This window comes from Mobula birostris, chromosome 2 (assembly GCF_030028105.1).
Source record: "Mobula birostris isolate sMobBir1 chromosome 2, sMobBir1.hap1, whole genome shotgun sequence".
NCBI lineage: Eukaryota > Metazoa > Chordata > Chondrichthyes > Myliobatiformes > Myliobatidae > Mobula > Mobula birostris.
Genome location: NC_092371.1, coordinates 220,089,510 through 220,233,688, shown reverse-complemented (window position 1 = coordinate 220,233,688; position 144,179 = coordinate 220,089,510). Strand labels below are relative to the sequence as shown.

Below are 144,179 nucleotides of genomic sequence, written 5' to 3'. Positions count from 1 at the left end.
TCAATTTCAACATTTCAGAGTAGTTTGAATAGGTACATAGATTGTAGGAGTAGGGTCCTGGTGCAGGTCAGTGAGTGTAGGCAGCTGAACTGGTTTCAGCATGGACTAGATGGGCCAAAGGGCCTGCTTCTATGCTCTGCTTCTCTCTATGACAATTTTGAAGTGATGAGCCAAAGCATACCCAGATGTAAGTGATATCAAGTGGTCAGCAAAGATATGACCTCTGCCAGTCCCAAACTACAAACTGCCATGAAATAAGCATGAATATGTAGCGTATTCCCTTTGTTTTTCCAACACCCCCACTAGTTACCACAATAACACACAATACAGAGTACATGGCTCCTACATTCCAGTCCTCTAATTAATATAATAAAATAATATACACTAATATACTATAATAATAGTAATAACATACTACGAAAACACAGGGGACATGAAATCTCAAAGTTTACACAAATATTCCCTTTTGGTGAGCCGTTTATCCCGGATTGTGATCCAAGTTGTCCCTCTTGACAATATTCAGGAAAATCCCTCTTGAATGGTCATCCAAGTGTAAAACTGAAGTCTCATTAGCTGTCAGCTCTGGCTGAGCGTGGTCTCTTCTACCATCATGGTCTCCTTTCAATGCTCTATTAACAGTCCATCTCAGCATTATTCTGATTATATACGGTCTATCATTAACACTGTGACTCACTTGCAAAGGCTCCAATGCCTTAGGCACATTTTATGCCTATCAACAGCTCAATTTCTGGCAAATAAATATGCTTCAGGTGAGACCATTCCAGAAGATCTCTCCGATGAGGAATGTTCCCTTTGAGAATGGACATACTTTCCTGTACATAGATGTTAGGCAGTTCAGAATAGTTTTCATGATCCAAGCCAACCGCTTTCAATCCTGAAACATCATACTGTAGCTACTCATGATCTTTTCTTGACCCATCATACATCAGAGAATACGTATTCCTTTTCCTGTCAGGTTGAGCTTGTTCATGAGAGGGATCTAGGAATACAGATACAAAATTCCTTAAAAGTGGCATCACAGGTAGATAGGGTCATAAAGAGAGCTTTTGGTACATTGGCCTTTATTAATCGAAGTATTGAGTATAAGAGCTGGAATGTTATGTTGAGGTTGTATAAAGCATTGGTGAGGCCGAATCTGGAGTATTGTGTTCAGTTTTGGTCACCAAATTACAGGAAGGATATTAATAAGGTTGAAAGAGTGCAGAGAAGGTTTACAAGGATATTGCCAGGACTTGAGAAACTCAGTTACAGAGAAAGGTTGAATAGGTTAGGACTTTATTCCCTGGAGCGTAGAAGAATGAGGGGAGATTTGATAGAGGTATATAAAATTATGATGGGTATAGATAGAGTGAATGCAAGCAGGCCTTTTCCACTGAGACAAGGGGAGAAAAAAGCCAGAGGACGTGGGCTAAGGGTGAAGGGGGAAAAGTTTAAAGGGAACATGGGGGGGGGGCTTCTTCACACAGAGAGTGATGGGAGTGTGGAATGAGCTGCCAGACGAGGTGGTAAATGCAGGTTCTTTTTTAACATTTAAGAATAAGTTGGACAGATACATGGATGGGAGGTGTATGGAGGGATATGGTCCGTGTGCAGGTCACTGGGACTAGGCAGAAAATGGTTCAGCACAGCCAAGAAGGGCCAAAAGGCCTGTTTCTGCGCTGTAGTTTTTCTATGGTTTCTATGGTTTTCTATGAGGTTACCTGTACAGAACACTGCAGTATTTCCTTGATCTAGGAAAGCATAAGTAACTACTGTCTTGTTACTCTTCTTAGACTTCACCTGAACTGGAATTATAGAAGGTTTACAATTATGATCACCAGCCCCTGTAAACCCATTAGATACCAGAGTAGTACATGCTGCTGTGTTTGCTTCATTCATAGCTTGTTTCGAATCCACCGTTTTCATCATTTTCAGGCTCAGTTTCAGCCTCATTTTCCTTAGTATGCACTATAAGGCATAAGAGCAGAATTAGGCCACTGGCCCATCAAGTCTGCCCCGTCATTTCATCATGGCTGATCCAATTTTCCTCTCAGCCCCGATCTCCTACCATCTCCCCGTATCCCTTCATGCCTGACCAATCAAGAATCTGTCAACCTCTGCCTTAAATATCTATGAAGACTTGGCCTCCACAGCTGCCTGTGGCAAAGGATTTCACAGATTCACCACTCTTTGGCTAAAGAAATTCCTCCTCATCTTCATTCTAAAGGGTTGCCCCTCTATTCTGAGGCTGTGTCCTCTGGTCTTAGACTCTCTCACCATAGGAAACATTGTTTCCTCATTCACTCTATCATGGCCTTTCACCATTTGATAGATTTCAATGAGATCACACCTCATTCTTCTGAATTCTAGTAAATACAAGCCCAGAGCCATCAAGTTCTCTTCATATGACAAGCCATTCAATTTTGGAATCATTTTCTTGAACCTCCTTTGAATCCCCTCCAGTTTCAGCACATCCTTTCTTAAATAAGGGATGCAAAACTGTCACAATACTCCATGTGAGGCCTCAGCAGTGCTTTATAAAGTCTCAACATTACATCTTGCTTTTATATTCTACTGCTCTTGAAATGAATTCTAACATTGCATTTGCCTTCCTCATCACAGACTCAACCTACAAATTAACCTTTAGGAAATCCTACACGAGAACTCCCAAATCCTTTTCTGACTCCGTGTTTTATATTTTCACTCCATTTATAAAATAGACAATGCTCCCATTTCTTCTACCGAAGTGCATGACCATACACTTCCTGACACCATTTCAGCTGCCATTTCTTTGCTCATTCTCCTAATCTGTCTAAGTCCTTCTGTAGCCTCTCTACTTCCTCAACTACCTACCCTTCCACCTATCTTCATATCATCTGCCAACTTTGCAACAAAGCCATCAATTCCATTATCCAAACCATTGACATATAACATGAAAAGAATTGGTCCCACCACAGACCCCCACAGAATACCACTAGTCACCAGCAGCCAGTCAGAAAAGACTCCCTTTATTCCCAATCTTTGCCTCCTGCCAGTCAGCCACTGCTTTATCCATGCTAGAATCTTTCTTGTAAGACCAAGGGAATATAACTTGTTAAGCAGCCTCATGTATGGCACCTTGTCAAAGCCTTATAAAAATCCAAGTACACAACACCAACCTATTCTCCTTTATCTATCCTGCTTATTATTTCTTCAAAGCATTCCAACCAATTTGTCAGGTAAGATTTCCTCTTTTTATCCTGTTTTATCTTGTGCCTCCAAGTACCCTGAGACCTCATCCTTAGTAGTTGACTTCAACGTCTTTCCAACCACTGAGTTCAGACTAACTGGCCTGTAGTTTCCTTTCCTTGGGTTCTTTCCCTCCTTGAAGAGTGGAGTGACCTTCACATTTTTCCCATCTTCCGGAACCATTCCAGAATCTAGTGATTCTTGAGAGATCATTAGAAATGCCCTTTAGAAACTATTCAGCTACCTCTTTCGGAAACCTAGGGTGTACACCATCTGGTCCAGATGACTTATCTATATTCAGACCTTTCAGTTTCCCAAGAACCTTCTCTCTGTTATGATAACTTCCCACACTTCCTGACCTCTAACATCTGGAACTTCCGCCATACTGATAATATCTTCCACAGTGAAGATGCACACAAAATACTTATTCAGTTCATCTGCATTTCATTGTCTTCCATTACTACCTCTCCAGCATCGCTTTCCAGCGGTCAAAATCCACTCTCGCCTTTTTTTTATACTTTATGTTTCTGAAGACATTTTTGGTATCCTCTTTAATATTATTGGCTAGCTTACTTTTGTATTCCATCTTTACCTTTTTATTGATCTTCATTAGTTGCTTTCTGTTGGTTTTTAAAAACTTCCCAATCCTCAAAATACCCACTAATTTTTGCTCTATTATGTTCTCTCTCTTTGGCTTTTATGTTGGTTTTGACTTCTTTTGTCAGCCATGGTTGTGTCATTCTTCCTTCAGAAGAATTCTTTCCCTTTGTGATGTATATAATCAGTGTTTCTGAATTGCTTCCAGAAATTCCAGCCATTACTGCTCTGCCATGAACTCTGCCAGTGTTCTTTTCCAATCAATTAAATGCCTGGCTGAAGAATTGGAGCAGGGGCAGGGATTCAGATTTCTGGATAATTGGGACCTCTTCTGGGGCAGGTGGGACATGGACAAAAGGGATGGGTTGCACTTGAATCCGAGGGGGACCAATATTCTTGCGTGCAGATTTACTAGAACAGTTGTGAATGTTTTAAACTAAAATGGCAGGGAGATGGGAACCAGGATAAGCCAGCAGGCTTACAAGTAGATGATGGGTATAACATGAATGTAAGGAAGGACAAGCCAAAAATTGGGAACAAAGAGTTAAATTATACTACAGAGACAAACTTCAAAAGGGTGAAGAATGCACTCAGAATAAAGAGGATGAACTCATTGCGCAATTAGAGATTCGTTGGTATGATGTTGTGGGTATGACTGAGTCATGGCTGAAAGAAGCGATAGTTGGGAGCTTAACATCAAAGGATATACTTTGTATCAAAAGGCCAGGCAGGAAGGCATAGGCGCTGGTGTGGCTCTGTTGGTAAGAGATGGAATTACATCTTCAGAAAGAGGTGACATGGGGTCAGAGGATGTCAAAACCTTGTGGGTGGAGTTAAAAAATCGCAACTGTGTCATATATAGGCTTTCAAACAGTAGCCAAGATTGAGATTTTGGGATTGGGATTGAGATTGCAGAGGAAGCCAGAAAAGGTATGCTATAATGGTAATGACACAACTGTAATGAAGGACTTCAATATATAAGGGGATTGGGGAAATCAGGTTGGCGTCGATCGCAAGAGAGGGAATTTGTTGAATGCCTGTGAGATGGCTTTTCAGAGCAGATTGTGCTTGAGCCTATTCGGGGAAAGGCTATCCTAGGTTGGATGTTGTGTAATAACTCAGATTTTATTAGGGAGCTTAATGTGAAGGAACCCTTAGGAGACTATGATCATAATATGATTGAATTCATACTGCAGTTTGAGAGGGAGATGCATAACTCACATGTATCTGTATCACAATGGAATAAAGGGAATTACAGAGGCATGAGCGAGGAGCTTGCCCAGGTGGATTGGAGGAGGGGATGCTGGTGAGGATGACGGCAGAGCAGCGATACCTGAAGTTTCTGGGAATAGTTCACAATGGGCAGGATAGATATGTCCCACAGAAGAAATTCTCAAATAGCAGGGAGAAGGCAATCGTAGCTGACAAAGGAAGTTGAGCAGTGGTCCCCAGCCACCGGGCCGCGAGGGAACGATATGATTTGACGATAGGAGTCAGCGGCACCTTTCCTCATTCCCTGTCACGCCCACTGTCGAGCGCGAACGCACGCGAGCTCACTACGCATGCGTCAGCCATGTCAGCGCGGGAAGAGGATCAACTCCTCGAGCTTGCAAATGACGACGGGCTGAAAAGTATGTTTGACATAACATCTCTGTCGGCATTCCGGATCAAAGTCAAGGCTAAATATCCTGAGATAGCCACGAAAGCACTGAAAACGTTGCTTCCATTTCCAACATATCTCTGCAATGAATACAACGAAAACTAAATTGCGGAATAGACTGGACGTAAGGAACCTCCTTCGCGTATCGCTGTCTCCCATCACCCCTCGACAGGACCGTCTTGTTGTAGGAAAACAAGTATTCAGCTCAGGGCTCCCACTGATTCAGCGATATTGGTGCGTTGCAATGATTTTATGTGTTCATACGGGGATAAATATGCGCTGTGTTTAATATCCAGACGTTACTTAAAATGTTATGATGCTATTAACTTATGTGACTTATATAACCATATAACAATTACAGCATGGATACAGGACATCTCTGCCCTTCTAGTCCGTGCCGAACGCTACTCACCTCGTCCCACCGACCTGCACTCAGCCCATAACCCTGCATTCCTTTCCTGTCCATATAGCTGTCCAGTTTAACTTTAAGTGATAATATCGAACCTGCCTCTACCACTTCTACTGGAAGTTTGTTCAATACTTACTTCAAGCTCCCCTGTCCTCCCCTGATAATTGACTTATCGCTATATTCATGCGAAGAAAATATGCGCTGTGTGTTTAATATTAAATTCGTTAGATAAACCCTTTCAGAAACAAAATTGAGTGTATGAGCCACTTATCACCTATATTCCGGTCGTGGTTAACAGCCCCCTCCCGAACAGAATCGCCAAAAACGATTTACTGATGCGCACTGGTTCCCACGCAAGGCTTCATGGTCATTGTAGTCCTCGGGGTAAACACACTGTATTTGATCAACACACATCAAAGTTGCTGGTGAACGCAGCAGGCCAGGCAGCATCTCTAGGAAGAGGTACAGTCGACGTTTCAGGCCGAGACCCTTCGTCAGGACTAACTGAAGGAAGAGTTAGTAAGTAGCAATCAATGAGTTTGATTGCTACTCTTGCCTGTTGGCAACCATTCCACCGCGCCGCCCCCCCCCCCCCCCGGCCGGTCCACAAGAATATTGTCAATATGAAACCGGTCTGCAGTGCAAAAAAGGTTGGGGACCCCTGAAGTTGAGGACTGCATAAAAACAAAGGAAAGGGCACATAAGGTAGCAAATGTGAGTGGGAAGTTGGATGATTGGGAAGCTTTTAAAATTCAACAAAAGCCAACTAAAAAGCTATAAGAAGGGAAAAGATGAAATATGAGGGTAAGGCAGGATATCAAAAGAATTTTCAGTTATTTAAAGAGTATAAAGAAATTATAGGTAACTTCAGATTGCCTCTGCCATTGATCTCGCCGGCTCCAACACCTCAGGGCATATTCAAAATCTGGATTCCAGCAACAACCATGGACACATTCAAAGCGATTGCGCAACCACCAACTGCGACTCCAGCCTTGAACTCCGGGCCGGGTCTTTATGTGCTGCTATTGTGACTCCTGTCTCCCCTTCCCCCACCACCACTCTGCAACTCCGTCTCCCTCAGATCCCACCGTCAGCTCCTGGGCCCTCAGAGGCTCCATCTTCCTCTCACCCCAACCATCCCCTCTCCACTGACACCCCCAACCTCCCCCCTCCCCCCTCTGATCCGAGCTGTCAAGATTCCAGCCTTGAACACCAGGCCGGGTCTTTATGTGCTGCTATTGTGACTCCCGTCTCCCCTTCCCCCACCAATACTCTGCAATCCCATCTCCTTCAGATCCCATCGTCAGCTCCTGGGTCCTCAGAGGCTCCATCTTCCTCTCACCCAGCCTCCCCCCTTCCCCCCCCCCCGATCCCAGCTCTCATCCGTGCCGGGTCTTTACCATCCCCTCCGACCTTCAACTGTCGGAGGCAGAGCGCTCTGTCCTCAGTAAGGGCCTCACCTTTGTCCCCCTTCGCCCACACCTCAGCGAGTTCCGTGTTCGCCATGATGCGGAACTTTTCTTCTGCCGTCTCCGTCTCCGAGCCTACTTCTTCGGCAAAGACTGTTCCACCCCCACCGATGACCCCTTCTCCCGTCTTCAACCCTCCTCTTCTTCATGGACACCCCGCTCTGGTCTTCTGCCTGCTCTGGATCTCTTTATTGCTAACTGCCGACGGGACATCAACCGTCTCGACTTCACCGCACCTTGTCCCCATTCCAACCTCACTCCTTCGGAACGCTCTGCTCTCCACTCCCTCCGCACTAATCCTAACCTTACTATTAAACCCACTGATAAGGGGGGTGCTGTTGTAGTTTGGCGTATTGACCTCTACCTTGCCGAGGCACAGCGACAACTCGCGGATACCTCCTCTTATTTACCCCTGGATCGTCACCCCACTAAGGAGCACCAGGCCATTGTCTCCCACACCATCACCGAATTCATCCGCTCAGGGGATCTCCCATCCACTGCTACCAACCTTATAGTTCCCACACCTCGCACTTCCCGTTTCTACCTCCTACCCAAGATCCACAAACCTGCCTGTCCTGGCCGACCTATTGTCTCAGCTTGCTCCTGCCCCACCGAACTCGTTTCTGCATACCTCGACATGGTTTTATCCCCCCTTGTTCAATCCCTTCCTACCTATGTTCGTGACACTTCTCACGCTCTTAAACTTTTCGATGATTTTAAGTTCCCTGGCCCCCACCACTTTATTTTCACCATGGATGTCCAGTCCCTATATACTTCCATCCCCCATCAGGAAGGTCTCAAAGCTCTACGCTTCTTTTTGGATTCCAGACCTAATCAGTTCCCCTCTACCACCACTCTGCTCCGTCTAGCGGAATTAGTCCTTACTCTTAATAATTTCTCCTTTGGCTCCTCCCACTTCCTCCAAACTAAAGGTGTAACTATGGGCACCCGTATGGGTCCTAGCTGTGCCTGCCTTTTTGTTGGCTTTGTGGAACAATCTATGTTCCGTGCCTATTCTGGTATCTGTCCCCCACTTTTCCTTCGCTACTTCGAAGACTGCATTGGCGCTGCTTCCTGCACGCATGCTGAGCTCGTTGACTTTATTAACTTTGCCTCCAACTTTCACCCTGCCCTCAAGTTTACCTGGTCCATTTCTGACACCTCCCTCCCCTTTCTAGATCTTTCTGTCACTGGAGACAGCTTATCCACTGATGCTACTATAAGCCTACTGACTCTCACAGCTATCTGGACTATTCCTCTTCTCACCCTGTCTCTTGCAAAAACGCCATCCCCTTCTCGCAATTCCTCCGTCTCCGCCGCATCTGCTCTCAGGATGAGGCTTTTCATTCTAGGACGAGGGAGATGTTTTCCTTTTTTAAAGAAAGGGGCTTCCCTTCCTCCACTATCAACTCTGCTCTTAAATGCATCTCCCCCATTTCACGTACATCTGCTCTCACTCCATCCTCCCGCCACCCCACTAGGAATAGGGTTCCCTTGGTCCTCACCTACCACCCCACCAGCCTCCGGGTCCAACATATTATTCTCCGTAACTTCTGCCACCTCCAACGGGATCCCACCACTAAGCACATCTTTCCCTCCCCCCCCTCTGCATTCCGCAGGGATCGCTCCCTACGCGACTCCCTTGTCCATTCATCCCCCCCCATCCCTCCCCACTGATCTCCCTCCTGGCACTTATCCGTGTAAGCGGAACAAGTGCTACACATGCCCTTACACTTCCTCCCTTACCACCATTCAGGGCCCCAAACAGTCCTTCCAGGTGAGGCAACACTTCACCTGTGAGTCGGCTGGGGTGATATACTGCATCCAGTGCTCCCGATGTGGCCTTTTATATATTGGCGAGACCCGACGCAGACTGGGAGACTGCTTTGCTGAACACCTAAGCTCTGTCCGCCAGAGAAAGCAGGATCTCCCAGTGGCCACACATTTTAATTCCACATCCCATTCCCATTCTGACATGTCTATCTACGGCCTCCTCTACTGTAAAGATGAAGCCACACTCAGGTTGGAGGAACAACACCTTATATTCTGTCTGGGTAGCCTCCAACCTGATGGCATGAAAATCGACTTCTCTAACTTCCGCTAATGCCCCACCTTCCCCTCGTACCCCATCTGTTACTTATTTTTGTACACACATTCTTTCTCTCACTCTCCTTTTTCTCCCTCTGAATATACCCCTTGCCCATCCTCTGGGTTCCCCCCCCCCCCCCCCGCCGTCTTTCTTCCCGGACCTCCTGTCCCATGATCCTCTCGTATCCCTTTTGCCAATCACCTGTCCAGCTGTTGGCTCCATCCCTCCCCCTCCTGTCTTCTCCTATCATTTTGGATCTCACCCTCCCCCTGCAACTTTCAAATCCCTTACTCACTCTTCCTTCAGTTAGTCCTGACGAAGGGTCTCGGCCTGAAATGTCGACTGCACCTCTTCCTAGAGATGCCTGCTGCGTTCACCAGCAACTTTTATGTGTGTTGCTTGAATTTCCAGCATCTGCAGAATTCCTGTTGTTTGCATTTTTAAATAATAGGTCTGTTAGCTTAATATCTGTAATTGGGAAAATGTTGGTGTCTACTATTAAGGATGAGGTTTTGAGATACTTTGAGACTAATGATAAAATAAGTCAACGTCAGCATGGTTTCTGTAAAAAGAAATCTTGCTTGAAAAATCAGATTGAGCTCTTCAAGGAAGTAAGAAGCAGTGTGGTCAAAAGAGAGGTAGAGGATGTAATTTACTTTGATTTTCCGAAGGCGTTTGATAAGATGCCACACGAGTCTGCTTAACAAGATAAAATCCTATGACGTTACTGGAAAGATACTGACATGGATAGTGGAAAGGCTGACTGGCAGGACGCAGCAAGTGGGAATAAAAGGGGCTTTTTCTGGTTGGCTGCCAGTGACTAGTGGTGTTCCTCAGGGGTTAGTATTGGGACTGCTACTTTTCTCATTGTTTGTCAGTGATTGAGATAATGGAATTGATGGCTTTGTGACAAAGTTTGTGGAAGATAGGTAGAGAGGTAGGTAGTGCTGAGGAAGCAATATGATTGCAACAGGACTTAGACAAATTGGAAGAATGGGCAAAAATGTGGCAGATGGAATACAGTGTTGTGAAATGCATGAAAACGCATTTTGGTAAAAGGATCAATAGTACAGACTATTATCTAAATGGGGAGAAGTTTCAAACATCAGAAGTGCAGAGGGACTTAGGAGTCCTCATGCAAGACTCCCAGAAGGTTAATTTACAGGTTGAGTCTGTGGTAAAGAAAGCAAATGCAATAAGAACATAGAACATAAGAAATAGGAGCAGGAGTAGGCCATCCAGCCCATCGAGCCTGCCCCACCATTCAATAAGATCATGGCTGATCTGTCCTTAACTCAGCTCCATCTACCTGCCTTTTTCCCATAACCCTTAGTTCCCTTACTATGTAAAAACCTATCTAACTATATTTAGTGAAGAAGCCTCAACTGCTTCCCTGAGCAGAGAATTCCACAGATTCACCACTCTCTGGGAAAAACAGTTTCTCCTCATCTCTGTCCTAAATCTTTTCCCCTGAATCTTGAGGCAATGTCCCCTAGTTCTAGTCTCACCTACCAATGGAAACAACTTTCCTACTTCTATCTTATCTGTCCCTTTCCAAATTTTGTATAGAAACCATAGAAACTACAGCACAGAAACAGGCCTTTTGGCCCTTCTTGGCTGTGCCAAACCATTTTCTGCCTACTCCCACTGACCTGCACACGGACCATATCCCTCCATACACCTCCCATCCATGAATCTGTCCAATTTATTCTTAAATGTTAAAAAAGAACCCGCATTTACCACCTCGTCTGGCAGCTCATTCCATACTCCCACCACTGTCTGTGTGAAGAAGCCCCCCCAATGTTCTCTTTAAACTTTTACCCCCTCACTCTTAACCCATGTCCTCTGTTTTTTTTTCTCCCCTTGCCTCAGTGGAAAAAGCCTGCTTGCATTCACTCTATCTATACCCATCATAATTTTATATACCTCTATCAAATCTCCCCTCATTCTTCTACGCTCCAGGGAATAAAGTCCTAACCTATCAACCTTTCTCTGTAACTGAGTTTCTCAAGTCCCGGCAACATCCTTGTAAACCTTCTCTGCACTCTTTCAACCTTATTTATATCCTTCCTGTAACTTGGTGACCAAAACTGAACACAATACTCTAGATTCGGCCTCACTAATGCCTTATACAACCTCATCATAACATTCCAGCTCTTATATTCAATACTTTGATTAATAAAGGCCAATGTACCAAAAGCTCTCTTTACGACCCTATCTACCTGTGATGCCCCTTTTAGGGAATTTTGTATCTGTATTCCCAGATCCCTCTGTTCCACTGCACTCCTCAGTGCCTTACCATTAACCCTGTATGTTCTACCTTGGTTTGACCTTCCAACGTGCAATACCTCACACTTGTCTGTATTAAACTCCATCTGCCATTTTTCAGCCCATTTTTCCAGCTGGTCCAAGTCCCTCTGCAGGCTCCGAAAACCTTCCTCACTGTCTACTACACCTCCAATCTTTGTATCATCAGCAAATTTGCTGATCCAATTTACCACATTATCATCCAGATCATTGATATAGATGACAAATAACAATGGACCCAGCACTGATCCCTGTGGCACACCACTAGTCACAGGCCTCCACTTGGAGAAGCAATTCTCCACTACCACTCTTTGGCTTCTTCCATTGAATCAATGTCTAATCCAATTTACCACCTCTCCATGTATACCTAGCGACTGAATTTTCCTAACTAACCTCCCATGCGGAACCTTGTCAAAGGCCTTACTGAAGTCCATGTAGACAATATCCACTGCCTTCCCTTCATCCACTTTCCTGGTAACCTCCTTGGAAAAACTCCAATAGATTGGTCAAACATGACCTACCACGCACCCATGTTGACTCTCCCTAATAAGTCCCTGTCTATCCAAATGCTTGTAGATTCTGTCTGTTAGTACTCCCTCCAATAACTTACCTGCTACCGACGTTAAACTTACTGGCCTATAATTTCCCGGATTACTTTACATCCTTTTTTAAACAATGGAACAACATGAGCCACTCTCCAATCCTCTGGCACCTCACCTATAGACAGCGACATTTTAAATATTTCTGCCAGGGCCCCTGGAATTTCAACACTAGTCTCCTTCAATATCCGAGGGAACACCCTGTCAGGTCCCAGGGAGTTATCCACTTTAATTTTCCTCAGGACAGCAAGGACCTCCTCCTTTTCAATCTGTACAGTTTCCATGATCTCACTACTTGTTTCCCTTAATTCCATAGACTTCATGCCAGTTTCCTTAGTAAATACAGACGCAAAAAACCTATTTAAGATCTCCCCCATTTCCTTTGGTTCCGCACATAGCCGACCACTCTGATCTTCAAGAGGACCAATTTTATCCCTTACAATCCTTTTGCTCTTAATATACCTGTAAAAGCTTTTTGGATTATCCTTCACTTTGACTGCCAAGGCAACCTCATCTCTTCTTTTAGCCCTCCTGATTTCTTTCTTATACTCTTCAAGCACCTTATTTACTCCCTGCTTCCTATACATGTCATACAACTCCCTCTTCTTCTTTATCAGAGTTGCAATATCCCTTGAGAACCAAGGTTCCTTATTTCTATTCACTTTGCCTTTAATCCTGACAGGAACATACAAATTCTGCACTCTCAGAATTTCTCCTTTGAAGGCTTCCCACCTACTGATCACACCCTTGCCAGAGAACAACCTGTCCCAATCCACACTTTTTAGATCCTTTCTCATTTCTTCAAATTTGGCCTTCTTCCAGTTAAGAACCTCGTTATGATCACTGGAATCAAAGTGCTTCCTTACACAGACTTCCGTCACTTGTCCTAACTCGTTTCCTAACAGGAGATCCAATATTGCCTCTCCTCTAGTTGGTCTCTCTATATATTGATTTAGAAAACTTTCCTGAACACATTTTACAAACTCTAAACCATCTAGACCCCTAACAGTATGGAAGTCCCAATCAATATATGGAAAATTAAAATCCCCTACCACCACAACTTTATGTTTCTATAACATCCTTTCTCATTCTTCTGAATTCCAGAGAGTATATTCCCAAGCGACTCAATCTCTTCTCATAGGTTAACTCCTTCAACACTGGAATCAACCTGGTGAACCTCCTCTGCACTCCCTCCAAAGCCAGTATATCCTTCCTTAAGTACGGAGACCAGAACTGCGCACAGTACTCCAGGTGCGGCCTCACCAGTACCCTGTATAGTTGCAGCATGACCTCCCTGCTCTTGAATTCAATCCCTCTAGCAATGAAGGCCAACATTTCATTTGCCTTCTTAATAACCTGTTGTACCTGCAAGCCAACATTTTCTCTTTCATGAACAAGCACTCCCAAGTCCCTCTGCACAACAGCATGCTGCAATCTTTCACCATTTAAATAATAATCTGCTCTTATATTATTCCTTCCAAAGTGGATGATCTCACATTTACCAACGTTTTATTCCATCTGCCAGACCTTGGCCCACTCATTTAACCTATCTATATCCCTCTGTAGACTCTCCACATCCCCTGTACAATTTGTTCTTCCACTCAGTTTATTGTCATCAGCAAATTTTGTTACGCTACACTCAGTCCCCTCTTCCAAATCATCAGTGTAAATGGTAAACAGCTGCGGGCCCAGCACCAACCCCAGCGGCATCCCACTCACCACTGACTGCCAACCACAGAAACACCCATTTATACCAACTCTCTGCCTTCTATTGGTTAACCAATCCACTATCCATGCCAATACACTTCCTCCGACTCCATGCATCCATATCTTATTTATAAGTCTCTTGTGTCGCACCTTATCGAACGCCTTCTGAAAATCCAAGTATATGACATCCACCTGCTCCCCTCCATCCGCTGCACTCATTATGTCCTCAAAGAACTCCAGTAAGTTTGTCAAACAGGACCTTCCCTTTCTGAAACCATGCTGCGTCTGTCTAATGGAACCACTCCTTTCTAAATGTTTCGCTATTTCTTCCTTAATGACAACTTCAAGCATTTTCCTGACTACAAATGTTAAGCTAATTGGCCTATAGTTGCCTATCTTTTGCCTACATCCTTTTTTAAAAAGTAGCTTGACATTTGCTGTCTTCCAATCCGCTGGGACCTGCCCAGAGTCTTGAAATAAATGTTGGCATTTATTTCAAGGGAATAGAATATAAAAGCAAGGAGATAATGCTGAGCCTTTATAAGACATTAGTCAGGCCACATTTAGAGTATTGTCAACAGTTTTGGGCCCCATATCTCAGAAAGGATGTGTTGTCATTGGAGAGAGTCCAGGGGAGGTTCACGACGATGATTCTGGGAATGAAGGGGTTAACATATGAGGAACATTTGTCAGCTTTGGGCCTGTTCTCACTGGAATTTAGAAGAATATGAGGGGATCTCATTGAAACCTACTGAATGTCAAAAGGACTAGATAAGGTGGATGTGGAGAGGATGTTTCCTCTGGTGGGGGTATCTAGAACTGGAGGGCACAGCCTCAAAATTAAGGGCAACCCTTTAGAGAGGGTTGATAAGGAGAAGTATTTTTAGACAGTGATTAGTAAATCTGTGGAATGCCCTGCCACAGGCTGCGATGGAGGCCAAGTCCATGTATATATTTAAGGCAGAAGTTGATAATTTCCTGATTGGTTAGGGCGCTAAGGAATATGACAAGGAGGCAGGTGTATGGGGTTGAGTGGGATCCGGGATCAGCCATGATGGAATGGTGGAGCAGACTCGATGGGCTGAATGGCCTAATTCTGCTCCTATTTCTTATAGTCTTATGGTCTCATGGAGTCTGTGTAGATAGGTCTCTATCAGCTTGGGACACAGGAATTTTTCCCCATTCTTCTTTACAAAACTGCTCAAGCTATGTCGGATTGCATGGGGATCGTGATTGAACAGTCCTTTTTAAGTCCAGCAACAAATTCTCAATTGGATTCGGGTCTGGACTCTGACTTGGCCACTGCAGGACATTGACTTTGTTGTTTTTAAATCATTCCTGTGTAGCTTTGCTTGGGGTGATTGTCTTGCTTGAAAACAAATCTTCTCTCAAGTCTCAGATCATAAGGATTTCATCCAGGATTTCCCTGTATTTTGCTGCATTTATTTTACCCTCTACCTTCACAAGCCTTCCAGGGCCTGCGGCAGTGAAGCATCCCCACAGCATGATGTAGCCACCACCATGCTTTATGGTAGTGATGATGTGTGAAGTTTGGTTTACACCAAACAGCATTTAGTCCAATGGCCAAAAATCTCCACTTTGGTTTCATCAGGTCATAGATCCTTCTCCCAGCTGACTTCAGAGTCTCCCACATGCCTTCTGGCAAACTCTAGCCAAGATTTCATGTGAGTTTTTTTCAACCGTAGCTTTCTCTTTGCCACTCGCCCATAAAGCTGTGACTGCTGAAGCACCCAGACAACAGTTGTTACATGCACAGTCTCTCCCATCTCAGCCACTGAAGCTTGTAACTCCTCCAGAGTTGTCTTAGATCTCTTAGTGGCCTCCCCACTGGTCCCCCTTTTGTACGTTTTGCAGTTAAACAGTTTTTGAGGACAGCCTGCTCTAGGCAGATTTACAGTTTGTGCCATATTCTTTCTCTTTCTTGATGATTGACTTTTGTCAAGTCAAGTTAAGTCACTTTGATTGTCATTTCAACCATAACTGTTGGTACAGTACACAGTAAAAACGAAACACTGATCCTCCAGGACCATGGTGTTATATGAAACAACACAAAACTACATTAGACTTCAGGCCTGCACAGGACTACACAAAGTGCACAAAACAGTGCAAGACAGTACAATAATTAATAAACAAGACAATAGGCACAGTAAAGGACAAATTACAATATAATAAATGATGTAAATTTAAATGTAAATGCAAATATAAACAATGTAAACAATGCTTTAGCAGGAATTGAGAAAGAAATGAGCAAAAATTGCAAAGGGAGTGGAGTGGTGTTCAGTTGAGTGTGTGTGTGTGTGTGTGTGTGTGTTTGTGTGTGTAGGTTGGTCTCAGACTAGACTCTGGGAATTGAAGAGTCTAATGGCTTGGGGGAAGAAACTGTTACACAGTCTGGTCATGAGACCCCGAATGCTTCGATACCTTTTGCCAGATGACAGGAGGGAGAAGAGTTTGCATGGGGTCCTTCACAATGCTGTTAGCTTTGCAGATGCAGTGTGTGGTGTAAATGTCTGTAATTCCGGGAAGAGAGACCCCGATGATCCCTTCAGCTGACCTCACTATCCACTGCAGGGTCTTGCGATCCGAGACGGTGCAATTTCCGAACCAGACAGTAATGCAGCCCCCTCAGGATACTCTCAATACGTCCTCTGTAAAGTGTGGTGAGGATGGGGAGGGGAAGATGGACTTTTTTCAGCCTTTGCAGAAAATAGAGACACTGCTGGGCTTTCTTGGCTATGGAGCTGGTGTTGAGGGACCAGGTGAGATTCTCTGCCAGGTGAACACCAAGAAATTTGGTGCTCTTAACGATGTCTGTGGAGGAGTCGTCAATGTTCAGTGGAGAGTGGGCGCTCCATGTCCTCCTGAAGTCAACAACCATCTCCTTTGTTTTGCTCACATTCAGATACAGGCTGTTGGCTCTGCACCAGTCCGTTAGCCACTGTGCCTCCTCTCTGTATGCTGACTCATCGTTCTTACAGATGAGACCCACCGCGGTCGTGTCATCTGCGAACTTGATGATGTAATTTGAGCTGTGTATTGCTGCACAGTCATGGGTCAGTAGAGTGAACAGCAGTCGACTGAGCACGCAGCCCTGGGGGGCCCCCGTGCACAGTGTGGTGGCGTTGGAGATGCTGCTTCCAATCCGGACTGACTGAGGTCTCCCAGTCAGGAAGTCTAGGATAGAGGGAGGTGTTCAGGCCCGGTAGGGTCAGCTTTCCAATCAGTTTCTGAGGAATGATTGCGTTGAATGCTGAACTGAAATCTATAAACAGCATTTGAACGTACATGTCCTTTTCGTCCAGGTGGGTGAGGGCCAGGTGGAGGGTGGTGGCAATGGCGTCATCTGTTGAGCGGTTGGGACGGTACGCAAACCGCAGGGGGTCCAGTGAGGGGGGCAGCAGGGTCTTGATGTGCCTCATGATGAGCCTCTCGAAACATTTCATGATGATGAATGTGAGTGCAACAGGACGGTAGTCTTTGAGGCATGACACTGAAGACTTCTACGGCACGGGGACGATTGTGGTGGCCTTGAAGCACGTTGGAACGATGGCACTGCTTAGGGAGATGTTGAAAATGTCGGTGGGAACATCTGCCAGCTGGTCTGCACATCCTCTGAGCACTCTCCCAGGAATATTATCTGGTCCAGCAGCCTTATGTGGATTTACTGTACTCCAAGGATATTCAGTGAATTGGAAATTTTCTTGTATCCATCTGCTGACTTGTGCTTTTCAATAACCTTTTTCTTAGAGTGGCTTGGAGTGGTCTTTTCTCTTCATGGTGTAGTTTTTGCCAGGATACTGACTCATCAGCAACTGGACCTTCCAGATAGAGGTGTATTTTTACAACAATCATTTGAGACACCTTAACTACACACGGGTTTATATATAGCTAGGACACCTTAACTAATTATGTGACTTCAAAAACCAGTTGGCTGCACCATTGATGATTTGGTGTGTCTTGTTAAAGGGGGTGAATACTTATACAATCAATTATTTTGTGTTTTATATTTGTAATTAATGTAGATCACTTTGTAGAGAACTTTTTTTCACTTTGACATAAAGAGTCTTTTTCAATGTTAAAAAAGCCAAATTAAATCCACAGTGATTCAATGTTGTAAGACAATAAAATATGAAAATTTCCAAGGGGTGTGAATATATACAGTATATATACAGTCATAAAATACTGCTATACTATTAATAACTTACAATTTGCTGTCAAGTTAATAATGAAGCAATGACAGAAAAGTGCCACAAGTGCAGATTATGACAGATAAGTGATTAAATATGAAAGCCAAAATGTTGCTGTCTGGGGTACACCCCTTTGCTGTATGTTCCATGAAAATGGTTTCTTGTGTTATGGATTCCAATTCAAATACAATAAGCAGCATTATGTTGCAGTACTCGCAAGATTGTTATGAGCTAAACTCCCAAATTAAATCACTCCATTATTGAGTTAATAAAGCCAGTGAACATCTGACACTGAAAAGCAATATAACCAGTGTGAAGTCAGATATTCCTTCAAAATAAAAGAGCTGTCCATTTACAACAGTTCAGATGAGCATATTTTTTCCTTTCAAAGCCGTGAGTCTTTGGAATTCTTCTTCAATTGGCACTGGAAGTAGTGTCTGGATTTTTTTAAGTTAGGGATACACGTAGTGGTCATTTTATTTGGCACACCTGCTCATTAATGCAAATATCTCATCTACCAATCATGTGGTAGCATCTCACTGCATAAAAGCATGCAGACATGGTCAAAAGGTTTAGCTGTCATTCAGACCAAACAACAGAATGGGGAAGAAATGTGATCTAAGTGACTTTGACTGTGGAATGATTGATAGCGCCAGGTGGGGTGAAACATAGAAACATAGAAAATAGGTGCAGGAGTAGGCCATTCGGCCCTTCGAGCCTGCACCGCCATTCAGTATGATCATGGCTGATCATCCAACTCAGAACCCTGTACCAGCCTTCCCTCCATACCCCCGACCCCTTTAGCCACAAGGGCCATATCTAACTCCCTCTTAAGTATAGCCAATGAACTGGCCTCAACTGTTTCCTGTGGCAGAGAATTCCACAGATTCAGCACTCTCTGTGTGAAGAAGTTTTTCCTAATCTCAGTCCTAAAAGGCTTCCCCTTTATCCTCAAACTGTGACCCCTCGTTCTGGACTTCCCCAACATCGGGAACAATCTTCCTGCATCTAGCCTGTCCAATCCCTTTAGGATTTTATAAGTTTCAATAAGATCCCCCCTCAATCTTCTAAATTCCAGAGAGTATAAGCCTAGTGGATCCAGTCTTTCATCATATGAAAGTCCTGCCATCCCAGGAATCAATCTGGTGAACCTTCTTTGTACTCCCTCTTTGGCAAGAATGTCTTTCCTCAGATTAGGGGACCAAAACTGCACGCAATGCTGCAGGTGTGGTCTCACCAAGGCCTTGTACAATCCGCAAACTTGGAGATGCTGCATTTAATTCCCTCATCTAAGTCATTAATATATATTGTAAACAACTGGGGTCCCAGCACTGAGCCTTGGGGTACCCCACTAGTCACTGCCTGCCATTCTGAAAAGGTCCTGTTTATTCCCACTCTTTGCTTCCTGTCTGCCAACCAATTCTCTAACCACATCAATACCTTACCCCCAATACTGTGTGCTTTAAGTTTGCACACTAATCTCCTGTGTGGGACCTTGTCAAAAGCATCTCTTGTGTGGGACCTTGTGAAAAGCAAGGTCCCACACAGGAGATGCTTTTGAGTGACCCAGGAGATCAGAAACTGATGATCTCCTGGGATTTTCATGCACAACATCTCTGGAATTTACAGAGAATGGTGCAAAAAAAAAAATCAGTGAGTGGCCATTCTCTGGGTGAATTAATGAGAGAGGTCAGAGAAGAATGACCAGATTGGTTCAAGATGACAGGTAAACTACCGTAACTCATATAACCATACATTACAATAGTGTGTGGAAAAGCATCTCTGAATTCACAACACTTGGAAGCTTGAAGTGGATGGGGTTCAGCAGCAGAAGACCACAAACATACACTCAGTTGCCACTTTATTAGGTAGAGCAGGTACCTCATAATGTGGCTACTTTGTTGAAATTGATTCATGCCAAGTTAAGGAATGAAAGATTACTAGGTTCGGTGGAATAGATCATAGAAACATAGAAAACCTACAGCACAATACAGGCTCTTCAGCCCACAATGCCATGCAGAACATGTACTTACTTTAGAAATTACCTAGGGTTACCCATAGCCCTCTACTTCTAAGCTCCATGTACCTATCTGGAAGTCTCTTAAAAGACCCTATCGTATCTGCCTTCACCAACATTGTCAGCAGCCCATTCCACGCACTCATCACTCTCTGTGTAAAAAAAAAACATACCCCTGATTATCTCCTCTGTACCTACTTCCAAGCACCTTAAAACTATGCCCTCTCGTGTTAGCCATAATGCAGAGATGAAGTTAGTATTAGATTAACTATGATTTTATTCACTGATGGAGCAGGTTTATATGTGTGGTTTCATATATTCTAAACTTCCACTACTTTCTGTCCCTGATTGGACATTGGAATTCAGCTGCTCTAATTATTGTCGCTTTTCAGTCTTTGTGATGTTACTGGACGGCTGTGGAGGCCAAGTCATTGGGTATATTTATTGCAGAGAATAATAGGTTCTTGATTAGTGATGGTGTCGAAGTTTACAAGGAGAAGGCAGGAAAATGGGTTCAGATGGATGGATAATAGATCAGCCATGATGGAATGGAAGAACAGACTCAATGGGTTGAATGGCCAAATCCTGCTCCTACGTCTTATGGTCTTAATTTTAGAATCCCTAACTAAGTAAATGAAGATACAGTTACTTCTCCTGTTCTGTTGGATAACCCGTAGAGGGTGCTGTTGCTTCCTTTTCACTCTTGCGACTTGCAATGCCGAATATCATAGGCATGGAACATACAAGAGCAAGCCTAAGCAGCTGACAACATTTAATAGTCATGCAATGAGGATCTATCTCCTTTTTTGCCTTAAGATCATTATGATTAATTTGTCACCATATATTGATGGTGGTCCTCTGGAATGGGAATTGGATTATTATTGTCTTATGTACTAAGGTATTATGAAAAGCTTGTCTTGCATAGTGTTCATGCAGATCAATTCATTGCACAATACACTGAAGAGGTACAAGGTAAGACAAAAGAAAATGCAGAATAAAATATATTAGCCACAGCAAAAGTGCAGTGTAGGTAGATAATAAGATGTTTGATTGTGAGGTCAAGAGTCCATCTTGTATTTGGGGTTCAACCTTAAGCAGAAAGGAAAAAAAAAGTACTCCTTTTTTTAATATAAATTTTATTTGTTACACACTGATCATCCCAAACTTCTGCACTCTAATTCCAAATGTACTACAAATGTAGAAATAGATCCTCTGACATTGTAAATTTATATTTTATTTATAAAATATGCTTTATACGTATAAAGAATAAGTGCTCTAATTTTCCATTGTGTCCTGAAAAAAAGTTGCATTCTAATGAGGTGTGCTTCAAAAAACAGGAATTAGTAGTATTTATTTTGAAGTCTATGAAGACATTTTAGTGTCCAAATATACTGACCATTGCATGTTTGAACCATAGTTTGGTACCTTGGCCATCGTCTTCATTGTGAAAAGAAAACGGGTTGGTATGTTAATATGTCAGTCATTTCAGATCAATTCAAAAATTTAAAATTACTTTTTAGATTGCACAACATTAGTGACATAAACATCTCTGTCTGCCATCCTGGACATATCTGTGTACAGGTACTGTGATAAATTCATCCAGTAGCCTGCTTCATCTGCAGAATTGGCCCTTAATAAAGTTAGCTTTTAATTAAGCATTTAATAATGAAATTAATAAAGAGTTTCCTTGCAGTACCTCTTAACAGATCCTAGCTGTGTGGATAAATGGAACTTACAATATGCTTCAGCCAAAGCCATGCCTGCAGGGAGACTGATATCTTGAAGGAATTCCTGGTGAATCTTTATTATCATTTTTCCTATCTGACTTTTTTCCTTTTTCCGTCCTACAGTCTTAGAATTCCAGCTAATGCACTCAGCAGAATGAGACTGGTTAGATTTTGATTTCAGTTTCTTTCCACTGGGCAAGATGTATAAGAAGCATCGACCCTGCCAACACACGGGGTGCGTTAGATTTCAGTTTGATGGCTTCCAATGTGGCTGAGAAGCCTACTTCAGCTCATCATAAAGTGGGTTTCCAAGCAAGCATTGGAACTTGATTAAGTCCCCACAATTAATTTTCTTATCTGCTTGTTACCAACTTCTCCTTGACAGTAGCAAAGGCTCAGCAGTGCCTATAGTATCTTTGAAGTTCAAAGAGAGCAAATGCACCTATACGTTGCTAGGAAACCTTTACTCATATGTAATGGAGAGCATATTGACCTACTGCATGGTACACCAGCTGCAACAAGATCGCCCGTAAAGCTCCTCGATGAGTGATTAGGACTGCACAGAACATCACTGGGACATAACTACCAGATATGGAAACTATCTACAACTCACAATATCTACAGTGGGCTCGCAAAATCGTGATGGACTCATTTCACCCGGTAATGATCTGTTCAACTTCCTACCATCGGGCAGGAGATACAGAAACATCTTTGCACAAACATTCAGAATGAAAAACTGCTTTTTCCCTGGGGCTGTCCTGCAACTGAACAATGGCCTCTCCCATCCACCCACACTCACAGTCCACAGGTACTATGGACAATCTCTAAACTCAATACACGGGCATAATTCTTGATGCTATTTTATATTAATCGTTGCATGGGCATGAGGACCACTTGAATGAGGCACCCGCTGTTCCTTCTTATTTTAGAGTTGTTTGCTTTTAATTCCATTGTAACTAGATATCACTCTTAAGTAACTCAAACGTTATTTTAAACTTAGTCATTGTGTTTTTAGGAATTGAATTGCCGATATGCTGTTTTGTGCTGAATGGAGTAATCTGGCAACCTTGTCCTCAGCAATGACAATTGAACTCTAGCTAACTCTTCCATTGGGCCCTTAAATCTTATTCCTCCATAATTATGAGCCTTCAAACACCCTCAAGCCCTCTTACCCAGCAATTTGCTCCCACTAATCGCCCAACCTGACATTCCCTAAAATCCTTCTCCTAACTTTTCCATCATTGATGACCAAGAAATGATTGTTAACTTAGCCTCACCAGTTCCCACCCCCAAAAGCATTTGATTGAATCCCATCACTAAGCCCCAACAGCCATTCGTTGTCTTGAAACCCCTTCTGATACCTGGCCCTGTCACTACTCTGGCCCACAGATCCTGGCATTCCACTGTCTCCAGTCCTAGCTCTCCCCCTAAATTTATGTGATTATCATTGTATGCTCTACGCTGGTGAGTTTCTTAGTTGCAAGGACCCACCACTATATAGTTACATATTTAATGCACCTTTTCAAAAGCTGATAAAATTTTAACATCAAGTTTCCTGCTCTATTCTTCAGGCTAACTGCCTGATCTGCTTCCTGCTAGGTGTTAATTTTTTGCTATTTGTCCTCCCAAACTCAAGTTCACTTATACTGCGGATACTTGACCTTCATTTCTGAGACTCCATCGTTAAAATATTTTGCAGGACAGAAGAACAAAACAAAAGGACTCCAGATAACAGAGAGTGGTTGATTGATACTTAATTTTATTGGCTGGAAGCACAAGAAGAGAGGAATAAGCACAGAGAGTAAGCTGAACAGCAGAGTGGTGCAAACAACAGAGAAATATTGAATTTTATTATCCTGTATGAACTTAAATAAAAACATCATCTTATTAAAACCAATACTTCCATTCTAAACTGTTTGGTGACAAAAGCATCTGATTACATTGATGTAGCCATTACTTCAGTACTTTGTACATTACAGTAGCTTTCCTCTCTCTGGGCTTCTGCGCTGTGTATCAGCAGCATTCATTACAGTGGCTTAATGCAATCCAAGCTGTCAACCAGTTATGTAATAAACTGAAATTGCAATATAACCATTATTCTGAGATTTGAAAATTCATAGCCTGTAATCTTTTAAACATTTTGGAATGTAAACCTTCCTGCCAGGCCTACTAGATATTGTGGCACGTTGGACATGATGTGTTCTTGCTCCCCGAAATGAACAGCCCACCGTTACATGATTGGTACCTCCACCTACCACTCAAATAGACAGCATCAGATGCAGGGGTATAGCTTGAAAGACAAACAATTTACAAGCATTATTATTATTTTTCTTTCTTCCAAATTGTGCAAGTTTTAGTCAGGAAAGTTCAGCTGTACAGATGCAGCACTGGAAAGTCCATCATTTTGGAAAAAACCACAGAGGGTGCAAATAAAATTACTTTCATGAAAATAGCAATTACAGGCCTCAATGATGAAAGCAAAGAATTAAAATACCATAGTGTGTGAATTAGTCACGAAATTGTGGTATCTGCCTGAACAGTAACTTTGCTATTCATTCAGTGTTTGAACCATTTTATTAAATGCATTATTTCGAAAGTTATCTCTGTCAAATATAAGTTGACTAAGCAGACCCAAAAGTCAATGTTTTCAAGTTATGAATGCAGAGCAAAGTGAATTAATGAACTGTAGCTACTGCCACTTATGCATTGAGAACAATATTCTGCAATGAATAATATTACAATATAAACACTTTATGTAGGTAGATGTTCATCTATTAAGCACAGATTTTAACAAATTGTTTGGGCCGATACGAGATTGAGTGGGATCTGTCACATGACTGTAATGGAGCTCCCCTGCCAGTCTGTCCATGTTTAATCATTGCTGTTCAATTAGAAATGCTCCCCTTTCACTGTGAGCTCTTGACCTTTGAAAACAGAGCTGAGGTCGACCCTAAGACCAGTGTGACAATTCCATCATTTACTTCAGGAGCAATTAGATGGATGAATGGGTTTCAACAGGGTTGTTAGGTCTGGTCTGGAAACTGGGATGTATTGCATCATTCCTCATGACATCATTGCTCACTACTCATAATAAACCAATTATGATCTTTGGCAGAATATTGGTGGATCAATTCAATCACTAAATATTTCAATACAAGGTCTGATTACTCACCAGGAAGTTATGGAATATTATAAGGAGTTAAAGAACTAAATATTCCTCAAAATTGTTTATCAATACCATTAATGTTGAAATTTGAGCTCAATTCAGGATGGAATGCCATACTTGCATTCAAAGTTATCTTTTCAACCTTTATACCCAGAGGAACAGATGGGCCAGATTGCACTTTCAAACTGTCAGTCACATTTATATGGCTATGGAATATTCACTGTTTTATGTTTAGAAAGTTTTCACTGAAGGTGGGATATTACTACAGTGTCATTGATTGCAATCACTTTAAGGAGCATAACATGGTCAGAGCATAATATGTATCCAGTATCATCAAATCACTAAATAATTACAGTGCTGGTGTTAGTATTCCGATTATTAAGAATAATAGATTTTCTTTTGTTAAATATCTTCCTGTCATGCTAAAGTTTCAATAATATTTATATTGCACATTGGTATTGCTATGTAATAATACTAACATTGACTGAACACTCCTTTACTTATGAAAAGATATAGAATTTCATAAAAGTTTAGAAAAGTACTATTAAGTAGACGAACAGAACATTACAAATATATTAACATGCATATGTGAAAGATAACACTGTTGTCAGTCTTATAGGGAACAATACTGAGATTCAGAGAGTGTGTAATTCAAGAAAGAACTGTAGCTCATGGAAGTAAGCGAAGATTTCCTGACATGTATCCTACAGTATCCAGAGGATACTTGTTTGACGGGAGGATTTTGTTTTGGTTAAACTGATACACTTAGTCATTCTTGTTGTGAATCATATTAGTAGAAAGAAAGAAATATTTTGCAAAAGAAGCATGGCGGATTTTATAATGTACCATTCACAGTTTACTTCCAACAACCTATCTTTCCAATATTGCTCAAAAGTTGGTACCAGTAATGCAACGTATTGCAATTTCACTGATGATATGGGCTATTAGCTTTTCTTAACTTGCTGGCAAGCAGTCTTTTCAGCTGCCAAAGCTCCTTCCTCTTCTCTCCTTCAAAATACTTCTATTTTTTTTTTCCTTCGTTCAAGGTCTTGGACAATTGCCCTGATATCTTTCTCTCTGGCTCAGAGTCAATTTGTGTTTGATCACATTCTTGTGAAGTGTTTTGATATGGTTTTCTGTGTGGAAGAGATCACACAGATTCAGGCTGCTGCTGTTGTTAAAAACATTTACAATTTATGAAGTTATTCTTGTCTTTTGCAGAAGCTTGTTTCTCAGTTATTTATAGAAAAAAAACTTTGAGGTGCTAATGAGAACAACATCGATACTGTTTTATCTAGTTGCAGTGAAAAAGTTATTCCTTTAAAAAAAACTTACAAATTAGGAACAATTTAAAGTGCAGATTTTAACTTGGCTGACCGAACAGTATTAGAGTGATGTGTAGATGAAGCTGAAATTACAGCTCCATTCGTGTATTTATGGGCCATGATACAAGGGTGAATTACACTGCTGTATACAATCAGATCCTCTAACATGCAAATGAGGAGAAACTGCTTGGGACAAGTGCCACACTGAATGTCCAATTGTATCTGACTATGGAAAGGCAAAGGTCACAAACTGCTATAAGAGACCTTGAGTCCTCACAAAAATAAATGATACCTTGCAAGTTTTATAGTATCTTCCTACTCAGAGTCTGGCGCAGGGCTTTGCTCCAGAATAACGTAGGCTGACGTTACTGTTCACCTGTTCTCCCTTCCCCCTCCATTCATGCCCATTCTCCCAATGCTGTTCACGCACCCCTTCTGTCTGCTTTCCAGACTTCAGTCTTCCCAGTTCTGGTGAATCTCATTTGGATCCCTCTGTGGCGTGAACAGCTCACCAGTCAATGTCGCTTAACCCATTGGGTTCATGTCAGCTCCATTATTCCCACTCTTTCTCATTATCCCTGCAACTTATTCTCCCTCACACATGCCCATGATCTCTCCTTCGATTTCTTTGCCATTTATTGACACTACATCATAACTTACAAAGCCAACTCATTTTCTGACACATCTTTGGGATTTAGAGGGAAGCAAAAGTATGCAGAGAAATCTGACATTGTCACAGAGGGTATTCACAAATTCTGTGGAGACAGCATCCGAGGACAGGATCAAACCCTGATCCCAGTGAGACCGCAGCACTAATTGCTGCACCACTGTGCCACTTTTGATAGTCCTGGCTTTTCAAATGAACGTTCTGCCAACTGGATTCCGTGAATGGAATTAACAGTTATCCTCAAATCATTTTATAGCTGCTTATCATTACACTAAGTATTAGCTTGTTTCTTAATGTATAACAGATTTTTGGTGTTTAATTGTAATGCTGCAGAATGTCAGAACCTCTAGTGAGGAATTGTACGTATCACTAATTATAGCAATGCTGCTGATATTCCTGATAGCGACACTAAAACTGTGTACAACATATAAAGGGACATGGCTACAGAGCATAAAATGCATGCAGTATTAACACCCATTATTAGTCACGTGGTGATTTAATATACGATGCATATTTAAGATTTCCTAAAGTTAGTTAGGTCTATTATATTTGTAGGAGTGAACTGATAATGGACCCAGTTATTCAGTGTATAATTAAATATCTCACTAGGTTAACCATAATTGAAGTGATCATTAGTTTTCAGTTAATCTATAAAATAGTTAACATTATTTTTAGAATAGCTTTCATTTAATATGCTGCATGGCCTAGAACTACTCATAACATATTGTTTTTAAATGGATTATCATGATATACAGTGAGGTTTATCAAAATTTGTCCTTACCATTTGCTTTTCCCCATCCATTATATCCACCATTGTTAATTTCCCAGAAGGAATTGTACTCACAAAATGACACAGCGCACAGTGTCAATTTAGTTGTTCTAGTTAGTGTCTCTCACCATCAAGAGGGATGATAGACACAGCTGCCAACAGTTCTATCAGTGTTTGTAACTATACTGCCTGTCTGTAGAAGGAAAGTTAAGAACTTATCTAACTGCAGCCAGAAAAGAAGAGATTGAAGCAATTAGCAGAAGTTTCCTCCAGACGTAACACTGTAGTACATTAGAGTCAATGAAACAAGCAAAAATCCTCTGTCATTCAATAGAATTAACTGTTCAGATCCTTCAATACAGTTAAAGAATAAAGAGGAATATCATGTCTTGACTGCAGTGTAAACAGAAAACTGGAAGTGGAGATGACAGAATGTGAGCAGTTGGATTTAAAAGCTCCAGAATTCCACAACAGGGATCCCAATCCACAACTAACCCACTACATAATTTTTGGACAGTTTTCTAACTTTATGATGCTGATGCATTTGTCATTAGAGGACCCAGTCAATGCTAATTGTATTGTTTGTTGATGAAAAAATTCGATGGGGTGAGAATTGTTTATCTACTTCATTAGGATCTTGCATTTTATTGCTTACCTGCACTGCACTTTCTCTATAACTGTTACACTTTGTTCTACTTTTTAATTGTTACCTTGCTCTACCTCAATGCACTGTGTAAAGATTTGATCCTTACATCCTTAGGGAGCTCCCAAAGTAATAACACAGATATTGAAGAGTTGCTTTTGCCACCTCGTTACTCAAGAATGGAAGGCAGGGCTATTGAGAAGCAGTTGAGGAGTATAGTATAGTGAACTGTACACATATCAAGCTTTTTATTGTATCTTGGCGTGTGTGACAATTATAAATAAATCCCAATAAACTAACAGTTACAATTAGCCTGCACTAACATAAAGTTAAACGGCAGTTCTTGAAAGTAAAAAGATCATGGCTTAGTCAGCTGCTAGTAATCATGCAGGAAGCAAGTGTAGTCTGGAAAACATTGAAAAATAGCACAATATAGGAGACATCAGCCTGTTCCTGTAACTTATATGGAAACATAGAGATCTACAGCACATTACAGGCCTTTCGGCCCACAATGTCGTACTGACCATGTAACCTACTCTAGAAACTGCCTAGAATTTCCCCACTGCATAGCCCTCTATTTTTCTAAGCTCCATGTATTTACCTAGGAGTCTCTTAAAAGACCCTATTGTGTTCTCCTCTACCGCTGTTGCTGGCAGTGCATTCTATGCACCCACCACTCTCTGTGTGAAAAACTTACCTTACAACCTAATAAATTAACTGCTTTTTGGAATAATTCCTCAAAATATGCACAGTATCTCTTTGTCTGCTCAACGCGTTACTGCATTTGTCACATTGATCACTAGGAGGGCCATTCTGTTGATGTGTCGGCTCCCACTTTGTCTCAGTGGTTCTCTCAAGTGATCCTGTGTCTTAATTTGGAGAAAATTAGAAGTCAAAACTTTGAACCTATGTTTGATTTTGAGAAAAGATGGGGTTCATTTGCTTGCTATTATCATTTGAGTTAATTGATAGATTTCCTTCAGGATCTAATTGTAAATTTTTGTATATTATTTTTGCTGGTGGTTTGATTTTTTTTTAAGAAGCTTTTTGTATATCGCATGGCTTTGGGGTTGAACATCCAATAGATTCTTTTTTCCTCTCACTTTTTTTTAGGGTTTTTTGTTTTTGTTTCTTTTTGTCACAAAAAAAAGTTTTCAATCTTTTAACATGAATGTCTTTTTTTCCCCTTCTCTTTGAGGCATTGTAAGTGATGTTTACTTCGATGTACTCTTGTTAATTTTGGATTGATAATAATAATAAAAAGATGTAAAAAGGAAGAAAAAAAAACTTCACTCTGACATCCCCCTTGTACCTACTTCCAAGCGCCCTAAAACTATGCCCCCTTGTTTTAGCTATTTCAACCATGGGAAAAAGCCTCTAGCTATTCATGTGATCGATGCCTCTCATCTTCTTATACACCTCTATCAGGTCACTTCCAAGGAAAGAAGGCCAAGTTCACACAACCTATTCTCATAAGGTACGCTCTCCAATCCAGGCAACATCCTTGTAAATCTCCTCTGTGCTCTCTCTATAGTATCCACATCCGTCCTGTAGTGATTTGAACAGAACTGAACACAGTACTCCAAGTGGGGTCTAACTAAGGTCTTGTATAGCTGTAACATTACCTCCCGGCTCTTGAACTCAATCCCACGGTTGATGAAGGCCAACACACCATACGTCTTCTTAACAACACTGTCAACCTGCACAGCAGCTTTGAGTATCCTATGGACACGGACCCCAAGAACTCGCTAATCCTGTACACTGCCAAGAGTCTTACCATTAATATTATATGCTGTCTTCAAACTTGACCTACCGAAATGAACAACTTCACACGTATCTGGGTTGAACACCATCTGCCACTTGTCAGCCCAGTTCTGCATCCTACTGATGTCACACTGTAACCTCTGACAACCCTCCAGACTATCCACAACATCTCCAACCTTTGGTTCATCAGCAAACTTACTAACCCACTCTTCTACTTCCTCATCCAGGTCATTTATAAAAATCGTGAAGAGGAGGGGTGCCAGAACAGATCCATGTGGAATATCACTGGTCACCGACCTCCATGCAGAATACAAACCACCTACAACTACGCTTTGCTTTCTGCGGGCAAGCCAATTCCGGTTCCACAAAGCAAGGTCTCCTTGGGTCCCATGCCTCACTACTTTCTGAATGAGCCTCGCATGGGGAACCTTATCAAATGCTTTACTGAAATCCATATACACTACATTCACTGTTCTACCTTTATCACATCCTCAAAGAATTCAATCAGGTTCATAAGGCATGACCTGCCCTTGACGAAGCCATGCTGACTATCCCTAATCAGGTTATGTCTCTCCAAATGCTCATAAATCCTGCCTCTCAGGATCTTCTCCAACAACTTGCCCACCACTGAAGTAAGACTCTCCAATCTATAATTTCCTGGGTTATCTCTACTCCGTTTCTTGAACAAGGGAACAATGTTTGCAACCTTCCAGTCCTCTAGTCCTTTTTGTGCCCCTATTGATGATGCAAAGAGGCTCAGCAATCTCCTCCCTCAATTCCCATAGTATTCTGGGGTATATTGTGCACTTACCTAACTTACTACCTGGTGCTCCAGCACATCCTTTTTCTTAATGTCTATACACTCTATTGTTTCAGTCCGCTGTAAGTCATCCCCACAATTGCCAAGGTCCTTTTCACTGGTGAATACTGAAGCGAAGTATCCATTAAGTACCTCCACTACCTGCTCCGGCTCCATGCACGTTTCAACTTTTGCTCCTGATTAGTCCTATTCTCACACGATTTATCCTCTTGCTCCGCACATACTTGTAGATTGCCTTGGGGTTTTCCTTAATCCTGCTCGCCAAGGGCTTCTCGTGGCCCCTTCTAGATCTACTAATTTCATTCTTGAGCTCCTTCCTGGCATCAACCCTTTGCAATTTTCTGAACTCTAAATCAGGAATCAGGAATTTTGCTTGTTGCATTGTGGTTCTGGCTGAGAATATGCAAGTATCTGCAGAAAACTGGAAAGCCTGCCAATACATATCGAAACAGTAGTGTGAGCAACTTGTTGTGGAGGTCAGTACCAGGGTTCAAGTCCAAACTCTTCAAGATATTCAGTGATCTCATTCATAGCCTCAAGGTCAGTTAATGAATCTACAAATGCCATATCAACAAGCTGGAAATTACTCTGCTCTACAGGCCTTTGACACTGCTGAATACCTCCCACCTCTTTTAACGAGAAAAAAAACCTTTCAAGAAAAAATATCTTTAGCAGTCTTACACACCTTGAGCTCTGCAGGCCTCACAACTACCACATACAGCTTTCACACATTACCCAAACAGACTACACAACACTCACTGACAAATTCCCCTTACCTATGCAGGATAAGATGAAAAATAGTCACTGTCTGCAGGACTGTGGAATTTGTGACAAAGTTGGCATTTAATAGCAGGAAACTGCCACTTATTCCATAACAATTGTTAGCCAACATCATAGAGACAGTGGACATGTTGAGAGAGATGACTTGCTAACATGTGGAAATTGATTCCACATTTGGATATGGAAATGCAATGGTGAGCTTGTGTACAATAAGGATTATTTATAAATCTTGCATTGTAATGATGCAGGCTTTGAAGAGTTGCCTTTGCTGTCTGGTTAGTCATGGATGGCGGGCAGACTATTGAGAAGCAGTGGACGAGAATGGTATGGTGAACTTTATCAAAGTCGAGAAGGAGATAAAAGAGAATGATCGTGGGAAAATGTTATTTGTGACTGGTCAGGAGTATTTCTGTACTACGACTTCAAACAGCAGAGTTTCAAAGTAAAAAGTTTCAAGAGAGTTTAGATGATCCTGGGAAGAAACAATTTATTCAACTTTTGAAGAGTAATTTAGCAGAACAACTGCCTAATTTGTGATAAAAATAAAGAACGGAATAATGAGTTTGAAATTACTTAATCTCCTTTTGAGAAAAACCTTTACTGAGATAATTTCACACAATGGAATAGGGAAAGGAAACCCTGGCAAATGCAACTAGAGAACAGAGAGTAGTTATGCAAATTGTGACCAGAGGCATTGAATTTCCATGAAGGACATAACTCAGCTTCACCTGAGTCAAGTAATGAAAAAAACAAAGGTCCACTATTCATATCATATGAATAATAATTTTAACGTTTTTAAATAAATGGTGTTGTAAATAGTTTGTGAGACTAAGAAAATTCTCATTATATTAGTGTCCTGAATGACCTAATTTTCAGTACTTTTGCTGTTGAAATAATAAAGTCTATGCAAGATAATGCTGTCATCATACCTGCATTTCCTATTGCAACTATTGTGACAAAAGGCAGAAAAAAACAGCAGGAGAGAGAACGCAAACGGGAAGAATTCTGCAGATGCTGGAAATTCAAGTAACACACATCAAAGTTGCTGGTGAATGCAGCAGGCCAGGCAGCATCTCTAGGAAGAGGTACAGTCGACGTTTCAGGCTGAGACCCTTCGTCTAGGAAGAGGTACAGTTGACGTTTCGGGCCAAGATCCTTCATTCTAGGAGGAGGTACAGTCGACGTTTTGGGCCGAACCCCTTCTTACTAGCTCTTTCAGTTAGTCCTGACAAAGGATCTCGGCCTGAAACGTCGACTGTACCTCTTCCCAGAGATGCTGCCTGGCCTGCTGCGTTCACCAGCAACTTTGATGTGTGTAGCAGGAGAGAGAATATACGTTAACAACAGAACTATTGATCCTGTGTCAAAAACAGAAAATTCACGAGTTAAATTTCTGGCGCAGAACATTGTCAATGGAGACAGAATAACTTAACAATGAAGTTGATGATGCTTCTGTATCTGAAATATTAACTTATCTGTGTTTTACACAGGCTTTACTTGACCTGCTGGTTGTTGAATGTTGACAACAGTTTTGGATTTAGTTTCAGAGTTCTACCACCTCTCTCAGCAATTCTTAATTATTTATTTTAGATTTTTTAAATAAATGGCATGTACATTAATGGCTGTTAAGATAATTATTTTCCATTGGAGCACATCATATTTTGCAAGGTTCATTAAGTAATAAGCTAACCATTTTGAAAATTAGTCAGTGGAGGTTATTTCTGCAACAAGATGTGTGAACTTAATGAGACTTATAGTACCTTTGCTGAAAGATAATGAAAGCACGATCAAAAATATATGGTGTGTCGTTTTTAAAAATCTGTAGTAAAATAATGGCTAATTTCCTCTCACACAGACCTCATGTTTATCAAGTAGACTCACAATCTTCACTGCCCTTTGGCTTAGTTACAAGAGGGAAGAAAGTGAGATGTGTTGTCTACTGTGATCAGCAGTAATTATCCAAAATTCACATTAAATTTTAATGCTGTGGAAGACAAAGCAAGTCTTCCTGACACCTTCGTGGAAAACATTGGTGCATAAGGCTTTGCATTGTGAATGTTCTCTTATAACTAGCTTTTTTCCCATTAATGAAATTCTTCATTGATAGTCCATTAGTGTGACATTCATGCAAAGAGAGTATCTTTCCTGTACAACACTTCTCAATCTGTCCAATGTTTTTCCATTCCAGTTCAAAGCATCAAATACTGAAGGTGATAAGATATAGCACATAGCTGTTTGTACTTAAACCTTCAAATTATAATTGATAATTTACCAATTATTTGTATTTTACTTTTAATGCACCTTTAGTGTTAGGTGGAAGAGATCTGTTCTTTTGAAGTCTTTTCCTGATGGTCTGTTTATTGATAAAACTTTGCAGATTTCCCATGCTTCCTTTGTCCTGACCTATTGGCCAGCACAAGCTCTTGGGATTGAAGTAAGCTCAGACCTTAGCAGGGAGTCAAATCACCTGCTGTGTGGCTCTGTCTGATACACATTTTTTCCAGTGTTATTTTGTTCAGGTGCTCAGACTGAGGTGACATGATCAACCATTCCTGAGTTATCTCGTACCTCCACAGATTCAATCTCCTCTTTCCTTTCTGCACGTTTCCTTTTCTTGTGTCTTTTCTTAGATGGAGGAAAAAATGTTAAAAAGACAGGTAATATTACAAAGCAATGTAGCAGTGTGCAGGTGACTGTGAGGAGTAAGCATTTGAACAGTGTGAAGGTCAAATTTGAAGGCACAAAAAACAGGGACAATAACCCTAAAAGAAAACAAATATTACTCTGCAAGATGGCTGCTCCATTCCATTCCAAAGAGTTTTTGATACATTCAGTCCTGGTGCGTTCTTTTTCTAAAACAAATGTAAAGAGCAGAGGTGCACAGTGATCTATGGCATAGTTCAAAGAGTAGATAAGGCACAAGATTGAAACGCTGTCCATATCTACCTTCCATAGTGTCATCAGTCCAACCACACCAAACTCCATTGAGGTAACACTAAGTATCACCCAAACATTACCTAGTGCATTGATAACCAGGAAAATAGTCAGCAGCAGGATGACCAGGACACTAACACTGGAGTTCAGGACCGGCGAAGTGATGGAAGAACTATATCGATCCATGAAAACAAATGTCGGGTTGAACACTATGTATTTTATTCGAGAAATGAGGGAGTGTTTCCTCAGTGTTTCCAGCAAATCAATCATTTCATCATGAATATTCTCTGCAGTTCTAGCCACCATGTACATCCGGGAAGCAATGATATCTACTTCCTCTGATGTCTTTGAGAAAATGATATCATCCATGTAGTTTTGAAATTCTGGTTGCTTCAGAAATGAATTGGCTAGAATATTGATGAAATCGCTTTTGGTTAGTACTGTGACATTGAGTTTTTTTAAGTATTGTAAGTAATGCTCAATCCATGATATTCTGATGAACCCCCTGCTGATAACTCGCAGATCCTCCTGTATTGTTATGTTCCAGTATTCTATTGGCTCATAGATATAAAATCCTATGACTGGACTGTAGTTGCTGAAGTATTTTTGCTGGATTATTGTAAAAGAAACACTTTGTGAGTCACTTGCAAGCACATTAAGAAGATTTGACCCATTACTGATTTGTAAACATCCCATAAAGGAAAACGACACATAAATCAGGTACAGTAACACAACAAAAGGCTTGACATAGGTATTAATGATCCATTCAGTATAATGCTCCCTCAAGAAACGCTGAATGAAATGTTTCTGGTATGGATCACATTCATGAGAGCTGGGCTGCTGGAATCCATCATTCATCATCGCCTTAAACCACACAGGCCTGGAGGCCAGGTACTCTGGTGAAGGAATTCGGCAGCAAAATATACTGTGGTAGCGGTTCTGTTCCAGTTGTCCAGCAAATACCAAGCAAGAGCCATAAAAGGAGAAGACATAGAAATAGTTCACGAGAACAGTGACGCACATGTTCTGACAGAAGATTTTAACAGATTCAATGTTTGTGAATGGGCTTGCGCCCATCCCAAACGTGATGATGTAGAGTGAGCTTGTCATCGTGTAGGACACCATCACATCTGAGTAGGCAGCAGCTATTCTTTCCTTGAATGGTAAATCTTCTTTTGTTCTCCGCCATCCAGCGAGAAGCTCGAATACTCCTTTAGTTCCGTGGCCTTTTAGAAAGTAGAAAAGTAGAATTGTTAGCATATGAGAACGTAATGTGAGCAAGTACTTATGGTGATTTCATAGATATTAATCCTGCTTGTTTAGTTTAATAAAAGTAATTACAGTTTATGCCCTATCCAGATGCACAAGTCTCAACCATTAGTAACGGTACCGTACAATATTGACTAATATCTTCATTGTTTTTAACTTATATGCAAAAATGTGAATTGCTTAGTTTTGAATATCATGCTGGAAAATGAGGAAGGAAGCTGAAATGACAATGTGACATTAACTTTGTTTTCCTGCAGTACAATGAGTGGTATGCTGCCTGACCTGCTGGGTTCCTCCAGCATTTTGTGCGTGACGCAATGGGATGCACAGATTCTTCCTTTGGGGCTGGGGGGAAGGAAACACACTGAAATGATATTGACCTTAAGTTTCTCTGACGGAAAATTGCTCAGTCACAAGACTGCATGCAATCTTTATCTCATGTGTGATCAGGGGTGGTTTATGAAGTTGTGCTTCTCGTAGTGAGCTGTAGTTATTGCTGGTGTTTTTAACCTGTTCAGATCCTGTCATGCTCATCTGCGGTCACAACAAGACCCCCAGTTACTATCAAGGAATACATATTCACCACGTTTATGCTTCCTTTACCTACTCACTCCATATACAGTCTATTAAGGCCATAAAAGATAGGAGCAGAATTACAAAAACGAGAAATTCTGCAGATGCTGGAAATCCAAAGCAACACACACAAAATGCTGGAGGAACTTATCGCCTCCCTCTGGTGCTCCTTCCCCCTTTTCTTTCTTTCATGGTCTAATATCCCTTTCAGCAATCAATGTCCCAGCTCTTTACTTCAACCCTCCCCCTTCTGGTTTCACCTATCAACTCGTGTTCTCTCTCCCCTCCCCCCACCTTTAAAATCTACTCCTCAGCTTTTTTTCTCCAGTCCTGCCAAAGGGTTTCGGCCCGAAGTGCCGACCGTACTCTTATCCGTAGATGCCTCCTGGCTTCTCTGGGTTCCTCCACATTTTGTGTGTGTTGCTCGGATTTCCAGCCTCTGCAGTTTCTCTCTTGTTTTTGCTGGAGGAACTCAGTAGGCCAGGCAGCATCTATGAAAATGAATAAACAGTTGAAATTTCAGGCTGAGACCCTAATTCAGCAGAATTAGGCTATTCAGACTATCAGGACAGCTTTGCCATTTCATCATGGCTGATCCATTTCCCTTTCAACCCCAATCTCCTGACTTCTCCCTTAAGCTTTCACGCCCTGACTAATCAAGCACCTATCAACCTCCACCTTAAATATACCCAGTGCCCTGGCCTCCACAGCCGCCTGTGGCAATGAATTCCACAGACTCACCACCCTCCTCATCTCTGATCCAAGTCTGTGACCTCCCGTCCTAGACTCCCCCATTGTAAGATTCATCCTCTCCTCTTCGTATGCACTCTATCATGGTTTTTCATCGTTTGATATGTTTCAGTGAATCCCCCCATTCTTTTAAATTCCAGTGAGTACAGGCACAGAGCCATCAAATGGTCCTTATACATTAACCCTTTCATTCCTGGAATCATTCTCGTGAACCTCCTCTGAACCCTCTTCAATGTCAGCACATCCTTTCTTAGATAAGGGGCCAAAACTACTCACAATGCTCCAAGTGAGGCCTCACCAGTGCCTCAGCATTACATCCTTACTTTAATATTCTAGTCCTCTCAAAACAAGTGCTAACATTGCATTTGTCTTCTTCACCACCAATTCAACCTGCAAGTTAACCTTTAGGGAACCCTGCACGAGGACTCCCAAGGCTCTTTGCACCTCATATTTTTGAATTTTCTGCATATTTATAAAACAGTCTACGCTTTTATTCCATCTACCAAAGTGGATGACCATATATTTCTCAACACTCTTCCATCCGTCACTTCTTTGCCCATTCTTCTAATCTGTATAGTCTTTCTGCAGCCTTCCTGCTTTCTCAACACTATTTGCCCCTATCTTTATATCAGCTGCAAAGTTGGCCACAAAGCCATCTACTCAATCTTCCAAATCATTGTAACGTCAAAAAAGTGGTCCCAATGTTGATCCCTATGGAACACCATTAGTAAGATGGGAGAAAGAGATGTCTCCATTTCACAAGAACTCATCTCATGTTCTCAATATTTATTGCTGATTTATTTATTATAATTATTTTTCTTTTTGTATTTGCCGTTTGTTGTCCTTTGCAAGCCTGTTGAACACCCAAGTTGGTGTGGTCTTTCATTGATTGTGTTATAGCTATTATGCTATAGATTTATTGAGTATGCCCATGAGAAAATTATTCTTACTGTTATATGTGGTGACATATATGTACTTTGATAATAAATTTACTTTGAACTTTGAAATCAGCTACGTTCAAATAGGGGAGCAGTCTCAATGGGCCAAATGGCTTAATTCTGTTCCTCTATCTTATGGTCTTATGGTATATTTTGTAAGTTAACCATTAATGGACATAGAGCTAAGCCATCATAGTATTGTTGTAAAGGTCCTGTGTCTGACCTTTAACACCTTGTTATTGGCTCTGCTCCAAACCAGCATCCATTTATTGCCGTCTTCCCATCAAGTGACAGTCAATAATTTATGGCTCTTTGTTCCCAATCAGCAACGAGCTTGAATCACTCCAGGCAGGCACCAATTCCAACATTCACAAACCTGCATATTATATTCAACTAAAGAACATCTCACAAATAACTTATTATTTGAAAATGATCTCCAGTCCAGTGGATTTCCTGACGTATCATTGTGTCTTCTTTAAAACATTGATCAAGCCCAGCATGTCAAGCACACAAAATGGAGAATAGAGTGTCCTCACAAAATGGCAGCCTCCATCCCCAAGCACACGGCAAGAACAAAGACAATTAGTGTGTCTGCTTGCACTGTCCTTGATTCATTTGAATTCACTGATCTGTAGACTGTCGTTCTTTCTGGCCAACAGTATATTTAAATAAGCTCACATAGAACTTGGTAATTACGTTATTAGAACTGTCCTCAATTAAATTACAATGAATAGACTTCAGAAGATAAACTACAAGTTAAAATAATATAGAATATTGGACAGAATGTATCATCGATAGTTCTTAAGACTTCATTTGTAAAGCAAGTGTGCTCAATGAGTTCTTACCCTCCAACAATGAATCCACAGACACAAGAGACACCAGCAGTTCAAAGTCTGTTGTTTATTAAAATGTCTTCACAGATTGCATCTGGAACTTCCAACAAAATTTTGATACAATCCAAAAACTGGCTTGTGACAGAAATTAAATTGGTGGATTAGTAAATTTGATTCTTATTGCCTTATATACTGAGGTACAGTGAAAATATTTGCTTGCTATCCATACAGATCATTTCATGGCATCAGTACATTGAGGTAGTGCAAGGGAAAAGCAATAACAAAGTGCAGACTAAAGTGCTAAAATGACAGAGAAAGTGTAGTGCAGGTAGATAATGCAGTTCAAGGCATAATGAGGTAGATTGTGAGGTCAAGTGTCCATCTTATCATACTGGACTACTATAGTCTTATAGAGCAGAATAGAAGCTATCCTTGCCACTGGTGGTACATGCTTTTGTACCTTTTGCCCAAGTTGGAGGGCAGGGATAAAGAACTGATTCTCTGATCTACAGACTCACTTTCAAGAAATCTTTACAACTTATGTTCTCAGTATTATTAGAAACATAGAATAAAAAAACCTACAGCACAATACAGGCCCTTCTGCCCACAAAGCAGTGCAGAACATGTCCTTACCTGAGAAATTACATAGGTTTGCCATAGCCCTCTACTTTGCTAAGCTCCTTGTACCTATCCAGGAGACTCTGAAAAGACCCTATCATATCCTCCTCTGCCACCGTCGCCGGCAGCTCATTCCACGCACTTACCACTCTCTAAGTAAAAAACTTGCCCCGACATCTGCTCTGTACCTACTTCCAAGCACTTTAAAATAGTGTCCTCTCATGCTAGCCATTACAGCCCTGGGGAAAAGCCTCTGACTATCCACATGATCAATGCCTCTCATCATCTTATACAGTACACCTCTATCAGGTCACCTCTCATCCTCCGTCACTCCAAGGAGAAAAGGCTGAGTTCACTCAACCTATTCTCATAAGGCATGCTCCCCAATCCAGGCAACACCCTTATAAATCTCCTTCGCACCCTTTCTATGTTTTCCACATACTTCCTATAGTGAGGCGACCAGAACTAAGCACAGTACTCCAAGTGGGGTCTGAGCAGGGTTCTATTTAGCTGCAGCATTACCTCTCGGCTCCAAAACTCAATCCCATGATTGATGAAGGCCAATATGCCATACACCTTCTTAACCACAGAGTCAACCTACACAGCAGCTTTGGGCGTCCTATGGACTCAGACCCCAAGATCCCTCTGATCCTCCACACTGCCAAGAGTCTTACCATTAATACTATATTCTGCCATCATATTTGACCTACCAAAATGAACCACTTTCACACTTATCTGGGTGAACTCCGTCTGCCAGTCCTCAGTCCAGTTTTGCATCCTATCAATGTCCCTCTGTAACCTCTGACAGCCCTCCACGCTACCCACAACACCTCCAACCTCTATGTCATCTGCAAATTTACTAACCCATCCCTCCACTTCCTCATCCAGGTCATTTATAAAAATCACAAAGAGTAGGGGTCCCAGAACAGATCCCTGAGGCACACTACTGGTCACCGACCTCCATGCAGAATATGACTCATCTACAACCACTCTTTGCCTTCTGTGGGCAAGCCAGTTCTGGATCCACAAAGCAATGTCCCCTTGGATCCCATGCCTCCTTACTTTCCCAATAAGCCTTGCATGGGGTATCTTGTCAAATGCCTTGCTGAAATCCATATACACTACATCTACTGCTCTACCATCATCAAAGTGTTTAGTCACATCCTCAAAAAATTCTATCAGGCTCGTAAGGCACGACCTGCCCTTGACAAAGCCATGCTGACTATTCCCAATCATATTATGCCTCTCCAAATGTTCATAAATCCTGCCCTTCAAGATCTTCTCCATCAACTTACCAACCACTGAAGTAAGACTCACTGGTATATAATTTCCTGGCTATCTCTACTCCCTTTCCTGAATAATAGAACAACATCCGCAACCCTCTCATCCTCCAGAACCTCTTCCATTGCCATTGATGATGCAAAGATCATCGCCAGAGGCTCAGCAATTTCCCCCCTTGCTTCACAGAGTAGCCTAGGGTACACCTCGTCCGGTCCCTGTGACTTATCCAACTTGATGTTTTCCAAAAGCTCCTGCACATCCTCTTTCTTAATATCTACATGTTCAAGCTTTTCAGTCCACTGTAAGTCATCCCTACAATTGCCAAGGTCCTTTTCCGTAGTGAATACTGAAACAAACTACTCATTAAGTACCTCTGCTATCTCCACTGGTTCCATATACACTATTCCACGGTCACATTTGATTGGTCCTATTCTCTCATATCTTATCTTCTTGCTCTTAACATACTAGTAGAATGCCTTGGGGTTTTCCTTAATCCTGTCCGCCAAGGCCTTCTCATGGCCCCTTCTGGCTCTCCTAATTTCTTTCTTGTGCTCGTTCCTGCTAGCGTTATAATCTTCTAGCTCTCTATCATTACCTAGCTTTTTGAACCTTTCGTAAGCTCTTCTTTTCTTCTTGACTAGATTTACAACAGCCTTTGTACACCACAGTTTCTGTACCCTACCATCCTTTCCCTGTCTCATTGGAACGTACCTATGCAGAACTCCACTCAAGTATCCCCTGAACATTTGCCACATTTCTTCCGTACATTTCCCTGAGAAAATCTGTTTCCAATTTGTGCTTCCAAGTTCCTGCCTCATATTTCCCCTTACTCCAATTAAACGCTTTCCTAACTTGTCAGTTCCTATCCCTCTCCAATGCTGTGGTAAAGGAGATACAGCTGTGATCACTATCTCCAAAATACTCTCCCACTGAGAGACCTGACACCTGACCAGGTTCATTTCCCAATACCAGATCAAGTACAGCCTCTCTTCTTGTAGGCTTATCTACATATTGTGTCAAGAAACCTTCTTGAACACACCTAACAAACTCCACCCCATCTAAACCCCTTGCTCTATGGACATGCCAATCGATATTTGGGAAATTAAAATCTCCCACCACGAGAACCCTGTTATTATTACACTTTTCCAGAATCTGCCTCCCTACCTGCTCCTCAATATCCCCGTACTATTGGGTGGTCTATCAGAAACACCCAGTAGAGTTATTTACACCTTCCTGTTCCTAACTTCCACCCACAGATGCTCCGTAGACAATCCCTCCATGTCTTCACCCTTTTCTATGGCCATGGCACTATCTCTGATGACAGTGCCATGCTCCCATCTCTTTTGCCTCCCTCCCTGTCCTTTCTGAAGCATCTAAAGCATGGCACTCAAAGTAACCATTCTTGCCCCTACGCCATCTAAGTCTCTGTATGGCCACAACATCATAGCTCCAAGTGCTGAACCATGCTCTAAGCTCATCTGCTTGGTTCATAGTACTCCTTGCATTAAAATAGATACATCTCAAACCTTTGGTCTGAGCACGACCCTTCTCAATCACCTGCCCATCCTCCCTCTCACACTGTCTACAAGCTTTCTCTATTTGTGAGCCAACTGCCTCTTCCTTCGTCTCTTCAGTTAGGTTCCCACCCCCCCACCCACCAGCAATTCTAGTTTAAACTCTCCCCAATAGCCTTAGCAAACCTCCCCTCCAGGATATTGGTCCCCCGGGATTTAAGTGCAACCCGTCCTCTTTGTACAGGTCACTCCTGCCCCAGAAGAGGTCCCAATGGCCACTGTTGCATTCCCCAGGTAGGCTGTCTCCCCCAACAGTACTCTAGCAGGAGTACTTATTGTTAAGGGATACACCCACAGGGTTACTTTCTAGCATCTGGCTCCTGCCCTTCACTCTGCTGACTGCTACCCACTTATCTGTCTCCCCAGGCCCTGGTGTGACTACCTGCCTATAGCTCCTCTCTATCACCTCCTCACTCTCCCTGACCAGATGAAGTTCATCGAGCTGCATCTCCAGTTCCCTAGCACATTCCCTAAGGAGCTGCAGCTCAATGCACCTGGCACAGATGTGGCCGTCCGGGAGGCTGGGAATCTGCCGGATCTCCCACATCTGACACCAAGCACAGAAAACCAGCCTCACACTCATACTTCCTGTCTGTATTCTACTCAGGCAACCTACCTCACCTCAACCCGTTAGCACCGAAGCCCCCTTGAGCCAGAGCCAAAGCCTAAGCCTTCCTACTCTGTCTCCCTCTACTTTCTCACCCACTCTATAAGGCTGTCTCCTTTTAAACTCTTCTTGCTGCTCTCACTAGCTGACGTCCACGCGCTTGCGCAATCGTGCCCCGATCAAACCACTGAAGAAATAACCCAAATAATTCTTAATTACACAGTTTGTCTTTTTCATATTGGTGTTTGTCAGTCCTTGTCTGCTTTTCATAAAATTCTCGTACATTTGCCCTGTAAATATTTGAAAAAAAATTGAATCTCAGAGTAGTATATAGTATATATACATACTTTGATAATAGGTTTACTTTGAACTTCGAGCAGAAGAATGTTCAGGGTTGATGGGGTCTTTGATTACATAGGCTGCTTTACTGAGGCAGACAGAAGTGTCAACAGACTCCATAGAGCTTGGCTGTGTCCGCAACTCTCGGTGGGTTTTTGCCGTCACAAGCAGAGCAATTGCCCCACCACACCATAATGCAGCTGGATAGGGTGCATTCTATACAGTCATGCCTGATACATTTCTATACGTGATATAATCCTCACGGTAGTGATGGACTAAAAGAAACAATTATTGTTCACAACTAATGCTGCATACACTGTATATCACTTTTGTCATTCTAGAAATGGTTTCACTAGAGAAGTGATTTATTATGTAATGCAATTCTTATTCATTAATAGTGTTTTAAATTCCATGCTTGATTAACTGTATATTACAATTATAATGGCAATATGTGACAATATTTGCAGTTGCCATTAAGGAAAGATAGATGAACAATATTTCCCATAGGACATTAATTAGATCCATATATAGCTAAAGCAGATTGGAATCCTGAGTAATATCAGGAATAATTTCAGGGATTCCTTTTGAGTTATCCTAGCTCTAAGTGCAGACAATCCAGTTAGTCTCTGTTTCCATTTCTTTCCTCCTACCCTGCATCTGCCCTGATATCAAAGTGGACATGGTAAACTGGATCATACTCAAGTCAGCCCTTGTACTCCTTGTGAGATGCTTGCAGTTACACTTATCTTTTGCTGCCTTCATCACCTTGTTGATGTATCTGTTCCACCGGAGAGAGCAAGCTGCAGGCAGAGATTGGGCCAAACTCCACTCCCCTTCCACCAGCTTGTGCCTCCTCCCCCATTCCTAACTATCTCCAATAAATCTAGATATTAATTGAACTGTCAAAACTTAAACAACTCAGCTTCGCTTCACATTTCCATGGAGATCTACAAACTTGGATACTTACAATGCAACAGCTAAGTGACCCGACTGACTGCATATCTGCCCCTGCACCTTACACTGAACCTGTAGTGTACGATGCAGACATGGAATTAAAGAGCCACTGATGCTGCTGCATCTGTACAGAACCGCCCATAGATCACTAGCAAGATTTAGATTAGATTATTAGATTAGATTTAATCCAACATTTCAGCAGGGGCCAAAACATTTCAAAGTGGAACAAGACAACATTTGGTTCCTTCTGTACATCTAATTGCAAATCCAAGAAAGTACATAAGCCTTTTTAATTCCCTTTTTAATCTGCCATCCACCTTCAGCCATTCACGCACTCAAGTACTCCCAGGTCTCTCTGTTCTTCAGAATTGAAATCTTCTTTGTTTAATTGTCTTTCTATTATCTTCCTACTAAAATATACTACTTCATATTTTATCAAGCATATGTTTGCCCATTCCACCTGTCTATTTATATCCTTTTGAAGTGTATCATGAGCTTACTTTTCTTCCCAGTCTTCAAAGTTTTGTGCCATCTGCAAATTTTGAAACAGTCTTTGCACTGAAGATCAAGCCATTAATATAGATCAAGGCAGCAGCCTCCTCCAGAGAATGTCTCTGTAAGCCTTATTGAAGCAGAGAAATTATTCCCATGCAAACTTCCCTGAAATTGTCCACATTTAGCTCTTTCATTTCCTTGGTCACACCAGTAAGTAATAAATAAAAAGAGCAGAAATATTCAGCTTATTTTTAGGATTTATCTGTCATCTTCCACTATCATGCCAGAATAGAATCTGCTGAAGGCAAAGCTTCATACTTACAGCTACATTTGCTGCTGTAGAATTGCACTCAGTGGCGACATTATGTACCCCCAGTACCTAACAAAGTGGCCACTGAGTGTATGCTCATGATTTTCTGCTGCTGTAGCACATCCACTTCAAAGATTGATGTGTTGTGCATTCAGAGGTGCTCTTTAGCACACCACTGTTGTAATGCATGGCTATTTGATTTATTGCCACCTTCTGTCAGCTGGGATCGGCCTGGCACTTCTCCTCTCATTAGCAGTGCATTCTTGCCCACAGAACTGCAGTTCACTACATGTTTTTAGTTCTTTTTTTCACACCCTTCCCTGTAAACTAGAGATTGTTGTGCGTGAAAATCCCAGGAGATCAGCAGTCTCGGCCCGAAATGTCGCCTATACCTTTTTTCCATAAATGCTGCCTGACCTGCTGAGTTCCTCTAGCATTTTGTGTGTGTTACTTGGATTTCCAGCATCTTATTAGGGAGAGAGAGAACCTGTGGTATGTCGAATACTGGGTGAACGCATAGTCTTTGGAGTACTGCAAGTCTGTGCCTTTGCTGCAAGCTTGAGTGCTTGGTGGCGGTGCTGATGCTTTTTTTGCTGGTGGGGGGAGGGGGGAGGGGGATCGTTGTTTGCTGCTGCTTACGTGTGGGGGGAGGGAAGTTGGGGAGGACTTTGAGATTCTAACATTTAACTGTCATTCATTCTTTAGGGCACTCCTCTGTTTTCGTGGATGATTGCTAAGGAAAAGCATTTCAGGATGTATACTGCCCATATTTCTCTGACATTAAACGTACCTTTGAAACCTTTGAAAACTTTGAATACCAGTCCATTGTTTGATGAGACAAGTGAAGTAGAGTGAAATTATCCCCTTTGATTCAAGAGCCCGGTGATTGAGGGGGCTAACTGTTCCTGAACGTGGTGATGTGAGTTCTGAGGCTCCTTTATCTTCTTGTTGATGTCAGCAGTGAGAAGAGAGCATGTCTGTTGTGGTGGGGTTCCCTGATGATGGACGCTGTTTTTATGTAGATGTGCTCAATGGTGGGGAGGCCTTTATCCACGATGGACTTTATCCTTCTCAACCCCATTCTCCTGCCTTCTCCCCATAACCTTTGGCCCCCACTACTAATTAAGAACCTAGCAACCTCCGCTTTAAATATACCCAATGACTTGCTCTCCACAGCATTCTGAATTACTAAGTAACTGAGATCTAAGACGTGACATTTCCCAGGACAGACTTGTCGAAGGAGCCTGTTGTACCTTGAGTTGTGGGGCTTGGAGAAGCGACGTGGAAGACTGTAACATCGGAACAGTGAGTTGCTGATCTCCGCTGTCATTGTTGCAGGGACGACCTCTCTCTCGCTCGCTGGAGAGAGAAAGAGAGCCTGTCTGAGATAACAAAATGCTGGTTTGGGAATGGTAGTTCGATGGACTCTGGGTCAATGGACTCTTTGGTGTTTCCGCTGCCGCTCGCGTGGTGGGAGAGGCGGTTGTTGCTTCTACTGGCGTGGATGGGAATGGAGAGGCAATCAATGCTCCTGCTGCTACTTGTGCAAAGGGAAAGGGAGGGGACTTCGTTGTTTCTATCGTTCGATAGGATTGCTATGTTTAGCGGACTTCTGTGAAGATGATGAATTTCAGGTTGTATACTGTATACATACTCTGATATTAAATGTACCTTGAAACCTTGAGCCTATGAGATAGAAAACAGGTCCCAACTTCCACCTACTATACAAGGACCTGCAACCATAATTATTATCATTACCAGTCTAGATGGGTTTGAAAATAACAATAGTACAGATGTGTTTTGGTCTAGACACTAATATGCTTTATGAAGTTGAAAATTGAGATATTGCCATCAAGGAAAGATAAAAGCAATAAATATTAGTAGGATGTGTGCTGTTGAAAGATCATTGATTTGAGCATCAACTTTCTGTTTGTCCCTCTCTCTATAGCTGCTGTCTGACCAGCATTGCCCTGTTTTAATTTTAGTTCCATAGGGTTGCTAGTATTACCAGGGCCCAGGTCAATGCGTTGTGTCCACATTGCCAGGAGACCATTTCAATTGGACTGTGCGCGTGCAGATGATCAAATATAGAAAGCCCCAGGTCAGGGAAAAATCTGCTGTAAGTATTCATCATCTGAAATTCAGAATACAGCTGCGCATGTTATATTCGGGAGTGATATTATGTTGATTGATGGCTGGTGGATGATACAGCCTGTTCCCTGCTGCCCATAAATTATGGACTGATCTAGAATGACCCTGAGAATCAAGGAGCAGCATCACAGTCAGCCAAGTGCCTCTAAACAGAGTTCTTCTATGTATTCACTCACAGGTGCAGACATCACCGCCAAGGCCAGTATTGGTTGGCCACTCTGAATGGGTACATTTCTTCTCGAACTAATCCTTCTTATTACATTCACCTTCCCCCTTAACCCTGATCTTACAAACCACAACTGGAGCAAATGTGTTTTGTTCATTTCCAATATCCAAGCGCTCTCCCCACACTCCCACTCTGACTCGTACAGCAGTTGTACCCTTGAGCTTTTCACCTCTCAGAAACCTGGAAGAGAGTGGAGAGGAGCTAGTGGTGACTAAGTCACATTGTCACGTGGTTTCATATTCTTCACCTGAAGCATGGGCATTGACACTGTAGATAACTCAGAGGACAACACTGAGATGTATGGGTAAGATGCAAGGGGTGACACAGTAACATAACGATTAGCATAACGCTTTACAGCAACAGTGACCCGGGTTCAAGTCCCACCACTGCCTGTAAGGAAATTCTATGTTCTCCCCGTGGCCGCATAGGTTTCCTCCAGGTAGTTCAAATTCTTCCCACAATTCGAAGATGTATAGGTTATTTGGGGCAGTTTGGGCTCATTGGGCTGGAAGTGCCTGTTGCCACACTGTATTTCAGGCGGGGTAAGGCTGACTGAGGAAGACATGTTGGACTTCAAAAGGACAGGCTGCTGAAGATGACTGTTGAATATGTGCAATGAAATATTTGGTGTATCAGGAACCCTGTATGCTAATGTCAAAGAACTGAAAGAAATCTGGAACTGGAGGGTAGTAGTCTCCATTATAGTATGAGACAAGGTAAAACCAGTTGCAAGTGTGGAACCTTCATAATGCTGAGGCTGAACAGTAATAATTTATTCCTCACACCCATTCAGCTGGGTATGCCAGCATATCTCCAGAATGGTCCAGGCAGTCAAAGTATTGCTTCAGAATGTTACTGATCAGCTCTATTAGATATTGTAGGGCAATGGACACTCTTTGGTTAGTCACAGAGTCACAATGGAGCTGCCACGGTGGACTGCCACCAGATATTGACTGGTATGATATACTCCCTCTGATTACACTCCAGCTGGCCAGTGATGGAGAGAAGTTCTGCTATAGGGCTGGTGGGAGTTCCACTGGAGTTTCTGCTATAGGGCTGGTGGAAGTTCTGGTGGAGGTTCTGGTATTGGGCTAGAAGTTCTAGTGGAGCTTCTGCTATAGGGCTGGTGGAAGATCTGGTGGAGGTTCTGGTGGAGTTTCTGCTATAGGGCTGGTGGAGGATCTGGTGGAGGTTCTGGCATAGGGCAGGTGGTTCTAGTGGAGGTTCTGGTATAGGGCTGTGTCGCTTTGTCAGTATCAATTGCTTTGTCACATGTACATTAAAACATACAGTGAAATGTGCTGTTTGTGTCAACAAGCAAACAGTCTGAGGATATGCTGGGAGGAGCCCACAAGTGTCGGGTGCCAACATGAGCAAGCGTACAACTTACTTATCATAACCCTAAACTGTACATCTGTGGAAAGTTGGAGGAAACTGGAGCACTCAGATGAAATCCACACAATCACAAGGAGAACACACAAACATCCTACGAATAGTGGCAGGAATTGAACCCCTGACCGATGTAAAGAGTTGTGCTAACCGCGATGCTACCGTGCTGCCCCCCTCTCCTGGTATAACATCCTAATGTCCAAGCATTCCCTCTGTCAGATACCTCTAACAAGGGAGAATGAGGAATATTCAGATCTCCAAATATTCATCGAGTCTCAGCTTCTTTCCGTAAAAATGGATGACAGATAGGTTCAAGTTGATAGCACTAACAAGACCAAACTCTGTGTTGAGGGTCTCAGTATGCTACTAGTGCCCTGGGAATCAGGGCTGCTGAACCCAATTTGTAGTCAGCAGCCTCCTCTGCGCCTTTTCTATCAAGTTGGATTAGTAAATCAAGCTACATGAAATTGATTATGTTCTCTAATTCTTGTCATGCTCCTGTCCCTTGTTTAGTTGCCTCCGTTATGTTAGCCCGTGTTAGACATTCTTGTAAGGCAGCACAAAGACAGTGATGAGGCATTCAATCAAACTAGCTGAGAGGCAGTTCATCTGCATCTGCTCCTGCCTCAGCCCGCTGCTGCATTTCACTGCCAAAATTAGCAACTGCATGGCAGGGACCAAGACTTGGTGCACATCATTCATCCATGATTTTTATGCCAACTGCTGTTCTAGTGAATTTGCAAATAAGTGAATTAAGCATTTTATATTTCAACCTAGCCAGTGGGTGTAAATCATTTCATTGATGTAAAAGTGGTATTTCTCATCCCTTGGAATGAATATGATTTGTTATTTGATTTATTTCTATACTGGAATGTGGCTGAATATGACTATATATATATAATTTATTGAGATACAGAGCAGAGTAGGACCTTCCAGGCCTTCAAGCCTTGATACCCAGCAACCTCTCAATTTAATCCTAGCCTAATCACCGTACAATTTGCAATGACCAATCCTACCAACTGGTACATCTTTGGTCTGTGGAAGGAAACTGGAGCACCTGGAGGAAACCCATGCAGTCACGGGGAGAACATGCAACCTCCTTACAGGCAGCAGCAGGAACTGAACCCAGATCGCCTGTGCTGTAAAGTGTTGACCTAATCACTACACTACCATGTCGTCCCAGTCCTGCAGTTTCTATTTGGTGTTGTGGTAATTAATCTAAATAGGCATTACAAGACAATGTGTTGTAGCTTTCCCCAGTGTAATTTTTCCTTAAACAGAATGATACACCTCATGAACATAGCTCATGTTTGTCGAGCAAAAGGAAACGATGGAAATAACTTTGAACTAATTCTGCACGAGTGTCATGTTTCTTTGCTGTATTACCAATAAACTGTTGCTGTGCTGACTGCAACTCATCAATTACAAGACCTGAACAGTGAGTAAACACAAAGTTAACTCTTGTGGCTATACAAAATTTGTGATAAAGCAATTAAGCAGATATGCCATTTTTTAAACAAATTTAATAAATGGATATATATTTTTGATATTTTACACTAATGCCTTCTAATCTGAAGGTCTTTGTCTACAAAGACATCCTGTACATCAGCCTTTTCATGAAGCCACTGAAAAATGCAAATTCTATCAGTATTTTAGTCATGCCCAGTTCTGGCACCAATTCAAGTACTGCAGTGCAGGAAGATATCAACACATTCCCAAATAATTGTGCCACACAGGAAAGCATATCATGTTTCTACCAGCACTAGTTTCCTGCCAAGATCCCTTCAAAGATATTTTAAATATTACTGATCAGCAAATGAGACTCAGTGAAGACAATCATGGATATTTTGAAATACTACTTTGAGGATTATCGCAGAGTGTATTATTGCTAACAGCTGCCATTTAATTTAATTTCATCACAATTCAAGAAAGGATGTCAGAGATGACAGTGGGGCCCATATTCTCTCCTGCAACAATCATGGTTTTGATAGCCCCAAGTAATTGCTCTATCTATGACTGAGGCGTTATGGTATACACCATTAAATTTTACTGCATCTTCACTTTTTCATGATACAGAGACTCCTTCCATAATATCAACAATTTCTCTGTCAAATATGAATACAATGCTTCAAGTCAGTAACCTTTTTAAAGCATTTTTGTAACATGGGGAATGAGGCCACGGCCAATAATTATTGGCATCCTATATTGCCTTTCAGAAGACGGTAGTGGGCTACCTCCTAAACTACAGCGGTTTATTTAGTGAAGTTATTTAGTTTAGGTGCTGCTTGTTGAGCTGTTCCAAGAATTCAATGCAATGTAAATTAAAGGTGCTAATGTATCTCCAATTCAGGACATTGCCATAAATTGAGGGGAGCTTAGTGGTGGCAGAGTTACCATGCACCTGCTATTTTTGACTACACAGTAGTCTATTTGGTCCAGCAGGTCCATTCTGGCTCACATGGTGAGATCGCATCAATTCCATTCTCTCTCAACGTACTTCCAAGGTCCAAAGGTTCATTTATTATCAAAGTACACAACTCTGAAATTCTTCAGTTCTCTGCGTAGCCAAGAAACCAAGAAAACAAAAACGATCATCAAACCCTAAATCCCACCTCCCCGCAAAAAAAAATGGACAAAAACGGATCAGGGACATCAGCCCCTGATACAGAGCAACCAATCAAAAGGCAAGCAGCCAGCACTCACTCACTGCACTCGCTTTGATGCTTCAATCTCCTTTGACACTTTAATCGGCAAACAATGGGAGCTATAATCAGCTAAATGGGGTCAGACATCGGCCCAAGCGCCATCCTGCAGTCTTCTCACCATGTGGTTCGCTCACACTGCCTCTGCCTCCTGGAGTCTGAACTGAGACTGCAGAGTGCTGATGCACCCAAACGATCTCCAGAGCAAAACATTGGCTCCAACAGTTCCAGACTCACGTTCAAGACAAGAAACAAATGTAAAAGACATAAACGAAGTGAAAAAGATGTTTTCATGATCTATCCAGAAGATGTCAACCAAAGGAGCATTGTACAGAGGTGCCATCTTGACCTTCATTTTACCCTTGCAACTTAGTCTCCTCACATGTCCATTAATCCCAAGGGATAATTTACACTAGTGGTCACCAACCTTTTTAAGCCCAAGATCCCCTACCGCAACCTCAGTGAAAGGCAGGTTCTGCCTACTAAATCATTTAGAGAAAAAACAGCTCAGATTGTACTTACAATTTGAAGCCTTTTATTTGGGCGAATTGTATTTGAATTACACAAAATACTTTTGTCAAACTTTCAAATTAATTCAAACACAAAAATACTGTAACTAGCATATGAAACAGGCCATAGCTGTCTTTCTTTAAGAATATTACAATACTTCACACCTTTAATTCTAAGTTTCATTATTTAATTATATTTCAACACGAAAAATAAATGAATAAAATTGACTGTTGCACTCAGTGTGATGACTGGGGCTGAATACTTTCTGCTAGTTCCCTGAAATTTGGCTCATAACTACAGACAGCCATTCTGAGACAGTCTGTGAGGTGTAGGGTTGCCAACTATCCTGTATTCCCCCCGCTAAGGTAGAGCGTTCCTATGAAACCTTTCGTGCCGAAGAAGCAATTACCATTAATTTATATGGAAAAGAATCTTGAGCTTTCCCAGACCCAAAAAAAACCTACCAAATCATACCAGATAACACATAAAACCTAAAATAACACTAACATATAGTAAAAGCAGGAATGATATGATAAATACACAGCCCATATAAAGTAGAAATAATGAAGATTAAGCCAAAACCGATTCGTCCGGTAAAGAAAAATCAACACACGTGCATCCGCACACAGGTGCCCACGCAAGGCTTCATGGTCATGGTAGTCTTTCTCGGGGTAAACTCAAATGTCCCGGGAATTGACTGCTACTTTTGTCCCTTATTTGGGAGTGAGAAAGTTGGCAACCCTAGTGAGGTGTCTGTCAGTAAGTCAGCTCCTGTACTTAGATTTAATAATTTTCATCTGTGAAAATGAAATTTCACATAGATAAGTTGACCTGAAGTAGGCACTGACTTTGGGTGCTATAAAACACATCGCGCATTGCTTGGCTCCATCAGTAGTAATTGCCACCAGTTTATGAATGGGGATGTCATTTTCACGGACATATTTTTTAAACTCATTGTAAATATCCTCACCTCTCGTTCTTTCCTTTAATTGCAAAAGAGTGAGGAGGTCCTCCTTTGTTGTAAAATCCTGGAAAGCCATTCTGACAAATACAACAAGCTGAGCTGTTTGCTTTACATCCAGGGATTCATTGAACTGTAGTGAAAAATATTCACGTCCTCTGACGGTGACTCTACCCTCCTTGTCACTGTTGCAGGGCCAAGCAGTATATTATGTATTGCGGTTGTGATGCTGCTTTTGTTTTTAAAGTCATTAAAAACAGTCTCTGCGGTAATGACCATTGCTTCCTTGAATAAATCGCCATCTGTAAAAGGCTTCTTGTGTTTAGTCAAAAGGTGACTTACACGAAATGAGTTTCAATAGCAGCCTTATTTTGAGCAGCATGTTTTGTGAAAAATGATTGCTGGGCCTTCAACCCCGATTTCAGCTCCTCAACTTTCCAGGCATGAATTGCGCTCTTTGGGAGGTAGGTGTCTTTAAATTCCTGGTGGTTGGTGTTGTGGTGCCGCTCCAGATTCCCTCTTTTAGTCAGTGCTTGTGTTTGGTGGCACAACATACATACACACTTGTCTTTCACCAAGGTAAATAGAAATTCCTCTTCCCATTCTGGATGGAATTTGTACATTTCTGCCTTCTTTCGTGGAGCCTCCGCCATGCTATCAGGATATCACGAGTGAGTGCCGATTGCATCGCCTCTGATCTGAGCAGACATTTACGTGCCGGGCAGCACCTAATTAATTAGCTTGTTTATTTCGGCTTTTTTTCTTAAAGATGTGCTGTGTGCATCCCAACTACCGCTGCACGCCTGCATGCTTCGCGGCCCGGAGGTTGGGGACACTGCCGTATATTGATGTTTGCGACTGTCTGTACTGTTACCTAATCTAATTGGTCACTTTGATGCAGCACAGGCTATGCTGAAAACGCGGTGCATGGCGGGGGAACTACACACATGCGCACTGGGCAGAAAGAATGGAACTAAACCCCCACAACCTGGAAACAATCTCTCTTTACAAACAGCTTTTTAGTGAAAATATTGCTATATTACCATTATCCTAATTAGTATTACTTACTTTTATAATGCTCACATTACAACCGTATTTGTGTATTTATTTTTGATTTTTCTTCGGGATCTACTGGGAAAGTCTCAAAGGTCGACCGGTCGATCGCGATCGACGGGTTGGCGACCCCTAATTTACACCAACCCTTTAACCGGATGAACCCAATGATTGGACGGTGGTTTAAGTGCCGGGCCACATTGGAAAGATCGTGTACAGTCTGAATTAAGCCGGCGGAGTCCTGGTCTCAAAGTGTATGGACATGTAGGTAATGAGAAAGCTTGGAATTGAATCTCTTGTTTTGGAGTAGCCTGACTCTGACCAGTTCTTGTTGTTACAATATGTATATGGTTCTACCATGTCAGTTGGGCCACCCTGTCCAATCAGTCTGCTACTGAGACTTCCCAGTGTCAAGCACAAAGGCATACCTGACTGTCAGCTCTTCAAACAGTCTTCTATAAATTTACTTGAAACCATTGTGAGAACCTTATAAAAGTTTTGGAATTTGTATTCATGTCAAACAAATGTAATTTTAGAGAGGTAATGATCAGCAATTATATTGGTTATCATTCAATTAATTGTTTTCCATTTGGTGTTTGGTTTGAATATTTTCAGTACTGGTTTCTAAATTTGAATTTTTTTTACTGTTAGAACAGAAGTTCAAATGGTTTAAATTTATTAAAACCAATGAGAAGATAGACATAGTGTGGAATAATGTAACAAAACTTAAAAAGAATTAAAAATAATAATTTTCAAAATGAGGGTGTGAAGAGTGATGGGGGGGGGAGCGGTTTATGCAATGGTTTGAGGAATTCATATGTTTACAGGCTAATCATTAGACCCTGAGCTGTAGCCTTAAAAACACAGACAACACGGTCTCTTGCCTGTAACCTTCCAGAATGAAGTGTGTGAAAGACCTTTTGAGTATCAGGTTTGCAGGGATGGTGAGGAGATCAAAGCAGGGGCAGAACTGATCATTAGAGACTGGAGAAGAGAAGTGAGGTGAGGGATGATACCTGAGAGGAGGAAGCACTTCTGAGGAGTGGTCGGTTCAGTCAAGGTGATGATTACTGAGGAGCTCAGGGTGTGACTGCACTAAGAAGTGTGTGGATTTGATCAGGGAAGCAATCAGTATGGAGAGATTCTGACTAACTCAGCAGTGAAGAGTGTTGGGAATGATTATTAATACTAACATCTAGAGAAGCAAATAGAAAAGCCTCATAATCTTCAAATGTGGGCTAGGTATGAATGGGCACTCGTATAACACTGAAATAATCCTCATCCCTTAGTATATGCTCTGCTTCAGAGGGAAGGCTTGCATTGTTTGCATGCTTCATATGCAGGCTACATGCTTGCACTAATTCTCACCTGATGTTGTTAAGCATGTCAAGTGACCTTCTTCAAATGCTCTGTCAATGCACAAAGGTTCAAACTGTGATAACGATTGACATTCCAGTCTATAACCTACAATCATAATTGCAGATGGAAATACAGTGTCAGGAGATATATAGTCATGCACTTTGGTAGAAGAAATGAAAGGGTTGACTTTTTTAAATGGAGAGAAAATACAAAAATCTGAGGCACAAGGGGATTTGGGAGTCGTTCTGCAGGATTCCCTAAAGGTTAATTTACAGGTTGAGTCTGTGGTGAGGAAGGAAAATGCGATGTTAGCATTCATTTCAAGAGGACAAGAGTATAAAAGCAAGGATGCAATGTTGAGACTTTATAAAGCACTGGTGAGGCCTCACCTGGAGTATTGTGAGCAGTTTTGGACCCGAGTCTTAGAAACGATGTGCTGAAACTGGAGAGGGTTCAAAGGAGGTTCATGAAAATGATTCCAGGATTAAACAGCTTGTCATATGAAGACCGTTTGATGGCTTTGGCCCTGTATTCACTGGAATTCAGAAGAATGAGGGGTGACCGAATTGAAACCTAGCAAATAGTGGAAGACCTTGATACAGTGTATGTGGAGAGGATGTTTCCTATGGCAGGAGAGTCTATGACTAGAGGTCACAGCATCAGAATAGAGAGGCCTCCTTTTAGAACGGAGATGAGGAGGAATTGCTTCAGCCAGAGTGTAGTGAATCTGTGGAATTCGTTGTCACAGGCAGCTGTAGCGGCCAAGTCTTTATGTTTATTTAACACAGAGGTTGATAGATTCTTGACTGGTCACAGCATGAATGGTTGGCAGGGGATTGGGGCTGAGGAAAAATGGATCAGCCATGATGAAATGGTAGAGCACACTAGATGGGCCAAATGGCCCAGTGCTGCTCCTATATCTTATGGTCTTATTGTCGTATAATCGTGTGCTATGTAGTAAGTCATAAACACAAGGGTTCTGCATTTGCTGGAAATGATGACTGTTTATTCCCCTCCATAGATGCTGCTTGACCTGCTGAGTTCCTCCAGCATTTTCTGTGCGTTCTATGCAGTAGACTTGTTAGACCCATTTCATTTAGATTTGTTGACCTCCATCTAAGTTACACACTGCTACTTCTTCCCTACTTGCTATGGACAGAAAGCCTGATTAAGCAACCTGGCAGTGCAGGCAAATTCACAAAGTAAGATGCTTACTGCTTCGTGTAACTGTATGGTACCAAAGAAAATACCTAGTGCAGGGAACGAAAGTGTAGGTGTTCCTCAATATCTTCCAGATATTTCTACTCTTCAGCAACATGGCCTAGACACTATTTCCTCACTGCGTGCAAATAAATGTAACCAGTTAACCAACAGACATACTACTTTAAAGGCTGAAGCTGCCTACAATTTAAAAATCCTAGTGCTACCGAGTATTTCTCATCTTGAGTGAAGTTTCACTATAAATATTGAACTAAGGAAAACTCTCAGCTCAGCCCTGCCCCAGATTGGTAGACTGGTTCTATGCATTGTAACAAACCAAATCTTATGCTTCCACTTCCCACTCCAGTTGAAAAATGCAAGAACATTTCTATCATCCCTAGCCTGGACACCTTCAGGCACATTAAACACCACAAATCCAGAACGGTTGGGACATGTGCAGTGCTGGATTAGTGATTTTGCCAAATCACAGGTGGTTAGATCAGGATTAGATGAATAAGCACCTCTGACCCACTTAATGATCAACTCTCCCTTTGATAATAAAGAAAAAAGAAATGACAAATGAAAAGCAAGTGAAATTTATTGAAGGCAAAATGTCTTACAAGGTATTTGTATTTACTTACATCAGAAGCTTGTTTATTTGCTGCTTCCAAAGTGAAGAGTAGGATTGTACAACTAAGCAGAGTTATATGTCTGAAAGTGAGAGTCATCAGGATAGTCCTGTGTTTTGTCTTGAAAGACAATTGAATCTTCATGACCTGATGTTGGTGATGAAGTTGGCACAACTGGGAATGGGGATGGCAGCAATCTGGATGAGCCGAAGTTGGTGGCACCGAATTTTCAAGTGTTGGGTCCTGCCTTGCCATTTTCTTAGCTATTTTTCTGAACATATCCTGCAAGCTAACCTGTTTCGTGTGTTTTGGTCTTTCCTTGATTAGTTTTTCTTGCAATGTTTACACATTCTTTATTTCTTATTCAGTAACAAAGCTGCGTTGCTTGAGGCCTTTTGTCCATTTGTCTGCATTGTAGGCCTGTTCAGGACTTAAGTTTCCATAGATACTCTTAGTGAACTCATTAACAAACTCAGCAGTTGCTTCCTTGTCTGCTGACCGCTTTTTACCACACACTGCATGAAATTTTATACCATGTCGCTGCTTGAAACGCTGAAGCCACCCTTCACTGTAATCACACTCATAACCTGGTCCCAAGCAGGTCTCCCTCACATGCTCTACCAGTCTGTGATCGCCAGCACAATCTTCTGTGTGGTGGTGTGCCGGGGCAGTGGCATCAACACGAGTGATGCCAACAGGCTCAATAAACTGATTAGAAAGTCTAGCTCTGTTATAGAAGTCAAAATAGACACACTGGAGGCAGTGGTAGAACAAAGGATTCTACCGAAAATTCTGGCAATTCCAGACAATATTTCTCACCCTCTGCATGCCACCTTGGCTGAACAGAGGAGCACTTTTAATCATAGACTAAGACTCTTTGCTGCTCCAAGGAGTGTTATATGAGGTCATTCTTACCCTCGGCTATTAGGCTCTAAAATGAGTCAACCTATAGCTGGGGAAGTGAAGACCTCCTGTTAGACTCAAAGACAGGAAGCTCGAAGAACCTAATATGAATATAGAAGAATAAAGGGTTTTCTGAATGAGGTGTTTAGGCGACTGAAAAGAATAGCTATTGTAGAAAGAAAAAAATATGCTTTTCCTGGAGGGATACTGGTAATCCACAAGAGGAACTCATTTCTTTATAATTATACCTTATACTTTATTGTCGCCGAACAATTGATACTAGAATGTACAATCATCACAGTGATATTTGATTCTGCGCTTCCTGCTCCCTGGATTACAAATCAATAGTAAATATTAAACATTTAAATTATAAATCATAAATAGAAAATAGGAAAATGGAAAGTAAGAGTGCAAAAAAAAACCCCGGATGCAGGTCTGGATATTTGGAGGGTACGGCCCAGATCCGGTTCAGGATCCGTTCAGCAGTCTTATCACAGTTGGAAAGAAGCTGTTCCCAAATCTGGCCGTACGAGTCTTCAAGCTCCTGAGCCTGAGGGACGAAAAGTGTGTTGGCTGGAACCATACCATGGCAATATTAAAAGCACTTCTTATAAAAGGATAATGGAAAACAGGAATTCTCATTTCCAGAAACCCATAAAGTCAGGAAAGATGCTCATATCAAAATTGAGTTTAATGAGTTTTTGCTATGCATGAGAATGAAGGGTCAATGTGGATAAATGGATTTAAAATATAAATCACTCATTATCCAATTCAATGGTGAAATGGACAACAGAGGCTGAATGTTCTGTTATTATTGAAATACATCTTCCTATTTTTTAAAATGGGTCTGGATGCCTCAATTCTGAATTTGAAATTACCATTGATAGTATCTCGGCAGCTTCTTTCTTCACTCTCTTGGGAAAATGGAAATAATTGGCAATGTAAACTATTCTATCAACAAAGGTACACGATTCCTGGAAGAGATTACAGAACTGACTGGTTTTCTTAACACAATTGTGGCACTTACCTGTAGCTAGTCACATGATACAACGTTGAAACCAAAAAAAAAAAGAATTGAAATAAAACTGGCAAATGCTGGAATTGTTAAGCAGTTATGAAGTGGTTCATACATGAAATATTATGGCTTAATACTATCAATCTTACCAGCTTTGAAATCAGAGTTTCTCTTTGAATAATGCTGGTGGAATTCATAACATTAAAGGAACCGCTACTGTCTTGAAACCGATATTATGTATGAGAAATGGCATATAGAGCTCTTTAACAGTTTTCTTAAACTTTTGAAGCACTGGTATAATGGGTATATTTAATACTTTGTATGCAGCAATAATAAAAATTATGTTAATTTCCACTGATGCAACATTTTTACCTAATGTGTTACAAGGATCTACTACCAAATTTAAAAAATGGGTGATATTAAAGTACAAAGTTCAAAGTACATTTATTATCAAAGTATGTATACTATAACAATCTTGATGTTTGTCTCCTTACGGGCAGCCATGAAACAAAGAACCACAATAGAACCCATTAAAAAGAAGACCATCAAACTCCCAGTGTTCAGAAAAGTAAAACAAATTGTGCAAATATTAAAAGTAAGCAAATTCGCTCAGAATTGAAGTTCATGAAAGTGAGTCCATAAATATTAGGGTAGATGACCAAAAGTTTGGTCAGAGAAGTGGGATTTAATAATCGTTTTAACAAAGGGGAGGTAGAAAGGGGCAGAGGTTTAATGAAGGAATTCTACAATTAAGCCCTTGGTAGCTAATGGAGAAGAGATTAAATTTGTAGATGATCAAGAGCTCAGAAAATTGTGAGAGAATGGACATTGAGTAGGACTATCATAGAACATAGAACATTATAGTATAGTAAGAGCCCTTTGGCCCATGGTTTTGTGCTGACCTTTTAACCTAATCCACAATCAATCGAATTCTCTCCTTCTACATACCCATAACTCTGCTTTTCTCTTTCATCCATGTGCTTTTCTTAGAGTCTCTTAAACATCCTAAATGTCTCTTCCTCTCCCACCACACCTGCCAGTGCATTCCAGATACTTTCCACTCTCTGTGTAAAAAATCACTTCTGACATTTCCCCTAAACCTTTCTGCACTAAGCTATTAGTCCTCTGCTATTAGTCATTGTTGCCCTGGTTAAAAAGCTCTGGCCATCCACTCTATTTATACCTCTTATACACCTCTAGAATAGAATAGAATAGAACTTTATTGTCATTGCTCAAGACAATGCGATTGCGGTGCTAGTCCAGTCCATGTAAAACAGGTATTTTACAATGCATTGCAGTATGGCTTAATTTAAAAAATAATTCACGCATTTACATGCAACAAGTGACTTCGATAGTCCATAACGCTCAAAGGTCATTGTCAAGCCAGGGTGTAGCATTATTCAGCTACATGACAGCCCTGGGAAGCTGTTCTTCATTCTTACTGTCTTGGCTAAGATGTTTCTGTATCTCCTCCAAGATGACAGTAGTTTGAACAGACAGTGCCCAGAATGGGATGGGTCTTTAATGATGTTATGAGCATGCCATAGTCATCAAGAGTTGAAGATTATCTCCAGGTTCAGTAGTTGAGTCCCAATGATGTGCTGAGCTCTCCTAATCACCCGGTGGAGTGCTTTGTGATCCGTCTTGCTGCAGCTAGAGTACCACCCTGCCATTCCATATGTCAGGATGCTCTCTTTTGCACTTTGTTAAAAGTTGGCCAGCAAGTTTTGGGCCAGATTAGCTCTCCTTAAGCATCTCAGGCAGTATAGTTGATATTGTGCCTTTCCTACTATCAAGATTGTGTTGAAGGATCAAGAGAGCTCCTCTGTGTTGTTCATCCCCAAAAGCTTGAAATTGGAGATCCTTTCCACTACCTCACCATTTGTGAATAGTTGGACTTGCTCAGGACCTCTTACCTTTACGGAGTCAATTATCATTTCTCCTGTCTTCTTGATGTTGAGTGATAGGTTGTGGTTCCTGCACCAATTGGACAGTTTCAGCACTTCCTTTCTATATGCAGATTCATTATTGTTTGTGATTAGGGCAATTACGGTTGTGTCATCTGGAAATTTTATTGGTTGAGTTTGTAGCATGAGCATTGTGCCAAGCTCAGCTTTCTAACATAGCGGCTGATAATTCTATAGACCAAAGAGTTGTTTTTAAGTAAGCTAAGCTTCCAACCAATCAAAAAGAGCAGGTGTCCCAGAATAAATTCTTGTGGAACACTAGTCATCTATGTCCAGGCAGAATATGCTCCATCTACTACCATCCTCTACCTTCCGTGGGCTAGCCAATTCTGAATCCCCTCTGTCAAGTTTCAATGGATCCCATGTGTCAATATCTTGGGACCAATATCCTGGCGGGAAAGTTTAATAGAGCTGTTAGGGAGGTTTAAACTAATTTGGCAGGGGGATGGGAACCGGAATGATAGAGCGGAGGAAGGGGAAAACAGAAATAAATCTAAGATAGTGAGCAGTAAAGATGTCAGGAAAGACAGGCAGGTGATGGGACAAATTTGTAGCCATTGGGATGAGTTGCAGTGCAATAAAGTTGCAGTGAAATCAAAGCAAAAAGTATCAAATACTGGTCTTAAGGTGTTGTACTTAAATGCACGCAGCATAAGGAATAAGGTGGATGATCTTGTTGTACAGCTACAGATTGGCAGGTATGATATTGTGGCCATCACTGAGACCTGGCTAAAGGATACATGTCTCTGGGAGCTGAACGTCCAAGGATACACGGTGTATTGGAAGGATAGGAAGGTAGGCAGAGGGGGAGGCGTGGCTTTATTGGTAAGAAATGATATTAAATCATTAGAAAGAGGTGATATAGGATCGGAAGGTGCAGAATCTTTATGGGTTGAGCTAAGAAATAGCAAGGGTAAAAGGACCCTGATGGCAGTTATTTATAGGCCTCCAAACAGCTGCAGGGATGTGGACTACAAATTACAACTGGAAATAGAAAAGGCTTGTCAGAAGGGCAGTGTTATGATAATTGTGGGGGATTTTAACATGCGAGTAGATTGGGAAAATCAGGTCAGCACTGGATCTCAAGAGAGAGAATTTGTAGAATGTCTGCGAGATGGCTTTTTAGAACAGCTTGTTGTTGAGCCCACTAGGGGATCGGCTGTACTGGATTGGCTATTGTGTAATGAACTGGAGGTGATTGGAGAGATTGAGGTGAAGGAACCCTTAGGAGACAGTGATCATAATATGATTGAGTTCACTGTGAAATTTGAAAAAGAGAAGCCGAAATCTGATATGTCGGTATTTCAGTGGAGTAAAGGAAATTACAGTGGCATGAGAGAGGAACTGGCCAAAGTTGACTGGAAAGAGACACTGGCGGGGAAGACAGCAGAGCAGCAGTGGCTGGAGTTTATGCGAGAAATGAGGAATGTGCAAGACAGGTATATTCCAAAAAAGAAGAAATTTTCGAGTGGAAAAAGGATGCAACCGTGGTTGACGAGAAGTCAAAGCCAAAGTTAAAGCAAAAGAGAGGGCATACAAGGAAGCAAAAATTAGTGGGAAGAGAGAGGATTGGGAAGTTTTTAAAACCTTACAAAAGGAAACCAAGAAGGTCATTAAGAGAGAAAAGATTAACTATGAAAGGAAGCTAGCAAATGATATCGAAGAGGATACTAAAAGCTTTTTCAAGTATATAAAGAGTAAAAGACAGGTGAGAGTAGATATAGGACCGATAGAAAATGATGCTGGAGAAATTGTAATGGGAGATGAGGAGATGGCAGAGGAACTGAACAAGTATTTTGCATCAGTCTTCACTGAGGAAGACAACAGTATACCGGACACTCAAGGGTGTCAGGGAAAAGAAGTGTGCGCAGTCACAATTACGACAGAGAAAGTACTCAGGAAGCTGAATAGGCTAAAGGTAGATAAATCTTCTGGACCAGATGGAATGCACCCCGTGTTCTGAAGGAAGTAGCTGTGGAGATTGCGGAGGCATTAATGATGATCTTTCAAAAGTCGATAGATTCTGGCATGGTTCCGGAGGACTGGAAGATTGCAAATGTCACTCCGCTATTTAAGAAGGGGGCAAGGAAACAAAAAGGAAATTATAGACCTGTTAGCTTGACATCCGTGGTTGGGAAGTTGTTGGAGTCGATTGTCAAGGATGAGGTTACAGAATACCTGGAGGCATATGACAAGATAGGCAGAACTCAGCATGGATTCCTTAAAGGAAAATCCTGCCTGACAAACCTATTACAATTTTTTGAGGAAATTACCAGTAGGCTAGACAAGGGAGATGTAGTGAATGTTGTATATTTGGATTTTCAGAAGGCCTTTGACAAGGTGCCACACATGAGGCTACTTAACAAGATAAGAGCCCATGGAATTATGGGAAAGTTACATACGTGGATAGAGCGTTGGCTGATTGGCAGGAAACAGAGAGTGGGAATAAAGGGATCCTATTCTGGTTGGCTGCCGGTTACCAGTGGTGTTCTGCAGGGATCAGTGTTGGGGCTGCTTCTTTTTACATTGTACATCAATGATTTAGATTATGGAATAGATGGCTTTGTGGCTAAGTTTGCTGACGATACGAAGATAGGTGGAGGGGCCGGTAGTGCTGAGGAAACGGAGAGTCTGCAGAGAGACTTGGATAGATTGGAAGAATGGGCAGAGAAGTGGCAAATGAAGTACAATGTTGGAAAGTGTATGGCTATGCACTTTGGCAGAAAAAATAAACGGGCAGACTATTATTTAAATGGGGAAAGAATTCAAAGTTCTGAGATGCAACGGGACTTGGGAGTCCTCGTACAGGATACCCTTAAAGTTAACCTCCAGGTTGAGTCAGTAGTGAAGAAGGCGAATGCAATGTTGGCATTCATTTCTAGAGGAATAGAATATAGGAGCAGGGATGTGATGTTGAGGCTCTATAAGGCGCTGGTGAGACCTCACTTGGAGTACTGTGGGCAGTTTTGGTCTCCTTATTTAAGAAAGGATGTGCTGACGTTGGAGATGGTACAGAGAAGATTCACTAGAATGATTCCGGGAATGAGAGGGTTAACATATGAGGAACGTTTGTCCACTCTTGGACTGTATTCCTTGGAGTTTAGAAGAATGAGGGGAGACCTCATAGAAACATTTCGAATGTTAAAAGGCATGGACAGAGTGGATGTGGCAAAGTTGTTTCCCATGATGGGGAAGTCTAGTACAAGAGGGCATGACTTAAGGATTGAAGAGCACCCTTTCAGAACAGAAATGCGAAGAAATTTTTTTAGTCAGAGGGTGGTGAATCTATGGAATTTGTTGCCACGGGCAGCAGTGGAGGCCAAGTCATTGGGTGTATTTAAGGCAGAGATTGATAAGTATCTGAGTAACCAGGGCATCAAAGGTTATGGTGAGAAGGCGGGGGAGTGGGGCTAAATAGGAGAAAATGGATCAGCTCATGATAAAAATGGCGGAGCAGACTCGATGGGCCGAATGGCCTACTTCTGCTCCTTTGTCTTATGGTCATGAGTTTCTGTATGATTATACAGGTTATTCAGACAATATATACAGATAGAGGATCATAACAAGTCCAGTCCCACTTCGCTTGAAAATATTGAAGAAGAGATCTTCTCAACTCTACCTGCTGACTCTACCAGTGATGCTTCCCACCGTGATGCTCTAAACAACTTTTATGTACTCTTCGAGGCATGTAACACAACAACAGCCACAAAAGCTACACCTCTCCTCACCTCTTCTAGGTGAACAGCCACTGTCTGTAACAACAGTAGACCTGAGAAGGGCTCTGCAGAGAGTCAACCCCCAAAAGGCTGCTGGACCAGACAACATCCCAGGCTGTGCACTCAGGAAGTGTGCACACCTGCTCACTGATGTCTTCAAGGACATCTTCAACACATCACTCATCCAGGCTGCTGTCCCAGATGCTTCAAATTGGTCACCATCAACCTTGTACCAAAGAACTCTCCAGCTTCAGAACTAAATGACTACCGCCTGGTAGCACTGACTCCAATTACCATGAAGTGCTTTGAATGGCTAGTAATGGCACACATCAAAGCCTCCACCTTGCCACACCGGACACTCACCAATATGTTTACCAACAGAACTGCTCTGCAACAGATGCCATAGTGTCTGTCATGCATCTGGCCCTGCCACACCATGAAAACAAGGGCACTTTTGTCAGACTACTGTTTCTGGATTTCATTTTGGCATTCTACACTATTGTCCCACAGATCTTGGTGAACAAACTCTTACTCCTTGGTGTAAATACCCCTCTATGCAACTGGGTGTTGGACTTCCTAACCAACAGTCCTCAGATTATCAGGATTGCCCTCCTCATCATCCTCAGGGCTGTATGCTTAGCCCACTGCTATGCCCTTTGCTCAAACACACTGTGCAGCCAAACAGCTAGCAATCACATTGACAAATTCGCTGATGGTACCGCAGTGGTGGGGCTCATCATCAACAATGATGAGCCAGCGTACAGAAAGGAGATGTAAGAGCACGAGGCCTGGTGCCAGGCAAACAACCTATTCCTCAATGCCAATAAGACAAAGAAGATTGTTACCGACTTCAGGAAAACTCACACCACTCACATCCCTCTTTACATTGACGGTACAGCGTTGAGATCTGTGAGCAGTTTCAAACTCCTGGGAGTGCACATCTCGCTCAGCCTCTCATCGTCCCAGAATACATCCTTCATAGTCAAGAAATCACACCAATCCCTCTACGTTCTGAGGAGGCTGGATTATCCCCATCAGTACTCGCAACCTTCCACTAACGCGCAGCTGAGAGCATGCTGCATCACGCATTGTATGGAAACTGCACGGCAGCAGATAGGAAGGCTGTATAACGGGGAGTCAGAACTGCCCAACGCAGCACCAGCACCAGCCTTCCTGCCATCATGGATATATATAGAAAGGTGCTGGAAAAATCTGAGCAACATCATGAAGGATTCCGCCCACCCTGTTCATGGAGTGTTTGCCCTGCTTCTATCAGGGAAGAGGCTTTGCAGCATCCACACCAGGACTGCCAGACTCAAAAAACAGTTACTTCCCCCACTTCATCAGGCTGAACAACATCCATTGTCCCACACCACCAGAACACGCCCCCACCACCAATTTATCATTTCCTTTCAGAGTCACCCGTGCCAAGCGTCACTATATCTATATACAAGTAATGTTAAGTATTTGTACATATTGTGTTTTTATTCTGTTTTGATGGTTATTGTGATTTTTTTTTTGCTGAATTGGATCCAAAGTAACAATCTTTTCACTCTCTTTTACACTTGTGTACTGACAATAAACAATAAACAAAACTAAATGACAATAAACAAACTTGAATCTTGACTCTTGACTTTGAATCTTATGTTTAAGATGTGACATGTGACAGTAATAAGGCAATTTACCAATTTAACAATGTGGGTATTTTTTTAAACCTAAGTATCATAGGCAAGTGTAACTAATGTAGTGTAACCTCAGTGTCTCCAGATCCACCAGCATTTGTGGGAACTTATCTCTCAATGTAATCTCCATTATCAGGTTATTAAACTGTATAACCTCCGTATCAGTTAAGTAGCTAGTTATTAGCATGAGAAATATTGAAGAATCATTACTGGAGGTACATTTGATTTTTTCCCCTCTCTGAATGTGAGTTTATATGTGAGTCTAATGTGAGTTCACACCGGTGCCAAACTGTATGGGTCCTAATGCCCTTCCCTTGGACAACATCAGTGGCGTGGAGAGGGGAGACTTGCAGCATGGGCAACTGCCGGTCTACCATACAACCTTGCCCAGGTCTGCGCCCTGGAAACCTTCCAAGGCACAAGCCCATGGTCTCATGAGACTAACGGATGCCTATTAATGTGAGTTTTAAAATGTATCCTCAGAAAATGCATATTTGAAAAGAGCAATTTGGAAAGAAAGAGCATTTCTTTAGCAATTAGAAGATTATTAGTCTTCTGGACTGTAAACGTTTCATATGTATTAACAAACATGCCTTTAATATCTCTATGTTGGGTGGATTATTTCATACATCAGCAGAGGAAGAAGTGGAGCAGTGAAGATGAAAGTAAATCAAGACCAAATTCCACAGGAGAAATTTGGCCATTCTCCTCTGACTTCTCTCATTAACAAGGCGATTTCGTCCGCAGAACAGATGCTCACTGAATTTCTTTTTCTGTTTTTCACACCATTCTCTGTAAACTCTAGAGACTGTTGTGAGTGAAAATCCCAGGAGATCAACAATTTCCGAAATACTCAAACTACCCCATCTGACACTAACAATCATTCCATGGTCAAAGTCATTTGGATCATATTTCTTCCCCATTCTGATATTTGGTCTGAAGAACAAATGAATTTCTTGACCAGGTCTGTATGTTTTAATGTATGGAGCTGCTGCCACATGATTGTCTGGTGAGATATTTGCATAAACAAGAAGCTGTACAGATGTAAACACGAGGAATTCTGCAGATGCTGGAAATTCAAGCAACATACATCAAAGTTGCTGGTGAACGCAGCAGGCCAGGCAGCATCTCTAGGAAGAGGTACAGTCGACGTTTCGGGCAGAGACCCTTCGTCAGTTCTAACCGAAGGAAGAGCTAGTAAGAGATTTGAAAGTGGGAGGGGGAGGGAGAGATCCAAAATGATAGGAGAAGACAAGAGGGGGAGGGATGGAGCCAAGAGCTGGACAGGTGATTGGCAAAAGGGATATGAGAGGATCATGGGACAGGAGGCCCAGGGAGAAGGAAAAGGGGTGGGGGGGGAACCCAGAGGATGGGCAAGGGGTATAGTCAGAGGGACAGAGGGAGAAAAAAGGAGAGTGAGAGAAAGAATGTGTGTATATAAATAAATAACGGATGGGGTACAAGGGGGAGGTGGGGCATTAGCGTAAGTTAGAGAAGTCAATGTTCATGCCATCAGGTTGGAGGCTACCCAGACGGAATATAAGGTGTTGTTCCTCCAACCTGAGTGTGGCTTCATCTTTACAGTAGAGTAGGCCGTGGATAGACATATCAGAATGGGAATGGGATGTGGAATTAAAATGTGTGGCCACTGGGAGATCCTACTTTCTCTGGCGGACAGAGCGTAGGTGTTCAGCAAAACGATCTCCCAGTCTGCGTCGGGTCTCGCCAATATATAGAAGGCCACATCGGGAGCACCGGACGCAGTATATCACCCCAGCCGACTCACAGGTGAAGTGTCGCCTCACCTGGAAGGACTGTCTGGGGCCCTGAATGGTGGTAAGGGAGGAAGTGTAAGGACATGTGTAGCACTTATTCCACTTACAAGGATAAGTGCCGGGAGGGAGATCGGTGGGAAGGGATTGGGGGGACGAATGGACAAGGCAGTCGCGTAGGGAGCGATCCCTGCGGAAAGCGGGGGGGGGGGAGGGAAAGATGTGCTTAGTGATGGGATCCCATGTACAGATGCTCCTAATAAAGTAGCCAGAATATATTTATTACTTTTTCCTGATGTTGCTTTTCCACAGTGCATCCAGGACTATTTACATATTACGGCACTGAGTTATCCTACATGTATGGAAATTGCTGTTCATTTTTTCCCAGAAGTCAATCAAAGTAAATTATATACATAAATGCCTGCATAGCCTCATACATCCTTGCATTATTTGTTTTCTCAGTGGATCCACAGTCTCCCTCTTTGCATATCAAACAATTCTTTGCAAAATACCTAGCAATATCTGGCTCACGATGGGGAATCTATTATCAAATTAATTTCTAAAAGGTTTGCTCCACCTTATGTTTTGCTTTATCATGCATCATTTCCTGATTGAGGCACTGGGCAGACAATCAGTTTCTGCTGAATGTTGCTCTGTTGTCTGAACAGAGCCTTGGGGTTGTGATAGGGGTGCATTCTGGGAAGGGAGGACTCAATGTGGGGATGAAGACACACTCTACGGTGAGTCCTTAGTCTGAGGTGCCGACTCTGCCTGGGGGGTCAGGACTCAGTCTGTGAGAAGGGGTTTAGATTTGACCTGGTACTTGAAGCACCTTCAATTACTCCAAAAGACTGAGGTTTGGTAAAATACTGAAAGGCTTTTATTCGCTGTACAATATGACCTCCACAGTGAGTGTCTGCCCCCGGACTGAGGAGGAGGGGCAAGGCGAACACCTTTATACAGGACTCTGTGGGAGGAGCCACAGGGACAGTCAACAGAGGGGTGTGTCCAGACAGGTAACCGAGTTACAACATATATACATGGTTTACCACATTCACCCCTCCTTATTTTTTAAAAAGAGTCCTGCGGGGTGAAGTGACTGACAATATTTACAAGAAGTATATTTACAGGTTAAGTCTATCAGGCGGTCGAGTCCATTGCTGTGATCTACGTAGCACCTGCGGTGATTGCACCAGCGATGGCGGTTGTGCTGGCTCCGGCCTGACTTCAGGTGCCAGCACGTTAGGTGTCGGTAATCCCTCGTGCGTGTGCGTCGCGCCCAGTATGGGAGTGTCGTGTGGTGTCTGTATAGGGTTTGGGGTGCACGGTGTCTCGTAGGTACATACATTGGTGGGTACGGGGTCAATAGTCACCACGGAGTGTTCAGGGTAGGGGCCCGGAGCTTCTGCGGGTGCCAGGTCGCGGATGGAGACCGTGTCCTCCCACCCATCAGGTAAAACCACGTAGGCATACTGGGGGTTCGCATGAAGTAAGTGAACCCTCTCGACTATCGGGGAGTATTTATTGCTCCTCGCATGTTTCTGGAGCAGCACTGGCCCTGGGGACGTCAGCCAAGATGGTAGGGTGGTTCCAGTGGTCGATTTTCTGGGAAAAGAAAAGAGCCGCTCATGAGGGGTGGCATTGGTGGCTGTGCATAACAGGGAGCGGATGGAGTGGAGTGCCTCGGGAAGGACCTCCTGCGAGCGGGAGACCGGCAGTCCCTTTGACCTGAGGGCTAAGAGTGTGGCTTTCCACACTGTGCCATTCTCCTTCTCTACCTGTCCATTCCCCTGGGGATTATAGCTCGTGGTCCTACTGGTTGCAATTCCCCTAGCCAGTAGATATTGGCGCAGCTCGTCACTCATAAACGAGGACCCTCTGTCACTGTGGATATAGCATAGGTACCCGAACAGAGTGAAGAGCTTGCGCAGGGCTTTTATAACTGACGTGGTAGTGGTGTCGGGGCAGGGGATGGCAAAGGGGAACCGCGAGTACTCGTCAATTACATTAAGAAAGTACACATTGCAGTCGGTGGAGGGAAGGGGGCCCTTAAAGTCAACACTCAGTCGCTCAAAGGGGCAGGTGGCCTTGATGAGTGGTGCCTTTTCGGGTCGGTAGAAGTGCGGTTTGCACTCTGCGCAGACTTGGCAGTCCCTGGTCATCATCCTGATCTCCTCAAGGGAGTAAGGCAGGTTCCGGGCTTTCACTAAGTGGAAAAGCCGGGTGACTCCCGGGTGGCAAAGGTCTACATGTAGGGCATATAGCCGGTCGATCTGCAGGCTGGCTTATGTACCCCGGGATAGGGCATCGGAGGGCTCGTTGAGCTTCCCAGGCCTGTACATGATGTCATAGTTGTAGGTGGAGAGTTCGATTCTCCACCTCAGAATTTTATCATTTTTGATTTTGCTCCGCTACTGATTATTAAACATGAATGCGACTGAGCGCTGGTCAGTTAGCAGGGTGAACCTTTTGCCGGCGAGATAGTGCCTCCAGTGCCTTATAGCTTCCACTATGGCCTGGGCCTCTTTCTCTACCGCAGAGTGCCGAATTTCAGGGCCTTGAAGGGTACGGGAGAAGAACGCCACTGGTCTTCCTGCCTGGTTGAGGGTAGCAGCCAGCGCAAAGTCAGAGGCGTCACTCCCTACTTGGAAGGGAATGGCCTCATCCACCGCATGCATTACTGCTTTGGCAATGTCCCCTTTTATGCGGTTGAAGGCCGCGTGGGCCTCGGCAGAGAGGGGGAATGTGGTGGACTTGACCAGGGGGCGGGCCTTGTCTGCATAGTTAGAGGCCCATTGGGTGTAATATGAAAAGAAGCCCAGGCACCTTTTGAGGGCTCTGAGGGTATTGGGAAGAGGGAGTTCCAACAACGGGCGCATACAGACGGGGTCAGGGCCAATGACTCCATTCTCCACGACACACCCAAGGATAGCAAGTCGGGTGGTCCCAAATACACACTTGTCCTTGTTATAGGTGAGGTTGAAAGGCCGCTTGGAGAAATTTTTGGAGGTTGTTGTCGTGATCCTGCTGGTCGTGACCGCAGATGGTGATGTTATCCAGATATGGGAACGTGGCCTTCAGTTGGCACTGGTCCACCATCCGGTCCATTGCCCTCTGGAAGACAGATACACCATTCCTGACACCAAAGGGGATGCGCAGGAATTGATAAAGCCTGCCATCCGCCTCGAAGGCAGTGTAAGGGCGGTCCTCCCGGCGGATGGGGAGCTGATGGTAAGCGGATTTTAGGTCTGTGGTCGAGTACACCTTGTACTGTGCAATCTGATTGACCATATCCGCGATGCGGGGTAGAGGGTACGCGTCGAGCTGCGTGAACCTATTGATGGTCTGGCTATAGTCCACGACCATCCTATTCTTCTCCCCGTTCCGAACAACCACCACCTGCGCCCTCCAAGGACTTGTGCTTGCCTCAATGACCCCCTCCCTGAGCAGCCGCTGCACCTCCGACTTAATGAAAGCTCTGTCCCCCGCGCTGTACCTCCTGCTTTTAGTTGCCACAGGTTTACAGTCGGGGGTCAGGTTGGCGAACAGCGGTGGGGGAGGGATCCTGAGGGTGGAGAGGTCGCAAGTGGTGTCGGTAGTGTGGCAGTTGGCATGATGTTGGGTGGGATGCGCGGGTCGGTGTGTGTGTGTGGTCGGTAGCGGGGTACGTGACATATCTCTACAAAACAGGGGATTTATGACAGTAATTGGCGGGAGGGGCCCATCATACTTCATTGTCACGCTTTTCAGGTGGCTCTGGAAGTCCAACCCCAACAGCACAGGGGCACACAGTTGAGGCAAGACCAGTAACGTAAAGTCCAGATATTCTGTGCCCTGAACCACTAGTGTTGCTACACAACCCCCCCGGATGTCTGTTGTATGCAACCTGGAGGCCATGGTGACCCTCCGACTTACCGGCCGTATCATGAGTCCACAATTCTGCACCGTGTCTGGGTGGATAAAACTCTCCGTGCTGCCTGTGCCAAACAGGCAGCTTGTCCTGTGCCCCTCCACCAGGATGTCCATCATTGACCTTGCGAGCTGGGGTGGGGAGTGCTTTGGTCGAGGTTCACGGAAGCCAGGGTGGGGTCGCTGTCTTGGTCCGGCGTGGTAGGGTGCCCCGTGAGCACCCGTTGGTCATAGGCGGTGGGAGGTGGCGCCGACCAAGATGGCCGCCCCCATGTCTCGCACGTGGTGGCATGCAGGGAAGATGGCGACCCCACACGTCTTGCTTGCGGTGCTGCTCGATCCCGCTCGTGGTTTTGACTTACAGACCTTGGCGAAGTGGCCCTTCTTTCCGCAGCTGGAGCAGATAGCTTGTCGGGCTGGGCAGCGTTTCCGGGGGTGCTTCTCCAGTCTGCAGAAGTAGCACTTCGCGGACTCACGACTGGCGGCAGCCGAGGTCGATTCGCCGGCAGGTTGCGGGGTCTGCGGCACCCACGAGTCCATCGGGGAATCGCATGCCTGGAGAGCCTCGGAGTTATGCAGAGTGGCCTCCAACGTATCAGCCAGCTCCATTGCCGAACTTAGGGTAAGATCGGCTTTTTCCAGCAGCCGCTGGCACACGTACACTGACCTGGTCCCCGTGACGAAGGCGTCTCTCACTAGGAGTTCTGCATGCTGTGCCGCCGTCAGCTCCTGGCAATTGCAGGCCCGCACGAGCGTCCGTAGGGCCTGGACGAACTCGGCACTCGATTCCCCGGGGCGTTGTTACTGTGTCGCTAAACGGTGCCGAGCATAGCCGCTGTTTATCGGCCGCAGGTATTGTCTTTTGAGTGCGTTCATTGCGCCGTCATAGTTCGGCTGGTCTCTGATCAGCGAATAGACCCGTGGACTGACCCTGGAGAGTACGGGGTCCGTCGCTTTAATCTCCTCTAGATACGCTTCAAAGCAGGCCAGCCAGAGTTCGAAAGCGTTTCCAGCTTCAGGTGTTTGCGGATTGAGGTCTAATTTTTCTGGTCTCAGGGACTGTTCCATGTTTTAAAACGTACAGTGAATAAAATTGAAGCACCTTCAATTACTCCAAAAGACTGAGGTTTGGTAAAATACTGAAAGGCTTTTATTCGCTGTACAATACGACCTCCACAGTGAGTGTCTGCCCCCGGACTGAGGGGGAGGGGCAAGGCAAACACCTTTACACAGGTCTCTGTGGGAGGAGCCACAGGGACAGTCAGCAGAGGGGTGTGTCCAGACAGGTAACCGAGTTACAACATATATACATTTGTTTACCACAGTACTACAAGTGCAGGATAGGACACAGCATGGAGTAGGGAGGGACAGTCACTTCACGGTCTATTCTGTCCACAGGTGAGAGGGCATCCTGGGGCAAGGGTTTAATCCCACAGTGGTGGTGGGTGAGGGTTAGTTGGAATTACAGTCTCATTCCTGGGGTGAGGGGTCACTCTGGAGTTGACGGTCGGTCTGCAGTCGAGAGGTTAGTGCAGGGCAAGATTTTAGATGAGATCAGGGGTCAGTCTGGGGCTAATAGCTCAGCTTGGAAATAATGCTTTAGTTCAACTCCACCCTGGGACATAGTTAATGTACTTAATATTGTAACATTTGATTTGTAACATTGAGTGAGATGCAAATCATAAGCACAAGATTCTGCAGATGCTGGAAATCCAGAACAATCCACAAAAATTGCTATAAAAGTAAAGGTTTTTATTCTGGCATCTTCCCCCTTCTACTTTAGTCCTGAAGAAGAGTCTTGGTCCGAAACATTGACTGTTTATTCATTTCCATAGACGCTGCCTGACCTGCTGAGTTCCTCCGGCATTTTGTGTGCGCTGAGTGTGATGGTTTGGTTAAGGGTGTGTTATCTGTTTGTGACTGGAGTACCATGACTATCAATAATTCTGATGCAAAGCCTCCCTAATATTGTTCCTCTCTCCATTCTGGGCTATCGCTCTGCTGTTTTAGCACGACTCAGTGCCCCAGTTATGTTGTGCCATATGATTGCAGCATTGCAGATGGGTGGAACAAAGGGCAGGAATTCAAAGGGGAATACAAGGAGAAGCATTTCGCCCAGAGAGTGGTGACAAGCTGGAATTCACTGAATACGTGCATCACTTAGAACTTTCAAAAGGTATTGGGCAGGCAGGAGAGAGCAAATTGCAAGACTGTGGAGAAAACAGCAAGGGATTTGGATTGTATAAATTGTTCCCAAGGGAACTAACGTGAACCTTAGAGACAAGTGGCCTGCACCTCTGCAGTAAGAGTTCCATAGTTCACAATTAGAAGAGAATAACCTATTTTTATAAAACTTTCCTCTATTTGTCATAACATGAGCTGCCTTGAGCTATTCTGATGTGCAGGAATCTTATGCTGCCAGTTTCAGGTGCAGTCATTGCCCTGCAGCTACTGAGCTCCTGAACAGGTTTCACTGATCTGACTCTGCAGTCTGTGGACTCACTTTTGGGAATTTTGCAGCTCTTCTTCTATGTATTATTTGTTTACTCTTTTTTATTCCTTGCACAATTTGTCCCCTTTTGCACATTGGATGTTTGTCGATTCCCGTGGATTCTGCTGTACTTCTTTGTTTTATGGGTGCCTGTGAAAAAATGAATCTCAAAGTTGTATAAGGTATACATACTTTGATAATAAATTTACTTTGAAGTTTGAACCAGTGGACCTTTTATTTCAATGTTGAGGCGTGGTGAAAAATTTGTTGCTTTGGGATAAAAGAAGTTTGGTTGTCGGAGTAGTGCTGGGAACAGAATTGGACCGGAGCTTGGTAGGGGTACGTATTAGTGTGGAGGCATGCTAGCCTGAAGATCTGTTAAAGGGCCAAAAAAAATCTGTTGAAGGGCTTATTTCCATTGCACAATGATTTACAATTTATTATAGAAAACCTTTGTAATGAAATCAGTCATCCGGAGAGCAATCACCGAACAATTTTACCTTTAACAGTAGAAATGAGTTAATATTTCATTTCTACTGTTTAAGACTGAAAACTAAAGAAACAGCCGTTTAACTCATGTATCTTTTCTGCAAGCCATAGTTTATGAGGAACAACCTGTCAGAAGGAAATACTTCTTAACAGCCACAGTGCTGGATTCCTCAGGTATAGTACAAGATGATTAATGAAGGTATTATTCATGTAATAAACTCACAGAAAGAAATTCACTTCGATCCTCCAACTGTGCTTTACCCTGTTAGAAGATTATTATCCAACAAGCCAGTGCCTTTCTATTCCTTGCAGACACGACTCTTACCTAACAGGCATGGAATTACTTCTTGCTAACAAAATGTTTCAACTTCATATGTCCCATGCATCCACAAAGCCAATTGCTAAATTGTCACACATGATCTGCAGCACCAACATGATGTTGAAGATTGGATTCTAGCCTGTTAAATTAAAGGTGTGTCTAATCAAATTGAGAGTCAAATAACTGACAAATATCAACATCAAAATTCATGAATATTCCTGGCCACAAAAACCCCAAGATTGACGGTAAGCCATTCTTACAGTGAGGAAATGAACCTTTGCTGCTTGATCCTGGGTATGATTTCTTTGCTGAGATGTAGTAGGTGAAAACACAGATATATACTGTATATTCCTTATAAATTTAAAATAAAGCAATATACAGTATTTTCTGCTCTTCGATGTCCAAACATACTATTTGAAAATATATGTATTGAGGCAGTTCATGTTTGGGTGCAATAGTGTCTATAATTCTGAAAGCATTATCCATAACACAACAGATAAAGGACTGACTGATGATGTGTGGGGTTGATAGTTAACTTCAAGAACTGTTAGATGATGCCTAAAGTTTGTATGCTGGCTTCACGCAATTTAAATTGTCACAAAAATTGCTTTCATTGCTCTTCAGGGAAATCTTCTTAGGGTCCTGGCTACTAATTATTCCTCAACTAATACCTGAAGCAGATAATCTGCTGATGATTAGATTTCTGTTTGGGGTACTTTGCTGCGTGTAGTTTGACTGCTCCCTACCTGGTTACAACTCAACTTCAAAGAGCCTAATTACAAAAGGCATTGTGAGTATTGAAAATCATTTTTGAATTAACGTTGTATTTTGATTAAAGTTGATCGTAGGCAAAGTAATTTCATAGCAGTGAAAAGTCAGAAGTTAGATTTCTAGGTCATACATGAGCAGTTTTAGACCATCCTGGTTTCACAGGTGGTAAAGAAGGTGTGCTGACCTTCAGACAGGGCATTAAGTATAGCAGTTGGGACATTATGTTTCAGTTGTAAATTACAGCGGTGAGGTCACACTTGGCGTATTTTATCCAGATTTAGTTACTCTGTTATTGGAAAGACATCATTAAGATAGAAACATAGAAACATAGAAAATAGGTGCAGGAGTAGACCATTCGGCCCTTCGAGCCTGCACCACCATTTATTATGATCATGGCTAATCATCCAACTCAGAACCCTGCACCAGCCTTCCCTCCATACCCCCTGATCCCCGTAGCCACAAGGGCCATATCTAACTCCCTCTTAAATATAGCCAATGAACTGGCCTCAACTGTTTCCTGTGGCAGAGAATTCCACAGATTCACCACTCTCTGTGTGAAGAAGTTTTTCCTAATCTCAGTCCTAAAAGGCTTCCCCTTTATCCTCAAACTGTGATCCCTTGTTCTGGACTTCCCCAACATCGGGAACAATCTTCCTGCATCTAGCCTGTCCAATCCCTTTAGGATTTTATACGTTTCAATCAGATCCCCCCTCAATCTTCTAAATTCCAACGAGTACAAGCCTAGTTCATCCAGTCTTTCATCATATGAAAGTCCTGCCATCCCAGGAATCAATCTGGTGAATCTTCTTTGTACTCCCTCTATGGCAAGGATGTCTTTCCTCAGATTAGGGGACCAAAACTGCACACAATACTCCAGGTGTGGTCTCACCAAGGCCTTGTACAACTGCAGTAGTACCTCCCTGCTCCTGTACTCGAATCCTCTCACTATAAATGCCAGCATACCATTCGCCTTTTTCACCGCCTGCTGTACCTGCATGCCCACTTTCAATGACTGGTGTATAATGACACCCAGGTCTCGTTGCACCTCCCCTTTTCCTAATCAGCCACCGTTCAGATAATAATCTGTTTTCCTATTTTTGCCACCAAAGTGGATAACTTCACATTTATCCACATTAAATTGCATCTGCCATGAATTTGCCCACTCACCCAACCTATCCAAGTCACCCTGCATCCTCTTAGCATCCTCCTCACAGCCAACACCACCAACCAGCTTCGTGTCATCCGCAAACTTGGAGATGCTGCATTTAATTCCCTCATCCAAGTCATTAATATATATTGTAAACAACTGAGGTCCCAGCACTGAGCCTTGTGGTACCCCACTAGTCACCGCCTGCCATTCTGAAAAGGTCCCGTTTATTCCCACTCTTTGCTTCCTGTCTGCTAACCAATTCTCCACCCACACCAATACCTTACCCCCAATACCGTGTGCTTTAAGTTTGCACACTAATCTCCTGTGTGGGACCTTGTCAAAAGCCTTTTGAAAATCCAAATATACCACATCCACTGGTTCTCCCCTATCCACTCTACTAGTTACATCCTCAAAAAATTCTATGAGATTCGTCAGACATGATTTTCCTTTCACAAATCCATGCTGACTTTGTCTGATGATTTCACCGCTTTCCAAATGTGCTGTAATCACATCTTTGATAACTGACTCCTGCAGTTTCCCCACCACCGACGTTAGGCTAACCGGTCTATAATTCCCCGGTTTCTCTCTCCCTCCTTTTTTAAAAAGTGGGGTTACATTAGCCACCCTCCAATCCTCAGGAACTAGTCCAGAATGTAAAGAGTTTTGAAAAATTATCACTAATGCATCCACTATTTCTTGGGCTACTTCCTTAAGCACTCTGGGATGCAGCCCATCTGGCCCTGGGGATTTATCTGCCTTTAATCCCTTCAATTTACCTAACACCACTTCCCTACTAACATGTATTTCACTCAATTCCTCCATCTCACTGGACCCTCTGTCCCCTACTATTTCTGGAAGATTATTTATGTCCTCCTTAGTGAAGACAGAACCAAAGTAATTATTCAGTTGGTCTGCTGTGTCCTTGCTCCCCATAATCAATTCACCTGTTTCTGTCTGTAAGGGACCTACATTTGTCTTTACCAGTCTTTTCCTTTTTACATATCTATAAAAGCTTTTACAGTCAGTTTTTATGTTCCCTGCCTGTTTTCTCTCATAATCTTTTTTCCCCTTCCTAATTAAGCCCTTTGTCCTCCTCTGCTGAACTCAGTTTCTCCCAGTCCTCAGGTGAGCCACTTTTTCTGGCTAATTTGTATGCTTCTTCTTTGGAATTGATACTATCCCTAATTTCCCTTGTCAGCCACAGGTGCACTACCTTCCTTGATTTATTCTTTTGCCAAACTGGGATGAACAATTGTTGTAGTTCATCCATGCGATCTTTAAATGCTTGCCATTGCATATCCACCGTCAATCCTTTAAGTGTCATTTGCCAGTCTATCTTAGCTAATTCACGTCTCATACCTTCAAAGTTATCCCTCTTTAAGTTCAGAACCTTTGTTTCTGAATTAACTATGTCACTCTCCATCTTAATGAAGAATTCCACTATATTATGGTCACTCTTACCCAAGGGGCCTCTCACGACAAGATTGCTAATTAACCCTTCCTCATTGCTCAAAACCCAGTCTAGAATAGCCTGCTCTCTAGTTGGTTCCTCGACATGTTGGTTCAAAAAACCATCCCGCATACATTCCAAGAAATCCTCTTCCTCAGCACCTTTACCAATTTGGTTCACCCAATCTACATGTAGATTGAAATCACCCATTATAACTGCTGTTCCTTTATTGCACACATTTCTAATTTCCTGTTTAATACCATCTCTGACCTCACTACTACTGTTAGGTGGCCTGTACACAACTCCCACCAGTGTTTTCTGCCTCTTAGTGTTATGCAGCTCTACCCATATCGATTCCACATCTTCCCGGCTTATGTCCTTCCTTTCTATTGCGTTAATCTCATCTTTAACCAGCAACGCCACCCCACCTCCTTTTCTTTCATGTCTATCCCTCCTGAGTTTTGAATATCCCTGAACGTTGAGCTCCCATCCTTGGTCACCCTGGAGCCATGTCTCTGTGATCCCAACTATATCATAATCATTCATAACAATCTGCACTTTCAATTCATCCACCTTGTTACGAATGCTCCTTGCATTGACACACAAAGCCTTCAGGCGCTCTTTTACAACTCTCTTAGCCCTTATACAATTACGTTGAAAAGTGGCCCTTTTTGATGCTTGCCCTGGATTTGTCGGCCTGTCACTTTTACTTTTCTCCTTACTACTTTTTGCTTCTACCCTCACTTTACACCCCCTCTGTCTCTCTGCACTGGTTCCCATCCCCCTGTTGTGAACTAACCTCCTCTCGCCTAGCCTCTTTAATTTGATTCCCACTCCCCAACCATTCTAGTTTAAAGTCACCTGAGTAGCCCTCGCTAATCTCCCTGCCAGGATATTGGTCCCCCTAGGATTCAAGTGTAACCCGTCCTTTTTGTACAGGTCACGTCTGCGCCAAAAGAGGTCCCAATGATCCAAAAACTTGAATCCCTGCCCCCTGCTCCAATCCCTCAGCCACGCATTTATCCTCCACCTCATCGCATTCCTACTCTCACTGTCGCGTGGCACAGGCAGTAATCCCGAGATAGAAGAGGAATAGCTGGCCCCATCTGTCCAACAATCCCTTTGATTCGCAACTCCCCACCCCCACCATCAGGCAGGAGAGGCAGGAGGGACCATAGCATTAGAACACAAATTGTTAGGATGGGAAATGGCTTCTTCCCCCAGGCTGTAAGACTACTGAACTCACTGCCACCACCCAGGTCTCATCGTGTATGAAATGCCAGTAGCATTATACTGTTTACTTTTTAACTTCTATCATCTATGCTCCTTATTATTTGTTAATTTATTTGTGCTAATACTTTATGGGTTATGTGTGTGAGTTACATATACTGTGTTGTGCACCTTGATCTGGAGGTACATTGTCTCATTTGACGGTATACATGTGTATGGTTGAATGACAATAAATTTGAACTTAATGAGGATTTATAAGAAGGTTAAGGGCTTAAGTGATAGGGAGACCTCGAGTAGGCTAGGACTTTAGTTCTTGGAGTATGGGAGATGGATTTGCTCTCCCCTGCTTGCCCAATACCTTTTGGAAGTTCTAAGTGATGCACATATTCAGTGAATTCCAGCTTGTCACCACTCTCTGGGTGAAATGCTTCTCCTTGTATTCCCCTTTGAATTCATGCCCTTTGTTCCACCCATCTGCAATGGCCTTATGCAAATATATAAAATCATGAGGGGCGTAGACAGGGTGAATGCATGCAGTAGTTTTCCAAAGGAAATATAATCAAAAACTAAATGGTTTAAAGTGAGAAGGGAAAGATTTAAACGGGACCTGAGGACAACTTTTTCATGTAGAGGATGGTGCATATTTGGAACGAGCTGCCAGAGGAAGTGGATAGCAGGTACAATTACAACATTTAAAAGACAATTGGACAGGTACATGGATAGAATAGGGTTCGAGAAATATGGGCTAAATGTCTGCAAATTGGATCTGGTGCTATTGACAACTGCGCACCCTTAATGAAGTCCTCACTCTTGCCAAAACAGGGAACAAGCACTTCATACTTCCTGGACGACAGTAAAGTTGAAGTCTCCCCTAGACAATAGCATAGAAGTTACTGCAACACTAATAGAGGTCAGGGGTCAGAGTTTGGAGTTCAATTCCAACAGCATCCGTAAGGAGCTTGTATGCTCTCCCCTTGGAATGTGTGGGTTTCCTTCAGGTCTTCTGGTTTCCTCCCACAGTCCAAAGACATATCGGTTAGTAGGTTAATTGATCTTTGTAAATTGTCCCATGATGAGGAGGTTGTGGCTGGAAGGGTGTATTCCACGCTGTATCTCTAAATAAGTAATGTATAAAATAAAATACCATCTAGATCCCTCTACTTGCCATGTTTGCATTCATGGCTCCCTGTTCCTGACCACTGATTAAAGGTGAGGTAATTAGTCAAGGGCTGTGTCTTCCCTGGATAAGTGCAACTTCACCAGTTACAAAGCAGCCCACTTAACTGAAACCCGTTCATCTCCAGGAGAACTCCCTCACCACCATTGTTGGAATACATTTACGCTTGCTATGATGACAGTATCTTTCAAACTCATCAAATCTATCACCAAGAAGGACTCTTGGAGACAACATGACCTACAGGTTCACCTCTGAGTTATTTACAAATATGACTTGGAATCTAATCTACTTTGTAACATGGATGACTTGGGCTGCTGGGCCTGCCTTCATGCTGTATGACTACGGCTCATAATAACTGAGTCTAAATCCTGGACCTGGCGACCTTGACACACAAGGAGTGCCTATATCGGAAGGATCATAATGACTGAATCAGAACTTAATTATGGATGAGTAATAAATGCTGGCATTTCTAACTTCATCAATACCCTGAGACATAATCAAAAATGGTGCGCAGGCAACATAATTTTGAAGTGGAAGCAGCATAACAGCTCATAATTATATAACAATAGAACATCAAATATGATTATCTTATGAATTCTACACAGGAGAAATTAGAAGGGTTTCCAAACGCTTGTCCATGAAGGAAGGATTCAAAGACCAGATGACTGGTGGAAAGAGAGAGAAAGAGTTTGAAACTTTAATTAACTAAGTCCAAGTAGTTACAAGATTAGGACGTGGTCACTTAAAACTGAAGTGCTTAGGAATGTCTTCTTGCAGTGGCGAATCTATGGAATTGTCTATTCTGTGGGTTGTGGAGACAAGATCATTGGGTTATATCATTAGAACCATATAAAACACTTGGAAGCATCAAGGCTTCTGCAGATTCTTACCATTTCAAGAATTATATATTTGAATTGATTCAAATTCATTCACAAAGTTATCAGAGTGTGCAATTTTTATTTAGGCAAGCCAAAGATTGTCTTCAATGATTTGCTATCAACACAAATTCCTTCAATTACATTTTAGAGAACTGATCCATTTGGTAGAAATGGCAACATTCTTTAAAATAAAGATTCTAAAAATGTTGTAAATTTGACGTAAAAACAGAAATACTACAAGTACTCAGCTGGGCTAGTTATACTTTCAGTGAGTGATGTTTCAGGTCAATAAATTTTCAGGGCGAATTGTTAGATTATTGACATGAATGTTAAATAATTTTCACTTTCCAGTGATGCTCTCTGACTCACTGTGTATTTCCACCATTTTAAGTTTTTATTACAAACTACCTCTGGTTGCTTTCTATTTACCAGTGGGAAAATGACAAATGCGTTTCTACCTGGCAAATTGAGCTGTGGTGATCTATTTGATGCATGAGTACTATAAGCTGGCTAATGCAGCAAATTCATCAATAGCAGCTTCAAATGAAGTAGTGCATAAATTTTCAGCACAGTTATAAGAAGATTGGTCACGGAATATTTGAACAGTATGGTGTTACAGGTGAGTAAAGGTAATGGTACTTACACTGGTGGTGGTAGTAATGATGATGGCAATTGTATATGGGAACCACACTGAGAGAATTGCAGCCTAGTAGCCTAGAAATTCTGACTATATTCTCTCAAAAGTGTTACATTTCCCTCCTGTTCTTGGGCTATTTCAGTGGAAAAGTATTTAAAACAACCCATCGACTCACTCAAGGACTCTTCATCTCATGTTGCTTATTTATTATTATTACGATTATTTTTGCTTTGTATTTGCACAGTTTGTCTGCCCTACTGGACGCTTTCATTGATTCTCAAAGGTTCAAAGGTCCAATTTAATGTCAGAGAAATGTGTACAATATACATCCTGAAATACTTTTTCTTCGCAAAACATCCATGAAAACAGAGAAGTTCCCCAAAGAATGAACGACAGTTAAACGTGAGAACCCCAAAGTCCCCCCTGCCCAGCACCCCACTTCTGGTGCTTAAGCGGCAGCAAGCAACGATCCCATCCTCCCCCAGCAAAAAAAAACTCACCCGCTACCAAACACAAGTGTGAGCTAGGACATAGCAAAGACAGACTTTACAGTTACCCCAAAGACTATCGCATTTCATCCGGCATTCGACAAACCACAGGTTCTCTCTCTCCTTAATAAGGTTAAAAAATTATGGGGAAAAGACTGGGGAGTGCGGCTGAGGAGGGGAAAAATAGGTCAGCCATGGTTGAATGGCAGAGCAGACTCGATGGGCCAAATGGCTAAATTCTGCTCCTATGTCTTATGGCCTTATGGTAATGTGTACACTGCGGTTCAGAGAAACATTGTCTCATGTGAGAGTATGTATGTATGTGTGTGTATATGTGTATGTGTGTGTATATAGTTAGGTGACAATTGGCTCGACTTGACTTGAAAGTGACTGAACATCATTCTAAGGGTCCTTTAAGGTGATTCAGGGCAATCAGTGCAATAGTAATTGAATTACTTAGAGATGAGATTTACCTTCTGATCCCAAGTGACATGTAGTTTATCCAGTTAGTGCCCTTAGTCTAGCTTTCCAGATAATTACCACTTTATCATAATATTGAGCTGCAATTATTTTAGCAACATCAAAGTATAAGTGCACATTTTTACTGGTCCTTTCCTTATTGATGTGTATTGAACTTGCACTTTTGAAACAACGGAGCATCTTTCAAAGTCTGTATTGCTGCCTAGATATTTAAAATTGACTTCCATAATGGTTTGAGTGCTCCTTGTGGAATGTTAATGAGCAATAAAAGTTTGTCTTTCTAAAAGACTGATTTTTCTTGCTGTGTAATTTCCTTCAGCTTCTCAATTTATGTTCCTGCCTTGGGATCTCTAGTACTTAAAATATCAATATGTGCAAGTTAAGGCAGAGGACAGATGAACTTTGACATCTGACAAAACAGATATTTTCTGAATGATAAATTCAATAAAATAATTGGATTTCAATGTTGACAGTGCAATACCAGAAGAGAATTTGAGTTAAAATGTGTGAAAAATTAAATGGAGTGACTGAGTCTTGAGGAGGAGACAATGGAGACTAGAGATGAGAGCCAAGTTATCATTTAGCTGAAAGAGGCACATTACCATCTTTGTGTTCTAATGTGGCTGGTGGTAAGAAACTATAACCAGGTGGGGCACTTCTGTAAGTTGCCATCCTTGGATGACGTTCCCTTCATTCTCGATACAAGATCATGTATGTTGATCATGAGTTAGTAGACATTATTAGATTAGATTATGAGGACACTCAGTCCTCGTTTATTGTCATTTAGAAATGCATGCATTAAGAAATGATACAATGTTCCTCCAGTATGATATCACAGAAACACAGGACAGACCAAGACCAAACTGACAAAAACCACATAGTTTTAACATATAGTTACAACAGTGCAAAGCAATACTGTAATTTGATAAAGAGCAAACCATGGACACGGTAAAAAAAAGTCTCTAAGCCCCGATAACCTCATCATCTCACACAGACGGTAGAAGGAAGAAACTCTCCCTGCCATGAGCCTCCAGCGTTGCAGACTTGCCGATGCAGCGTCCTGGAAGCACTCAACCACAGTCCAACTCTGAGTCCGTCCAAAAACTTCGAGCCTCCGACACCGAGCACTGAGCACCATTTCTGCCAAGCGCCTTGACCCCACCCCGGCCGCCGAGCAACAAGCAAAGCCGAGGACTCGGGGCCTTCCCCTCTGGAGATTCAGGATCACACAGTAGCAGTGGAAGCGAAACAGGCATTTCAGAAGTTTCACCAGATGTTCCTCCGTGCTCTCACGTCTGCCTCCATCAAATCAGAATTGTGCACGGCACCCTACTTGACAGATAACAGATATTCATCACCGGAGTGGCCGCTGCGCACTGCGGTGTGCCACCATCTTCATTATGAAGGGCCACAACGAAAATTTGAGAGAGATGATGATCAGAAAGCAATGTATTGGGGTCAGACAGGGTGTGAGAGACTCCATTATCAAAATAAACCACAAAGTAAACCAAATTAGCAAAGTTTATCCTGATATTAGTCCCTGGTATGACAAATGCAAAGAAGGTGAGGCTTCCCTTATTCATATGTATTAGGCTTGTCCTTCTTTGGAAAAATTTTGGAAAGATGTTTTTTCAATTTTATCTTCTATATTAAATTGTCATTTGCAACCTGATCCTTTGATCGTTCTTTTTGGTATTTCTCGAGACTCTGACAAGCATTTGATCCTGACTAAACGATTGTCTTTTGCCTCTCTTTTTGCAAGACGTGCAGTACTTCTTAAGTGGAGAGATGTAGTTCCCCCTACCCATGTTCAATGGCTTAAGGATATTATGTCTTGTTTAGATCTTGGAAAGATTTATTACTCACTTTTTAATTCAGACATAAAGTTCCACAAGGTGTGGGAACCTTTTTTTGAATATTTTCACAATTTTCACCCAGATTGACAGGTGTATATTTTTTTTCTTCTCTTGATTGTCAGATCCTGCATTTCTAGCTTCCTTTGATTTTTTCTTGATTAGGTAGCAGGCTGTTTTATTATTATTCTTTTTACTACAATGTATAGGTCTGGGGTGATAAAAGTTTATCTCAAATGTCCTTTCAAATATATATACTTATAATATAATGGCTGGCTTGGAGTTGGATAGTAGGTGGGTTGGGTGCTTTCCATTTTATTTTTTTATTTTTTTCATTTTATTTAATTTTTTTTTCATTTTTAATATAAGAGACTTGCTCATTTGTTACGATATGAACTATTGTTACTTTTGTCTGTATTGCAATGATCCTTCTATTTATACCATTGGTTTTTTTCTAAGCTGTAGTTTGTAGAAAGTCATAAATAAAATATTAAAAAAAAATAAACCACATGGTGAAAACGTGCTGAATTCATGCACAAAAGATACAATGTAATGTTAAACTGAAATCTGTTTGAGTTTTGTCTCAATTCATCACGCAAAATTGGATGCGGAGTGCAGAAAACACTGTGGTAGTAGGTGCTTTCACTCCACCTGCACAGAAATTATTGTTTAAAAATGCAGTGAGGAGGCATGCTGGTTTAAAAATATGCTAAGGAGACCATTTTTTTGCAGAGTGGTTTATTTAATCAGTCGGCTTGGCTGCATGGAAGTTTCAGTGTCCTTTCTACTAGTCCTACTTCTGGGCTTTTCTTCCTTCCTGTGATCAAACCTCTGCATAGAAAAGCAATGACACAAATAGAAACAATGGATGATCCTAATGAGTCCTGGAGACGACACTGTAAAACATCTATCATCTGAACTCCAGATTTCTGAGAGCCATAAATAATGCAGTACGGAAGCAAGCCTTGTTTTGGTCCAAGGCGGCACCAGGCACCCATGTAGCTAATCCTATGCTAATCTCATATTCAGAATCAGAATCAGGTTTATTATCACCGGCATATGTGGTGACATTTGTTAACTTAACAGCAGCAGTTCAATGCAATACATAATCTAGCAGAGGGAGAGAAAAAATAATAATAATAAATAAAATAAAATAAAATAAAACAATAAATAAACAAGTAAATCAATTATGTATATTGAATAGATTATTAAAAAGTGTTCAAAAAAACAGAAATGCTGTATATTGAAAAAGTGAGGTAGTATCCAAAGCTTCAAAGTCCATTTAGGAATCGGATGGCAGAGGGGAAGAAGCTGTTCCTGAATCGCTGAGTATGTGCCTTCAGGCTTCTGTATCTCCTGCCTGATGGTAACAGTGAGAAAAGTGCATGCCCTGGGTTCTGGAGGTCTTTAATAATGGACGCAGCCTTTCTGAGACACTGCTCACTGAAGATGTCCCGGGTACTTTCCCACATTCTCATCAGCACTTTCCAGATCCTATCAATCACCTACATACTAGAGTAATTTACTACATAGACAACTGACATACCAACCTACTTGATCAGCCGGAGGTGGTGGTGCATGTCGGCGCAAATGATGTCGGGAAGAAGAGGAGAGACATTTTGCAGCGTGACTTCAGAGAACTCGAAAGAAGACTGAAAAGCAGGACCTCCAGGGTGGTTATCTTTGGTTTGCTTCCAGTTCCTTGCGCTGGTGAGGGCAGGAACAGGGAAATAGGGGATCTGAATGTGTAGCTGAGAAGCTGCTGCGGGAAACAGGGATTTAGATTCTTGGACCACTGGGATCTGTTTTGGGGTAAGGATGAATTGTACAGAAGGGATGGGTTGCACCTTAACAGATGGGGGACCAGCATTCTGGCAGGCAGGTTTGCCACTGCTACACGGGTGTGTTTAAACTAAGTAGAGGGGGGGAGGGGATGAACTGGAAATATAAGAATGGAGTTAAAGGGAATGAGAGAATAAGAAAAGTTAAGAAAGACAACCGAATTAAAGGGGCAGAAAGCTCAGGAAGGGATCGGAGAGTATGGCCAAGTGCAATAGGAATCGATGTGAAAGGTGAGGGGAGTAAAAGTATTACTTTAAAAGGATTAAAAGTATTATATATGAATGCATGGAGTATAAGAAATAAAGTGGATGAGCTTGAGGCTGAGTTGGAAATTGGCAAGTATGATGTTGTGGGAATAACAGAGACATGGCTGCAAGAGGACCAGGGCTGGGAAATGAATATTTAGGGTATACATCCTATCGAAAGGACAGACAGGTTGGCAGAGGGGGCGGGGGCTCTGTTGGTGAGGAATGAAATTCAGTCACGTGCGAGGGGGACATAGAATCAGGAGATGTAGAGTCAGTATGGATAGAACTGAGAAACTGTAAGGGCAAAAAGATCCTGATGGGAGTTATCTACAGGCCCCCAAACAGTAGCCCAGATATAGGGTGCAAGTTAAATCAAAAGTTAAAATTGACATGTCGCAAAGGTAATTCTACGGTTGTTACGGGGGATTTCAACATGCAGGTAGACTGAGAAAATCAGGTTGGTACTGGACCCCAAGAAAGGGAGTTTGTGGAATGCCTCAGAGTTGGATTCTTAGAGCAACTTGTATTAGAGCCTACCAGGGAGAAGGCAATACTGAATTTAGTGTTGTGTAATGAGCCAGATTTGATAAGGGAACTCGAGGTAAAGGAGCCATTAGGAGGTAGTGACCATAATATGATAAGTTTTAATCTACAGTTTGAGAGGGAGAAGGGAAGATCGGAAGTGTCAGTATTACAGTTGAACAAAGGGGACTATGGACCCATGAGGGACGAGCTGGACAAAGTTGACTGGAAAGATACCCTAGCAGGGATGACAGTGGAACAACAATGGCAGGTATTTCTGGGAATAATACAGAAGGTGCAGGATCAGTTCATTCCAAAGAGGAAGAAAGATTCTAAGGGGAGTAAGGGGCGACCGTGGATGACAAGGGAAGTCAAGGACAGTATAAAAATAAAAGTGAAGAAGTATAACATAGCAAGGATGAGTGGGAAGCCAGAGGATTGGGAGACTTTTAAGGAGCAACAGAAGATAACTAAAAAGGCAATATGGGGGAAAAAGATGAGGTACGAAGGTTAGCTAGCCAGGAATATGAAGGAGGATAGTAAAAGCTTCTTTAGGTATGTGAAGAGGAAAAGATTAGTTAAGACCAAAGTTGGGCCCTTGAAGACAAAAACGGGTGAAATTATTATGGGGAACAAGGAAATAGCAGATGAGCTGAACAGGTACTTTGGATCTGTCTTCACTAGGGAAGACACAAACAATCTCCCAGATGTAATAGTGGCCAGAGGACCAAGGGTAACAGAGGAACTGAAAGAAATTCACATCAGGCAGAAAATTGTGTTGGGTAAACTGATGGGACTGAAGGCTGATAAATCCCCAGGGCCTGATGGCCTGCATCCCAGGGTACTTAAGGAGGTGGCTCTAGAAATCGTGGATGCATTGGTAATCATTTTCCAATGTTCTATAGATTCAGGATCAGTTCCTGCGGATTGGAGGGTAGCTAATGTTATCCCACTTTTTAAGAAAGGAGGGAGAGAGAAGACAGGGATTTATAGACCAGTTAGTCTGACATCAGTGGTGGGGAAGATGCTGGAATCAATTATAAAAGATGAAATAGCGGCATATTTGGATAGCAGTAGCAGGATTGGTCCGAGTCAGCATGGATTTATGAAGGGGAAATCATGCTTGACTAATCTTCTGGAATTTTTTGAGAATGTAACTATGAAAATGTACATGGGAAAGCCAGTGGATGTAGTGTACCTGGACTTTCAGAAAGCCTTTGATAAGGTCCCACATAGGAGGTTAGTGTGCAAAATTAGAGCAAATGGTGTTGGGGGTAGGGTACTGACATGGATAGCAAATTGGTTGGCAGACAAGAAACAAAGAGTAGGGATTAATGGGTCCTTTTCAGAATGGCAGGCAGTGACTAGTGGGATACCGCAAGGCTCGGTGCTGGGATCGCAGCTATTTACAATATACATTAATGATTTAGATGAAGGGATTAAAAGTAACATCAGCAAATTTTCAGATGACACAAAGCTGGGTGGCAGTGTGAAATGTGAGGAGGATGTTATAAGAATGCAGGGTGACTTGGACAGGTTGGGTGAGTGGGCAGATGGATGGCAGCTGCAGTTTAATGTGGATAAATGTGAGGTTATCCACTTTGGTGGCAAGAACAGGAAGGCAGATTACTATCTGAATGGAGTCAAGTTAGGAAAAGGGGAAGTACAATGAGATCTAGCTGTCCTTGTTCATCAGTCATTGAAGGTAAGCAAACAGGTACAGCAGGCAGTGAAGAAAGCTAATGGCATGTAGGCCTTCATAACAAGGGGAGTTGAGTATAGGAGCAAAGAGGTCCTTCTGCAGTTGTACAGGGCCCTGGTGAGACCACACCTGGAGTATTGTGTAGAGTTTTGGAGTTTTGGTCTCCAGATTTGAGGAAGGACATTCTAGCTATTGAGGGAGTGCAGCATAGGTTCACGAGGTTAATTCCTGGGATGGTAGGACTGTCATATGTTGAAAGATTGGAGCAACTGGGCTTGTATACTCTGGAATTTAGAAGGATGAGAGGGGATCTGATTGAAACGTATAAGATTATTAAGGGATTGCACACGCTAGGGGCAGGAAACATGTTCTCGATGTTGGGGGAGTCCAGAACCAGAGGCCACAGTTTAAGAATAAGGAGTAGACTGTTTAGAACGGAGTTGAGGAAAAACTTTTTCACACAGAGGGTTGTGGTTCTGTGGAATGCTCTGCCTCAGAAGGCAGTGGAGGCCAATTCTCTGGATTCTTTCAAGAAAGAGTTAGATAGAGCTCTTAAAGATAGCGGAGTCAAGGGATATGGGGAGAAGGCAGGAAAAGGGTACTGATTGTGGATGATCAGTCATGATCACAGTGAATGGTGGTGCTGGCTCGAAGGGCTGAATGGCCTACTCCTGCACCTATTGTCTATTGTCTATTACTTGCCTTTGGAATGTGGGGAGAAAGCAGAAAACCCTGAGAAAGCTGATAGTCACTCAAAGAGATTGTACAAACTCCACACAGACAAACCAGAGATCTGAAATGAACCTGTTATCAACTGGAGTTGAGAGGTGGCAGCTGTACAAACTGTGTCACCATAATATTAGAAACCTAATGGAATAGATTTTTTGCTTTCTGTGGAAGCCTCAAAGCATCTATTTTTGCCCCCCCCCCACCACATTAGTTATTGAAAAGGTGCCATTAGTCAGCATTGAGCAGCAATTGTCAGCAAGAAACAATCTGGAGAAAAAGTAGCACTCACAATGCGCTGGAGGAACTCAGCAGGTCAGTCAGCATCAGTTGAAAAGATTAGTTGACATTTCGGGCTGAAACCCTTCGTCAGGACTGAAGGAAGAACTTTGGGGCGGGTTTGAAGATTGCTGGTAGTTGAAAAAAACAGTAATTTGAAAGACAAAGGGGTGGAGGAGGGGAAGCAGGGAGGTGATTGGCAGGAGAACAATGCGCAGTAGTGGAAGGAGGCGGAACTATGAGGGAGGTGATGTGAAATAGGGATAGAGGAAGGGAGGGGGAGGGAATTACCGGAAGTTGGAGAATTCTATGTTCACACCAAGGGGCTGGAGACTACCTAGACGGTATATGAGATGTTGCTCCTCCAACCTAAGTTTACCCTCATCATGGCAGTAGAGGAGGCCATGTATCGACATTTCTGAATGGGAATGGGAAGCAGAGTTGAAGTGTGTGGCTACCGGAAGATCCTGTCTGTTGTGGCAGATGGAGTGGAGGTGCTCGACGAAGCGGTCCCCCAATCTGCATTGGGTTTCACCGATGTAGAGGAGGCTGCACCGGGAGCACTGGATGCAAAAGATGACCCCAACAGATACGCAAGTGAAGTGTTGCCTCACCTGGAAGGACTGTTTGGGCCCCTGAATGGTGGCAAGAGAGGAGTTGTAGGGACAGGTGTAGCACTTACGCTTACAGGGATAAGTGCCGGATGGGAGATCCGGTTGGGGTCATCTATTGCTGAGGTCCTCCAGCGCATTGTGAGTGTTCCTTTGACAACAGCATCTGCAGATTATTTTGTGTTTTGGAGAAAAAGTAGTATAGGTGACACTTGTGAAGTGGTCTATAATCTGCCTGATTAAATGTAAAATAATTTTGTTCATGTTTAGAATGTTTGACTATACATGTGATCTGAATTCAAACTATTCGCCTCTTGTGTGAGGTGTATACTTGCTTACTGCCTGTTACGCCGCTGAAATTTAAGGCAGCAATGAAGGTCCTCCATCTCTGGTGGTGTTCAGGGCTTCCTTCATCGTGTCAGTAGCTTCCTCTTGGTTTTCACTACTGTCAGACATGCAAGTCCCGGCTGGAGACCCAGGAATACCGTCGCACTCAGATGTAGGTGGATTTTTCATTGCTGTTTCAGTAACAATTTTGTTTTGCCAGTCAGGGTTGTTAACCCTGAACCCCCAAACCTGGAGGACTGGTGGACCACTCTTAGTCTGTCCTCTACCCTTTGGCACGGTGACCTTACTAAGAGCCAAAACATAAACCCTGACTCCAGCCAACATAGCTCTCTGAGTCATTGAGGCACACAAGCCTCTAAACCTTACAACAAGGTCCTCTTGGAGGCATGAGGTGTGTATTTGAACTCTATTCCTCAAAGTCCACTACCATTTCAATCCAGATTTTTACAAGTTTTGGGGAAAGGCCTGTGATTTCTGACTGGATACTCAAAACAATCAAGTTAGGTTGAACATTTGGATAAATGACTAACAAGTGCTGTTCTATAAAGGTAGCATTAGTGTGGTAGAAGTGAGTTCGAGGGGAAGACTGTTCAGGTATCTGTCAGTGTCTGATGAGCAGATGGACAGGAACTCAACTGCTCCTCCAAAAGTGAGAAATTTCACACACTGATACGGAAAGGAAAATGGAGCGGTCGAATTTAGAAAATTTCATGTTTAGGAATTGAACACCGGGCTTCATCAGGAAAAATCCAGCAACTCGTCAGGTGCATTGATGCTGCCCATTAATCAATGCCAATCTAATTTCGGTTATACAGAGGTCCACAGTTAAATTTGGCTCTGGGAGACAATCAAGGCATTCTTGATGTATACAAACCCTGGTTTTCCTTGACCTTATTATTACACTGGCCTTTGCCTAGAGCAGATACAATATTCACCTGATTCATCATTCAGTATGCTTTAACATGCATCAATTCCTCAAGTGTCTTGGCCTCAAACTTCCATTAAGTGAATCACAGAGTAAAGTATGATTTTGGACTGCTAGAATTACAAATTATTTGACCCAGCGTGAATTGGGGGACTGCTTTGTCGAGCACCTCAGCTCCATCTGCAAAAAAGTGGTATTTCCCGGCAGCCAACCATTTTAACTCCTATCCCCATTCCCATTCCAAAACATTGGCCTATAGCCTCCTCTTCTGCCATGATGAAGAGGAGGAAGAAGGGTGGAAGAAGAGCAGCTCATATTCCATCTGGGTAGTCTTCAACCTGATGGTGTGAACATCCAGTAATTTTGTTCCCTCCCTTTTCCCTCTTCTTTTATTCCACACTTTGGCCTCTTAGCTGTCTATCACCTCCCTCTGGTGTGCATCCTTCTTCCCTTTCTCCCATGGTCCATTCTACTTTTCTATCAAATTCCTTCATCTCCAGCCCCTTGCATTTTCCACCTAGCATCTCCCAGTTTCTTACTTCATCACCCCTCTCCCATCCACCTGGCTCCACATATCACCTTCTAGCTTGTCCTCCTCCTGTCGTCTTCTCCCTTCCTTTTCAGTCCCGAAGAAGGGACTCGGCCCGAAGTGTCAACTGTTTATTTATTTCCACAGATGCTGCCTGGTCTGCTGAGTTCCTCCACCATTTTGTGTGTGTTGTTCTGGATTTCCAGAATCTGCAGAACCTCTTGCGTTTACAAAATATTTATCTTAATGTTCAGGTGAAGTTGTAAATTCTAAGATCAAATAATATCTTAATGCCTGTTAGGGATGCTGGAGCTATGAAAGTTTGGATTAAATGAAAGGAGAAGCTGTCTTTAGGAAATGAAACCTGTACACAACTGATCTTCCAACTGACCAGCTGTGGACATGCTCTGATGGTGCTGTAATGTGTGCCGACACTTGTGGACTATTCCTGTCGTTAAGACAAATGACGTATTTTCCTGTATATTTCAATGTGCAAGAGATAAATAAATGAATCTGAATCAGAACCTATTTTGTGGCTAGTTGTGTGTGGGACATCCCATTGAAAGTAAATAGGGAAAGACAATAGATTAATTTTCTAGCCATTGTTAAAGACATACATACCTCTGGCACTTAAGCTACGTCCACACTGGACCAGGTAATTTTGAAAACGCTGGTTTCGCGTAAAAACGATAGGCATCCACACAAGGCGTTTTTGAAAATACCTCCGTCCACATTAAAACAGGCATTTGGACGAATGCATGCGCAGGACACACAGAAAACAAGCGAAGAGGAAATGGTATACTTGGTGCGCGTTTGTCCAGTTACAGACTAGACAAACTTAAAGAGGAAATTGCCAAACGAAAGACTTGGTGCGCATTTGTCCAGAAGCATTTCCTACAGCCATAGTCTTTTCACCGATGAAAGGGACGGCAGCTACAACTAAATGCAATAAGGCTTGTTACTGGGCAAAAGTGACAATTGCATCTATTGAATGTTTGCACAAGCAATGCATTAATAAAGCACCTTGTTAAATGTATAAAACATGTCTGCATCAGTGTTATCTTGTATTTCCATCAATGTTACATTAGACTGTTACACATCTATTATCAGATATTGTTGTTGTCGTGTTGGAGGTTGCGTTCAAGAAAACAATGAAATGCGGCGCTGCCGCCACCATTTGTTCCGACACGTCATGACAGTGTTTTTAAAATTAGCCGGTTACCCCGTACACACTACAACGCCCAATCGGTGTTTTTAGATTTAAACACTCTGGACAGTGTTTTAGAAAAGCTCCGTTTTCAGGGCAGGAAAACGCCGTTTCAGTGTGGACGGAGGGTCAAAATGAAGAGAAAAAGCTTCGGTTACGGATTTAACCGGTCTAGTGTGGACGTAGCCTTACGACACAGTTCAGGACAGGTACATTTTGTCACTTAACCTTCTGGTTAATTGTATATTGATAGAGCTATCCCTCAACACTGTAACAAAAGAGATATATTCTGAGAGTCTGCAGTTTGTACACATAGGCTTTTGAAACTGACACGAATATGGAATATTCAAAGGGGTTGGGATGTACTGCCATTATAAATATGCAATTCTGTAAATTCCAAATATTAAAGTGATGTAGGTGATTATAGCAATTGGAACAACAGTTAATCATTTATGTTACTTTATGTTGAAAAAGTATAAAACATGTCAGGAGAGTGAAATTCTTTCATATTCTCCTAGACTTGCTCTCTCTCTCTCGGAGGTTTGCTGTGTGAATAAAGATTTTTATATTTCCCAGTTACAGCTTGTGTGGCTCAGTGTTAATAAGATGTGTAACTTTATTGAATAATTTACAGCTGGGAAGTGCGACCCTTATTTTAGACCCATTGAATTTAATTAATTTTGCTCCATTCTATGTCACCTAACTTAAATGGTTTGTTTCAGTCTTTTATGAATTTCAATGTCATGTCAAAAGCTGACACTGCTGAAATTTATGACCAGTAGTTAATTAAAATGCCGGAGGGTTTAATTTTTATATTTTGTAACCATCATAGCATTTTAACTATGCTTGATACTTTTTGATAATGTACAAAATTTCAACAAAATTATTTGTCCTTCTGAAAATCCTGTCTGAAAATGTTTGGACAGTTGACTTGAAGAACTGTGAAATTCTTCAAGGGAGATGTAATAATGTAGCACAAACAAGCGAAAATCATCAGATGCTGGAAATCCAAAACAATGCAAACAAAATACTGGAGGAACTCAGCAGGCCAGGCAGCATCTGTGAAAATGGGTAAACAGTCGATGTTTCAGGCCGCGACCCTTCATCAGGACTCATTAGGTGTAACAATGTAGGTTAATCATTCAGTGTGAACACTTAAACAAATGTTAGTAGATGTATGGTCAATGATTATCTCAACAGCAGATAGTTAATCATTTTCAGGAAGGAAATTTATGACTGGCAAAACCAATTTCATGACTTTATAAAGTTTCAGCTACCAAAGTTACTGCACAAATTTGGATGGTTGACCAATATTTACTTACTAGACTAGGTGCCTGAAACCAACACGGAAGCTCATGTGACTGCTTTGACATACACTGTATGCAGCTTTTATATCTATAAAGCAGAGTTCTTGAAGAGCAGAAGTAACGATGGGAAGATATTGCAAGTATTTCAATGAGTAGAACCAAGCCTTGAATGTTTGCACTGTTATTTCAAGCTGATTTCTAACTGGCAATTGCTCTTAAATTGTAACAAGCAAATTGAATTGCAGCTGGTACTTTTACAGTACAATCCTGAAACATTTAAAAGATTTTAATATAGGTAAAACTATTGATTTGTGTTGACATTACACTGTGAAATTGATAGCAATACTTAAGTTGAACATCTCAGTTTTAAATCATCGTTGGTAGTCAGAGATATTGTAATGGTTGAAATCCACTTAATAAAAAAAATCAATATTCCTCAGTTAAAACAAAAAAAAAACTAATTGTTTAAACAACAGTAAATTCATTGAAGGTATAATGCCAACTTAAAAAAAAACACCTAGACTTCACTTTTTAAATCAATGGGTCAACAGAAAATACTCCAGACATTAAAGCTGAGTGGTCAATGCTCAGGATAATCCAGAATTGCTCCTAAAATGAGAGGCTAGATATACCAGTGTGTAACCTCCAACACACCCAGTTCTCCTCCACTGCATTGTGCAGGCAAGGCAAGAGTCTGCAGTACTCCACTGATGGAAAGGCAAGAGTCTGCAGTACTCTTATTAACTGCCATCCAAAATTAAGGTCAAAAGCTACCAACCAACACATCCTTGCCCACTGCGGAAAGGTATGGATTTCCACATTGTCCTCAAAAGCCATGTCAGAACCCATTGAACCAGAAGATCATGAGACCATTTGGCCCATCGAGTCTTTTCTGCCATTCAATCATGGCGGATCCTTTTTCCCCTCCTCAGCCCGACTTCTTGGCCTTCTCCCCGTAACCACTGATGCTGTGTCCAATCAAGAACCTATCAATCTCTGCCTTAATGACCTGGCCTTCACAGCTGCCTGTGATAACAAATCCCACAATTACACAAAACTGCAGTGCAAAAAGTTCATCAATTTCGAGGGACTGCCTAAAAATATTTCCATGGCAAGATGTTGTCTACAAAATTACATGAAATATAACACAATTGTTAAGAATTATTGAATTCTTCAAATATACTTCCAATCAGTGAAATTTTGTTGCAGAAATGTTAATTTACATACATTGACTTTTAATGGTTAGAGAATTATTATGACTTGTTAGCGTGCGAAAATCCATTATATGTTTTAATTCCTAAACTATCTGTATAAAATTGTTAAAATGAAATAAAGCAAGAGCATAAAATACACACTTCCTCATTTTAAGAAAAGTTCTAATTACTGATTGGTGCAAAGTGATTGAAAAATATTAAATAATGCTTGATTTCTGATCCCAATCGGACAATGAACCTTTACTGTGCAGCCAAAAAGCTGAGGATATGAATATAATCAGCGTTGTTCTCTGATGTCCTGATGAATTCTTATCACTCACTCTTGTTGTCATCACATAAATACATCACATAAAACTAGCTGCAGTATTTACGACATTACTAATTTGACTGCTCTTTAAAGTGTGTTAGTTAAGTGCTTTGGCACATCTTGAAAGGACAATAAAAAACATTCTGTTTCTTTCTTTCTTTACAGGTTGGCTATAATCGACCAGATATTCAACTATAATTTTCCAAGACTTTTCTTGTCAGGTACTTTTCTTTTATTTACTGAAATTATATTAGGAAATCTTTATATTTTTTGCACGAAAATGACAGAGTAGTTTCACACCTCATACAATATTAATAATAATTCCATTCTATGTAAGAGAATAATTATTAAGCTTGATAACTATTTCTGTATTTGCACAATTTGTCTTCTTTTGCACATTGGTTGTTTATTCATCTTTGTGTGTAGTTTTTCAGCGATTCTATTGTATTTCTTTGTTCTACTGTGAATGCCTGAAAGAAAATGTATCTCAGGGTAGCATATGATGACATATACATATTTTGATAATCAATTTACTTTGAACTTCAAAAACTGTACTCAGAAGCCACAAAATAAATAATTTATGATATTTGATAATGTGAAATTTCTGGGTTGCAGGAGAAGGTCATTCCTTCGAGCTTTGGGATGATTCAGGGTCGACAATAAGGACACTTCTCAGAATGATGACTGGGTTTTACTTTGTCAATAGGAGAAATGAATAATGGTGGCGAGAAGGCATACAGGACCAAGACAGACCAGCTGAATGAGTGGTTTCATAACAGCCACGTTGCGCTCAACATCAGTAAGCCCCAAGGGATTGATTGGGGACTTCAGGAAGGGGAAGATGAAGGAACCCATACCTGTGCCCATCAAAGAGTTAGAGAGGGTGGGCAGTTTCAAATTCCTGGGTGTCAACATCACTGAAGATCTATCCTGCATCCAACATTTTGATGCAATAACAAAGGAGACACACAGTGACTATATTTCATTAGGAGTTTGAGGAACTTAACATGTCACCAAAGACTCTCACAAATTTCTACAGCTGTACCGTTGAGAGTGTTCTAGCTGATTGCATCACCATCTGGTATGGAAAGGATGGGTAAAAGCTGCAGTAAGTTGTAAACTTTTTAGTGTTGGCGCGTGGCCAAGTGGTTAAGGCGTTGGTCTAGTGATCTGAAGGTCGCTAGTTCGAGCCCCAGCCGGGGCAAAGTGTTGCGTCCTTGAGGAAGGCACTTAACCACACAGTGGTCTGTGACGACACTGGTGCCAAGCTGTATCGGCCCTTGCCCTTCCCTTGGACAACATCGGTGGCATGGAGAGGGGAGGCTTGCAGCATGGGCAACTGCCAGTCTTCCATACAACCTTGCCCAGGCTGCTGCCCTGGAAACCTTCCAAGTTGCAAATCTATGGTCTCACGAGACTAACGGATGCCTAAAAAAATTGTAAATTCAGCCAGCTCCATCATGGGCACTAGCCTCCCCAGCATCCCGGACCCCTTTAAGAGATGATGCCTCAAGAAAATGGCATCCATCATTAAAGACACCCATCACACAAGATGTGCCCTCTTGTTATTGCTACCATCAAGAAGGAGGTACAAGAGCCTGAAGACTACACTCAACCTTTCAGGAACCATCACCATTAGATTTCTGAATACTACCTCACTAATATTTTTTGCTCTTTGGGCACTACTTACTTAATTTGTTTTTTTAATATATATTTCTTATTGTAGTATATAGTTTTAAAAATAATTGTGTTGCAATGTACTGCTGCCACAAAACAACAAATTTCATGACATAAGCCTCAGATATTAACCTGATTCTGACTCTGTTAAATAAATAAGCACACTTGTAGTTCCATGTAATTGATTTAAGGGAGCTGTCAGTGATGAAGAAATGGTGAACCATATAGTGTTGAACAGCGGAGAAATGGATCCTTCAGTCCATGCCGACCTTTTTGCCCCATCTACACTAGTCCCACTTTCCATATTACATCTAAATTCTACGATGCATTGCCTATTTAAGTACCTGTTCTAATGTCTGTTTAACATAGTATTGTATCTGACTCTACTTCGTTTTCCTGAAGAAGTTCCCCTGAAATCTTTAGAACTCCATCCTCTCACCTTACACCCATGCCTTCAGGTTCCTGATACATGGTCTCCAAACCTTGTGATCTGAGCACATTCGGCAGAACTCTTAGCCAAAATTTACTGAGACAAGGAACTCAATGCAATATTCAAACTTAAATGCATTTGCAGTGAAAATGGTTGCATGGGGTGCAAAGTGGCCCATCAACTATTCATGGGTTAATAGTAATAGCTTCGAGACTTTCTTAAACTGTATTCCTCTGCTGAGTTAAGTCAGAATGATCACCATCAAATTACATTTTCTCAGTGTAGCATGCACAGCCAATTTCAGTATGTGAGGCTTTATGGATGTCCATAGGGAATCTGTAATTCTTTAAGGCAAGGGTAAAATGTGTTTGACATAATTTGACTGGACAATCACATCAATGATGCAAAAATCTGTGTGGGTGGGTTGTAACTTTCTTTGTATAGTTCTGTGAAATGTGAAATACACTGCACAACAGGGAAATTTAACTGGGGAGAGCTAACAGATGAACATAATTTTAGCAAAAGAGGAACCTCTGCTCTTCTGGAACAATTTTATTGTAGAAAGAATAGGAATTACAATGGTAGGTAAGGGATTATACTGTCTAAAGGTGAGTCTGGAGTCTTTGAGTGTAGTTTGGCCAAACATGTGAACGTACTGGATTGAAACACTTCCAATGCTTTCTGCTGGTCTTGAATAGATAGTTGAAGAATAACTTTATTTATATTGAACCTTGCTGCACTGGGAGAACTTGCTAGCTATGCACGTTGGTGAAAGGTCAGAAGACAATATTGCCTACAGGGAGCATTATCATCTAAGTGTACAAAATACCCTGCCACAAATTAAATTTAATGAATATTCTGAACAGAAAAGGGTACAGTGCACACAGTTATAATCCTGAGTTCTGATAAATAAAAATAAGGTTTGTCCGATTGTTAATTACATAAGTAAAATTAATAAGTGATGGTGATTTTGACGACCTTCCTATTTTAGTTAATGGCTCCGTCATGGACACTAGCTTCCCCAGCACCAAGGATATCTTCAAAAGGTGATGCCCCAAAACCATGGCATCAATCACTAAGGACCCGCATCACTCAGGACATGCCCTCTTCTCTTTGTTACCATCAAGGAGGAGATACAGGGGCCTGAAGACAGGCACTCAATACTTTAGGAACAGCTTCTTCCTACACACACATGCACACACACACGTGCACTATATATATATTTTTTTTAAAAAATGCACTGGACTGTTGCTGTAAAAAAACAAATTCCACGGTATATGCCAGTGATATTAAAACTGATTCTAATTTGGATTCTGGCTGGAAAACCAAATCAAAAGAAAACATGCTGAGTACTTTTTCTAACCCTAGGGAAACTGTATGTCTGTTTACCCTAAAGGAAATAACATATTCTCAGTGCAACCAGCAGTAGATCTCCAGGAAAGCAATTACAATAGAAGTGGAAACCTACAAGCGGAAGGGATGAAGGTCATTTTCGGAGGAATCACAAAACAGGCAGCAACAATATGCCAGCAATCCACAGGAACAAAATTGATGCAGAGGTCGCTAATTCACGATCACCCATTAACCCTAAGTAACCTGTAAGCTGTAACCCTTAAAATGAACTTTCTGTTGATTTCTATCCCTAAGTATTCTCCAACACAAGAGATTCTGCAGGTGCTGGAAATCTGGAGCAACAAACACAAAATACTGGAGGGACTCAACAGGCCAGGCAGCATCTATGAAGGGAAATGAACAATCGATGTTTTGGACCGAAATCTTCACCTGTCCTGGTGAAGGGTCTCAGCCTGAGACATTGATAGTTTGTTTCGCTTCATAGGTGTTGCCTGACTGCTGAGTTCGTCCAGCATTTTGTGTCCATTGCTCCTACATATTCTCTACTGTCTACTAAATCTTGTTCTTCTGATGCAAATTGTAAAAAAACAGCACTTGTGAGTTTTTTAATAGTATGGCCTTGTTCCTCTATCAAAGATTATCCTTTATATTCACAGGAAGAAGAAAAATTCTAAATCAAAGCAATGAGACATTTGGTCTTTGTGCTTGAACTGGTATTATAAATGTTCTTTGAATTCTGTATGGTGAACTTCTTAGATAAATTTTTTAAATTTACATCTTCTTTAGACTGAAAAAAATAGGGAAAATATGTAGTCATGACATATAAATATTTAAAATTAAACCCTAGTGGATCATAAACACCAGAGATTCTGCAGATGCTGGAAATCCAGAGTGATACACACAAAATGCAGGAGGAACTCCGCAGGTCATGTAGCAGCTATAGAAAGCAATAAGGAGTTGATGTTTCAGGCCAAGACCCTTCAACAGTCCTGATGAAGAGTATTGGCCTGAAACGTCAACTCTTTTTTCCTTTTCCATAGATGTTGGCTGACCGTGTGAGTTCATCCAGCATTTTGTTTGTGGTGCCGAAAGGATTTTCTATTCCTGCGTATTATTTATCTAATGCTGGCCAAGTAACTGAGCAATTAAAATTTTCAGTCAATGCATATGTTCAAATATCCAAAGAGTTGGCCAGCATTTTAAGCATTAGAGTACATTTAATATGAGTCATAAAGTTTCCTTCTTATCACTAAGGGAGGAGCAATTGTATCAATAATTACCCATGGCAAAGAAAGGGATTCCCAGCAGAGTGGAGTTGTATTTGCCATCTGTGCTGATGAATATCCCTGCTGCAGTCACAGTGGAAAGGCAGATTGTGATAATTCCTAGTAGTCCTAGGAAAGGTTTGCTGCGAAGGCAGTCCTTCATTGAGCTGGTGAGAGTGGCTGCAATTAGAACCAACACCAGGCTCACCACCACCTCCGTTCTGGCCACAGTATTGGTCTTATAGAAGTCCTTCCATAGACCAGAAGACGTCAGAGGATACAGCTTCAGATCATTGTGCTCCTGTTGAAATTTTAGCACGAGCTGACAGAATTCAGTTTCCCATTTCTCTGCAATGTCTTGTAAAGCAGACCCATAGCTTTGAAGGTAGTAGGTAATCTGCACCGCACTGGCTGATTTAACCTGGTGTTCTCTGCTGTTAGGGATGAAGATCACACCTCCAAGCTGATGCCCAATAAACGTCACCCTGCCGTCCTTTAATGATAAAAGGATTAAATTAATGTTAACTTTCAGTTCATGAAATCTGTACAAATTTTCATTCACTATATTTCAGCTAAATTATTAACAGTATACACTATTACTTAAACACTGGGAGTTTACAGTTATCAAGTTGAAAGTAAAATAGATAATTCAAGAAATACAGAGCCTTGAAAGAACAATTAATTCTGGTTATATGCTGCAGTTGTAAAAGAGTGACTCTAGAAACTATGCAGTAGTTTTATCATAAATTCAGCATATTCTGGGCTAGTGAGGATTTTAGGGGATAATCCACTTCCTTGGACATTCTTTCTGACTTCACCGATAAACTCTGATGAGAGGACGAGAGAAGCCACTTCTTCCTGAACTACCATCATAATGCCACTGATGGGATGCCAAGCTATCCCTGAAATCTCACCAGTTCTGTCTAGTATTTTTTTAAAATTTTATTTAGACATGCAGTATGGTAACAGACCCTTCTGGTCCAACAAGTCGGTGCTGCCCAACTACACCCATGTGACCAGTTAATCCACTAAACTTCATGTCTTCGGAACGCAGGAGGAAACCAGCTCACCCAGAGGGACCCCACGCAGTCACGGGGAGAATACACAAACTCCTAATAGTCATCAGTGGAAACTGAACACGATTGCTGGCACTGTAATAATGTTACACTAGTGTGTGTTACACTAGCGTGCCACGCTACCATGCCCAAATGTATGCTTAATACAAAATATTCCTACATAAAGTCAGCATACTAGCATTATTACTGAGATCATATCCCAACTGCCATTAAAAGGGAATATCAAGCAAAGTAATACAGACTAACAAACACAAACTGCTGTCCCTGAAGAATGACAATATTGGCATTTCCTCTGAACCTACTGGATCGGTTGTCTGCTGGTGGGTAATTCACAAGCAACCACCTCCACCATAGGTTTGTCTGAAAAATTTTGGGAGCAGACTGGGAAATGTTATTGCTGCCCCAAAGACATTTTCAATCGCAGAACTGGATCTCTTAAATCTTACTTTTCTTATAAAAATACCTTCATTTGTTTGATCCTGCAATCAAAAAATTTCTAGTGTACATTTTTCTTTTCACTACTTCATGATACTGCATGTGTATAAAAACCAATTTATTTCAACTGTTGTAATAACGTTATTAAAATAAAAAAGAGGTACATAAATATCATTCATTCAACTCAATCACTTGCTGCAGATATTTTACTGTCTGTGTGAAGTATCTTTTACAGAAACCAATATGCTCATTATGATAGAAAAATGCTGGTAATGGTGGAAATATGCAAAATTATTTGATATAACTTCGAACCACTTGTATAACAAGTATTACAAATAAAATTGTAGATGTCTGGGGAGTAGAAATAATGTACAGATTGGCAGATAATAAACTGGTAAATTGCTTTATTATTGCTACATTTACTGAGGTTCAGTAAAAAGCATGTCTTGCGCACCGTTCGTGCAGATGAAATCATTACCGTGGTTCATTGAGGTAGATCAAGGTAAAACAATAACCGAGTGTTACAGTGCAGAGAAAATGAAATTCAGGTAAACAGTAAGGTGCAAGTTCACAACGAGGTAAATTGTGAAGTCATAAGTTCATATCATCGTACTATGGAACATTTCAATAGCAGGGTGGAAAGCTGTCCTTGAGCCTGATAGTACATGCAGCTTAGAAAAATAGAGGGCTATGGGTAGCCCTCATGTACATGTTCGGCACAGCATTGTGGACGAAGGGCCTGTGTTGTGCTGTAGGTTTTCTATGTTTCTATATGCTCTTAGGCTTTTGTATCTCCTGCCTGATGGGAGGGAGGAGAAGAGTACCTGGGAGGGTGGGATCTTTGACTATGTTTGCTGCTTTGCTGAGGCTGCAAGAAGTGTAGACTCCATGGAGGGAGGACTGGTTTCCGTGATGTTCAGAACTCCCTGCAATTCCTTGGGGTCATGGGCAGAGCAGATTCCGTTCCAAGCCACAATGCATTGGATAAGATGGCTTCTATAGTGCATTGATAAAAATTGGCACTGGTCAAAGGGCACATGCCAAATTTCCTTCGTCACCTGAAGAAGTAGAGGCATTGGTGAGTTTCCTTGGCAGTGGTATCTACATGGTTGGACAAACCATTCTGAGGTTCACGCCTAAGAACCTTGACCTCAGCACTGTTGACGTAAACAGGAGCAGGTGCACCAGTCCCTTGCTGAAGTTGATGACTAGCTCTTTTGTTTTGCTGACATTGAAGGAAATATTGTCATGACAATATATACGCTTTATGCAATGTATAATTGGGTTAATGTGCCTTGGACACACTAGTACAACATTAAATTTAAAAAAGTGTTGTGACATTTTCAATGAAACGGTTTCCTCGCCTAATTTCAAACTATTTTGATGAGGCTGTTGCCAGGTTTACTAACTAGCAAGCTTAAAATTATCAGATATTTATGAGAATTGGAAAACTTAAATGCTTCTCTGTACATTAAGGTATGGTCCCAAATTGTCATTCTGATGGAGCAATCAGAAAGGCTATACATTAACAATAGTCAAATAAAGTATACCAGGGTGCTCCTCAAAGAATAGTACTGAAGCATAATTATAAATGTCAACAACTAGCATTATGATCATCGATGTTTGACTCATTATGGTATTTTGTTCATGTTTTAGAAGAATTCTAAGCTTTCTTACCAATATTAGATGTTGTTATAGCCAATAAAACAGAAGAATTTTAATTGGAAAAAGAAGCCACGAGAGAAATTATTTGAACTCAATCAAACAGATGTTGCAGAGAAAAAATATTTTTCTCCAGGGTGTAGATTAGCAATTTTTTTTTCATGTTACAAAGGAGATTAAGGATAATTTTTGTGCACAGAAATAACATCTGAATTTGAATTGATACAGCTGTCAAGAATTTTTATCAATATATTTGTCTTTAATGTCTGAGATTCAAGCTGTTCGCTTTAAACGCAGATCTTTAGTAAAATGTTTAAGCATTTAGGTATTTGATGGGCCGTAAACATAAAATACAGAAATTTGCAAAGACATCCAAAGATAGGTAAAACAGAGTGAAAAAGAAAAAAAAGAACCATTATATAGTATTTGTTACAGCAACTCTGAAAAACTAAAACAAAAGCTGGCATGCTGTAACTACTCAATAGGCTGGGCAGAGATAACAGGGTATTTCCAGCACTTGTAACTTACAGCTATTTTGTTTTGTTACTCCAAAAAATAAAAATTAATTGAAAGAAAAACAAGGGAGCCAGGAGATAACTCATGTATGTTCATTTTTATTTTAAGTGAGGTCTGCACGTATGACGCGGTGACATGATGATGCATGCCATTCACGTGCTTTTACATGTAACCTGTAATGAAGTATATTTACAATACTCCTCAAATATTACTGAAATATTAAATACACAACATCAGTCACTGTAGATATATTGCTTGTGAAGTGTTGAAAACGTTCCTGCGCTCAGTGGCCACTATAATAAGCACCTCCTGTACTTAATAAAGTACATTCAGAGATGCTCTTTTGTACACCAGTGTTGTAACAGGCAGATATTTGAGTTTCTGTCACCTTCTTCTCAGATTGAACCAGTTTGGCTATTCTCCTTTGACCTCTTCTAGGGTAATGTAATTGGTGGAAATGTACATGATTCACAACCACTGACATTGAGTTGGGATACACTTTAACAGGCTGGTCTGATGTAATAATGTAATCATGTAAGGTATTGTTACCATGTGTTACCATGCTCTGTGTTCAGTATTTTGATTACAATAAATGAGTTGTTATCGTTTCTCTTAAACGTAAAATGCCTCACACCATTTTATTCACAAAAATCTATACTCTCTCATCAACAAGGCATTTTCACCCACAGAACTATTGCCCACTGGATGTTTTTTCCTTATCCACACCATTCTCTGTAACTCTAGAGACTACCGAGTGTGAAAAACCCAAGAGGTCGGCAGTTTCTGTGATTCTCAAATCACCCCGTCTAGCGCCAACAATCATTCTATGGTCAAAGTTTCTTAAATCACAATTCTTCCCATTCTGATGTTTGGTCTGAACAAGAACTGAACCTCTTAAACAGGTCTACGTGATTTAATGCATTGGGTTACTGCCACAAGATTGGCTGATTAAATATTTGCATTAACAAGCAAGTGTACAGGTGTAATAAAGTGGCCACTATAAAAGCGTTCTCTTCCCAAAAAAATCAATTACTTATATCAGAACTACTGTTGATCATTTTTACATTTATCATTTTATATGCTTTCTGGAAGTTAACATCAAAGGAAAGGAGTCGTGTAATGTTATTTCTGTATCGTTCCTTAGTCAATCAAAATCACATGACAAAACCATGCCTAATAGATTATCCTCTTCAGCTCTCATCTTCCTGAAACAGTATAATTTGGATGATTTGAAGCAGTCAATGAAACAGAGAAGTGCAGGTCAGCATCTATGGAAATGAGTAAACAGTCGACGTTTTGGGCCGAGACCCTTCATCAGGATTACCAATCTATGGATTCATTTCCATAGACATTGCCTGACCTGCTGAGTTCCTTCAGCATTTTGTATGTGCTTGTTCTGGACTTCCAGCATCTGCAGAATCTCTTATGTTTATGTATTGGAAGGGAACGGCTATTTTCTCCCGTAGATAGCTGTATACAAATTCAGATTAAAATTCTGCAAATTTAATACAGCAGATAAACTGGTCTATTTGTTCAATGTGGAGTTCTGACTAATTTTGAGACAAAATGGGTTTTCCCAGTGTGAAAACACTAATTGGATTTATTTGAGAACTCATAACACTGCAATCCAGGTTTGGAATTAATTCAATGCATAAAACTCTCATTATAAACACTACACAGCACCTTTATTTCCTGTGGAGCATCAAGAAAGCTCACCTCTGTCCCAGGATACTGATGGACTTTTATCACTGTACCAATTGCATCTCAGTGTGGTATGGCAATTGTCCTGTATCGGACCGAAAAGCATTCCAGCATGTGGTGAAAACTGCCCAGCGGATTATCGACAACCAATTGCCCACCATTGAGAACATCTACTATAAATGCTGCCTGGGCAGGGTAAAAGCACTATCAAGGATGCAGCTCACCCTAACCATGGACTTTTTACTCTCCTCCCATCTGGTAGGCGCTACAGCAGCCTCCATTCCCGCACCAGCAGGCACAGGAAGAGCTTCTTCCCTGAGGCTGTGAGCCTGCTGAACCTCACATCACAGCGCTAAGCAGTATTGCACCCATATTGTACTGTCTCAGTACTTTTATATTTGTGTGCTGCAGCACTTACTTTTTACTCGCAGATATTTTGTAAATAACACTATTCCTTGCATTTCTGGTCAGATGCTAACTGCATTTCATTGGCTTTGTATCTGTACTCGGCACAATGACAATAAAGTTGAATCTAATCTAATCTAATCTAATCTATAGATTCTGCAGATGCTGGAAATCCAGAGCAACACACACAAAATGCTTGAGGAACTCAGCAGGTCAAGCAGTGTCTATGGAAGTGAATAAACTGCTGATGTTTTGGGCTAAGACCCTTCTTCGGGACTAAAGATGAAAGGAGAAGCTGTCAGAATAAAAAGGTGAGGGAGGGGAAGGAGGACAAGCTGGAAGGTGATAGGTGAAGCCAGGTGGGTGGGAAACGTAAATGTTTGGAGAAGAAGGAATCTGAAAGCAGTGGAGAATGGACCATGGGAGAAAGAGGAGAAGGAGGTGCACCAGGGGGAGGTGATAGCCAGATGAGGAGAAAAGGTAAGAGGCCAGAGTGGGGAATAGAAAAAGAGGGAAGGGTGAGGGAAAATAAAAAATTACTGGAAGGAGAAATCGATATTCATACAATCAGGTTGGAGGCTACCTAGACGGAATATAAAGTGTTTTCCTTCCACCCTGAGGGTAGCCTCAGATTGGCAAAAGAGGAGGCCACATATTGACATGTCGGAATGGCATGGGAATTGAATGTCTGGCCACTGGGAAATTCCACCTTTGGCAGATGGAGCGGAGGTGCTTGACAAAGTGGTTCCCCATTTTACGTCAGGTCTCCACAATGTAGAGGAAGTTACATCGGGGGCACCAGATACGATAGACAACCCCAAAAAATTTGCAGGTGAAGTGTTGCCTCACCTGGAAGAACTGTTTGAGGCCCTGAATGGAGGTGAGGGAAGAGGTGAATGGACAGGTGCAGCCTACTCCCATCGGCTTCTTTCCCTTTGCCATCAGATTTCTGAATGGACTATGAACCCACCAATACTACTGCACCTTTTACTCTCTTCTTAAACTGCTTCTTTATTTTTCATATTTCTTGTTTTAATTTATAGTACTGTTTAATGTATTGCACTATTCTGCTGCTGTAAAACAACAAATTTCACGACATACGTCAATGGTTATAAACCTGATTGAAATTCCGCTTCTGAGATGGTTCAAATCCCTGACTAGTGCTCACTTTAAGTGTGTGCTAATGGGAAAGATTTCCTTTGTTATAGTGTCATATTGTAAAAATTCCATTACAGTAGTCAAGACCCATAAGGAAAGACAATTAATAATTTGAGATAACAGAGGCAAATTCACATTGGAGGCTGTCAGACAAATGCATTCAAACAAAATAAAATGAACTCCTTCTACTGGTTCTGTGCATTCTCTAACTTTGGATGGCACTGTGGTGTTGCAATGCAGCCGACTTACAGCTTCAGCAATCCAGTTCTGCTTCTGACCTCTGGTGCTGTTCCTGTGGAGTTTGCATGTTCCCCCTGTGGCAGGATGGGTGTCCCTCCGGTGCCCCGTCACCCACACCCAAAGACATGCTAATGGTCTGCTGTAAAATACCCCTGGTGTTGGAGGGCAGTGGGAGAACGCTGAACACAAACTACTGTGCAGACCCTGGGGTCAAAGCAACACGCACAACACGCTGGAGGAACTTAGCAGGTCAGGCAGCATCCGTGGATTGTTAATAGGCACGTATGAGTGAGTACGTTATGGAGAAATAAGTAGGAATGGGATTGACGGGATTGCTCTGAGAGTTAATTCAATTAAGAGTTAATTAATTAAATAAATTCAATGGGCTGAATGGTCTCATTCACAAGAAAATGTGAAATGATCATATGAAAATAACTTGTTTTTAAATAACTATTTTAAGTTATTTCCAGTCAGAATTATAAAAACGTTATGTTATAATAACACATTTAGCCCGCTGGGCCCACAACAGCTTCCAAGGAACAATCCCCTGAGTACCATTCCTTTTCCTTTTATTTCCTTTATTAAATACACAATTCATTCTCTCTCTCACATGCTAATCAAATCCCTTTTCTTTTTATTTTGGCATTAAGCCACACTAGACGTGATTTATAGTTGTTAATTAACTTATCAACACGTTTCTGGTATGCGGAAGGAGACAGGAACACCAAGAGAAAACTTTCTGATCACATGCATTCTCCTCACTGACAGCAGCCAAGGTCAGAATTCAATGAAGCAGCAGCACTAAACACTGCCCTGTCACTATAGCAAAGGAATTCAACACATTTTTTTGACATTCCTCTATTATTTTTAAAAAAGGACTGGTGTATTCAGCATTTTGATTTGGCCAGACATAATTTTTGCTGTAACCGACAATATGGTTTTGCTGTTACATTAAAGGTAACAGAGAGGGTGGGATAGCTCAACTGGAAAAAACTGAAATCAAATCCGTAAAAAGAGGTGATATAGGATTGGAAGATGTAGCACCTTGCATGTAGAGTTAAGAAACTGCAAGGGCAAAAAGACCCTGATGGCAGTTATATACAGGCAGATTGTGAGATCAGTCCTGAAGAAGAGTTTCAGCCTGAAACGTCAACTGTACTTTTTTCCATCGATGCTGCCCGGCCTGCTGAGCTCCTCCAGCATTTTGTGTGTGTTGCTTTGGATTTCCAGCATCTGCAGACTTTCTGGTGTTTGTAATAAAAGTGTCGACTATTTTCTAAACGGGGAGAAAATTCTAAAATCAGAAGTGCAGAGGGACTTGGGAGTCCTCATGCAGGATTCCCTAAAGGTTAACTCACAGCTTGAGCCAGTGGTAGGGAAGGGAAATGCAATGTTAACATTCATTTAAAGAGAGCTGGAATACAAAAGCAGGGATATACTGCTTTTTAGGGCATTGGTTAGACAGCACTTAGAATATTGTGAGCAGTTTTGGGCCCCTTATCTAAGAAAGGATGTGCTGGGATTGGGAAGGGTCTAGAGGAAGTTCATGAGAATGATCCCAGGAATGAAAGGTTTAACATATGAAGGGTGTTTGATGGTTCTGGGCCTGTATTCACTGGAGTATAGAAGAATAAGAAGAGATGATAAAGTAGCAGAGCAGACTCGATGGGCTGAATGACATAATTCTACTCCTATGTTTTATGGTCTTATAGTCTTTTATTGGCCATTGGTTAGAGTAGCGCTCCAAAGATTTAAATGTTACCCCAGTAATTTCATCGCATAATATATGCTAACACTGTGATGCAGCACAGAACAGATAAGATGCTAATCAAGGGCCTGTCTGACCTCTACTTCAGAATAAAAGGTCTCATGACAATATCTGAGGGAGATTGACGGAATTGCCTTGGCATCCTAGACAACATTAACCTCAAGAATCACTGATTCAAAGAATGACATAGCACAGAAGAAGGCTATTTATCCCAGAGTACCGTTATAGGTCAGTGGTCGAGCTAACCAGCTAATGTCACTATTTGGTCTTCTCTAAGGCTCTGTATATTATTTATTTTTTGCTTCCAGCACTTTATGTAACTTACCTTTGAATGTAACTATTGAATTTATTTCCAATACACTTTCAGGCAATGCATTCTAGGTCACAAAATGTTTTGTACAAAATTGTTTTCTTATATCATCTGTGCGCTTTGATCTTTTATCTTAAATGCATGCTTTTTTTCTGTTTACTGATATCCCTTTCCACTATTGATGTTCCTTTTTTATTTACTCATATCATATTGTTTCATTATTTTATACAATATTATTCAACCCCCTAACCTGTGCACTTTAAGAAGAACAACCCAATTTCTGCATTCTCCCAATGTGGAAGAAGTGGTTCACTCGTGAAACTCATCCAGTAAGCATTCGTAGACCGTTTTGTTATGGCCTTGAAATCTCTTCAGGACTGTGAGAGCTGGAAATAAATGCAGCATTCCAGCAGGGACCTAACCATTCTCTAAAAAGGTTCAGCATTATTTTGTTGATTTTGTACCCATATACCTTTGATGTCTATACTTCTCGCTGCCTCAGTAAAGCAGCCAGCACAATTAAAAACCCGACCCACTGTGGGTATTCCCTCAAGGACAGTTTCTACCCTACAGTATGAGATTACTAAATAGTTTCCTACTATAAAGTTAGAAGTTCTCAAGTTAGACTCACAATCTACCTGGTTATGATCTTGTACCTTATTGCTTAACTACACTGCACTTTCTCTGTAGTTGTTTTATTTTTTATTGCACTGTTATTCTTTTATTTTGTCCTACTTAAATGCACTGTGAGATAATCTAATCTGCATGAGCAATATGCAAAGCAAAATTTTCACTGTATCTCCATACATGTGACAACAATAAACCAATTTAAATTCCAATTCTGTAGAGTCAAGAGTTACTATGATATGGGACAATATCCACCTATCACCATGGTCTCCTATCTCACCACTCTCTTTCTCCTCTTTATACCAGCCATCTCCCTTCTCTGAGATTTTCCCCCACAGATGTTGCTTGACTTTCTGAGTTCCTTTAGCAAGTTGTTTGTTGCTCCAGATTCCATCACTCTACCCTCAATCCTTCCTTACCCCCAGCATTTCCCCACCCAGCCTAGCAGTAGAAGTAACACTTGGCATTACATTGTCCTATTCACTGCCATCCAAAGACCTAAACAGTCCTTCATGGTGAGGGAAAGGTTCACATGCATCTCCTCCAACCTGCCTACAGCATTTGGAGCTCCTAATATGGCCTCCACCACATCGAAGTGACCAAGTACAGACTTGGTGACCATTCTGCAGAGCACCTACATTTAGTCTACAATGGGCATCCTGAGCTGCATTTGCAGACCATTTCAACTCCCCTTCCCATTCCCACACTGACCTGTCCATCCTTTGCATGCTATACTGCCAGGATGAAGCCCAGTGAAAACTGGTAAAGCAACTTTTTATATTCCTCTTGTGTAGTCTACAACTCAATGGCATGAATATTGAGTCTTCCAATTTTAGTTATGCCTTCCTTTTTCCTTTGCTTCCCCTCTTCCCACCTTACCTCCCTCCACATCCTTGAGTCCTCTAGTTTTTGTTCCCTTTCCCAACTTGCCCCAACATTCCTTCACCTTCCTGGGTCCATCCACCAACTTTACACACAGATGTCCACGACCCACCCTCCTTCTGGTCCCAACTGTTATTCACCTCACCCCTAAAGGGTCTCGTTTTCAATGCCTTTACATCTGAATCCAGCTCTGGTAGTCCATTGTATTCCTGCTTGCTGCCTGCTATCTCCACGCTCCCCTCCACCCACCTTGCTCCATTTGTTTTATTGCCTCTCTCATTTTCCCCCCTCTTTATTCTGCCTCATCATTCACCTTCCACCGTCTCTCAATTTCAACCCTGCTCACCTCTCCTACCTTGTGCCACCTTCCCGTCATCTCACCACCTCCTTAGTCCACCAGTCACCTCAGAAGCCTTTCTCACCACTCACCTTGTCTTCCTTATATGAAACTCGCTCTCAGTTCTGATGCAGGGTTTCAACCTGCAATGCTTGCAATTCCTTTCCTCCCACAGCTGCTCCTCAACCTGCTGAGTTCCTCCAGCATATTGTTCATTGTTCCTTACCTCTATTCCCAATCTGATAAAAATGCTAACTCACTTTCCCTTGCCACACATGCAGCCTAGCCAGACAAATTATTCTGAGGTTCTTTATTTATATTTCATGAGGATTATACCCGTTTTTTTTTAAACAGACTTCAAAAAATCATGTACAGTATAGTCTGTAGGGTCTCCCTGTTCCATTGTGCTACTCGGGTTGTTCGGCATCTTGTTATTCTTCTTTTCAAAGAATATCACCTTGCAGTAAGATAATTTTGCTACGCATCAGTCCATTTTGGCCTATTACTGCCTAAAAATTATTCTGCACACTTCAGTATTTTGTAGCAGCACATACAAAATGCTGGAGAAACTCAGCAGGCCAGGCACCTTCAATGGAAAAGAGTAAACAGTCGATATTTCGGGCTGAGACCCTTCATCAGGACTTCATCATTATTTTGTACATTCTTGGGTTTTCTTGCCATCAGCAAACCTTCAAATTGTTGATGCAGAGGGCCTTTACCGGTCATTGTCTGGATTGGTGTGTAGATGGAGGAAATTCACCTCCCACCTCCCAGAGTGTAAACCTGTCTCCCCTCTCTTTCTAACATACATAGAACATAGAATAGTACAGCACAGTACAGGCCCCACGGCCCACAATGTTGTGCCAACCCTCAAACCCTGCCTCCCATATAACCCCCCACCTTAAATTCCTCCATATAGCTGTCTAGTAGTCTCTTATCTGTCTCCACCACTGACTCAGGCAGTGCATTCCACGCACCAACCACTCTCTGAGTAAAAAACCTTCCTCTAATATCCCCTTTGAACTTCTCACCCCTTACCTTAAAGCCATGTCCTCTTGTATTGAGCAGTGGTGCCCTGTGGAAGAGGCGCTGGCTATCCACTCTATCTATTCCTCTTATTATCTTGTACACTTCTATCACATCTCCTCTCATCCTGCTTCTCTCCAGAGAGTAAAGCCCTAGCTCCCTTAATCTCTGATCATAATGCATACTCTCTAAACCAGGCAGCATCCTGGTAAATCTCCTCTGTACCCTTTCCAATGCTTCCACATCCTTCCTATAGTGAGGCGACCAGAACTGGACACAGTACTCCAAATGTGGCCTAAACAGAGTTTTATAGAGCTGCATCATTACATCGTAATTCTTAAACTCTATCCCTCGATTTATGAAAGCTAACACCCCATAAGCTTTCTTAACTACCCTATCCACCTGTGAGGCAACTTTCAGGAATCTGTGGACATGTACCCCAAGATCCCTCTGCTCCTCCACACTACCAAGTATCCTGCCATTTACTTTGTACTCTGCCTTGGAGTTTGTCCTTCCAAAGTGTACCACCTCACACTTCTCCGGGTTGAACTCCATCTGCCACTTCTCAGCCCACTTCTGCATCCTATCAATGTCTCTCTGCAATCTTTGACAATCCTCTACACTATCCACAACACCACCAACCTTTGTGTCATCTGCAAACTTGCCAACCCACCCTTCTACCCCACTTCCAGGTCGTTAATAAAAATCACGAAAAGTAGAGGTCCCAGAACAGATCCTTGTGGGACACCACTAGTCACAATCCTCCAATCTGAATGTACTCCCTCCACCATGACCCTCTGCCTTCTGCAGGCAAGCCAATTCTGAATCCACCTGGCCAAACTTCCCTGGATCCCATGCCTTCTGACTTTCTGAATAAGCCTACCGTGTGGAACCTTGTCAAGTGCCTTACTAAAATTGATATAGATCACATCCACTGCACTACCCTCATCTATATGCCTGGTCACCTCCTCAAAGAACTCTATCAGGCTTGTTAGACACAATATGCCCTTCACAAAACCACGCTGACTGTACCTGATCAGACCATGATTCTCTAAATGCCCAGAGATCCTATCCCTAAGAATCTTTTCCAACAGCTTTCCCACCACAGACGTAAGTCTCACTGGTCTATAATTACCTGGACTATCCCTACTACCTTTTTTGAACAAGGGGACAACATTCGCCTCCCTCCAATCCTCCGGTACCATTCCCGTGGACAACGAGGACATGAAGATCCTACCCAGAGGCTCAGCAATCTCTTTCCTCGCCTCCTGGAGCAGCCTGGGGAATATTCCGTCAGGCCCCGGGGACTTATCCATCCTAATGTATTTTAACAACTCCAACACCTCCTCTCCCTTAATATCAACATGCTCCAGAACATCAACCTCACTCATACTGTCCTCACCATCAACTTCCCTCTCATTGGTGAATACCGAAGAGAAGTATTCATTGAGGAACTCGCTCACTTCCACAGCCTCCAGGCACATCTTCCCACCTTTATCTCTAATTGGTCCCACCTTCACTCCTGTCATCCTTTTTTTCTTCACATAATTGAAGAATGCCTTGGGGTTTTCCTTTACCTTACTCACCAAGGCCTTCTCATGCCCCCTTCTTACTCTTCTCAGCCCCTTCTTAAGCTCCTTTCTTGCTTCCTTATATTCCTGAATAGACCCATCTGATCCTTGCTTCCTAAACCTCATGTATGCTGCCTTCTTCCACCTCACTTGTCACCCATGGTTCCTTCACCCTACCATTCTTTATCTTCTTCACCGGGACAAATTTATCCCTAACATCCTGCAAGAGATCTCTGAACATCAACCACATGTCCATAGTACATTTCCCTGCAAAAACATCATCCCAATTCACACCCGCAAGTTTTAGCTTTATAGGCTCATAATTTGCCCTTCCTCAATTAAAAATTTTCCTGTCCTCTCTGATTCTGTCCTTTTCCATGATAATGCTAAAGGCCAGGGAGCAGTGGTCACTGTCCCTCAGATGCTCACACACTGACCTGTGACCTGGTTCATTACCTAGTACTAGATCTAGTACGGCATTCCCCCTAGTCGGCCTGTCCACATACTGTGACAGGAATCCGTCCTGGACACACTTAACAAACTCTGCCCCATCTAAACCCTTGGAAGTAATCACTTCTCTTAGCAAATATTGTATCAATAATCCAAGTGATCCCATGACCTCTAATCTTGCCAATAAATCTTAATGGTCGTTTTAATGAAAGCCAATAAAGATGATACTAGCTGCATTAGCCTCAGTAGCCCTCCATATTATTTATTTATTTATTTATTTGGAGATACAGTACAGTAACAGGCTTTTCCAGCCCAGTGGGCCCACACCGTCCAGTTATGGCCATGTGACCAACTACCCGACTAACCCACACGTCTTTGGAGTGCAGGAGGGCACCGGAGAGCCTGCAGGAAACCCACATGGTCACAGAGAGAACCTGCAAACTCCTTATAATAGTGGCAACAATTGAACCTGGGTCACTGGCACTGTATAGCGTCACACGAACTGTTCCGCTACCTCCTCAACATTTCTAAAACTAGAAGTGGTAATCAGCAAAAGGCGTTAAGTTAAATGAAATTGATGTTTGAACCTTTCCAAAATCATCCAGGCAATCATCCATTGCATGTTGCTTCACTTCAGGCAGTTCACCTAACTGAAATGTACAGTCTGATAATCATCAGTGCGCTTTGAGTACTTCTTGGTCAGAGGGGTTACCGGACAGAATGATAAGGGTCAACGGAATGGGATTTGATTGTGGCTATTATAAGTACAGTGAGGCTGGGAGGATTCTTGTTTATAAAGGGAGCGCTTCAAGTAAAAAAAAACTCGTGTTTTGATGGCAGCCTCTGTCAGTCAACTTTCTAGTAATGGAAGCTAATGCATATCTCAGTAGTCCCAAAGATTATCCAATCCAGTCCCTGGTCTATCATCTTACATATCCTTGGGCACAACTCTAATATTGGTTCTTTTGGGACCAGTTTTACACCGATAGCACTGCCTTCATTGTCTCTATGTCACAGTTCTTCTAGTGTTGTTAACGAGACCACACTGTGTGCAAGTTGGGTGTTGTCACCCCCATCACAAGGGTGACACTACACTTCAAAAACAGCTAAGAAGTTTCTTAGGATATCATAAACCCATGGAAGGTGTTATTATCAATGAGATTACACATCAACAAAACACAGCAGGGGAAAATTATTTGAAGATAATAAAAAAACTTTCATAATAGCATGTTTTTTTCCCAGTTTATTTTAAATTTAAAACTATCACAACAATTTAGTGGTTTGGCTATTATAATACTTTACAAATATATTTATTACTTTGAGATTCAAGGATGTCATTAACGTTTTTCACCCAGTGTAGTAAAAATTCACAGATGGCATGTTTGGATGTTGGCATGTATGATTGCATTGAAATGAGTTTAGCAGACATTGACTAATTGAATACATTCAGTGGAGGGAATCTGTAGCTTTGAAAAAGAACCATTGCTCACAAATATAGTTGGCAGGAATAGCAATGCTACACTTAGAATAACAATATTCTTGCCTACTGCTAAATAAGTAAAGTAAGTATACCAGTCTGTGAGTTTCTTTAATTCACTCATAAGCATGGTTTGGCACAGTTGGTTATTTTTGCACTGCAAAGTATTATAAAGCAAGTTGAAATTCAAAGCATCTATTTCTCTGTTTGTTGTACTGTATGTGAAGACACACAAGAAGGCAATACCTGTTCATACAATAAGAATTTTCCGTTGTGGGATTATGCTCTTTTGTGACTAGACATTATGCAACAGTTCAGAAACATATTAACTATGCTGCACAACAGCAATTTCTAGCAACACATGCAAAATGCTGATGGAACTCAGGTCAGAGAGCATCTATAGAAATAAATAAACTGTTTGTCATTTCAACCCAAAACAATTTCTCAGAACTGAAATAGAACGAGGAAGATGCCAGAATAAAAAGGTGGGGGACAGGAAGGACGCTAGCTAGAAGGTGTTAGGTGAAACCAAGTGGTTTGGAAAGATAAAGGTCTGGAGAAGAAGGAATCTGATAGGAGAGGAGGCTGGACCATAGGAGAAAGGTGACCGAGGGAAAGTGATAGGCAGGTGAGAAGAGGTAAAAGGCACAGTGGGGAATAGAAGAGGGGAGGGGGGATTTATTTTTACTGGAAGGAGAAATTGATATTCATGTCATCAGGTTGGAGGCTACCCAGATGGAATATAAGGCCAATTTCTAGCCTTATATTTCAAAATTAAATATGAAATGTAAGTCAAACTAAATGAAGTTGATTAATATTTAAAGTTGCTAAATCAGCATTTTCCAAATCCAAGTTATGCATCTTCCACCTTCAGATTTGGCAGACAACTATTGATCATTTGAAATGTGGTTTCACTTCACATTTATGAATAGAGTGGTGAACCAGCTGAAGGGAAGAGAGGCCTGATTTCCTGAAGAAAGCATCTAGAAGTGGGTAAAAATTAATTGACTGAATGCACTGAAACAATTGAGTGAAAGGGTTTAAAGGTTGGTTGAGTCATTGAAAGAGGAAGATGTGTATTGCAATCTGACACTGTCGGGGAAGGGAAGGGAAGAGCTCAGGTAGTAGAGTTCAGTAATTTGTTATCTGATTTTGGATGCTATTGAAGGGGGTGATCCGACAGAGGATGACCATGGTGATCGGGTCTCTGGCACTGAGCCTGGTTCCATGGAGCAGAAGAGAGAGAAGAAGGTGAGGAATGCGGTAGTCATAGGGGATTCCATAGTGAGGAGAACAAGCAGGAGGTTCTGATAGAGGTACCTGCATGGTGTGTTGCCTCCCAGGTGCCAGGGTGCGGGATGTGTTGGATCAGATGCAGAGTATTCTGAAGGGAGAGGGTGTACAGCAAGAGATCTTGGTACGCGTTGGCACCAATGACATAGGTAGAAAAGGGAAAAGGCCCTGGGAGAGAGAATTCAGGGAGTTAGGTAGGAAGCTGAAAAGCAGGACCTCCAGGGGAGTAATCTCAGGATTGCTACCTGTGCCATGTGCTAACGAGTACAAGAATAGCATTATTAGGCATATTAATGCGTAGCTGAGAGACTGGTGTAGGGGGCAGGGCTTCGGATTCCTGGATAATCGGGGTCTCTTCTGGGAGAGGTACGACCTGTACAAAAAGGATAGGTTACACCTGAACCCAAAGGGGTCCAAAATCCTAGCAGGCTGGTTTAATAGAGCTGTTAGGGAGGGTTTAAACTAATTTGGTAGGGGGGTGGGAACTGGAGTGATAGGGTTGAGGAAGGGGAAAACAGAAATAAATCAAAGATAGAGTGCAACAGAGATGATAGAAAGGACAGGCAGGAGATGAGGCTTAATCACAGCCAGTGGCATGAGTTACAGGGCAATAGAGGCATTGTGCAGTTAAAACAGAAAGCAACAAATACTGGCTTGAAAGTGTTTTATTTGAATGCACACAGCATAAGGAATAAAATGGATGATCTTGAAATTCAGCTACAGATTGGCAAGTATAATGTTGTGGCTATCTCTGAAACTTGGCTAAAGGATGGCTGCCATTGGGAGCTGAACGTCCAAGGATATACAGTGTATCGGAAAGATAGGTTAGTAGGCAGAGGGGGTGATGTGGCCCTTTGTATAGGAAATAATATTATATCATTAGAAAGCGATGAAATAGGATCGGAAGGTGTAGAGTCTCTATGAGTTGAGTAAAGAAATGGCAAGGGTAAAAGGACCCTAGTGACAGTTGTATACAGGCCTCCAAACAGCAGCTAGGATGTGGACTACAAATTACCGCAGGAAATAGAAAAAGCATGTCAGAAGGGCAATGTCATGATAATCGTTGGGGATTTTAACATGAAAGTGGATTGGGAAAACCAGGCCAGTACTGGACCTCAAGAGAGAGAATTTGTAGAATGTCGAAGGGGTGGCTTTTTAGAACAGCTTGTCGTTGAGCCCACTAGGGGATCGGCTGTGCTGGATTGGATGTTGTGCAATGATCCGAGGCGATAAACAAGCTTAAGGTTAAGGAACCCTGAGGGAACAGTGATCACAATATGATCAAGTTCACTTTGAAATTTGAGAAGGAGAAACTAAATTCCAATGTATCAGTATTTCAGTGGAATAAAGGAAATTACAATGGCATGAGAGGGGAACTGGCCAAAGTTGAATGGAAAGGGATATTTGCAGGAATGACAGCAGAGCAGCAATGGCTGGAGCTTCTGCGAAAAATGAGGGAAGTGCAAGACAGATATATTCCAAATAAGAAGAAATTGTCGAATGGAAGAAGGGCACTACTGTGGCTGACAAGTGAAGTCAGAGCCAAAGTAAGAGCAAAAGAGAGGGCATACAAGGAAGCCAAAGCTAGTGAGAAAATAAAGGACTGGAAAGCTTTTAAAAACTTGCGGAAAGAAACTAAGAAGGTCATTAGGAAGGAAAAGATTAATTATGAAAGGAAACTGGCAACTAATATCAAAGAAAATATTAAAAGCTTTTTTAAGTATATAAAGGTATATTTATACTTTATACTTTATTGTCACCAAACAATTGATACTAGAACGTACAATCATCACAGTGATATTTGATTCTGCACTTCCCGCTCCCTGGATTACAAATCGATAGTAAATATTTAAAAAAAAATTAAATTATAAATCATAAATAGAAAATAGAAAAATGGAAAGTAAGGTAGTGCAAAAAAACCGAGAGGCAGGTCCAGATATTTGGAGGGTACGGCCCAGATCCGGGCCAGTATCTGTTCAGCAGTCTTATCACAGTTGGAAAGAAGCTGTTCCCAAATCTGGCTGTACGAGTCTTCAAGCTCCTGAGCCTTCTTCCAGAGGGAAGAGGGATGGAAAGTGTGTTGGCTGGGTGGGTCGTGTCCTTGATTATCCTGACAGCACTGCTCCGACAACGTGCGGTGTAAAGTGAGTCCACGGACGGAAGATTGGTTTTTGTGATGTGCTGCGCTGTGTTCACGATCTTCTGCAGCTTCTTCCGGTCTTGGACAGGACAACTTCCATACCAGGTTGTGATGCACCCTAGAAGACTGCTTTCTACGGTGCATCTATAAAGATTAGTGAGGGTTTTAGGGGACAGGCCAAATTTCTTTAGCTTTCTCAGGAAGTAAAAGGGCTCTACTTGGTTGGAACAAGTCAGGTCATTTGTGATATTGACCCCGAAGAACTTAAAGCCTTTGACCCGTTCCACTTGCGCACCACCGATGTAAATTGGGTCGTGCGGTTCGCTAATCCTTCTGAAGTCAACAACCAATTCCTTCGTCTTGCTGACGTTGAGGGATAGGTTATTGTCTTCGCACCATGCCACCAGGTTCTTAATTTCCTCTCTGTATTCAAACTCATCATTACCCGAGATACGGCCTACAATTGTTCTGTCATCAGCAAACTTATATATTGAGTTTGATGGAAACTTGGCTACACAATCATGGGTGTACAGTGAGTACAGCAGGGGTCTGAGTACACAGCCTTGTGGGGCATCAGTGCTCAGAGTGATTGTAGAGGAGAGCTTGTCCCCTATTTTTACAGCCTGAGTCCTGTCTGTGAGGAAGTTGAAGATCCAGCTGCAGATCTGAGTGCTAAGTCCCAGGTATTTTGGGTATATACCTCTATATATACTGCTGGTGGCTGGTAAAAGACCCTTACCAGGAAATGGTTATCACAGGAGAGCCCAACTTTAAATGTATGGATGGAAATTACAATGGACATTTAAAAATGGAGAAGATAACAACATTTGTTAATCATAAGTTGGAACAATTTGATTCATACTGGGAAAAATGGTTGAACTACATATCACCTCATAGGCCCGATTTTATTTTCACAAGTCAATGAATATGTTGTAAAAAAAAATCACTCCCTACTTTGTACATAGTTTTCTTCTTTTGATTTTTCTTTCTCTTCTCTCCTTCCTATTAAGTGTATACCTCAGATAAATATTACGTGGAGATTTGTGACAAATATGACAATATGATATATATGTACAGTATCTGAAATACATCATATGGAAAGTTTTGTTTGATGATGAACTTCAATCAAAAATAAATTACAAAGAAAGTGTAGAAGAGAGTTGAGGGTAGATAAAGGACTAATAGAAAATGATGCTGGAGGTATTGTAATGAGAGATGCAGAGATGGCACTGGAACTGAATGTGTATTTTACATCATTCTTCACAGTGGAAGACATCTGCAGTATACCGGACATTTAAGAGTGTCAGGGAAGTGAAGTATGTGCAGTGAAAATGATGACTGAGAAGGTGATCAGGAAGCTTAATGGTCTGAGGGTTTATAAATCTCCTGGACCTGATGGAATGCACCCTCGGGTTCTGAATGAAGTAGCTGGAGAGATTGCAGAGGCATTAACAATGATCTTTCAAGAATCGATAGATTCTGCCATTGTACCAGATGACTGGAAGATTGCAAATGTTACTCTGCTATTTAAGAACGGGGGGGAGGCAGCAGAACAGAAACTATAGACCTGTTTGCCTGAGGAAACAGAAAGCCTGCAGAGAGTCTTAGATAGTTTAGACGAATGGGCAAAGAAGTGACAAATGAAATACAATGTTGGAAAGTGTATGGTCATACACTTTGGTGGAAGAAATAAACAGGAAGATTATTATTTAGATTATTGTTTAGATGGGGAGAGAATTCAAAATGCAGAGATGCAAAAAGACTTGGGAGTCCTTATGCAGGATACCTTAAAGATTAACCTCCAGGTTGAGTCAATGGTGAAGAAGGCGAAAGCAATGTTGACATTCATTTCCAGAGGTATAGAATATAAGAGCAGGGATGTAATTTTGAGGCATTTGTGAGACCACACCTGGAGTATTGTGTGAAGTTTTGGGCTCCTTATTTTAGAAAGGATATACTGACATTGGAGAGGGTTCAGAGAAGATTCACAAGAATGATTCCAGGAATGGAAGGGTTACCATATGAGGAATGTCTGACAGCTCTTTGGGATCTCATAGAAACATTCCGAATGTTAAAAGGCCTGAACAGATTAGATAAGACAAAGTTATTTCCCATGGTAGGGGAGTCTAGGATAAGAGGACATGACTTCAGGATTGAAAGACATTCATTTAAGACAGAGATGTGGAAAAATTACTTTAGTCAGAGGGTGGTAAATCTCTGGAATTTGTTGCCATGAGCGGCTGTGGAGGCCAGGTCACTGGGTGCATTTAAGGCAGAGGTAAGTAGATTCTTGATTAGCCAAGGCATCAAGGGGTATGGGGAGAAGGCAGGGGGTGGGGATGACTGGAACAATTGGATCAGCCCATGATTGAATGGCGGAGCAGACTTGATGGGCCGAATGGCCTACTTCTGCTCCTATATCTTATGGTCGTATGGTCAAGTAAGGAAACAATGGCAAAGCCATTATGGAAATAAACAGATAGCCTGTGTGATGGGAACAAATTAATCTGTGAAAAGATTAATGACAGGGAAGGGGATGGAATGAACTACAGTGAATCATATACCTGCACTTCCAATTTGTTCCATGGAAATAAACCACATTTTCCATGTCCATCAATGACCATACAAAGCTGAAGTAGAAACTTAGAAGAACTTTCAAAGGGTGTGCAAAGCACTGTAGGTGGGCTGAATTGGGAAGAAAACAGTAGTGTGGATGGTGTACTATGTGGAAAGGCAACGGGTTATTTATTTTGCAGAAAGAGTAAATAAAGAGAATATTTTAAGTAAAGAGAAATAAGTAAATGAACATAAAAGCACCTCAGGCAATCTGAAATAAAAAAATAAAACAAAATATGGAAATATGCTCAGGGAATATTTGTGAAGAATATCTACAGAACGAGAAACATACATTCTCTTTAGAACTTGGAAAAGGAAAGGGTGTGGTGAAGGATGGATAGGACAAAGGGAATAACTATGATAGGTTGAGGACTCTACTATCATGTTGATAAGCCGTAGAAGCTATCTGTTTGAAAGGTTAATGAAGGAAACTACAGGGCTGGAAAGGTGCTAAGAATATAAAATGCTGATGGATAACCCATGAAAGGTCTGGCCAGTTCTAACACTAACAGGGGAAGCGAGCTATCTGAAATTGCTGTTTTATTTAATCCAGAAGGATGTCATGATCCCAATGCAGAGGAAGTGCTGTCCTCCACATTACATTGGGTCTCATTAGAACAGTGCAGGAAGATACTAAGTCAGAGAGCGAGTGGGATGGGGAATAAAAATGACAGGCAACTCAAAGCTCAGGATCAGTAGTGAACGCAAGTGCTCCACAAAGCACAAAGGAAGTGAATGTGAATATCCAAAGAGACTATGGTTTGCTGATTCATAATTCACAGCAAGTAAGCATACAGCCACTACAAGTAACTCAGAAGGTAATTGGCATGTTAGCCTTCACTGCAGGAGGTTATAGTATAAGTGAAATCTTTCTATATTTGCTATATTTGATTTCCTGGATGATAGCATTGTTGTATGAAAAACCACTAGATAAGATTGGCCTGTAATTACTGGAGTTCAGTAGAACAGTAGGTGATTTCGTTAAGGCATACAAGATTCTAAAAGGAACTGTCAAGATAGATTCTGAGAGGTTATTTCTCCACTCTGGAGATTTGCAAACTGGGAGATATAATCTCAGAATGAAGTGTCTTTAGAACAGAATCATAGAGTCATTGAAATTATGTAAAATTTATGACATGAGCAGCCATTCTACTAGTAAACAATTGCTGTCCAACCTAATCTCACCTTCCAACCTTTGTTCTTGGCCCAGCAAGTCACAATTCTTCATTTGTTCTATGGCCCTGTGAGTCACAATTCTTCACTTGATTTTGGTTCTGTGAGTCACAATCTTCATTTGTTCTATAGCCCTGTGAGTCACAATCTTCATTTGTTCTATAGCCCTGTGAGTCACAATTCTTCATTTGTTCTTGGCCCTGTGAGTCACAATTCTTCATTTGTTCTATAGCCCTGCGAGGCACAATTCTTCATTTGTTCTTGGCCCTGTGAGTCACAATTCTTCATTTGTTCTGTTGCCCTGCGGGTCACAATTCTTCATTTGTTCTATAGCCCTGTGAGTCACAATTCTTCATTTGTTCTTGGCCCTGTGAGTCACAATTCTTCATTTGTTCTTGGCCCTGCGAGTCACAATTCTTCATTTGTTCTTGGCCCTGTGAGGCACAATTCTTAATTTGTTCTTGGCCCTGTGAGGCACAGTTGTTCATTTGTTCTTGGCCCTGCGAGTCTGTGGTAAACCATATATATATGTTGCAACGGGGTTACCTGTCTGGACATGCCCCTTTGCTGAATGCCCCTGTGGTTCCTCCCACAGGTCCCTGAATAAAGGTGATTGGGCCATGGCTCCTCCTCTCAGTCCAGGGGTAGACACTCAACATGCTGGAGGTCACATTTTACTGCTAATAAAAGCCTTTCAGTATTTATTCTACTTCCAGTCTTTTGGAGTTACTGATGGTGCATCAGAGCCATGATTCTTCATTTGTTCTTGGCTCTGTGAGTCACAATTCTTCATTTGTCCTGTGGCCCTACGAGTCATGATTCTTCATGCTCACATCCAACCACTGTTTAAATGAGCTGAGGGTTTCTGCTTCACATTATTTTGGCCCATGTTCCAGACTCCTAGCATCCCTTAACCCAATCCCCTCTAATCCCTCAACTAACATTTTAAAACTAGGCCTGTGGGTTTCGACCCAGTGGCTAAAGAAATATCATTATCATCTCCATTAAATGCTGAGTTGTATGATATAAATAATGTGCAGACATGGTTTGCCATTGTCTTCTTCTGGGCAGTGTCTTTACAAGATGGCTGGCCCCAGTCATTATCAATACTTTTCAGATATTGTCTGCCTGGTGTCAGTGGTCACAAAACCAGGACTTGTGATATGTATCAGCTGACCATTGTCATATTGTCATATGACCATCTAACACCTGCTTCCATTGCTTCACATGACCATGAATGGGGTGGAGGGTGGCTAAGCGGGTGCTACACCTTGCCCAAGGATGACCTGCAGGCAAGCAGAGGGAAGGAGCACCTTACATCTCCTTTGGTAGAGATGTACCTCCACCCTGCCACCCAGCTAAAGAAGGAGAACCTTCATCATTCTATAGACCTCAATCCTATCTCTCCTCATCTTCCTCTGTTTCCAAGGATATAATCTGTCACCACAGCCACAATTTTCCTGCAATATCCTTGAGAAACTCCCTTGGGTCCTCCGCCGTGCATTTCACTTTCACTGTATGGTGATGACTGGGATTGTACACAGTACTTAAACTGCAGCCTAACTAGTGTTGTATACAATTGTCGGATAATCTCCCTGCTCTTATTTTTGATGCCTTGATTAATAAGAAAACATCAGCTCGTCAGATGGTTGTATTTCTTACATTAATGGCTAGAAGATCCATTTTGCTGAATTGGAAAGAGATTAATCCTCCTACCACATTTCATTGGTTTCCTCAAACTATGCTGTGTTCAAATTTGGAAAAAATTAGAAGTGTTGTTTATGATCCCTTTATTAAATTCCAAAAGACTTTGAGGCCATTTATTCAGCATTTTCATATGATGTAATTTGACCTTTTCCAAACTTATCTTATTTCTTTGTAATATTGGTTGAGAGGAACGGAGTTGTCGACACGAAGGTTTTCTCTTTTCTCTTTTTTTTAATGATGTTACAAAACAGCCCATGTCTTTTTTGTTAGTTTAGTTGATTAATTCTGTTTAGATTAGTTTTTTTAGGGGGTTATATATTTTTTTCCTTTTTCATGTTTTTTTTAGATATTTTTCATTGTATTATATTATTCATTTGTATCCTATATAATTGGGAGTTTTATCATTTAAGTGTTAACTGGCTTTATAATCACTTATGCTAATTATAACAATGTATTCCCAATAACTTTGTACCATTACCATGTTATGTTTATTTTTCTGAAACTAATAAAAAGATTGAAAAAGAAAAAGATTAATAAGAAAACTCATTTTTAACCAGCTAAATGGGGTGTCTTGCTGCCTTTGATGATCTGTAAATGTTAAGCTCAGCATTCCTCCATGCCACTGAATATTGTCTTATTTATTGTATATTTCCTTGTTTTGCTGTCCTTTCTCAAATGTACTACCTCATGTTTCTCTTTATTGAATTCTGTTTGCCATTTTTCTGCCCTGCAGTCAGATCATTTATAGGAAAATAGTTCATTTATAATTTCTAGAAGTCTACCGTTTTCCTCTTCACCAACAACCACATTGCCAATTTGCTCGATCATCTGCAAATTACTTCATCACCCTCTTTACTTTGGGCCTAAGTCATTGACATACAGTATATTACACATAGCAAGTGACCGTCTAATGAAGCTCCTGGAACATATAGGTAGCAGCCTGCCAATCAGAAGAATACTTATTTTTGGGTTGACAGGCAATAACCAATGGGACGCTGTCAGCCTCCATTGTCTTCAGTCAAGACAGTTGTCAAGTAGCAATGTTCCTCAACAACCACCCTTTGCTTCCTGTTGCTGACCCAATATAGGATCTCATTTGCCTCTCTCCGCTTGGCCTGATGTTTGACCCAACCAAGAATACACATTTACTCTCATTAACTACAATGCTGGCGTCACCCCCCTCTGCAAATATAAATATTCATTAAGAAGTTTACCTCTATTCTCTGCCTCTACACAAAACTTACCTTGTTGAGCCCCAGTAGAGTTTATTATCCTCTTTCTCTTTTCTTATGAAACATCTCTGGATTTTTCATGACTTTACTTTTATTACTTTTCTTAGTTTCCTTACTTCTTTAGTTTCATTTCTACATTTACTATGTAGCAGATAGCTTGGCAGCTGTTGCATGCTATGTAGGCTTTCTACTGTTGCCCTATCCTATGTCCTATGTTACTTGTTAACTGAAGCTTCTCGGTTTGTCAGTCTCATCCTTATTTTTTGTGGGATTGCCAAATCCCTCAACCATTTGAATCTTCTGTTTAAATACGCTCATTGGTCCAAGACTGACTCACCTTCAAAAAGCTGATTCCTGTTCAGCGTTGCTCAGTCACTCTTGCACGGGGAATATTACCTTGCCTCATCTTTGCCCTGATTAACCTTGTCCTTCAGTCCATTAAGATCACTGGCACAAGAATGAGATCGTACTGATACTCTTTCAATCTGCTCAGCTTTGTTCATTTAAATTAAATCCAGAATTGCCTACATCTCATTCCAGATTCTACTTTAAAAAGTTCTCTTGAATGCAATAGAAATGTCATACCTTCTATAACTATTATACTAACAGTATCCAAGTTAATTTTAGGGTTATTGAAATCTCCTGCCATTACTGCTGTAGTAATTTTTACCCATGTCAAAAATTTGCCTACGAATTTGTGCTTCTATTTCCTTTGGATTGTTTGGTGGGCAATAGTAACAGTCCCAATAATGTAACACACACAAAATGCTGGAGGAACTCAGCAGGCCAAGTAGCTTCAGTCTCAGCCCAACACATCCACTATACTCTTCCCTGTAGATGCTGCCTGGCCTGCTGAGTTCTTCGATCACTTTGTGTGTGTTGGTTGGATTTCCAGCATCTGCAAATTTTCCCTTGTTTGTGACTCCCAATAGTGTGATTTTTTTTCTATTCTTTAATTCAACCCATATAGCCTCATTTGATTATCTTCCTAACAAATCATCCCTTCCCACTACTGACTATTTCTCGAACCAATATTGCTAACCTCTCCCTTATTATGTCCCTCTCTATCAGATCTGTAATCCTCATAATCAGGGACATTGTGTTCAATCCTGAGGCTCTTTGAGCTACATTTCAAAATCAGGATCAGAATCGAGTTTATTATCACTAATATATATTGTGAATTTGTTGATTTGCAGCAGCAGTTGTGATGGATGTTCATTTCTTAGGCTGGGGGTCTCATATTTTGTCAAGCTCACTTTCTAAACACACATGAGCTGCCACTTGTCAAAATCAAACAGTTGTAAGTAAACTTCCAACTAAAGTTGTTTAGCTGCTGGTTGTAAATGGGAGCTAGTCTTCCGTTCTTAAATGTAAATGGAAAGCAGTAATCAGTTTAAAGTTAAAACAAATGCCTGTCTATCGAGCAGCTTTGCAAACAAGTTCTGTAAAGAGTCTCAGACTTGCTGGCTCATACCAAAAGGCTAACTGCTGAAGAGGTGCAGTAGAAGACAACAGGTTATTTAATTTGGAGTGCTTCAAACCAGACAAGCTGACTAAGATGCTTAGTTCAAAGAAGCTTGCCTACCAGATGGAAACAAACACTTGGCATATCAATAATTGCTATTATTGTTTGGAGTTTTATGTTAGAAGTTAGATTTACAGCATTAGTGGTGGGAAGCTGGGAAATGTGCCTCCAAAAACCTTCTTGTCTGTTTGTGTAAAAACAGTATCTGTAGAAATATCGATTTTGTGTGAAGTCACCAAAGTGGAAAAGATACTGTAAATGTAGAGAGCAGTTAAGGCTTATTAGGAATGGGGTAAGGAACACCAAGAAGCATGAAAGAAACATGGGGTGAACTAGAGCCCAATTCCCTGCCGTTGATTATTGTGATGGGTGACTCATTCACCTGCATCGTTGGCATGACCTTTTAGATTAGTACTGTGCCTGTGGTTTGGAAATCTTTTGTGTTTTAGAAATGGATTGTAATTCAGAAATGTTTAAGATAGAAATCCTCAGTGAGTTTTAAATGTGTTTAAAGAATGTTGTTTGGATTTAAATGTGTATCACTGAAAATACAAATGAATATCCATCACAACGGAGGATGAGAGGTGACCTGATAGAGGTGTACAAGATGATGAGAGGCATTGATTGTGTGGATAGTCAGAGGCTTTTTCCCAGGGCTGAAATGGCTAGCATGAGAGGGCACAGTTTTAAGGTACTTGGAAGTAAGTTCAGAGGAGATGTCAGGGATAAGTTTTTTACACAGAGAGTCGTGAACATGTGGAATGGGCTGCCGGCGATGGTGGTGGAGGTGGAAACGATAGGGTCTTGGATAAACAATAGACTCCTGGATAGGTACATGGAGCTTAGAAAAATAGAGGGCTATGGGTAACCCTAGGTAATTTCTAAGGTAAGGACATGTTCGGCACAGCTTTGTGGGCTGAAGGGCCTGTAGGTTTGTGCTGTAGGTTTTTTATGTTTCTATGTTTCTATATTTTAAACTGCTTTGTTAGCTGGAAGCATCTTTTTCTTGGTAGGGAGAGGGGACCCACTGCTCAAATAGTGGGTATTGGCAGCTAAACCCACTGTGCAGAATAAACAGAGAAGTGAACTAGTCTTTGGTGATTAGGTAATTACAGTATAATCTCCCTTTAGAGAGTATTTGTGGGTGTTTATGTCCAATAAGGCTCAAGGTCTTCATTTTGGTTTCGAACTTTGCAGTCGCCAAATCCAATATGGTTATACAATACAGTAAACACAATAAATGATGCAGATATTGGAAATCCAGTACAAAGCAACACACACAAAATGCTGGAGGAACTCAGCAAGTCAGGCAGCATCCATGGAAATGAAGGCCAAGAGTCTTCTTCAAGACACAATACAGTTCAATACACAAAAATATAAGCAGACAGTAATACAGATCTAAATTTCTGGATTGTAAGCCATAAAAAGCCATAGATATTTTGTCACTAAATATACTGATAGATTTTTAGGCACTACAGTAATGGAAATTGGGCAGAATGGATGAGGTACAGGATAGCTAAAATCATATTGAATGGCAGAGTGGGCTCAAGGGAGTGGATGACATCTATCAGTTTTTATGTTTGCTCTTAACATGTAAAATAATGTCACAAATTCAACATGCTTTACTAACTGTGCAGCATCACTGATTATTATTCTGCAATTAATTCACTGGAACTGACACAAGTTTGAAACATCACTTCCCTTAACTTAAGGTAAGGGTAACTCAGGTCATGCAAACTCTAAAGTGAAGCAAATATGCATTAAATATGCATTGAGGTGAATGTATTAAGCAGCAAAGAAGGGAAACAAATACATTACAGAAGCACGGAAGAGGATTAACAACATGGAGACTGCAGAGGCAGGTGAGGGACTCTGAATTTCTGTGCACAGTGCAGTTGAGGATTGATCAGCACTGAAATAATAATGGTGCTCATCTGGTGTTTGTCTGCACAAGTAAAATGTTATCACAAATCTGATCTATGCAGAGAACTGAATTCCAAGTACCTTCAGTCAGGGGAAGGAATGCTTGTAAACTTGCTGAAATTTGTATCTTGTACTGCTACTGAAATAGCTGATTGGATTGAATAAATAGTAGGATATCAATCACAACTCTTTCCCATTCAGCTTTATGAAGAAATTTTACTTTTATTTTACTCTTGTTTGCAGTACAAAGAATAATTGTTTCTGGTGAGGGAGAATATAACATGCTTCTCATAATAAAAAAAGTAAGTAGCCTATTTCTTATCTTGGAAATAAAGTTGATGATAAATTTCAATTGACGGAAATTTGTAAGAACGGATACTTTACAATATCGTCAAGTCAAGTCACTTTTTATTGTCATTTCGACCATAACTGCTGGTACAGTGCACAGTAAAAATGAAACTTTTTTCAGGACCATGGTGCTACATGAACAATACAAAAACTACACTGAACTATGTAAAACAACACAAATCTACACTAGACTACAGACCTACCCAGGACTGCATAAAGTGCACAAAACAGTGCAGGCTTTACAATAAATAATAAACAAGACAATATGCACAGTAGAGGGCAGTGGGTTGGTGTCAGTCCAGGCTCTCGGTATTGAGGAGTCTGTCTGATGGCTTGGGGGAAGAAACTGTTAATTAGTCTGATCATGAGAACCCGAATACTTCAGTGCCTTTTGCCAGATGGCAGAAGGGGGAAGAGTTTGTATGAGGTGTGCGTGGGGTCCTTCACAATGCTGTTTGCTTTACGGATGCAGTGTGTGGTGTAAAGGTCTGTAATGGCAGGGAGAGAGACCCTGATGATCTTCTCAGCTGATCTCACTATCCACTGCAGGGTCTTGCGATCTGAGATGGTGCAATTTCTGAACCAGGCATTGATGCAGCTGTTCAGGATGCTCTCAATACAACCTCTGGAGAATGTGGTGAGGATGGGGGGGGGTTGTGGAGATGGAATGTTCTCAGCCTTCGCAGAAAGTAGAGATGCTGCTGGGTTTCTTTGCTATGGAGCTGGTGTTGAGGGACCAGGTGAGATTCTCCGCCAGGTGAACACCAAGAAATTTAGTGCTCTTAATGATCTCTATGGAGGAGTTGTCGATGTTCAGCAGAGAATGGTCGTTCCTTGTCCTCTTGAAGTCAAGTGAAGTCAGTTTTGTGCTTCAGGTTTTTTAGCCTGCTATCATTTGTCTCTAAGTAAAAGACCAACAACACTCAAACCCTGGTTACAAGGTGAAATTAATGATTAAGTCATGACGAAGCTTGAAACATCTATCTGAATTTATTTGGTGTTTTATGGCCTTTGCTGTGGTGTATGGTGATAATATTGAATGGAGTTTTCACCACATCAGCTCAGTCAAGTGTAACATAATCTGCACTTAATATGTTCTAATTCATGTCCACTTCATCCCACAATACTTTGCTGTGGAATGTATTCATCAGTTACTAGCAGTTTGGAAGAGGACTGCCTAAGGTGCTTTCGATGTGTCAGTACCTACAGTACTAACTGGCCAGGCCATTGCACTGTGGAACTCACTAAAGATCTGTGCCATTACAGCTCATTCCACTCTCACCAGTGAGTCAAGGTGCACTTTTGATCATTTGAAGGTAAGTAGCTAGAAATACTTTGAATCTGGCCCTTTGGCTTTACATGAACATCTCCTGCATGACCTGATTTCATTTGAGTCAGATCATTAACCTGCATGGACTAGGTAAGTGGAAGTAAATGACTTTATTTGTTTATTTTAATAAGCATTAATACTATGGTCAGGCCACACTTAGATCCCCTCCAGTTCGCCTACCAGCCTGGACTAGGAGTTGAGGATGCTATCGTCTACCTGCGGAACCGTGTCTACGCCCACCTGGACAAGCCAGCGAGCACTGTGAGGGTCATGTTTTTTGACTTCTCCAGTGCATTCAACACCATCCGCCCTGCTCTGCTGGGGGAGAAGCTGACAGCGATGCAGGTGGATGCTTCCCTGGTATCATGGATTCTTGATTACCTGACTGGCAGACCACAGTACGTGTGCTTGCAACACTGTGTGTCCGACAGAGTGATCAGCAGCACTGGGGCTCCACAGGGGACTCTCTTGTCTCCCTTTCTCTTCACCATTTACACCTCGGACTTCAACTACTGCACAGAGTCTTGTCATCTTCAGAAGTTTTCGGATGACTCTGCTATAGTTGGATGCATCAGCAAGGGAGATGAGGCTGAGTACAGTGCTACGGTAGGAAACTTTGTCACATGGTGTGAGCAGAATTATCTGCAGCTTAATGTGAGAAAGACTAAGGAGCTGGTGGTAGACCTGAGGAGAGCTAAGGTACCGGTGACCCCTGTTTCCATCCAGGGGGTCAGTGTGAACATGGTGGAGGATTACAAATACCTGGGGATACGAATTGACAATAAACTGGACTGGTCAAAGAACACTGAGGCTGTCTACAAGAAGGGTCAGAGCTGTCTCTATTTCCTGAGGAGACTGAGGTCCTTTAACATCTGCCGGACGGTGCTGAGGATGTTCTACGAGTCTGTGGTGGCCAGTGCTATCATGTTTGCTGTTGTGTGCTGGGGCAGCAGACTGAGGGTGGCAGACACCAACAGAATCAACAAACTTATTTGTAAGGCCAGTGATGTTGTGGGGATGGAACTGGACCATCTTGGTCAATGTCTCCCATCCTTACATAATGTACTGGGTGGGCACAGGAGTACATTCAGCCAGAGACTCATTCCACCGAGATGCAGCACTGAGTGTCATAGGAAGTCATTCCTGCCCGTGGCCATCAAACTTTACAACTCCTCCCTTGGAGGGTCAGACATCCTGAACCAATAGGCTGGTCCTGGACTTATTTCATAATTTACTGGCATAATTTACATATTACTATTTAACTATTTATGGTTCTATTACTATTTATTATTTATGGAGCAACTGTAACGAAAACCAATTTCCCCCGGGATTAATAAAGTATGACTATGACTATGACTACTTTGAATGTGCATCAGATAAGTTTGTTTTGTTTGCAGTTATTAGTATTAAATCTTTTTTTAATTTTGCAATTATTTGAGTGCAAATATTTTTACATCCCTGCTATTTTTGGCAACATGATCCATTATTCCGATAGAACATGAAAGTTTTTGGCATTGTAATCGGCTTGCTGAAGAAGAAGCTAGACGATTAGCTTTATTTGTCACATGTATATTGAAACATCGGAACATATAGTGAACTGCAACACTTGCAATAAAATCAAATCAGTGAGGATTGTAAAAATGCAAACACGTGGAAATCTGCAGATGCTGGAAATTCAAGCAACACACACAAAAAATGCTGGTGAACGCAACAGGCCAGGCAGCATCTATAGGAAGAGGTACAGTCGACGTTTCGGGCCGAGACCCTTCGTCAGGACTTTCGTCAGCCCTCTCTGGTGAAGGGAATGGCTGCTTTTGACTTACCCTGTCAAGGCCTTTGAGAATTTAATATGCTTCAGTTGTATCTCCATTCAGTCTCATTCAAACTACCTCCTGTACTACTTTATTAAGTAACAGCAAACCTCTGTTTTTTTTTATATTTCCTGTCAATAAAAGCAAGAATCTTCAGGGATTCAGGAATTTGAAGACACACAATCCAATATCCCTCTATCTGTCTATTCTTTACAGTGTACCACTAGTTATTGCCAAGTCTCCTGTGTTCTTTGTCCTTGCAAAAACATTACATTATTTCCCTGAGTTAAGTTCTCAACATTGGCATGTCATGCAACCTACAATTTCCTTCCTCACTTATCATTATTAGTTCTTTTATATTTTCCAAAATACTCCTTATTTATCTAAATTATTGAAATTTAGAACACAAAAAGAAACACTGTTGTACCTTGTGGAATCCCAGTATTACTCCTGCTCTGTTACCCATAATCCTGATGATCACTCCTCTTTGTTCCCTGCCAAAGAGACAGTTTTCCCTTTGCATTCCTAATTTCCTCTTAAGTTTTAATCATGCACATGAGGGGACTGGAGAACCTGAGTTATAAGAAAAGATTGCAAAGGTTAGGGCTTTATTCCTTGGAATGTAGTAGATTGAGAGAGATATGATAGAGGTATATAAAATTATGAGTGGTACAGATAGGGTAAATGCAAACAGGCTTTTATCACTGAGGTTGGGTGGGACTACAACTAGAGCTTATGGGTTAAGGGTGAAAAGTGAGCAGTTTAAGGTGAACATGAGGGAAAACCTCTTTACTCAGAAGGTTGTGACAGTGTGAAATGAGCTGCCGGAAAAGTGGTTTGTGTGAACTCCAGTTCATCATTTAAGGAAAGTTTGGATAAGTATATGGATGGCAGGGGTATGGAGGGCAATGAAGTTGTAACTCGATGGGAGTAGGCAGTTTAAATGGTTTGGTATGGACTAGATGGACTGAAGGGCCCATTTCTGTATTGTACTTCTCTGTGACTGTCTGACTCTACACCTTTATTACCACTCTTGGCTTCCTATAATATTGAGCTCTCTGAACCTGTCAAAAGCTTCAGAACTTCCATTTAAGCCATTGGGCACTGGAAACCAGAAAAGTGCAATAATAGAACAAAGACAGTTCCAAATTCTTATCCAAAGGAAACTGCAGCAGAGAAAAGCAAACATACGGCAGAAAACCAGTGGGATTGAGAGACATACTGGAGAGGTAAAGATGTGCACGTATTGGAAAATTGTTCCCAGATCTACAGAAATTTTTGACAAGCTGCAAAAGTAACTGGAAGATCGGTGCTAGGAGTGTACTCTTATGGCATTAAGGAGCTCAGAACATGGGATAGCACAATATTGGACATCAGAAGAATGAGAGATGACCTGATTGAAACATATCGAACGTTGAAAGGCCTTGATAGAGTGGATGTGGAGAGGATGTTTCTTCTGGTGGAGGACTCTAAGACCAGAGGACACAGCCTTCGAATAGCAGAGCATCCTTTTAAAATAGAGATGAGGAGGAATTTCTTTAGCCAGAGAGTGGTGAATCTGTGGAATTCTTTATATAGGCAGCTGTGGAGGCTAAGTCATTGGGAATATTTAAGGTAGAGGTTGATAGATTCTTGATTAGTCAGGGCATGAAGGGATGCGGGGAGAAGGCATAAGATTGGAGCTGAGAGGGAAAATGGATCAAACACAAAATGGCAGAGCAGACTCGATGGGCCAAATGGCCTAATTCTGCTCCTACGTCTTATGGTCTTACGATCTTATAAACCACTTCAGGACTTGCTATCAAGCGTACGAGAATGCTACTAAGAGGGGGCAGTCCACTGGTCTAGGGAACAGAGGAAGAGTCTCAGCTGTGAAAGCTGGAAAAAGGTAATGATGTTGCAGCCTCATTTCTAATATTCAGGTTACTCCTGATCTGCTTGCTTGAGGTGACAGTTAACAATATTACTTGGCATTCGTACAGGCACTATGAGGAAAGTAATTGTAGGGTTTCATTTGGAAAGGTAACAATATAGAAATACTCTTGGTAAATTACGTTTGTACTCTAGCTCATTAATTCTCCTTTCTAGTTCATGGCTTCCTATAATCCAGGCCACAGCAACAGTGTTATGTTTTAAATGCACTTTAGTGATAAAAAAAATACAATGTTAATTATAGAACGTACAGACAAGACCAGCAGCCAATGACACGGTGCCAGCCTTTTAACCTTCTCCAAGATCAACCTAACCCAGTCATCACACATACCCCTCCATTGCTCTATCACCCATCTGTCTAAGAGTGCCTTTAAATGTCTCTCATGTATCTGCCTCTACGACCATGCCTTCCATGGACCCACAGTGTTCTTTACTAAACTAATGTTGTTTACTCTCTGTGTAAAGAACATACCTTTGACATCCCCCCTATACTTTCCTCCAAACACCTTAAAATTATGCAGCATTATATTAGCCACTTATGCTTCTACAGAGCTGTGCCTCTTTTTGACTCTTTCCATTCACTGCTTAAAGACTTTGATACCAGGTAAGATCCTGAGAGACAAGTCATTTGCTTTGTTTTTAGAATTTCTGTAGCTGAAGGGTGGTGAACCTTTGGAATTCATTGCCACAGATGGCTTATGAAGGCTAAGTCACTGGGTATATTAAAAGCAGAGGTTGATAGTTGATAAGTGTGTGAAAGGTTATGGGGAGAAGGCAGGAGAATAGGGTTGAGGGGGAAAATAAATCCGCCTTGAAGGAATGGTGGAGCATGCTCAATGGATTGAATGTTCTAATTCTGCTCCAAAATCGTCTGGTCTTATTGTCTTGTAAGGCCGAAGGTAAAGCTGGGGGGCAGTACTAATCTTTTGCAAGCTGTAAATGCTCACTGATACATCTTCTCAGAGGAAAATGAGGCACAATGGATACAATTCATGTGTCCACAGCAGAAACATTATTTTATTGAAGCTTTTCTGCTTTGATTTTTGCTAAATGTTGAAAGACGATCTCATCTTTTCAAAGTTAAGTAAATTTTTCCACGTCAAATGTTGCTCCACCCAATCACACACAGTAATAATTGAAATCCTTCACACTGAAGCAAGATAACATTTATAACCGATTACACAACATATTTAAATTGTAAAAGATCCTCCACATATGTATATGATCCAAAACATGTCCACTTGTAATTTATGTACCAAGAAACTGCTCCCAATAGTAGCTTCATTGGCTCAAAATTTGCAGACTAACACTACAAGCCTGATTTCATGCACAAAAGAACTCTTGATTGCTCCTTCAAGTATTGTAAGTTGACACTCAAGAGTTCTTTCACTTAGTTGGGTATTCTTTTCTCATAGCATCTGCATGCACCACACCTGAATGAAATATATCAACTCATAACGCTTTTTAGTGCGCTGGATCTTGACAGCAAAAGTGCTTCTGCTTACTTAGACTATTGCAGCCGTTTCTTAAATTCCATTGCTTTCTTTGACCAGCAAAAACCACACAAACTGCCTTAATGTTAAGACATAAGACCATAAAATATTGGAACAGAATTAGGCCATTCGGCCCATTGAGACTGCTCCACCATTCCATCATGGCTGATTTATTATCTCATTCTTCTGCCTTTGACACACTTCGTATTCTTTGACACACTTACTAATCAAGAGACTGTCAAACTCGGCTTTAAATATACCCAATGATGTGGTCTCCACAGTTGTCTGTGGCAATGAATTCCGCAGGTTCACCACTCTCTGGCCGAACAAATTCCTCCTGATTTCTGTTCTAAAGGAATGTACTTGTATGTTGAGCCTGTGCCCTCTGGTCCCAGAATTCCCCACTGTAGATGTTTCCACTCTATCTAGGCTAGGGGTTCATGAATCCCTCGGTTAATGGCAAGGATCCATGGCATAAAAAAGGGTGGGAACTCCTGATTTAGGCCTTTCAATATTTAGTAGGTTTCAATAAGATGTTCCCCCATTCTTCTAAACTCCAGCTGGTACAGTCCCAGAGGCACCGAACACATCTCATACATTAACTCTTTCATTCCCACAATCATCCTTGTGAACCCTCTCTGGACCTCTCCAATGCCAGCACATTCTTTCTTAGATAAAGGGCCCAAAATTCATCACAATACTCTCAAGTGCAGTCCGATCAATGCATTATAAAGCCTCAGCCTCACATCCTTGCTCTAGATCTGTGGAGAAAACTTACATATGTCACCCACCACATGAATTATGAGCAGGTGAATGCACAGCAGCAAACATTAGGCTTGTCATGAAGTTTTTCAAATGCTGCATTCTGCATACAATTAAATAGAAAAGCAAGTTTAAAATAATAATTTTTAGTGCAACAAAGTAATCAGTGTGTTGCCAATGAACTCCTTCACAACTATCCCCACAAGGTGATGTATTACTCTCAAGTTAGGATTACTTAATACATGTGTGAATGCACTTGCTGTGAAGTTTAACTGCATGGTCAAAACCAGTGTAACTCTCCTAGCTTAGGGTTCCTGTTTCATTGACTGTCCTCCCAAATCAATAAGTTATCACACAGTCATGGTCTTCATTCTTTCTTTCATACTTTAGAAAAATGTATGAGAATATTCTGAAGGGTGTCTACTCCTGAATTAACCTAATCTTGTATGTGATCTAAGCCCTTTCCTACAGGGGGGAAGTCTCGGACCAGAGGACACAGCCTAACAATACAAGGACGCCCCTCTAGAACAGAAATGAGGAGGGTGTTCTTTAGCCAAAGAGTGGTGAAACTGTGGAATTCATTGACACGGACAATTGTGGAGGCCAGGTCACTGGGTATATTTAAAACGGAGATCGATAGGTTCTTGATTAGTAAGGCTGAGGAGGTTTCTGGGAGAAGGCACGAGAATGGGGTTAAGGGGGATAATAAATCAGCCATGGTAGAATGGCGGAGAAGACTCGATGGGCTGAATGGCCTAATTCGGCTCCTATATCTTACGGTCTTATGGCCTGAGTGTAACAGAAAGTTTGTGATCAGTTATTTCCTTGAGAACAGTGAACTGCAAGGAAAGCAAACCTTTCTGTTTCAATATTAACATAGAAAAAAATATATTAATGACCATCACACGCCAACACCTCAAACGGTTCAGTTTAAACCTCATGCTCTTTAACTGCAACCGCCTTGATAAGCAGTCGGATAACCCTTAAAAGTACTAGGTCTCTACTTTTCCTTGTTCACGAAACAGGGACGTGTTTAAGTCCCGCACGCAAAGTTCAGGGCTACACAGTTCAGGGCTAAACAGTTCGGCGAAGCGTAACTGTTTACTTGCTTTTCAAGACTTAAACAGTGTCTTTCTTGACAGTAGAATATTGACATTGGAAAGAAAATTTTCAAAATTATAGCTATCGTCGTGCAGTATATTTAAATAACAATTTGCTGTTGTTTTATTCCGGCAGCGCGCATCGTGTTTCTGTGTCACATCTTTAAACTGCAATAGGCGGGGAAATCTTAAGATTCCCGAAGCAGCACTAGTACGGGCTCCTCCACACTTCCAATCCCTGCTACTAACTCTTCATTTACCTCATGTCCGAAATAGTTCACCTGACAGTTATACTCTTGAAACTATGTCAAACTTCTCCTTCAGTCCTCTAATTAGCATTTTTGCAACTGATTAGTGTTACTTTTTTTTGCTAACGGAAGGCACAATTGTGAGGAGCACCAAGAGATGCCAGGATTTTTCATTAGCGAGTCTGCAAATAAAGCAAATGTTAAAGGCAGGACGTGGCTGTGCGGGCTTGTTTCGCTAATCCTGGCGAACTCTACATCAAATATACAAAACATGTCATAAATGGCTGTCTAGTAATATGAACTATAGGCTTCACCTTTAATTCAGTGTTTGGGTAGCGCAGTGACTTCCTCGGTCCTGTATTATTAGTCAGCGCGGCTTGACTTAGATCCTCCAACACTTCGATGATATCGTCAAGCACGCACCTCTTGTCTCTGTTCCGCAACATACAAATATGAGAGAAAGAATAACTGAAACCCGAGCCGTTGACTCGCATATCCAGCACGGCTTTATGCATCTGCAAGATCTGATCTGCTCTCTCCAGGATATCAGCGCCCGAGAGAGAGGTGAGGACCACCCTTCCGTATTTGCCCGGGGTATGCAGAGCCGAGTACAGGTTATTCTTGGACTGGTTGATGGAGAAAAGGCTGTTCACCAGGGTCCTCTCGATCTTGGCCAGGCTGTGTCTGGGCGCCACCAGCAACTCCAGGTCAGTTTCACGCTGAAATTTATTGAGGAAGGTCGCCCCGAACAGAATGGACAGGATGGAGGGCACTGTCAGGAAAAAGACGGGATGTCTGCTCACGAATAATCCCAACCAGTAAAAACATCCCTTCAGCCCTGAGTACACGACTTGCCGCAGCATCCTCCTCCAGCTCTTGCAGATCCCCCAGCCCTGGATTCTTTCTGTTAGGCTCATCTGACATCTGGCTTGCCCCCTTTTTTACATGTCAATCCACACCAATCCTTTTTGGGTAATACTCTGGGAACACTGCAGCAATTCGCAGCAGCTGGCCAACTATTGATCACTCAGGGCTTTTTTTTTGTTTTAAGGCCAGCCCTCGCTTCGACATTCAGCAGTAATAGTTTTATTTCACCGCATCGCCCTCCAAACATGTGTGCATTAGGGAGCAGTATAGGACTGTTGGGAATGCTGTATAGGCGTACTCTAATTTGTGGACCTACTCGAACCCAGTGTGTGATCCTGAATGGGGGTGGATGCCGAATGTCTATTTTTAGAGCCTTCCACACAACACTGGATCCCGAGTGAATGGAGCATCCGGCACCGAACTAGAACCATTCATATCACGGGCACTGTATTGGTGCAGTTCACTAAACTGGGAATAATCGATTTCTGTTATGTAAGTGCTCGATCTGCTGGTTCTATTTTCCCCTATTCGGCCGGCGAAGTACTGTTTCCTGTGAGGATTTGTGTACATAGGTGATTTCGAAACCAGGACGATGAAGGATCTTTGGGTCGTCTTCAGTCGGCTTTGCTCGGTCCATGCAAGTGTTAAAGAGATCAGAGTCCGGAGGAAAGGCTTTCTGTTTGGCTTCTTAACAGCCTCTGCGTGGTTTTAATTTGCCGGACGGTTTTATTATTTCTACAGTAACTGAAGTGTTTCTTAAAGGATGCTTAACGTTATTAACACAGCACAGTCTGTGTCTAAAATTATGTATTGGCTCGGTGAGATTTTTCCAACCATATTCTGTATTTTCTCCGTATTCCCGCCTTTCTTCGTGAAGCATAGATCGTATAGCTGAAAGTATTGATAAAATATTTTGAATTCACGATTGTTTAAAGGCTTATTTAATTTGCTTAATTGTACATTCTGATTATTTTCGAATGAGGAAATAAATCAATGATATTCGTCTAAAATGAATGTTGTTACTATCCAGCCCCAAGGCATCCGGCAGTGCACTATTGTACTGCTGGTGTCTGAGCGAGGTTGGGGGAGGGGGAGGACTTCTCACATCCAGTATTCCGACTGCTAATCACTTTGCAGTTGACTTTGCTAGAAAGCGCATGCTTCTGATTGTCGGTCAGTATAGGATCAGGATTTTTTAGTAATCAAATACTCATATTTATTTATTAGTTTCAAAATTCCTTGCTGTGGTGTTATGTTCCGAAGTTAAACAACTGGGAATATAGAGGAACAGGCAGAGACTTGCCTGGACGGATGACAATGGGAAGTTTTTACGTGTTTACAATACTTCAGGAAGTGGGTTTGCAGATGCTCCCTCATATCAGGCTGCTGCCGACGGTATCAGCTGATCAAGCCTTATGGTTTTCAGCTACTCTTAGGTTGCCAGGATGATCCTTGCATCTGGCCTTGAGGAGGGAATACACACAGGGGTTAGTCTCTGGACTCACACAGATCTAAATCTGCAATTTTTGTTCCAGGCACCCCTCCTGCAATTCCCAGCTCTGCTGCTTGGTGTAGTGGGAGTTTGTCAGAAGTATCCAGCTTCCTGCTGCCCACTGCCTTTTTGATGTTGGTCTCCCAATTCAGGGAGTGCATCAGAGGCTTTACTTAAATTGGCAACCTCCTGCTCTAATTCCAGATGTTTTCCTGGAGCCCGAGGTGAAGTTCAGCTCTACGTTAACCGGTTCACAATCAGCCATTCTTTAACCCACAAGGGGCTTGAAATCAGAGGCAGCAGCTGCCAGTGTCATCAGTAGAGTCAGGCATACTGGAAAATTAAAGATGATCTTTATTTGTTGCATGTACATGGAAACATACAGTGAGTTATTTTGTGCCAATGACTAACACTGTCCAGGGACTGTGCTGAGGGCAACCTGCAGGTGTCACCATGCATCCAGTGTCAACATAGCTTTCCCACAACTGACAGCCCTAACCCATGTGCTCTTGGGTTGTGCGAGGAAATTGGAGCATCCGAAGGAAACCGATGTGGTTATGGAATGAACATACAATCTCCTTTTAGAAAGCAGCAGGAACTGAACCTCGAATGGTTACCCCCAGCACCGTAAAGTAATTGTGTTAATTAGATGCTGCCAAGCCAAAGTTATTAAAATAAAAGTTAGAGGAGAACGCATGAGTAAGCCATTTAATCACTCATACCTGCAAAACCAGTTAATAAGAACATGGCTGCTCTTTGACTTCAGCATCACTTTCCTGCGGTAACCTTATTAATCTTTAATATCCAAAGCCAGACACAACTATATTTTAAAACTTGTTATTGATTACATTTTCAAACCCTTTTGGAAAGAGAATTGCAAATTCACTACAATTTGGTGAAGAAATATCTTTGCAGCTATGAAAGGTTGACTCCATATTTTGATGCTATGACTCCTGAGTTTAGACATACCTCCCATCAAACCCCTGAGGAATTTTGTCTTTTGCACTGAAATAACCTCTTATTTTTCTAAACTCCCTGAACTATGGGCTCATTCTGCTTAATCACTTCACA

General features: G+C 41.8%; 1 protein-coding gene across 1 annotated transcript; it reads right to left on the bottom strand.

The window, feature by feature from the left end:
* Positions 1–33,665: 33,665 nt before the first annotated feature.
* ptchd4 (patched domain containing 4) lies at positions 33,666–141,722 on the bottom strand. The gene is made up of 3 exons (XM_072279078.1): positions 141,064–141,722; positions 102,491–102,968; positions 33,666–36,111 (listed from the first exon to the last, which is right to left on the bottom strand). Exons 1-3 carry the CDS (start codon positions 141,664–141,666, stop codon positions 34,475–34,477), a joined length of 2,718 nt encoding a protein of 905 aa, XP_072135179.1. The 5' UTR covers positions 141,667–141,722; the 3' UTR covers positions 33,666–34,474.
* Positions 141,723–144,179: the final 2,457 nt, after the last annotated feature.

Coding starts and splice junctions, on each gene's coding strand:
- ptchd4 (XM_072279078.1), bottom strand. CDS start 141,666: ATGAGCCTAACAGAAAGAATCCAGGGCTGGGGGATCTGCAAGAGCTGG. Junction 102,969..141,063: donor ACCCAAACACTGAATTAAAG/GTGAAGCCTATA, acceptor TTATCATTAAAG/GACGGCAGGGTGACGTTTAT. Junction 36,112..102,490: donor AATCCCTTTCTTTGCCATGG/GTAATTATTGAT, acceptor ACTTTCTAAAAG/GCCACGGAACTAAAGGAGTA.